This window comes from Biomphalaria glabrata, chromosome 4, assembly GCF_947242115.1.
Source record: "Biomphalaria glabrata chromosome 4, xgBioGlab47.1, whole genome shotgun sequence".
In the NCBI taxonomy this organism is placed as follows: domain Eukaryota; kingdom Metazoa; phylum Mollusca; class Gastropoda; family Planorbidae; genus Biomphalaria; species Biomphalaria glabrata.
Window position 1 is genome coordinate 5,329,594 of NC_074714.1, and position 144,179 is coordinate 5,473,772.

Below are 144,179 nucleotides of genomic sequence, written 5' to 3' on the forward strand. Positions count from 1 at the left end.
AAAATACAAATTATTACCAAGAACAGAAGATTCGAGTGACCTTACAACTATAAAGGATAACAGAACGTCTTGCTGCTCTGGCTTACTCATCAGCTACTCGTATAGTTTTTATGTGTAGGCCTAATTATTACTCTATTGGTAGACTGCGTGATTTTGATTTGAGCCTTAGGTCGGAAAAGCAAATAAAGAACTTATTATGTCCTATTCTACATTATTTTAATGTAGTATAGTAGGCCTATATCAAGAATCTTAAATCTCTAATGTGAAGACGGTCCTACAGAATGCCATATGGTTCCGAAACATGGAGAACAACTGAGGCTATAATAAAAAAAAAGTTCAGCCTTTCATCAACAGATGTCTTAAAAATACTATTGTATGACAAAATAGAAAACACCAAACTAAAGGAGATGGGTGCACAGAGAAATATAGAGGTGAAAATCTAAGAAAGAAAGTGAAGATACCAACAACAGAGCTAGGTACAGTCCTTAGAGTAGAACCCCCTGGGCATTGACCTTGTTATTTAGGTGAAAAAATGTTATTCGGAGTTCTTCTTTTTCTTTTGATAAAACTGTTTTGCTGTTAAAAAACAATTGTTACAAAATAGAAAGAAAAGATCTATTAGATTAGATCTAGACTACAGATTATAATTAAAATGTCAAAATAATGTCGATATGGGGGTATAGTAGCCCTATTTATATTTATAAGTATTTAGATTAGTCAAGGGAGATCAATCTGCTTAATTTGTAACTTTGTCAACAACATCACCATGTCGCCCGGTTCATGTATCTGAACACCCAAAGTAATAAAATAAATAAGTAATATCTACTCTAGTTGATTATCTCTACTCTGCGACTCTAGTAACTAGTCTATAAGTTTATCTTATTCATGGTAAACCAGTAACACAGACTAAAAACGCAAAATACCTAGTCCTAGATAGGTTTTATAATTTAATAATAATAATTAATGAAAAACCAATCCAATCTTAAATCTAAACTAGACTAAACTTTCATGAAATATTACTCAATTTGAATATATAATGTACAATTTTATAGATCTATATATTGGAATCCCCATGCCCACTCACGTAACCATATATGATATTATTTAGATCTAGATCTACATATAATATTATTGATGAGTGAAGAGTCTATCAAAAAATCAAATAAAGCATTAGCCGTTAGCCGCTCGCTAAGGCTAAGGTGATTAGGATTTAATTTATAAAAGAAAATTCTATTTATATAAATCAAATAAGAACAATAACATAAAAACATAAATATAAAACTAAATTGTTATTTAACCTTGGTTAGGCCAATAATATTAATTATAGACTATAGATCTAGATCTAGAATATGCATCCTCTGAGTGAGACCTCTGTTTGGGACCCCTCAACTCAAGAAAACATTTTAAGAAACTGGAACAGACACAAAATAGAGCAGTGAGATTCATAACAAATGAATATTCACATTTGAATTAGAGTAACACCTTTAGTAAAATCACTAAATTTAGAAAGCCTCCAGGACCCAGGATAGAAGACTCAAAAGTAAAGTAGCAATTATACATAAAACACTGAACCATAATCTTCAAATAGAAAAACAAAATTTAATAAAATACTCAGAAAGACACAAAGATAAAGGCACATTCCTCGTTCAATATGCTAGGACAAATTTGTACAAATGCTCCTTCTTCCCCAGTGCTATTCACTGGCGGATCCAGAACTTTGGAGTGGGGGGGGCGATTTTTTTCCAAACCCTAACCCTAACGCCCAGTAAACCCTAACCCTATACATAAACGTGCGTACAGCACATATATATATATATATATAAGAATAAATAAGCAGTATTTCTCAGTATTTTCATGCATTCTTCACTGCAGAAACGCATTCTCCTGACATCTACAGCTCTTTATCCATCAGTGGAGTTCGGGGCGAAGCCCCGACGCCAAAAAGCGTTTTCTTGCATTTTTCACTGCAGAAACGCCTGCTCCTGACAACTACAGCTCACTATTCATCAGTGATTTTCGGGGCTTAGCCCCGACGCATAAAGCGTTTTCATGCATTCTTCACTAAAGAAACGCATTCTCCTGACATTTACAGCTCATTATTAATCAGTGGAGTTTGGGGCGAAGCCTCGACGCCAAAAAGCGTTTTCTTGCATTTTTCACTGCAGAAACACCTGCTCCTGACAACTACAGCTCACTATTCATCAGTGATTTTCGGGGCTTAGCCCCGACGCATAAAGCGTTTTCATGCATTCTTCACTAAAGAAACGCATTCTCCTGACATTTACAGCTCATTATTAATCAGTGGAGTTCGGGGCGAAGCCTCGACGCCAAAAAGCGTTTTCTTGCATTTTTCACTGCAGAAACGCCTGCTCCTGACAACTACAGCTCACTATTCATCAATGATTTTCGGGGCGAAGCCCCGACGCTAAAAGCGTTTTCTTGCATTCTTCGCTGAAGAAACACATTCTCCTTACCTAAAGCTCATTATTCATCCTATTAAAAAAGGACCTTTTGAATAATATTGTACTTGAAAACTATTCTAATTTGAATGTATACGCCCTTAATACATTGCAAATAAAACCGATTTGTTCCTTGAAAGGATCAGATACCCCACATATTTAGATTAAGGCTTTGAGGATCGCCGCCGAAAAAAAATTCGATAAATAATATTCAATAAAATTCAAGCATAAATTGTGAGTTATAGTCCCAAATTTAACTAGAAAAATATTAGATTAAGTAAAGGTTGGAAAAAAGGCTACTCATCTCAATCGTGACTCTTATACTGAAAATTTTGTTTGAATTCTAACTTTTCCAAAGCAAAGTCTTTCTTAAAATAATTATGATAAATTCATGTGAAATTACATAAACTCTGTCTGGAAATGGGAGGGGCGGTAGAATGAAAACGATTTATCCTTAGTATAATTTCTGCTAATGATTGCATTTGGCATTAAAGAATAAGGGTGGGGCCACTCGATACGAGAATTTAATTTATAGCATATATAAATTATATTAGTGGCTGATTTTTTTTTTTTACATTTTGTAATTTCTTAACTATAATACAAAAAGAAAAATTATTGCTTTGTCCGAGGAGGGAAAGGAGATGGCATGTATCGCCCCTCCCACCTTTTTCCTTTTATATTTACTAATCATAAAATTTGAGATTAGAGTGTGGTGCGACATAATATACAAATGGTTTCACATATCAATTATATAGAAATTCAACTATTTTTGTTCACAAACTATGATTCCTCCATAAAAATATGACCGCCCCCCCCCCCCCCAACTCAGAGGGCTAGAGCGGGGAGGGCAGTACATGCAATCGCCTCCCCCCCTTACCCCACCGAATCGGTCAAGATACCTGAAGGAGAGCGACATAATATCAAATTTATATATCAATGCAACTAATCTTGCTCACAAACTATGATTTCTCCATAAAAGTAGGGCCGCCCCCCCCCCCCCCCCCCCCCCCCCCACTCAAAGGGTTTAGGTGGGAAGGGCAGTAGAGGTTTCGCCCCCCCCCCACACACACACCAATCGGACAACAGGGGAACGACATAATATAAAGATCGGTTAAAATATCAATAACAAGTTTTAATCATATAGATATTTAATTGATTCTTTTGGCAAGCTGTGATTTCTACATATAAATTGGACCGCCCCCCCCCACTCAAAAGTTTATGGTTGGGGGGGGGGGCAGATTGATGCTATCGCCCCCTCCCGACCCCACCTAATCGACCAACATACTAGAGGGGGGGGCGAAATAATCTAAAAATAGTTTGAAATATAAATAATTAGTATATATTATTAACATAAGTAATAAATTCGTATACAAATTGTGTGACTTCTATACTAAAATTCGTCCGCCCGGGGGGGGGGGGGGGGTCGCCCCTATCGCCCCCCCCTGGATCCGCCAGTGGTGCTATTAAAGCGTGAAATGGATTGCCTGAGCTAGGCAGGAAAGCCAGCGACTTGGCAGAATTTAAGTCATTGGTTAACATGCATGACTGAATGCTTGACGCGTAGGACGTTATCATCTTCTTTTTTGAAGTAACGTCTGTATTATATAAGATGAGAAATGATACATTTAACAAATGAACATTTTTTACCCTTCCCCTTCTCTCCCTCTTTAAAAATCACTGTGAGGGGAATGTATAAATCTACCTGGATTTTGCTTTCCTCTATTTGGCCTCCATGTTATATCTGTTTTTGGAAAAGGTGTTTCATCAAAGCTATATCATGCAAATCTCATTTGGAATTGGGTCGCTACTTTGTTTAGAAAGTGAATGCCTGTGTGGTAGAAGACAAGATCTTGGTATGCTAGTTTGTGTTTGAATATTTGAGCTTTTATTATTATTTTGTTTTTTTAATCCTTTATAGCTGTATACTATTGAGAAACAAATTCATTAAAACTAGCTGCCTGGTCATGCAGTATGCGCGCTGGACTGTCTTTCTGACTTGTCGATGGTCCTTGGCTCATACCCTGGCCACTGCCATCCCCTTATATCCTGCAGGAGGTTTGGACTAGGAAGTAGATCATCTTCAACTCTGAGGGAACAACTGAAACATCTTACAAACATTTACAAAACAATAGAGGATTTTATTATTTTTTATCATTTTACAGCAAATGTGATAAACAAACTATAAGGTCATTCAAACACCAGCTACAATGAAAGTCAAAGTTAAACTAGATAGAGAAAGTCAGTTAGTAGATCTAGGGGACAGATCTGCAGCTTCAATAACACTTTCAGAATTACAGTCATCTGTTGCGCAATTGTTTCATTTGGAAAATCAGTAAGTAGGTTGGTTTTTATTCATAAAAAGTTGTCTTTTTTAAAATATTTTTGTTAAGTTGTTGTTTTAAATTTAAGGGGGAGGGGGGCCAAGAAGCAAGGGTTTAATTAGAATGAGAATGATTTTTAAATGAGCACACCATATACTTGGCTGCTCCTTCCATGCTCCCAGTCCACTGCGACAACCTCCTAGAGAAGGCCAATGGTGCTGTTTAAATAAACTGACGCTTCTAATGCTCGCAACAGAAGAGCAGCTCACTTGCACTAAGTATGGAAGCTACCTGGCAGAGATTGATGACGAAGAGAAACAAATGATGCCTATTTTCTTTAGATTCTGTGATTTCCTTCTTGTTACTTGGGTGGGGGGCATTCTTTATTTAAACAGCACATTCTTGACTAATGTGAAATTTGGCACAATTCCATTAGGGATAGCAGTGGGCAGGACTAAATTACAACAATTATTAAAATTTACACACACAAAAATAGAAAAACCTTAAATACACACACAAAAATAGACCTGTCACTTAATATTGTCTATGAATTTTTAACATAGTTATTAGTCTAGCTACTAACTGCTAAATACACACTGGAATTTTCATTGTTAGCTTTTTAAAAAATTCCTTTAGCGCTTTTCAGTTATTCCTAGCCAGACTTATTAGTAGTCAGAATTTCCTAGCAATATGTTTAATACAGGATTGTATTATTCTGTTTTTGTTTAATAGACCTTTTCATCTGAGTCTAAATAAAAGTGATGTTCTGGAAGATGAGAATAGAAATTTAAGTGAATTTGGCATCGTTTCGGGTGATTTACTGCACATTATTGGATCAGATTTGCTTCAGGTGAAATTCAAATTAAATGTAAACTACTAGTGGTATACTAATATATTGTAACTGTCAGTATAATAAGTCTGGCCTGTTACACCTCCAAAATTTTAATATGTATCAGTTATTATTTATTATACATTCTTTAACTAAAAGTTGAATGTTATATATATTTCTTTCAATACGGAATGCTAAGACTTTTGTTTTTACTCACAATAACGAAGAAAAGTATTTATTTAATTTACAATCCTATTACAACTCAATTTACTGCATGTGAGATTTATGTTTGCTCTATTATTTCTCTGTTTTTTAGGCCATGACAACTGACCAGGACAGAAGAGCCAGGCCTCAGCCCTTAAGTTCTCTCTCAAGTCAAGTTGACCCTGACCCTCATGTTCCACTTGTGACATCCTCCTCGTCTATTAGTTTGAGTGAACCATCAGTTACAGGGTCAGCAATGGTCATAAGCTCCCCTGAGGATATCGAACTTGAGGTAATGTATCTGGCAGGCTTTACTATTGGTCAATTAATTTAATGTCATTAATGTATGCAGCAAACAGACAAAGAATCAGTGAAGGCTGCAAACCAAATGCAGTAAGTTCCCCTTTCAGATGTAAAGATCATCTGTTTCTTTGGCTCGCTGTTTACATGGGTGTCATGTGGCCAGCACAGCAACCAACCACCTTTACTTTTCCCAAACTAATCTTAGGTACCCATTAGAGCTGGGTGGACTCATAGAGGCGTCCTAAAGATCCCAAAATTAAAAATTCCCAGTCTTCATGTAAAACTCACTTTATTGCACTGTGAAAATGGCTTTGAATATGTTAACCCAAATGTACTTTTTATTCAACAAACAGCTTGAAAATGTCATAGCAATAAACTGAAGGAATCCTTTTGCTTGATATCTACTGTAGCGCAAATGAATAAGCTAAAACACTTTCTTGTAGCTATAAGAGGAGTCTAGAGTACATTTGGCTTTTACTTAAATCCATGTTTCAAGCTACAGTAAAGTAAGAGTTATGCAGACTGATACAGATTCAGGTTCTTTTTTTGTTAGCAGTAACTAGAATTTAGCACTAGAATGAAAAGTTACATTATAAGCAAAGGAAGTCCTTTTATATTTATAATTTTACATTTTACCAACTTTAAGATCAAGCCCCCCCCCCCTTTTCAAAGCTGTGGTCACTTGCTTTTCCCACAGGTTTGTCAGTGGTACAAGTAGAAATTTTACATGCTTTAAATTTGTATATGCCCCCCCCCACACACACCTAACAGTGACCCAATCTACATAGCATTAGGCCATAATTTTAAGAGTCTAATTCACCTTGTATCCCTTCATGAAAAAATGCAATGTAACTCATTGCATGACTGAAACAGCTCTCAATAGCCAGCAAACTCAATGGCTGCAGCATTTATATTTCTTAACAATGAAACCTGCCATTGAAACTGGTATACATTAAATCCCTTGTCTATAGCATCGTTAGACCTGAAGGGCTCTGTATTATTGTATACCACTTACTCTGGAAAAGGGAAGCACGGTGGCTGAGCGGTAAAGTGCTTGACAACTGAACCGGGGGGGTCCAGGGTTCGAATCTTGGTGAAGACTGGGATTTTTATTTCGAGATCTTAGGGTACTTAACATTAGTTGGGAATAAGTAAAGGCGGTTGGTCGTTGTGCTGGCCACATGACACCCTCGTTAACAGTAGGCCACAGAAACAGACGACCTTTACATCATCTGCCCTATAGACCACAAGGTGTGCAAGGGGAACTTTACTACTTCGTTTGATCTGGAAAGCCCTTTAGATCACTGTAACTGTCTAGATACTCCTGAATTAGTCTGCCTCTTGTGTGATGTAAATACCTCTTCTGGTACTATTATAATGTTTTTTTCTTTATTAAATACTTTCACACATGCACTAGATTTGCTGGTGTGTAAGTGTACTAACGTATTGAGCTCTCCGACAGAATCACTAATAGACTCGAAATCAGCAGACATGGTTTTTTATTACATAAAATAATATATATTCTACAATAGATATTGGCAACTTCAGCCATCATAAATTATACATCCTGTTTCATATTAATCTAATGAAATATACACTGCATACACAATCAATACTACTTTTTATAGTTATACACTATTACAGAGGAAAATACATAACGCTCCTCTCTCTACAACTGAGGTGTTCACCCCATGGTCAGTTATCGACCAAAAATTACTTTGTGCAAATGCACGGAGTAGTCAAACGACTATCAACTCACTTTGTGTCACAGTGGTTCTAAAACTAGTATGTGACAATCACAAGATTTGGAAAGCTGTTTAGATGACTAGATTTGGAAGGTTGACTTTCTGTTATGTTGTGTCCCTTTGCTGTGTCCTGTGTAGAGCGTTGACTTTGCCAAAGTGGAGGTAGCAGCTTGAATAAACAAGTACAACACTTGGGAGGACAACAAGAAATGAGTTGATCAAGACTGGATGCTATTCAGAACATTGAGTGCATCAATAAAAGAAGATCCATCCACTCCAATCGCTCTCTACAATGAAAACTCAACTGCCTCCTAAGACACTAGTCTATCAACTAATATTTCCTATCTATCCTTAGTTGTTGTTTTTTTTATAATCATCGTCACTATGACATAAAACATAAACCAAAATAAACTAATCCTAAACTTATGCGCCAATTTTAATTCCAATATTTAACACTTAGCAAATGCAGTTTTGTTAGTGTGATTTTTCTCTAATGAAACAGGATTCCTCAGAGGCAAAAAGATGTAAATTTGAATATAATTCTTCTGAGATCAACAGGTAACTAATTGAATATACTATTAATTCTTTACATTTATTTAGGTTTTTGTCTTAAGTTAATGCTACTATTTATACTAATATTTTTTTTATTTAACATTATTTCTTTGTGAAATATTTCTCATAGATATTTTGAGACAATTTATATGTTTTTCTTTAACTCAAATCTAGGTTTTTACATGAACCATTGGTGATCCAGGAATCTACAGGAACTCAGGTGCCTGTTCTCTTAGAGCAGCTGTACACGACAACCAACTGCTCATGCACCACTGATGCATTATGGGTTGTCCTTCATGCCCTCATGCTAGAGTCTGGCTTCTTACCTGATGAGGTAAACATCTTAAGACTTGCTTATTGCCGATTGTGGGATCTGACTTACGCTTAAAAGATCAATTAGATAATAACGCTAATATAATTGCAGCTGAAATAGACGTTGGTGAAGTTTTAAACTGCCATGTTAACATTCTAAATCTGTTAATATATCCAGCTATTAGAATCAGCCGGTGTTGTCAGATCACAAGAATATCTTTAATGCTAATGGTGTTAACATATTTCAATTTTCAATACTTTGAAGCCTTTTATTTTTTTCTTATAATTTAAAATGACTAAACTTGTTGGTAGTTTATGTTTAATTCTAAATATTAAAATTATGCAAACTTGCACCATAAAGGATTAATTCTTACTTTGGCTTTGGCAAATCTGAGAAGACCTTAAAAAATTAATTTGCCTAGCAAAAGTCAACTATCGATTAGGTTGTCATAATTATTTTTGTGTCTACATTTTTTTTGGGTTGAATCTTTAAAAATAAATTAAATGCCAAATAATTCTCCCCACCCTCATATTTTGTTTCGTTAAAAGTGGTGCAGAATTTTCAAAGTAAAAAAAATTTTTTTTTTTACATTTCAAATAATTAAAGTTAACCCTTGTGATCTGAAGGGCAGATGATGTTAAAGTTATCAGTTTCTTTGGCCAACGGTTATTGAGCAGGGTGTCATGTGACCAGCACAATGAATAACAAACCTTTACATTTTCCAACTAAAGTTAGCTACCCATAAGAGTTGGGTGGACTCAAGGGCACCCTAAAAATTCAAAATCCCAGTCTTCACCGAGATTTGAACCCAGGACTCCAAGCTCGGAAGCCAAGCGCTTAACCACTCTGCCACCTCACCTTGAATTTCAAATTACACTTATGGTTTAATGTTCTGGCAGGATAGATAAAAAACTGAAAATGAAAAAAGATTTGTCAAGGTGCTGTTGTCCTTAATGCCACTGATCAGTTTATGACAGATTTGGATTTTGATCTTCTGTTAAAAAGATTGAATTTTTATTGAAGTGAAAAGGAATTACTAGATATACTTCAGTTTGCCAATATTAAGTCATGGGCTAACAAATCTGTCAGGCTATTGAATCTGTTTTGCTTTATACCATGAATTTGACAGGATATAGAGATGACAACTATGCCAAGCAATTACAAAAAGTCAGGCTACTACATTTCCTCTTACAAGTACTCTGTGTCACAAGATATAGTCAGAGGCTGTGTTATGATTGGGGTCACCATGGCCACATCAATAGTTGTACATGGTAGGTGGATTTACATGGATTCAAGTTAATAGGCCTCTAGGTAACATACTTGATAGGTCTTAAATTTTTATTTTGTATATAATTATTCTAATTTACTTGCAAATTATCTCACTGACATGCTGATAAGGTGTATTTTATCAAAACAAATCATCATAGAAGGCTTTAACACTGGTCTGCAACGTCGCAACCTGTCGGAAGTGTAGACCAATTGCTCGTTGCCACGTCACTGGTCTGTACAACATGGCAATGATCTATTGGTCTCTACTGCTCACAGGTTGCGACATCCAAGGTCAGCATTGAGGCCTTCTATAATGATTGGTCTTGATTTTATTTCTGTTAGCTTATCCAAAGGAAGAGTCAGACTTTAAAACACAGCATCTGCAGCTCAAGACTACCGACTTTATTACGTCATTGTCACAAGGTGGGTGAATGGACATTATATGTGGTATCTGATTTGAGGTCCCGTTTATTATATAAGCTACAAAGCTAAGTGTTCCAACTTTAAAAATAAGTAAACAAAGACATTTTGATTGCATGTTGTACCAATGAAATTATGGGGCCAAAAGACTTTTGAGGCTAGCAGAAAGACCAATCATCTCAATATTCCATCTGAACTATTTCAAACTGGCTTATAGGCTTCAGGTCAGATCTAAAATCCTGAGTAAAAAAAAAAATGTTTTCTTTCCAACAGAACAAAACTCAAGATCTTTGGATCAGCATCACATCATCACTGGCTTTTCCATCTTTTGACTCTAACAACTTTTCATTAACATCTTTAATTGGCATCACAACATTTGGCTGTTACATCCTTTGAACCCAACACCCTTATTGATACTTCAATCTCTGAAAGAAATGTTCTAAGTAAAGAGAAACAAAGGACAACCTTCTAAGTTTTCATGTTCATTCATTTCTCTTGGTTTATTAAGTTCCATATTTATGGTAATGACTTTTTGATACCAAATAAGGCCTTTTCAAATGAGTGCTGCAGGTTATTTCTTTTGAAATTAAAATGAACATTAAGTTTTCCTTTTAGACTTTGTGATCTATAGGGCCGATGATTTAAAGGTAATGTGTTTCTGTGGCTCTTGGTTAACGAGGGTGTCATGTGGCCAGCACACTAACCAATCACCTTTACTTTTCCCCAACTAATGTCAGGTACCCTTTATAGCTGAATGACTCAGAGGCACCTTGAAGATCCCAAAAATAAATAAATGAAAATCCCAATCTACACTGAGATTCAAACCCAGGACCCCTGGTTCTTAAGCCCAAGCACTTTAATCCACTTTATGTAATGATAAATACATCACTTGACATTAAGATGTTTATTTTGTATGAAATTTATGATATTTATAAAAGCTTTCAACAGCTTATAAATAGCATGTTACTTTTCTGTACAGATGCACCAGAAACATACCGAGCTCTGGACAGATTGTCTAGGCTATTTATAGACACTATAAGTCTACCATTGACTAATGAACTGATCACAGGTGAAAATATATGTCTTGTGATATCAAATTATCAGATTACTAAAGCCAACTTTCTGTTTTGAATTCCTCTTAAATTGATTTCAAATTCTATGCCACTGGCAGAATCAAGATTCCTTAAATGTTATCTTTATTAATTGTAGTCTTTCCTTAAGAGCATTCAGTGAGAAATGTTCTGATGATATCGCACTTTGAATGTTTAGGTCATGAAGATGTCTATTATTATTATTGTTGCAATTTTAGGACACCTTTCAAGCTCATGTAGAATAGTTTGAGTGCTTTGGTCTAAGCCCCTATGTGGACATGGGAGTAGAAGTGTGTATCTGGGAGAGGGCTTCTGTGCTTCCTACCGAACTTAATTCAGCTTAAGACAAAATCTTAAAAAAAATAAATTTTTAGTCTAGATTGGAATTTAAACTTGAGGCTGTTCAGTTCAGTAGCCTGGTTTACGTTACTCAACTTTACATCCCAAATGCAAATAATTTGATTATACAGTTAAGCTTGATTACAGTCCCTTGGATTTCACTTGCCACAGCATTTTATGCCAAAGCATGGGAAGTGTGGTCGAGAGGCTAAGTACGCCTGAACTTGGCTACCTATGAAGGGAGCTCGAGGTTCAACACCTGACTCTGCTCGAGTTGTGTTCCATGAGCGCCTAAAAGCAGCACGGAAAACCTTCTCCTAGATACCCCCTCCCCCCAACTGGTCCACAGCTGAGATTGGACCAAAAGTGCTCTGAGCATGCTATAAGCATGAAAGTAGCACTATAAAAAAGCTATAATTATAATTATTATTACTAGTCAATTAAATATTGACTTGTTCAAGGGATTATGTTAATTTTACTTATAAAGATATAATAAGATACAAATTTAAAAAGCCTGTTATTGAAGGATTGTTTATAGAGATTATAATCTTGTTTAAAATAAAATTGTAAAAAGGTAATGACTTGGGTGATGGGAATGAGATTTTATGGAAGTAGCAACCTTAAATCTGCACAAACACAAATTTCTAGTGGATTTCTTTCCTAGCGTCCTTAAATCCATGTTCCAACAGATAAGATAAATAATTGAAATCTGTTTACTTGTTCAAACATTGAACAAGCTCCTCGTTTACGGCTGTTTCAATAAGCTGCTCCCATATTAGAACAGATTGATGTGGGACTGGGATCTGAGTTTATCCATGCCCACGAGTTTAACACCCACTCAGGAATATCCAAGAGAAGAATTTCTTCAAATCTTTGGTTTATGATGTCATAGAATAATACGTAATAGACAAATTAAATTGTAAAGATTGGCGAGCTGATTATTATTCAGATAAATTATTTTTACTTGTATACTGTTTTCATCGTTCTGTGGACCTGCTACTGCTGACTTGGGGACCACAGTTTGAGAACCTTTGCATTATACTACATAAATATTAATAGGCCACATAGTTCTCATTTTGATTTATTGGATGTTTCAGCTTCAGGATTTCCAGAGAGACAGGGATTATTAGCACTACCATACACAGTGAAGGTTAGCAATGCTTTGTTTGATAGGGCAGCTGTTCAAAGTAACTTTTTGGGGGGGAATTTCAAGATGTTACAGAAGCATAAAAAAACAAGTAAAGCCTTTTCAGACTTTGCGATCTATATGATGTAAAGATCATCTGTTTCTATTACATTAATGATTTAAACACAGAATTTCAATATATATATATATTTACATGTTACTGTATATGTTACTACCAGTATATCTACATTCTTTAAGAAGTCAGAATATGTAGAAAAAAATAATATTCTCTTCTTAGCCTAGGAGCTCTATAGCATCACTAGGACTAAAAATATAACAGTTTTTTGTTTTTTTTGTTTTTTAGTTAAAAATTCTCTCCTTTCTTGGGGCCAGAAGCCTGTGTCGTCTAGGACAGACTTGCCAAGAGTTGTCTGGTGTGTATAAAGATAAAAACTTGTGGAGACTTCAGTACATCAGAGATTTTGGAAGTAAGAAATTCTTGTTTGAGAAGTCACACACTTTTTGTGCTGTCTGTCTGTCCATTTGTGATGTTCCAATTTGAAACATAAAGTATCATTCAATGTCACCATTGTCCCTACCCACCTGTATACAGGTGTTGGCTAATTTTGTGTTTTAAACTTTTTTTTTTCAAACAAAGTACGCATGTTGTTTGTTACTCACCACTAAAAGATCTAAAAGCTGTGTTTTTTATTGGATGGATGCAGTTCTCCCATAACACAGTGTGTGTGTGTAATGAAACATTTAAGTAAGACTGACCCACAGAGGCTGCTTACAAGTTTGATTATTACAGAAACTCTTTATGTTATCTCTTTTTAAATCAGTAAAATGAAACACTTCAGCTGTTAAAATATAGACACTGTTATTGTAATTATTTTTTTTTTTTTTTCAGAACCGTCTGACACAAATCTGAACAAAAATTGGTTTGAGGTAATATTTCAGCTTTTAAAAAAATTATATTTCAGTGTTTTAATTAGCATTTAGGCTTTCACATACTAATGATTCATATATCTCATAGCTATACAAGGAGCAACGGATTAGAAGAAACAGCGAGTTGGAAGCAAGAAGGCGAATATTTCACGTTGATGCCACTGATCCACCGTGGGGGTTCCCAGGAGGCACAGGTCCTTTTAGACCTTTTAATCCAGGTCTGCCTTTTCCAAGGATGTTAGGCGGAGACTATGACCTGAATCCTGAATTCACCGCAGGTATTACAGTGTTGTTTAAGATTTATTTATTTCATATCAATGATAAGCCTACCCAGACAGGTACAGAAATATAAAGTTACATGACTGTCTTTTCTGTTTTCCCTACTTGTAACACTGAAGTAATCAACTACCACATGTTTTCAGGACTTCCTGGCCTATTCAACAACACAAGACCTCCATTACAGCTGCACACCATCCCACTACCAAACCGTGGCTTGAACGGCATTGACCCACTTCAAAGAGCTCACAGTAGCAATCTGGCAGGATCACCATTCTCAAATAATTTTCATCTGCCTTTTATGTAAGCTAACCAACGCTCTGATACTGTTGTGAGAGTCCAATTGTACAGCCATTAAAAATAAATTATACAATTTTACACTCTAACAGATTGTTGTTGTTTTTTTCAATAGATTTTTATTAATACAACTTTTCCAATCATTAAACAAATATTCTTATAAAATAAGTACAATGTCACTATCTTAATACCTTTTTACATAATTTTAATAACAATCTTATGAGCTCCTTACAATTTTATCACTGACGAACAGCAATCATGAAGGACAAATGGACTTAAACTGAGGTTAATCTTAAATTAATTCTGAAAGTCAATGCAAAATATTTTTTAAAAAATGACAGACACCTTTACTTATGTTTCAATAAGTTACAAAGAAAAGATAGTATATGCCATATTTTGCTTATCTCAATCCTCATACATATTTAATGTTAATATAGATATCACATAGAAATGAAAAGTAAACTTCAGTTTTAAGTCTCAAGCCCAAATTGGGCAGATACATTATTTTATTCTTAAGAAAGTACCGTTTCTTTTATATGGTATCAAACTAACATGAGCGTGGTATGCACAGAAGGCAATTTATTAAAACTATTTCTGAGTCTCTGGTCTAGATGTTTGGACTGTAAGTCATTTTTGTTAGCGCTATGAGTTTTCCATCTTGGTGCCCAGCTGCAGCTGGAATGTAAGTGTATTTGGAGTGGTCACATCTGCTACATACAACTCTTGTTTATCCATCAAGCCCAACTCTGAAAAGTTTGAGGACAATGTATTACTAAATGCTTTAAATTTAAGATTTTATTTTCTGTATCTTCTAGTTCTAAATAAAAATGTAAAAGAGTGCATTAAAAAAAATGCTAATTATTAATCCTTATTGAATAAATTGAATTGTACCAACACAAAATTTGTACTTCGAAATGAAAACTGAAAGAACTACCAATGTTTATTAAATTTAATGCTAAATAGCTTGAAAGTCAATATGGCTGTGAGGTTAAATGAAAACAATTCAGTAATTTGACTAGGGCTTCAAATATTTCAAACTATTAATCCGACAAGGGGACTTGAGTTTCAAGCAAAATATAATAAAATTTTCATAAATCAATAGCCAAGTCGTCATGAAAATTTACAAACTAAAGCATTCTACATTACTTTACTGTCACATTGTTTTTAGTTAGAAGTATAAAACTGTTAAGTAAGGGTAACCCAAACCTAATTTTAATAACAAAAGTGGTAATATATGAATTGGAAAAATTAAACACTATTTCAAATTGGGACACTTAAGACCTGAAGCAGTCACATCTGCTGGTCTACATGCTTAAGGAATTACAATCTTCAATATCATTTCAACACTTTGGGCTACAGCAATAAATATTGAAACAGAAGCTATCAAGTAGATGCCATACAACACATAGATCCAGTAAGAGCTTTACCTTTCAATGACTTCTTCAAATTTTCCCGAGTCTTCTCCTCTATTGATTTGACAGTCTGCATGTAGAGTGTTTTGTTTTTACCATCCATACTTGTAGTTACTCCTGGAGACTTCATCTGGCTGATAATCATTAGAATAATAAAACAACTGAACAAGAACAACATTCAAAATACTTAAAAAAAAAAATAATAAATTTATACAGCTTATAGGAGGATTGATTTTTTTTTTCTATATATAACTCGTGAATGATTTAATTTTAAAAAACAAATGGAACATTTATAATATTATAATGATAAGTCTTTAAATCTAGACTTAGAAGACAGTGGTCAAAATATTCCTGAATTTATTAAACTCTTTAATGAATAGAGACCACATGTGGAAATAATGAAAATGTGTAGTCTGTTAAAGATAAATATTTTCAAGTTTCCTAATCAAATTTAAATTTGTTAAAATACCGGTACTTTGCAAAATTGTAAAGGTCAAACTAAGAGTTTTCCCAGTGTGGTCAATGAGCTAATAATTCTATTCCCAATGATATACATCAACTGTCTGCCAAGATCAATTTGTGCTACTTCTCAAAGGAGCTGCTTTCAAAGCATACTCCCCACAGCTGTTGTGGTATGGAAAAGGAAAATGAGATGTCTTTCCTTAGATGCTTGGCCTTCAACCTCAACTCTCTTGTCATGGGTTCCTGAGGATTAAAGCCTTCTAAAAAAAAAAATAGAACCACCTCTTACAGAGGGTTTCCACCATGACCTATAAAGAAGAGCCTTATTGTGGGACTTGACCTCAACTCTGACAATCTAATTTATGAGAGAGAATTAAAAAGCCAAAGGTCATAGAAAGAAAGAGTACCCCAGTTTAAACAAATGAATTGAAAGAAAATGTTACAATTAGCAGCATAAAATAAAAATTTCTTGATCTCAAAAATTGTAGAGCGTATACATGTAAATAATTTTAGTCATGGGTAGAACTATTATTTGTTTTAAGACTGCCTGGTCGAGTGATATGTGTTCTGGACTGTTGTCTTCATGGGCTTGGATTAGAACCCTGGCCTGCCATCCCCTGTCGTCTTGCGGGAGGTCTGGGATAGGATGTAATATTTTTCAAATCTGAAAGGGGCACCCAAAACCTGTAAAACAAACAAAACTTCCTAAGATGTTCTGAGTGATTCTAGCAACAGTTCAAATCTTGTACTCACTAAGTAGCATTCTCCTGCAGATGGTTGATAATATCTTGAAGTTTATCTGTCTCAGTGAAGTTCAGTACCTGAGGTCTGTCACTGCAGGCAAGACATCCTTCCTAGAAATAGTTCATTCACAAATACATACATACAGTGTAGCTATCATAAATATAAAATTTGTCAAATGAAAAAATATTATCTCTTTATGTACAATTTTAATCATAGTAGCACTATCAGTGCCGCTTAAATAATTCTTACCATAGACTCAAGTTTGTCAATTATCTTCATTCTTGAAATGCCTAAATTTAGGTCTAAATATGTTAATAGACATTTTTTTTACTAGAGAAAACTTATCATATTTAAATGAAACAAAAATTTGGGCTCTAGATAATAATGACAACTAGGAGAAGTGGTTGTTCCTTGTTCTGGCCCATGACACATTTATTAACTGTGGACCACAGAAATAGATGCCCTACAGGTTGCAAGGCCTGAAAGGGGAACTTTTTACACCTATCTGCATTAGTTTCTTTTTTTTTTGTATTGCTTTAAGTTGAAGAGACTAAAAAAGTTACAAATAAATACCAAAAATGAATTCACTCTTTTTGTTATTCAAACTATGCAAATTTCTAAAATTATTTTCAAAAGAGTTGAAGGAATTGACATAAGTAAATGAAAGATCCCATACATATTAAACTCCTGTGGTACTCTTACAGATAAAGTGCAGAGTGGTATGAATGTCGATGGTGTGACTATGCATTTGAATGGATATGTCAGAGGAGTGTCTGGATAGAAATTTTACTTTGCAATTGACATTGAAATGAAGATATGAAAAGTTCAAGCCAGTAAATGCATTGACTGGATTTTTATAAATAGTACAGAGATAAGAATTTCCATTATTCCTTGCTGCACTCCAACAGGAAAGTACAAAGTCAATAAAATCAAGTGTATTTAACTTTGCACCTCAACAAATGTAAGTCAAACAAATTGAACATTTTCTTTACTTTCATTTTCATTGCACAGCATCAACATTTCAATTTGACATATATTTAACCAAAAAAACAACAACAAGGCGTTAGATCGGAGGCATTCTTAAAAAAAAGTGACAAGTTGACACAGCTACTTACAGATTTCTCGGCCTCAAAAGTATAGGTGTAAACTCCTTTCGTGTCATTGAAGTTCATATAATTATTTAGGGGCAGACAACAGCTGAAACGTATAGCATACAGTTAGCATCTTGTGCCACTCATTACAGTTCTTACTAGATCATAATTATTGGATAGGACAGTGAAGTGTGGTGGTAATGATGGTGGCCTGTCATGGAGTATGCATTCTAGACTGTTGTCACAATGACATCAACCCTATCCACATCTCAAGCCATCTTGTAGGGTGTTTGTGTTAGGAGATAATCTTCATTTCTGAAGAGAAACCTATAAGACAAAAGTCTTCTGAAGATTAAGGGTGAGTGCAGTGTTTCACATGACTACCCAAACCCACAGTGTTTCACGTGACTACGCAAACCCAGTTGCGACCTGCATATTTTTCCACATCTTATGCAGACAAAGCCGTTGTCTTGCAGCGGTCTAATTAAGTTTTCTTTTTGTCTTCTGTGCCTGTCTTCAGAATAAGGGATTTCCTTTGGATCTCAAATATTAGCATGTTGTTACACACATAAGACATAAAGATAATGAGCTTGAACAAGGGTGAAGAATTAGATTTTAGAACATTCCTAAAGCCATATAAATGTCTTGTCATTGAAAGTTAAGTTGGTTGTTCATTTTACTCACAATAATGTGCCTTAGTTATCTATGGCCACAGAAAAACATTTTTAATCCCAATGCTTCAATAAATCTACAGATCTTAAAACAGTTTTCTTCAGCTAATAAAAATGATTATTTGTTTTAAAAAGTTTTAAACATCTAGCAGACCTGCCTACCAAAAAAAGTCCAAATGCGTAACGCTGATGGTCAAAATGCGTATTTTGGCACTAGAATGCGTAACACTTACGCGAACCACTATTTTGTCATATATATATATATATATATAATATTAGATCTAGATGTCATGATTAGATCTACAATCTAAATCAATACGACAATAGAGATGATATCTAGACTAGATTTGGATCTATGTCTATATAATGAATATAATCTACTCTAGATCTGGGCTCAAGAGTATTACCAATGCCGTGGATCCGCTACAAACGTAGGTCTACTCCAAACTTTCGTAAGCCTACCTTCATCCTTGATCTATTCTATACTAAGTCTAAGAATTTAATCTAGTCTAGATCTAGACTAGATGGTAGTAGATGTTATCGATCTAGAATAGATCTAGTCAATCTAAAATCTAAATCATACTGCAACTAAATTGGATCTAGATTGTAGAGTAATGTAGAGACTCATGACATAACATAATCATCAGTGGTAATGTCTAGCTAGATCTATTCCTGTATAACAAGTTATCTAGATTCTAGATCTAGAACCCAGATCTAGATCTAGACTAGATATCTACAATGTCACTCAATGTAATTTGAATCGATAGCACTTTGATATTTTTTTCTATACAAATGAATATGGGAATCAGGGATTCAACATAATTAATTTCTACTAATGAACTTACAAAAAAAAGGAGGGGGGGGGGGGGAAGGATACAAAATGCGTAATGCGACGGGTTAAATGCGTATTTGCGTACTGACGGTCATTTTTGGGAGATTTTGCGTAACGAATACGCATTTTGCTTAACGGTAGGCAGGTCTGATCTAGTAAAAAAAAAAAAAAGAAACATCATGAATGTGAGATGCATGCCAATTAGAATAAAAGCCTTTGGAAAACTTTTTGTTTACCTTGTTGCTAGCTTGAAAACTTCAGTAGCACAAACAGCTAGAATAGAAAAAAAAACAACTGTTTAAATGTATACTGTAACATAAATCTAATATGTGACTACATTAATATACATCTAATGTAATATATGACCAGTATAGTATATGTCTAATATAATATTTGACTAATGTAAAAATATTTCTCAAACTGTTTAGGCCTAATTGTGGACGAAATGCCTAATAAGATGTAAAGCAGGATATAAAAAACAACTGAAGGTTCTTAAGAAAAAGGTTAAAAAAACAAACATTCTGCAAAATGTAGATTTAATAAACATTTTGGTAAATTGGTGGTTTCCTTGGCTATAAAATAACAAATTCAAATTTTAGGTTAGCAAAATCTTTAAACAGGATGTGTTTCTTTAAGTATACAACATTTACTGAGACTAGTTAGTCATTGTGCTGGTCATACACAATGTTGTTTCTTTAATCTAAGTATACAACATCTACTGAGCCTTATAACATTTATTAACTTATTATGCATAAATATTCCCATTTCTAAATTCAAAATTATAATTTCAAAATGTTTTTTTTTTTAATTTTTTAATTCAAATTATGCTTTTTTTTTTTTTTTTTTGTATTTGTAAAACTAAGTATGTTTATTTTTTAAATGTACACTTCCCAAATTGTGACAAAAAAAATTACCAAAACTTTTATTCAACACATTAATTCCACCAAAAGAATTATGTTTCAGGTGATTTTTTTAAAAATATTGTTGCAATTAATATTTTGAAAAAGGTATAAATGAATATTAAATCCAAGACAAAAAGAAACAATACCGGTATCTGTACAATATTGCGATAGTTTCAAAAGTTGTTAAGTATTTTTCATTACCTGAAATGACTGCATTGGTGGATGCTACTGCAGGCATGATACGCTTTACTACACCTGAGGAAAATTGCCAAATTTAAACATGTTAAAGTTTATATTATATATAATTTTTTTTTCAAGTTTTTTTTTTCATAGAAATATTATTTTTTTTAAGTATAAATGAATTTTATAAAAGATAAAGAGAGAAAAACAGATGTAAAGAAAAGTGCTTTGATCCAAAGTTCATGCAGTAATGCTAAATTCAGCCAGTTTTGTGCTATATGACCCCTTGAAGCTTCTGGCACTATGAAGACTCTACCCATATAGACAATGACACTAAAAAAGCTTGGTTTCAACCCATTATTTTTTTCAGTAATTTAAGCCAGCGCATACATGTCCGAGATTTCTTTGGCCCCAAGCTAATAAATTATGGACACCACTGAATGAATGTGTCATTGCCTCCTAAGTCGAGAAGCAATTGGAACATGGGAGAGAACTGAGCTACGGTCGGAGCAATGTCAACTTAAGGAAAGAACAGGCCTGTCATCAAAAGAAATTGTGAGCAATGCTAGAGTTTGACACTTTTGTAAACCTATGAATGTACTTTCCTAAAGTTGCTGAGTGCATATGAATGCTTGCATGATTTTGATGAAAGGAATGGAGGATGACTTCAGTGAGAGTGCATACAGATGAATCGATGCCATACTTCTTTAATTACTATTTATTTATTTTAATTGCATTAGCTGTTTGATTAATTGTGATAAATTTGGACAGTTAGAGTCTAGGTAAAACATGATCCAGGATAAAATACTTTTAATTTATCACAATTAATAATACATTATGTCTGGGACAACATATTGCTGACTAGCAGTACTAAAGCCCTAGTCTACCGGACCTGTGTGTTGAGCACCTTGCTGTACGGAAGTGAAACATGGTCAACCTACTCATGGCAGGAAAAAAAGCTGAATGTCTTCCACCTCCGATGCCTAAGGCGGATCTTTAAAATAAGGTGGCAAGATAAGATAACAAATGAGGAAGTGCTACATAGAGCAGGATGCCAGGACATCCGCTCTGTTATCAGCAGCAGACGCCTTGGCTGGCTTGGCCACGTTCGTAGAATGCCAGTAGGTCGACTTCCACAGGACATCCTGTATGGCGATCTAATTGAAGGCGGGAGAGCCGCTGGTCGCCCACTTTTACGTTATACGGATGTATGCAAACGCGACATGAAGCTCTTCAAAATCGACACTGGCAACTGGGAAGAGGTGGCACTGGACAGATCCACATGGAGAGAGAGCATAAAGGAAGGGTCACAGATTGCAGATGTCATACACAACAGAAGCAGAAAGAAGGGTGAAAATGCAATGGCGCCTGGTGATTTTATATGCCCAACCTGTGATCGCAGCTGTGTATCAAGGATTGGCCTCTTTAGTCACACAAGAAGTTTCAAAGGGAAAAGATCATCTCACGAGACGTAAAATGCCACAGACAGAATACATTATGTAATACTTGCTTTTGGATATATTCAAATAACTAGCTTTTAAAAACTGATTTAGTAGCCATTACAAAACGAAATGCAAACCTTGTGTAAGTCTATAGTTGACTCCTGAAATGTTATACTGACTGGCTCTTTCCTGGGACTTTTCTAGTATCCACTTGATATGGTTGGGGTCATCGCCATCTATTGCTACACCAGCTGTTTCCAAAGACATTAGTCAAGAGTAAGCACTTTTCCTTATGTATTCGTAAGAAATATAATTATTCATTACTAATAGGATTAAATTTAATTACTGATAAGGTATTGTAAACCTTACAAAACTAGATACTATAAAATGTACTATATTTTTTCTTTGTCTCTTAATACTGTGAAAAAGTTTGCTGTTTTTTTTTCCCCAACTGATTTAAAATATAAAATAGTTTAATGTAATGTGCTTTTGGGCCATTTATAAGCTTATAATAAATTATGCAAAACTAATGTCAAGCTAGAATTAAAACAAAAAAGAAATAACATTTCTATGAGATTTTTTTTTAGAACATTTCAAATAAAACAAAAAAAATAACAACAACAGTATATGAATAGTTTGAATAATTTGTGCGTACATTTTTCTTAGAGTATTACAACTTGTTATATTTTATTTAGAATTTTATAAAGAAGAAAGTTACAGATTTATACAAATAGTAGAAAAGTTTGTTCTTAATTATTTGTATTCTAAAATTGTTTTATAGAATTTTTTTTTTTTTACTTTTAACTTTGTCATTGCAATTACTGTAAGAAAATGTTTATATCTTAATATTTCACTTAGCAAACTTTAATCTCTTGCAATGGACCATTATCAAATACTAAAACTTTAGTGAATTATTTGTTACAAATAAATCATATTTGTGTTTCACATGAAAATAATTATATGTTCCAAATATGTATTTGATTACCTAATTTAGATTATTTATTTTTTTATAAAATTTAACCAAAAGCTGCTGGAAACTTAAAAATAGTTCAAGTATATATTTTAAATTCAAGATCTTATTCTAGAGGTTTCTCTTCTGTTAGGTAATACACATGTGCTAAATACTGACACTTGGTCCCCGGTAAAGGCGCAGTATATTATTACTGAATTGAACAAGACATTCTGTCATAATAATTAAGCCTTTTAATTTAATGCAAAGATCAGACAAGAAACTTGCTCACCTCCAAAAGGCTCTTCTTTTGGCCATAAAAGTATCCTGACAAATTCTATGCAGTGTTCTGGCAGTCGCGGGGTGTGAGCTATTGTACACAGTGGGAAGTTCACCTGAGAAATAAGAGTCACATTGTCGACAGAAAGAATAGAAAATTACAATATTACATAACATGCAAGCTAAATAACATTGATTACTGCTATTTGAGATATAGGCTGATAGGACCTTTACAGGGTAAAATAAAACATTTTTTTGTGGACAGCCATACTGCAAATGATTGAAAACAAGAGTTAAAGAAATCAGGCACTAGATGTCACAACATGACAAAAGACTACTTAACAGGTGAAAAAAATATCTACATTTCCATCACTAATTCTCAAATTAAGATTAAAAATTGAAAGTCCAGTCAGAAGTGGTGGCATGTCAAGAAGCCTTGTTTTTATATTCAATTCCTTTCCAATTATTCTTATAATTTTAGTGCATTAAGAAAACTACTTTGCCCTAGCAGTTTAAAAGATGAAGTAGTAGAGCTGTATATAACAGTCTATCTCTGCTAGCAGAGTTTGACGAACAAAATTCTATAAACACCAGTAATCTATTAACCACATGATTAAGTCATCAATGTTTATACTTTAGACCTATTATATGCAAAGTCTTCTTTGGGAAGTCTGGAAGAACAACACATATGGTGTACAAGATAACTGTAAAATATAATCTTATTTGCTTTGGAGATAAACTTACTGTTAAAGCATAGGTCAATTTTATTTTATTTTAAAACAAGTCAAAATAATATTTGTAAAAAAAATGTTTGAACACACACACACTCAGCCTATAATCAAAGGATTCAGTTCCATTTGCATTCCAATAGGTTTCACTTTTATTCACATTGAGACTCTCACTGTAACAAGACAGCTTGATAAAAACAAGCTTAAAAGCGTTACCTGTGGTGGGTAAAGTCCAAGTGTACACTCCACACAGGCAGTAATTCCAGGCAAAATAACTCGGGCATTCCCTTTGAAACCTTCTGTTCCACCATCTACCATCGGAATAACACTGGATTGATCCAACGCACCATTTTCATACTTAAGCATGCTTATCTGGAGAAAAGGTTCAAAAGAAATATTTTTTTTTAACTACATATTTTTAACTATATTAAGCTAAACTTAAATAACCCTAATTATATTTTTAACCTAAATGTTTCTAGAAAATAAATCTAACTACATTTGTAATCTAAATGCTTCTAGAGTGTTTACTGGTTCTTAGCCATTTAAGAGTTAAATATATACCAACCAACATTCCGTTAATCCATCGTCTAGCTATGATAGAATCTAAACCACACACAACAATGTGAAAATCTGAAAAAGTAAAAACATTTTCAATTCACATTAGTAAAGTTTAGGGTGCCTTGGTCAAGCTAGTTTGAAGAGATAATGAATGGACATTAGGGTGCCTTGGTCAAGCTAGTTTTGAAGAGGTAATGAATGGACATTAGGGTGCCTTGGTCAAGATAGTTTAGAAGAGGTAATGAATGGACATTAGGGTGACTTGGTCAAGTTAGTTTTGAAGAGGTAATGAATGGACATTAGGGTGCCTTGGTCAAGCTAGTTTTGAAGAGGTAATGAATGGACATTAGGGTGCCTTGGTCAAGCTAGTTTTGAAGAGGTAATGAATGGACATTAGTGTGCCTTGGTCAAGCTAGTTTTGAAGAGGTAATGAATGGAAAATACATTGAAGGGAAGAGTAATTGTTCTTTTACAAAGGAAAATTAATCAATTAATCAATCAAACATCAATTTAGAGACTAATATTCACCATAGTTTGCAGCATCATGGGCAATCATTACATTTAGTAATAACTACATCTAATAAATGTTATCTTCATCTCAATATACTTAGGCAGCATTACATGTCTATACAAACAAGAAGTATTAGTATTTTAAAAAATTAAAAAAAAAATTTACCTCTATAAAAATCTTCATCAAAATCTTGAATTTTAGCAAAATGTCTGTTGTATAATTTAAGGAATATAACAATAATATTGTGCGCCATTTTTTCACTGTTAACATTTATTTAAGTAGGTTTATTTAACAATTATTTAACTAAGTTTTGATTCAAGGATACGGAGTTACTTTAGCACCTGGGATCCGAGTGTTGATAAACGCTGCAGCAACGTCAGCCTTAGCTTTGCCAACATCTTTTGCCCTGAAGTTTAAAAATACAATATACAGTTGTTTTTTAAAAATGCCACAATATAATTTTAATATTATCAAGAAAAACATATCTTAGGAATTAGTTTCAAAATGCATGCAGTGCCATCAAAAAAATAATTGACATAAAAATAGAAACTATGTTAAAGATAAAGGAAATAAGATTATTTAAAAGAAATTCTAAGCTTTAGCAGGCCTTGGCTTTAATAAACTATTTATTTTAGGGTTAAGTAGATTTTCTTAAAAATACCTTAAATTTCATCATTAAAAATTGACCTTCATATTATAAAGCTAACATACATGAACATGTGTTTTTGTTGGTGACTATTGTCTCCTGTTTCAATGGGACAAGGAAACACTGAACTTCAGGCAATAAAATTACAATCTGAACTTACCATGAGAAAATTATAAACTTAAAGCAATAATAGAAGTTGATGTTCAATTCAAATTAATATTACAGTATAGAACTCCATTTTTCATTTAAATTCACATTAATTGACTGTCATTCATCTTGCCATAATTAAATTGTTGTTTATAGATATCTAGACTCATTCAGCTGCTTAAAAGATATCTAGACTTATTCAGCTGCTTTAAAGATATCTAGACTCATTCAGCTGCTTTAAAGATATCTAAACTCATTCAGCTGCTTAAAAGATATCTAGACTAATTCAGCTGCTTAAAAGATATCTAGACTAATTCAGCAGCTTAAAAGATATCTAGACTCATTCAGCAGCTTAAAAGATATCTAGACTCATTCAGCTACTTGAAAGATATCTAGACTAATTCAGCTGCTTAAAAGATATCTAGACTCATTCAGCTGCTTATATGGAAAGGGCTATTGTTCTTCAATAGATTTCTGTACAAGTTTCTTTACAAGCCTATATGAACTTGCAGTTACAGTTACTCTTGATTCTCTGGATATTTGTTTTGAGATTTGATTTTGTCTGAGGGGTGTGGTGGCTGAGTGGTAAAGCACTTGGCTTCTGAACCGAGAGGTCCTAGGTTCAAATCTCAGTCAAGACTGGGATTTTTAAGGACACCTCTGAGTTCACTCAACTCTAATAGGTAGCTGACACTAGAAGGGGAAGTAAAGGCAGTTGGTCTCTGTGCTCGTCACATAATACCCTGATCGTTAACTGTTGGCCATAGAAACAGATGACCTCAGCATCATTTACCTCATAGATCGCAAGGTCTGAAAGGGGGAACTTTGCTTTATTTACTTTGAGGATTTGTCTTACTCTTTGTGCTTGCAGCGCTATTGAATTACGAAGAAGAACAACTGAACGCATAATGTATAATATAAAAACAAATCACCTAAAGAGAAACTGTCTATTTAAATTAGAGACATCTATAGTGTCCATGTCAATTACATGAATATCTCTGAAACCCATCAAGGCCTGAAACAGACAAGAAAGAAGCAATGTTACGTTAAATATCCAATGTAAAAAAAAAATAACAACAATTTAGATGAAAAGTTTAAAATCAGTTTAACACAACTCTAGAAAAGAAAAAACATTTAATGCAGCAGATTTAAGTTTTTCAAATATTTATAAAAGATGTTCTTAAGTTGGATTAAAACTCATTCTTTAAAAGATTATATTTCTAAATTAAAATTTACCAGATCTTTAAGTAATTCACAGCCTAAGCCTCCAGCTCCAATAACTAATATTTTACATGTTTCTTTTAAAAATGACAGGACCTGCACAAGAAATAATATCAAATATCAATATATATATATAAGTATACATTAGTTCTACCAACTATAGGTATATGAGTAGCATTCGTTGATTAAATATATACATGATACAAAAAAAGGGATTTTGCCTCATCCTCTCATATCATGAACCCTGATTACAAGCTCTCCACATAACATTATATATTCTACATCTCATTGTGACACTGTGGTGGAAAGAAAGCTTAAAAAGAATACATCTATTTTTTTATATTGTCAAATAGCTGAGGTACCCTTTAAGAACCTGCCATCTATAGGACAGATATGATGTACATGGCATTTGTTTCTGTAGTCTATGGTTAACAACCTGGGTGTATTGTGGCCACCACAACAACAAACACTAAATTGCCTTACTTTTCCCCAACTAATGTCAAGTATTTTTAACACATATATATATATATATATATATATATAATATATATATATATATATATATAAGTTACATTGATGAATAACACACTCATAAATGTTACACCAGGCACTTGAGTTGGAGTTGGGTGGACTCAGGGGTGCCCTGTAAATACTGAAATTTAATATTAGCCGAGGAGTTATAAATCAGAGATATTTTAGAATATTAATACCCATATCTAGAAATTAATTTAAATGGTAAAATGCCTCTAAATGGTGTGCAGAACTGTGCTCTAAACTGGGAAACACTCTTAGAATATAGATAGATCTCGATTTTAGAGATCCTAGATCTAGTCTACTATATAATCTAGAGTCTAGTGAAAGGTTAGTGACAGTCTATAAATCTTTAATTAGTTTAAAATAAATTTCAGCTCACCTCTGGAGAAGGCTCAAAACTGGGATGTGCAAAAGGACCTGTCCGTAACAAAATTTTTTGTATATGATCCCATCGTCCTGGCCACTCTGTTTCCATTTAGAGAATCTATACTATAATATAATATAATATATAAAGTATTCAATAAGTACAGAGTCTAGACGACTAGAGACTATGATTTTTTTTTGTTGACTTTTTTATGTACAGACTCACTCAGTCACATACATACACTTGTGCCAAAGTTTTAGACTTTACACTTAAAAAGTTATAAAATACTAATGCTGCAGCACACAGTCACAGATTGTGACAGATGAGTTAACAAGATCACATTCACAAGATGTAGACTCTATTATAATACTCAAATTATAGCAACTATACTAGACTACGACTCTATCAGACTAATCAGAGTCTATCGTCTCCCCATCACTGACAAAAGAGTAACTCTAGCTTTTCTAGATTGACACACTGTGACACTGTTACTCAGTTACTGAGTACTGACTGTACTCTACTTTTAACACTACTTTTAAACTTTAACTACTAACTACTAGAGCTAGACTAATACACTACCCTACTCCCTAGCCCTAGCCTACAGTTTTTTTTCCTACACAGTTATGAGTTAGCAGTTACTACTTACATACAGCCTAGTGACTAATGTCACTAATGAGTAAGTCTAAGTCACTAGTCTGACTAGTGTAAGTCTAAGTGTAAGTCTAAGTCTAAGTAATAAGTTACGCCGTACGGTGACTAAGTCAGTAAGTCACTAAGTGGTGCCCTCCTAATCCTAAGGCAGGCTAATGCCACTGCTCTGAGTAATTACCCTAGAATCTAGATTATATAATTTCAATAAAAGCTAACAAAAACTAGACTCTAGAACTAAAAAAATTACGAAAAAGTATCGTAATATTAATCAATGTTGTCCGAAAGGTGACTCAAGATCCAATCTCTAGAATTTGCTCCTACAGATCTACACTGTAACTGTAGGATTAAAAAAAAAACGTACATTTTATTTAGAGTAACATCCCTTGGTAATAACCTATGTAGAAACAAAAGTGAAAACATTTATTTTATTTTTTTCTTTTACAATGAATAAGTCTAGCTTGTCTTTGAGTCGAAGCGGCGCCACGGTCACGGAGGTCACGGAGGTCACGGTCGAAGACAAGTGAGAAGGAGGACAGTAGTTCATGAGGATACTCAACCCCAGCTGCGACCTAAATATTTAGACACAATCAGCGTAGACATAACCATTGTCCGCTGCTGGTCTATTTAGATTTTGGATTCTTTTTTCACAGTCTACGTCTGTGCTCGGCAGTAGATTTTGTTTTGGTTTCAAATGTGTATCCCGTTGTTACTAAGGTTCCTTGTAGATATCAGTCTTAAGAACTTAATTCAAAGGCAGGATGTGCTAATATGTTATATTACGTCATTGTTTATTGTGAATGTTTTGTGAGAAAGTAGGATGTGACGCAAATAAAAAAAGATAGTTTTCTATGTCTTCTTGTATAATCACAAATTTAGTAGGCCTATTTAATACAGACGTTAGGCTACTTCAAAAAAGAAGATGATTACGCGTCATGCATTCAGACATGTATATTAATCAATGACTTAAATTCTGCCAAGTCACTGGTTTTCCTGGCTAGCTCAGGCAACCCATTCCATGCTCTAATAATATAGCACTAGGGAAGAAGGAGTATTATTTGTACAAATTTGTCCTAGCATATGGGACGAGGAATGTGCCTTTATCTTTGTGTCTTTCTGAGTTTTTATTAAATTTTGTTTTTGTATTTGAAGATTATTGTTCAGTGTTTTATGTATAATTTCTACTTTACTTTTGAGTCTTCTGCCCTGAAGGCATTTTAAATTTAGTGATTTTACTAAAGGTGTTACTCTAGTCAAATGTCTCTGTTATTATTATTGTTATTATTAATTAATAATAATAATAAGTTTATTTATAAAGCGCTGTTAACAAACAAAATGTAGGCTGAAGGCGCTGTAATAACATTACAAACACAAACACGACAAAATGACAGTTAATCTAAAAAAGGTTTAAACAGATAGGTCTTAATGTTCTTCTTGAAAGTGGTGTAGCATGTTGTCTGTCTGAGATCAATGGGGATTGAGCTCCAAACCTTTGGTCCGGAACTCACTCCCCATTAATTACTGTCTGCAGTATGTTATTTAATTATCTGTGACAACAGAACACGGTGTCAGATTTGGTGTCAGATTGGTTTAAAGCGCTGGTAACAGCTAGTGGTTTCTAAATTGCTAAAAGTAGGCCTACATTTTATTTGTATTAAGTGGTGTCGTTAGTTTATTTTGTTTTAGATCTAGACATAGAATCTATTGGAATATTGGAATTATTCGATCCTCCTAAACCGTTGCCACTAGACGGTAATCTATCTGAAAGATGGAAAAAAATGGAGACAAATTTTTGAACTGTTTATGGTCGCCACTGAAAAGAATACGAAGCCCGATCCAGTGAAGAAAGCTTTATATTGTTACACCTTTACATCATCTTCCTTCTATACGGTTCAGAAACTTGGGGAGTCGCTGATACAAATATGGAAAAGCTCCAGACTTTTGTTAACAGATGCCTACGCCGGCTATTAGGAATTAAGTGGCCAGAAAAGATAACTACTATCGATTTGTGGGAGAGAACTAGACAAAAGCCCATAGCCCAAGACATCACAAAACGAAAATGGAGCTGGATAGGACACACCCTGCGAAAACCAGCTACCAATGTTGCAAGGCAGGCACTTGACTGGAATCCAAGAGGAAAGTGGGCAGACCCAAGCAAACCTGGAAGAGGTCAGTCATCAGTGAAGCTGAGGGTACTGGAATGACATGGGAGCAGATGAAGAAAGCTGCTCAGAACCGAGTTCGGTGGAGAGGTGTGGTTGCGGCCCTATGCTCCCCTGGGAGTGCACAGGATTAAGTCAAGTCAAGTTTACATCATCTTCTCTGGGGAACTTAAATATACTTTTACTTTAGAGGTAGATACCATCGCACCACAGCTGATCAAAGCCTATAATTCTAAAGGAAATAATTGATACAATCATATTATTACTGGCAGCCTCAGCGAGTGTCATATGCCTGCACGGGAGCCTTTAAGTGCAGACAAAATTCCTATATACCGTACCACATTAAGCTAATGCTACATTCTTCCGGCCTTAAAATTGTTATGTTACAAAATATTTAGGCCCCTAGTGCTTCACGTAGGCAGGGGTAATACGGAAATGGAAATGTTTATAATTCGCTTCACCTGTTTTTTAATCTTTTATTGCGGGGAAACCTACCCCAACGTATCTATGGCAAATGCCGGGAAAGGTTTCCAAAATGTTGAGTAACAAGTCCTAGTTTATGAGAACCTATATTAAGAGCAAAATAATGCAAGCACGTGATCAGTTCATCTTGGCTAGCAAGTGTTGATTTAGGCATGCGCATAGACTACTTCCTCAGCATATGGTATGCAAATAAATGCAAAATAATAAAAAAAAAAAATAGCACATTATGACCAAAAGATAAAAAAGTTTTTAAATTGGATAACGTTTTTGAAGGCGAAAAACTGGCAGAAGTTTGAAATATTTCAGAGCCATCGTCTCAGAAGGAGCTAAAGATAAACTACTGGCCAGAATTGTCCACACGCAATAACTTGCCAAGTTAATCTGGAAAGACAAAGGCCTAGCCCTCGGCCACATTTTTATATGCTTGCAAATCTTGGACGCTATACTGCAGAATTAGAGAGAAGAATCCTTACGGTAGTCATGGAATTGAGATGCTATTATTAAACATTATATAAGAGGATCCTGGGTATCACCTACTGACACCTACATAGACCACACTACAAAAAAACGCAAACAAAAACTGATGATCGCTGCCGTTCCCGTCTTCCTGCGGGAGGTTTGGGCTAGGCTATAATTATCTTCCAATCTGAAAGAGCATCCAAAACATGTTAAACAAAATTAAAAAATATCACGAAATCCTCGGGGCTTGCTAAGACTTTAATGTAGGGAAAGCATAGGTACCAGGAAAAAAAGAAGAGGCAGACAGAGGAACCGATTGTAAGAAGACGCGCCTGTCATTAAAAGAGATGCCAAGACATGAAAAAGGGCAATAAATGCTACTTAATGAGAGATGTGGATATATATATGGATTAAGTCCCCTTATTACGTTTTGACACGTTTTTTTTCTCCCACTTTCCATTTTCGGATCAAAAGTTTAAATTTTACAGAATTATTCATAGTCAATAACAATACTAGTTACTTTTGTTATAGATAACGGAAAGGGAGATAAACCCCGTAATTTTCAGATAAATGGCGTTACTTAGCGGTTCCTTCCCTCAAATAAGCTTTGTTTTTCAAAATTATTCTTTTTCTCTATTGTTTGTTTGTGATCTATTTAGTAAGCTTTACACACAAAAAAAAAAAGAAAATTACAAAGAGCTTTTTTGTTTCATTGTTTTTATTAGTTAATGTTTTAAACATACATAATCTTTCTTTTTTTTGTTAAGGATACCAGATTTTACAATAAACAAACATTGAATATAAATATACACAGGATGCATTAGTTGTTCCGTTATGATTTTAAAAAATATACATTTATAATATATAATTGGAAATTGCAGCTTAGATTCAATAACAGTGACTTGTATGTAAAAATATAAAAGAATGCTGACTTCTGTAACACACAAATTACAGATATTTTTATAACATAGATGTTTGTAATCTTTCAGTCAACAATGTTTAAAATATGTCATGTTATTAAATAAAAAAAATATTATTTCAATAAAACAAAAGATTGACAATGCAATCACTCAAATTGTTCGTTAGTGAGATATTCAAATTTGCTAATAGGAAAGGCTAACTGATATCCTATGAATAATTTTTTCCTCTACATTATGTTGTAATTCTATTTTATAAAAACAGTCTAACAATTAATGTTTGTATTTAAATAAAAAAAAAACAGCCCTTGTCTATCTTTTTGTAAATTTCAAGTAGATAAATAATGTCAAGAACAAGAGACTAGCAAAATGTTATGACTTCTTTAATGTTTAGGAGGCATTGTTTGATTTCACATATCGATAGTTTTCATAACTGTCAGCACATAGAAGAGATAAATGGTTTGTATTCAAAGATAAATGTTCCTGTATCTTGTGCATTGTTACCATAGAAAAACTGTATAAAACACTAGTGTCTCCATGTACGAACTAGATGGAAGCTTGCTAGTATGTTAGCCTATTCCTCTATATTAACTTGTCATAACATAGACTGCACTGAGAATGGAGAGTCAAGAATTCAATATACATTGTCTAAAAAAAAAAAATGATTGCTAAACTTAATAATGACTGATAAATGAAGTCAATTGCATTGACTTAGACTGCTATAGGGACATAACAAAGAAGAAAAAAGACTCTAGACACATCATTGGAATTACTGAGAAGCTAAATGGTAAATAGAGAAAAAGTTAAAGAAGGTAGGCTTACTGTTCCAGACAGGTAGAGGCTATAATGCAGGATGAAATGGTGCTCCATAGCTGATGGAAAGAGATTTGGTGATAGCATAGTTTGCATATGAACATTGTTAGTAGATAATCATGCTTTTGAGTGCAATATAAACAAAGCTTTGTTTTTTAAATGTTAGACATGTATTGCATGGATATATTTTGAATATAAAATGAGTGAAATACTAGAAGTAAATGTCTCAACCAGGGAGACAACCAAATAAAAAAAAAGAATGTTATTGAAACTGAACTAACTGATGTCAACTGAGAAAAATGTTATAAGAGTCAATGTTAATGTTGAATGTTGTACTCATGAAGATAAAACAAAAGGAATTATTCTTGTCATAAATAATTATAGCTTTTATAAAGCGCTACTTTCATGCTTATGCTCAGAGAGCTATGGTCAAATCTCATTTGTGGACCAGTGGTGGGAGGGGGTATTTGGGAGAAGGTTTTCCGTGCTGCCTTTTGACACTCAGTAAACACAACTCTGCTCGAGTCGGGTGTGGAACCTCGAGCCTCCTTCATAGGTAGCCGAGCCAAGTTCAAGCATACTTAGACTCTCGACCATGCATTCTGCAAAGGTTATGCAAAGTTTTTGTTTCCTAGGGTTATGAAGAAATAGAGCATTAATTGTTAGTCTTGTTGAATAATACAAGTGGCTCTGTCATAATCAATGTTAAGAACTTGAGTGACTCCAGGATGCCAGAGTTATTTAGATTTGTTTAAATATCCGTTTATATCATTTCATCTCAAGTTGAATTAGTCTATATTGTAATAGTTTTGTTCACGAAAGAAGTTTATTGAAGCTATTTCGAGTTTTACATTGATATATATAGTTGTCTATTAGCAATCTGGTGCTACAAGTCAACAACTGACCACAACAATAAATAAAGCAAAAACATTTTTTTTTTTTCAAATAAAACTATATCTTCAATCTCAAGCTTAATCTGAATCAGAGGATGAATCTGAAGCTAAATTGAAAAGAATTGTATGCAATGGCTACTCTGCAAGTTTATGCCAAACAGCTTCTTTGTTATAAAACTAAGAAATACTTTGATAATTAACATATTTTCCTTATTACACAAAAATAATAAAAGAAAGTTTGATTGAGATTGATTGAATTCATAATAATCAATTACTCAATGTTTCAGATTGTGGTTCATAACAGTCATGAAATTTAATCAGAATTTCAGGTGAACATTTTTAGTACATAAAAATAAGCCATACTTATAAAAGAATCTGAATAATGTCAAAACCATGACATAGACATAAATTCATGTAAATTACATTCAAATCAATACCAGTTGTAAAATATTAATGGCAGGGTGTGTACAATTTTTAAGGGTGTCACAAGCACAGAACAAATTTGTAAATTTCCCCACAAAAAATGATTTTTAAAACCCATTTTAAAAAAATACGGACTATCTAAGCATATCTGACATGGATCAAAACTATTGTATATTTTGGAATAGTAAAGCAACTACTGAATTAACTCTTCGTAATATTGCAACAACATTTTCCCAATCTGATTTGAAGTTGGGCGTTTTCGAGGGTCCTGATCCCAGGCTTGCTGTATTAAATCTTTCCAGAACTGTGTTGGGGCATATACCATTGTTAGACTAGGACGCCAGAGAGATTCAATAGCAACCTAAAAAAAAAAGTAAAATAGCAGGACGTAATCATCTTCTTTTTTGAAATAACGTCTGTATTATATAAGATAAATAGCACACATTGCCTTACAAATGATCGCATTGTAACATTAATCAATTATATTAAATTAATAAATTAATTTGTACTTAATATTACTAAAGCAGTAACTTTTGTTTTTTCATTCTATTCTATAAAACCTTTAGAAAGTACAATAAAAAAAATTAAGCCTTATTTTATTTATATCACAATTAGTAATTTTCATATATGATAGATAACTATAAACAAGTAAGTTATTGATGTCTCCTGTGTACAGAAAATAAGAAATAATCTATGTATTTTAAAAGGTATACAATAATTTTGTTCACTTTTTAAGCCTGAAAAATCAATTTTTAACAATCTTGTACCACAAAGTAATGTTTTATTATTTACTTGGCTACCGGTACTTTATCTTTGAATATAGCATCCTTGACATTGTTTAGTTCTGCTATTTATTTCAAAATCTCTCGAGCCAATGTTTTCCTACATTTTTCTTTAACCCTTAAAACGCATGTGGTAGTTTAGCCTGTAAACATCAGAATTGTAATTCCATTTTGTATGTACTCATTGTAAAACAGCTCAGCACTTTAAGGGTTAATCTACCTTCTATCACCCCTCACTTTCCTTAATATATTCTTTTTCATCTTTTTGTGTTTAATTACTTAAAAATAATGTAACCCTGATTTAACATTAAAAATTAAACAAAGAGGAGATTACCCAATATATATTTTAATAAAACTTATAAGTGTCGTAATGCATATGAAAATTTTAAAACATGTCATAGCCAATGTAAAGATCAAAAATGTATTTCTTTTTTTAATTCTTTTTTTATTTAAGGCATAATTACCTTCAGGCCACCTTGCATTTCTGTAGATGCATACTTTGCTAGATCTTTCCCATACCACAGCTCCCACATAATCATGGCCAGGCTGTAACAAGAAATATTAACTACTGATTATATATTATAGTCATTATTAGATTTAGTTAGTAAGTAAAATAATGTGGCTGAGTGATAAAGTGCTTTGTTTCTGTACCAACAAAGTGAAGTCGAGTTCCCCCCCTTTTCAAACCATGCAGTCTATAGGGCTGATGATGTTAAGGTCATCTGTTTTTTTTTAACAACGGTTAACAAGCAGGGTTTCATGTGGCCAGCACAAGGAACAACCACCTTTACTTTTCCCAACTTAAAGTCATAGGTAACCATTAGGGTTTGGTGGACTCAAGGGGGGCCCTAAAAATCCCAACATTCACAATCCCAGTATTCACCTAGATTTGAACCCAGGACCCCAGGTGGTTTGGAAACCACTGCCCCTAAATAGACTGGGCTTCATGAACTTTCTAGCATCCCTTAGTCCTCCAAACTCTAGTAATGGGTACCTAACATATGTCGTGAAAGTAAAGGTGGTTGGTTTTGTGTTTTTATTCAAGTTAGTAAATGTATTACTTTTGGACATTATGATCTAAGGAATTGATGATACAAGATTCATCTGTTTCTATGGGTGACAGCTGGGACTCAAACTCAAAATCCCTCAGTTCAGAATCAGGTGATTAAGCATTCGGCCACCATGTCCGTTTAGTTAGCAAGACATAAAATCCTGGCTATAATTTTTAACAGTAAAATAATGACTAACAAAAACTACAGTAAAAGTTTTTTTTCACCTGTAAATGTCAGCCTTGGTGTCATACTTGTCTGTAAGTAGTAAGATTTCAGGTCCCATGTAGACTGGTGTACCAATACACACTGTGAGAATGTCCTTGACTTTTTTGGCCAAACCAAAGTCTGCTATTTTCACAATGCCCTCAGCAGTAAGCTATAGCCACAAAAGATTTTAAAATGTTTGAGTGTGATTCATACAGTATGTCAATGTTTCTGTATATCAGTATAGCAATTAATGCTTTGTTTATATATGACATTGGTCATTGCATTGTCATTAAAACTACAGAGTCTGGAAATGGGATAGGATAGAAATACAAAAGAGAAGGGAAAGAAAATATTTTTCTTTTACTAGATCCAAACCAAATATTTTGTTTCACATGCTCCTTCAGAATTGAAGATCATTATATTCATGCCCAAATCTCCTGCAAGATGGTGGTGGTGTGGTAATGGATATGGTTTGAACTCAAGACCATCAGATGAAAGTCCAGGGTGCATACAATATGACCAGGCAGTCATTCATATTTTTAGGTTATAAAATAATAATAATGAATAAATAAATGATTTTTTTTCCTCTTTAACAAAACTCGACCCTGGCAGAGAATGAATACTCTTTCATTTCTAACATAATAATAATAATAATAGTAGTTTATTGTTGATCTCAGAATAACATACTTTAAATGATATAGGTGCATCAATATTGGTAATTTCTCTAAAAAAATCTTAAACACAATATTAAAAAGCGATGTCATAAAGTTTGCAATCTATTTCTGCTCTTCTTTTTATTTACAGGCTTGCACAGAGCTGTATACCTGGACCTAATATAATGTAAATATAAAACTGCCATCTCAATATAAGCAGATGATGGCACATTTCTTTTTCCATATGTGAAATTTGTTTAAGTGGTCTATTTTCCTAGTGCCATCAAAGCGTGGAACTGGTTGCCAGAATCAGCCAGGAAAACTAATGCCTTTGTAGAGTTTAAGTCTCTAATTAATATGCATAAATAGATTAAACAATGGATACACTTAGGTTCCAAGAATCACCTTCTTAGTAGGTACTTCTGTAACTTAACATTTAGAATTATAGTGTTTTCTACTAGCCGTCAATCATCCTGTACACTAAGCACTATTACACTATTAATGCCTTCTATTCTAAAACTTGCTTGGCAGATTAATGCCATCAATTACAAATGCCATGTCTTACCAGTATGTTCTCTGGCTTCAAATCTCTGTGGACTATTGACTTATGGTGTAGGTAGGCCAGCCCATTGCAAGTTTGTAGCAGAAAGTTGGTCATAACGCTGATGGAGTCCTTCTGTCTTGACAAATTATTGCCCAGTGCACTTGGAGAATTGTCATTGTCTATACATTTGGCCTAGACAAGGTATACATGATAATATTTAACAAATATTATGTTTACTTAAATTTGGTATTAATAAAAAATAACAAATTTTATGTTATGTTGAAAGAATAGTTGCTTTTAGATAGATAAGCCTTGGCCTAGTTTGTGGCCATATTCTGTGCCAGTTTGTTATGTTATTTTTTAATTATATTTATTTTATTTTTGGTCCAACAAGGTAACCAGTATCAGCAAACTATGGAGAAAGGAAATCCAATTCATGTGCTTCAAATTTAAACAACAAAAAGATAATTAAGGAATCATTAAGTGAAGAATGTGTTAATAACTGAATCATTACCTTTAAAGTAAAGGGGCAATACTCCATGATAAATAAAAGTCTCATGTCTGCTTCTGGGCCTTTGCGACACACACCATAGTATTTCACAATATTTTCATGTTCAACTTCCCTAAAAAGTTGAGATGCATCAGTGAGTATACAATAAATGGAGTATAAAATAATAATTGTATGATTAAAAGTAAAAGTTTCCCTTTCAGACCTTGCAATTTATAGGGCAGACGATGTTATGGTCATCTGTTTCTTTAGCCAACAGTTAAAGAGCAGGATGTCATGTAGCCAGCACCACAACCGCCGATTTACTTTTCCAACAAAAGTCAGGTACCCATTAGAGTTGGGTGGACTTAGGGGCACCTTCAAAATCCCAAAATTCAAAATCCCAGTCTTATAACAAGATTTGAACCCAGAACCACAGGTTTGGAAGCCAAATGCTGAACGACTCAGTTACAGCGCCTCCGTATGATTAAAAAGGTTTCATTAAACATCATGACTATTGTTGATAAATGTGTAATAAAATTACTTACAATCTTGTTCGTGTTTGTCTAACTAACAAGGTAAGGTGTAAAGATATTGTTCAAACTGATTTAGCTTAAATTAAGGACGAGCACAGTATTTTGCATGGTTATGCATCTAAAAATTATAATACACTTTTAGCAAAGGTCAATCAAATTAATTTTTATTTCCAGATAAGAAAAGTTGTTTTCATTACACACAAAATTATGATGCTCCATATTTCCAGCACTACACTTATCATACAATGCTTCCTATCTTATCCCAAAATTCAAAATCCCAGTCTTATAACAAGATTTGAACCCAGAACCACAGGTTTGGAAGCCAAATGCTGAACGACTCAGTTACAGCGCCTCCGTATGATTAAAAAGGTTTCATTAAACATCATGACTATTGTTGATAAATGTGTAATAAAATTACTTACAATCTTGTTCGTGTTTGTCTAACTAACAAGGTAAGGTGTAAAGATATTGTTCAAACTGATTTAGCTTAAATTAAGGACGAGCACAGTATTTTGCATGGTTATGCATCTAAAAATTATAATACACTTTTAGCAAAGGTCAATCTAATTAATTTTTATTTCCAGATAAGAAAAGTTGTTTTCATTACACACAAAATTATGATGCTCCATATTTCCAGCACTACACTTATCATACAATGCTTCATATCTTATCTTATAAGTTACAGCCTCCAATGACATGTGTCTCATATGACAACCTGTCCAACTCCTATCTTTCACGTGATATTTGGTCATGCTGAACTGTTATCACTTACAGTATAAGGCAAACAACTGGTTCCTAAACCAGTATACTTTGGGCACGAGGGGCATCTCTGGCCACCCAACTACTGAAAGGAAAACTCTGAACTCAAACCTCTACTGCCTTGCAGCTATATCCCTACAGAAAAAGACTTCAAGAGTCAGCCTTGAAGAAAAATCAGGAGCGGGTGATCCTTAGACAATTTACAATACACAGTGCTTTACCCTGGCAGAACCTGTAATGCTAATGATCCCAAATTGTATCAGCACTTGCCTTTTCTTTGGATACAACTGCTGAGTGGAGAGAGAGGAGCAGCAAAGTGGGTGACATCTAGAGCTAATGCCTTACTTTCATCTCATTATTTCTATGACATGATCATCAATCTATTCTATGGACTGGAGACCATAGAATAATTTCGTTCAGTGATGTATATAGAATACATTTACATACACATATATTAAAACTGCTTAAAGAATAATAGTTCGTGGATACATAAAATTTATTAATGTTTATTTTGTTTATGCTTTTGTTGTTCTAAAGCTAAAAAAAAAAAAAAAAATTTCTCAGCATTAGAAGCTGATGCTTTGTTTGCCAACTCTAAGGTAATGACATGGTTTTGATATGGATAACCTCTTTGTGAAAAACTAATTAATTTACCGAAGCATGGCATCTTCTAAGAGCGTGTCTGTAACATCTTCAATCTTAAGTCTGTCTAATGGTTCCTTCACTGCAACTAATTGATCTCCTTCAGGGCATTTCAGAGTGGCTTTGAAAACTGTTGCAAAACTTCCATGGCCCAACCTTTCCGCTGGCCTGTAACAGCAAAATACTATAAGAAGTTTGTTGTCTAAAAAAGAAGATGTATTATCTCCCTTAGATGAAATTAACAGTGGGTGTTAGGTGTAAATGATTAACTTACGATAATTTATCATATGTGTAGTCTGTCACCATTAGCCTCTGAACAAAGAACAAATCCAGACGACCTTGAATGTCCCTACATTTCCTAGAGAAAGTAGGGAAGGCTTCAAGTTTGATTCTGCTATTTTCCAGTTCTTTGTTTAATGTATTCAGCAGCTCCTGGTCAGCTTTCATTAGTTGTGGTACAAAGCTAGCCACTCTGTCAATACCTTTGATAAATCTGTCAAAGTAATCAAAAGTAACTAAACTTTACAATGATATGCAATATGATTGATAAAATTCATAAAGTTTTAAATCCTTGTCAAAAGAGCTACTTATCTAATAGGTCATCACTTTTTTTTAAAATAGATATAAAATATAGTAATGTATATTAAAATGCAGTTTCAGAAAAAAACAAAACTACATGATATTAATTTTGAATTTTTAGTGCACACCTGAATTCACCAAACTCTAATGGGTATCTGACATTAGTTGGGGGAAAAAGAGGGCAGTTGGTCATTGTGCTGGCCACATGAAACTTTGGTTAACTTTGGGCCACAGAAACAGATATCTTTACATCATCTGTCCTATAGATTGCTAAGCCTGAAAGGGGAACTTTACTTTAATACAGAAAACAGATACTTCACAATAGACAACCAGTGACTTGGCAGAATTTAAGTCATTGGTTAATATGCATGACTAAATGCATGACGCGTAGGACATAATCATCTTCTTTTTTGAAGTAACGTCTGTATTATATAAGATAAGATAAGATAAGAAAGATAAGACAAACACTCCTAAAAATGTTTAGATATCAATATACAATGTATCTTGATTCCTGCAAGCACTTAAGAGGATCAGAAGCATCTAAATAGCTCCAATACTCTCCCATCCCCAATGTCACATCAGAGCAATGTTATCAAACCACCAATGCATGCACTCATAAGTGATGATTTGGCCTCACAAAATAGACCTCATTCAAAAATCGTAAACAAACAACATATAGCCACGTGATAATATTGATAAAACAATGAAAAAATGTATCATGTGACAGCCACGTGATAATATTGATAAAACAATGAAAAAATGTATCATGTGACAGCCTTCATGGATTGCGTAATTTGTATAGAAGAGATAGAGAATCACTTGGCTAAATGTTGTTTGTTTACAATTGGTAAATGAGGTCCATTGACATACTTAAAGCTCTATTATCAAACATTAACTTGGTTTAATGCAAAATGGTCTCGAAATGATCAAACATAGGGCAGAATTAAAAATTATTTAGGAGGCACTGTGGCTGAGCAGTAAAGAGCTTGGCTTCTGAACCGGGGGGTCCCGGGTTCATATCATGGTGAAGACAGGGATTTTAAAATTTGGGATCTTTTAGTCCCTCTGAGTCCACCCAGCTCTAATGGGTGCTTGACATTAGACGGGGAAAAGTAAAGGCGGTTGGTCGTTGTGCTGGCCTCATTAGCTGTGGGCCACAGAACCAGATGACCTTTACATCATCTACCCCATAATTACTCATTTATTTATATATTTGTGAAATAAAACCTACCGCTCAAAGAATTTACTCATAGCAGAAGCTATTGCCATGTCTGTCATCATTCCAAGGTACATTTCTGTTGCCTCTTCCATCACTTTACTTGGATTTTTGTCATAGTTCTCTTTAAACAACTTCTTTATAGAGGAATCTTTGGGGTCTAGTGAAAATGAAGCCGTCAGTGCTGCCCCAATGCTACATTCACATATGACAAACAAAGAGAAACATAGAAATTGCAGAAATATTTGGGTTCTATTTTACTTCTTAGTAATCATACTATATAAGTTAGGTCCCTCAGTATTTAACCCTAACCTACCAAGTAAATGTAATCAGAACTACGTCAGGTCATCGCGGTGTGAATCAAGACAAGAACAGAGGGATACAAGAACTTGTTCAGACCTTAATCGGTCACATTAAATCAACGCCACTTGTTGATCAGGAAACATGAAAAGGACTAGGATGCCTGTGTGTAGTCGCTGAATGAACTCTTTTATGTTGTGTCTGTTCTATTTATGTGTATGTTTCTGTTGTGTTGTCTTTATATGAGAAACGAGTCCTTGTAATCACAACAAATTTCCATAAGGATCAATAAAGCAGTCTTAGTCTTAAATGTTAACCAAGAAGGCCTTGTATTAAGCAGCCGAGTTGTAAAGCTATAAACAACGCTGGTGATGCGCATTGACAAGACTTGCGCAGCATATGGCATGCAAATAAATGCCGAAAAAACTCAAATTATGACCAATAGCCATCAGGGCTTTAAAAGAGGCATCAGTATTGGAGGTGAAAAGCTAACTAGTGTTAACAGCTTCAAATACCTCGGAGCTATTGTCTCAGATCAGAGAACAAAACCTGAATTATTGGCCTGAATAGCACAGTCCACAGCAGCCCTTTCAAAACTTAAAATAATATCGAAAGATAAGGTCTTAGCCCTCGGCACCAAAATCAGACTGATGCGCTCTCTGGTCATGGCCACATTTTTATATGCTTGCGAGTCGTGGACGTTGAATGCAGAGCTTGAGAGGAGGATCCTAGCAATGGAATTGAGATGCTACAGAAGGATCCTAGGCATCACATTCAAAGACTGCATCACAAACCAAGAAATCAGAGACAGGGTTACTGTAGCGATCGGAGCCCATGACGACCTGCTAACTATTGTGAAAAGACGAAAGCTTAAAACCTTTGGTCACATTACAAGATCTACGGGGCTCGCAAAGACCTTCCTTCAGGGAACAGTGCCAGGGAAAAGAAGAAGAGGCAGACAGAAAAAGCGATGGGAGGACAACATTAAAGAATGGACGGGCCTGCCATTGAGAGAGGTTCTAAATAAGGCAAAAAAAAGGGAGGAATGGAGAAAGACGGTTGACAAATCTTGCCTGGTGCCCCAACAGTCCAACAGACAAAGGGAAAGGTAAAGGTAAACAACACTGTGCATTTGTTTCTGCTCATACTAGGATCATTAAGAGTTTAATTTAAGAAGATTCGCAAGCGATGACAAAATGAAAATTGATTTTTGACTACAAAAGGATACATTGAAATGTCTAGCGATGTTAGCTATGACTTTATTTATTTATTTTTTATTTCTTTACCTGTCATAGGCATCCCCTTTGTCTTTTGAATTTAAAGCAGTGTTTTGAATTTTAATTTGTTTTTTGGCTCCTAAATCTCTACGGGCATCAGAAACGAAATTCCGAAGCTCATCTCCACTTAGCAAAACACCTGTGAAGGACAACCCAAGAAATTCATGCTCATAATAGCAAAAAAAGAAAATACATAAATATAAAATATTAAACAAATTCTTAAAAGTACATGGCAATGAATTATACAGTTTGATCACGAGTTTGTGTGGTATGCACCAAGGACTGTTTGAACCCTACATTCCTCCAACCCCTGCCATACTGAAGGAGATTTGGATATAATAATTTTCATTTCTTTAGGAACCTTATAAATTTATGAAACAAACATCTTCAAAGTATTTTTGTTCTGTAGCATTTTACGTCTCAGGAGATAATCTTTTCCCTTTGCAACTTCTTGTGTGACTAAAGAGGCCAATCCTTGATACACAGCTGCGGTTGTAGGTTGGGCATATGTAATCACCAGGCGCCGTTACATTTTCACCCTTCTTTCTGCTTCTATTGTGTATGGCATCTCCATCCGAGACCCTTTCTTTATGCTCTCTCTCTCCATGTGGATCTATCCAGTGCTACTTTTTCCCAACTGCTAGTGTCAATTTTATAGCAAAGTGCTCAACACACAGGTCTGGTAGACTAAGGCTTTAGTATTGTTAGTCAGCAATATGTTGTCCCACACTCTTTTCTGCAACCGTGACATGGTGCTCATTGCTTTGGCTATCCTGTTGTTAATGTCTTTATCCAGTAGAGTATTATTGGATATGATGGAACCAAGGTAACAAAAGTGATCAACAATTTCTAATGGTTGGCCATTAATGTTTACTTGAGGTGCAGTATTTGTGTTCTGAACTAGTATCTTAGTCTTGCTTTGACTAATATTTAAGCCGAACTTCTGGCAAGCAGCAGATAGTTAGTCAACCAGGGACTGAAGCTGAATATCAGAATCAATCACAATAGCTGCATCATCAGCATACAGAAGTTCCCTAGCTTGGTTTTTGCCCGCAGCCTTGATACATTATATAGTTTTCCAGAGGATCTTATATGGAGAAACACACCTTTGTTAATGTTGTACACATAATGCAGTAGACAGGAGAAGAATATGCCAAACAGAGTGGGTGCAAGCACACTTCCCTGCTTGACACAAAACTATTTATATAAATGTTAAAGCCTGACATACAGCACTAATATAATACAGAGATTAATTAAATAGAGTCTTGTTTATCTGTGAATATCATTTGTGCCTATATCATTAAAGAGTTAGTTAATTAAAAAAAAAAAGGAACCTTGAATTTCACTGAGTTGGTCATCAAACAACTCAAATTGTTGTTGAAACTTGGCCAGGATTTCATCCAGAATTCCTTTGACAATTTGATTTTCCTTCTCCCACTGATTAATTTCATTGGCCACTCTTTCAGCAATAGCAAAACTTGCTGACTTGGCAATATTCTGCCACTTTTCTTTCCTGGACAAACTAATATCACTCCATTTTTTTAACTTCACCCTGTAGTTTTCATTTAAAAAAAAACAATAATTGCATTATAAAACAGGCCTTTTTGTATTTTCATCTTTTTCTGAAAGACATTTCTTAATAGAATATACTATCCATTTTGTAAGGGAGCAAAGTGGCTGAGTGGTTTCACTCTTGGCTTCTAAGCCTATGGTCCTGGGTTCAAAACTGTGAAGAGTGGGATTTGGAATTTTGGGATTTTTAGGGAGCCCTTGAGTTCACCCAACTCTAAAGGGTACCTGAAGTAGGGGACATTAAAGGTGGTTGATCCATCTGCTGGCCACATGATACCCTGCTCATTAACCATTGGCCAAAGAAACAGATGACAGATCATCACTTACCCTACATATCCCAAGGTTTTAAAGGGGAACTTTACATTTTTAAAATCCATTTTGTAAAGTAGTTTTAGTAAAAAGGGAGTGTTCATTAAAAAAAAAAAGAATAGACAAACAGCTAATGATATAAAATAAATATTGCCCACAAATATATTAAAAATTTTAATTAATATTTAGTCAAATGAGTTTTGCATACAACAAACTGAGACACTAACCGTATAAACAATTTAATCTGTTCTAAACACTTGTTTGCGTAATCTAGAATACAACATTAATTATAAAATGTTGGGATTCTTGCTTAATGTCTATGAGATATATGGTTTAGCTAGTCGCCAAGGCAAAGTGCCTTGTTCTTATGATTTGTGGATGTTCCTAGGTTTAGCCAGTTAAATAACTATCTGGAGATAATGCCATTGGTTATGGTGGCCAAAGGATAATTTGTAAACCCATGTTAAAGAATGAGGTGTAGTATGCCCATAGTAAAGTAAAAAGTCAAGTCTATTTAAGACTTTGCAATTTCATGAATGGTATAATGCTCATCTGCTTCTATCATCAGTTAACCCATATATATGGTCATGACAACTACCAACTGTCTTTATTTTCCACAAACTGTCTGGTATCCATAAGTCTTTATTTTTCTCAACTGCCTGGTCATGCAGTAGACTCGTTGGACTGTCATTTGGTTGTCTAGATAGTCTAAGGTTTATACCCTGCCCACTGCCATCCCCCATCATCCTGCAGGAGGTTGGACTAGGAAGTAAATTATCTTCAACTTTGAAGGAACATCCATGTAAAACATTTTACCAGCAAACCCATTGTTGGACTGAGGGCCTCAAATCAGAAGCTAAAAATCCCTGTCTTCACCCAAATTCAAAATTTTTGATTCCTTAGTTTGGAAACTTTATCACTTAGCTATAATGCCTATAGCCTGTTATAACTAAAAATATAGGCTGAATACTTTACAAAATATTGAAACTTTTGTGTTAAACAGTACCACACCTCTTATGCATGCTGTCCAGGTAAGCTATAACCTTCATGCTGGCTTCAATGCTTGATCTTTTGACATCCTGGCGCATTTTGTCTAAATTTTCTTTAGCGTTCCTTTGTAATCTATTGAAGCGGTTCTCCACACCCATATAATTTTCTCTTATTTTCTCAATCCTCTCTTTGTGTTGATTATAACTTATTCTAAGTGAATGCAGGGATCTCTTCAATACTGAAGACAAGTATCTGAAATTAGAAAGGACACATTGTAAATGTAAATATCTCCCTTTATGATTTTAGTTTAAAGATAGTCATTGTTTTATAGTACTAGAATAAGACTAAGACTAAGACTGCTTTATTGATCCTTACGGAAATTTGTTGTGAATGTTATTCAATTCTACACAATTAATTTTTCCCCCCTTTTAAGCAGGCTAAAAAATGTTGGAAAATCATTTATTGATTGACATTTTAAACCATAACAAAAAAAAACATACATAGATAAGTGCTATCAGAAAATGGAAGGAATTGAGAAACTCAAATTTGAGTTTGCAGCACACAAAAAAAAGACCTGTAGATCTATATATATTCATACACGTGTTCCTTCTTCCCAAGTGCCACTAGAGAATGGAATGGATAGCCTGAATCAGTCAGGAAAACTGATTAGCATGCATAACTAGATTGTTTTTATCATCTAATAGTAAAGATGTTTCAATAAAATGAGTTACCTATAGTAGATCCTTAGCTTTCCTTTCATTGTCTGAGGTAAAAATCTCCTTATGCCTTTAATGAGCATGTGATGTTCTGCCCTAACTTGTCCATATTCAACATCTAATATGGACTGTAATTAGACATGGTATTATTGAAACATTGTCAAACCATAAATGTTCTTTATAAACCTGGAAATGCTTTTGTGATATAAACATACATAATAATATTTATAAGGCTTATATTAAATAAATCTAGTAGTTAGGCCTATAATATGCAAACAGTCAAGAAAGATGTAAAGACTATTGGTTATTAATTAATAATAATGGCAATATCTTTGATCTTAAAGAATGAGTAAAGTATTTTATTTGGCCTTGCAAACTCAGTTGTGAGCTGCAGATTTTCTGGTTACTGAATAGAAAGCTGTCAGGCACATGCGGCCTCGCCGCATGTAGCTTTGATGCTGAATTAACGGCGATTACGAATACCCTAAACCACGTGCTCCAAAAACTGCGCGAAAAGATAACCATTGCGACAACCGTTGTAATGGTTACCAATTCCCAGTCCTGCCTCCAAGCCATGGCTGGCTTCGGGGGAAAGTCCAAATTGGTGGAAGAGGCATTAGGCGCCGCAAATAACATCCGCCTGCTTATTGGAGCTGTCATCGTTATGCAGTGGGTGCCCTCGCACTGCGGCGTGAGGGGCAATGCCGTGGCTGATGCTCTAGCACGAGAAGGAGCACTGGCAGTGCCCGCTTTCGAATCGCCAAGTACGTTCCAACAGGCTACGACAGTAATACGAGAGTGGGTACATGAAAAGTGGTTGAAATCCTGGGATGACTCCAACACTGCCAGGGGAGTCTGGCAGCACATGCGCCGCCCAAATCGAGAGGACCCGTGGTGGAGGCTAAAAAGGTCGGAACAAACAATAATAGCACAGTGGCGTACGGGACACTGCCCCATAGGTGCGTACTTCGCCCGGTTCCGGCCAAATTTTGATGCCCGTTGCCGACACTGTGGGGAATCAGAAGAGACGGTGGCGCAAGCTGCGGGAGGACGTATCTAGTGGTTTACTAAATTTGTATGGAAGCTACGAGGCACTACGCCAAACAGCAGAGTTCCTTACCATGGCACTACGGAGACCTAGGTCTCCCTGCCTTGTCACCAATTGGAGTTCATTTCAGGTTACTGAATAGAAAACAAAATGAGACAATCCTGAGACTTAACAAATTTAAAATACAGTTTTCAGAAGAAACTAAGAAACTAATAGTGAATAAAATAAATGATAAATGGGCAAGCTCTATCCGAATCACAAGAAAGATGACCCCTATTATAAGCTATCCAGACAAGATCAACGTCTAATCACTCAACTCAGGACTGGACACAACAGAATGAGACAACATATGTTCCGGAAGCTCAAAATTCGAACCAGAGAAATCTGCCCAAGTGGAGTTTACAGAGAATGCTGATGATGTTTTTCAAAACTGGATACTTTACCAAGAGGCCCGAACAAGACACTGGCCCCAAAACACCCTAATAGAACGAAAACTATATGGAGAGCTCCCTGATTTGGAAACCACTGCGCAATTCATCTCATATATTGGTCTAGTCATGTGAACGCTCCAACAGTTCATCTCATATATTGGTCTAGTCATCTGAACACTCCAACATAAAAAAGAGAAGGAGAAAGAAGAAACAAATGTGGTTGTATCATGAATAGTACTTTAGATCTAGTAGTGGTGCCTATTCTTTAGGGCCTGTGGGACATTACATTTCAAACAAGTGCCACAAGCTGCACTAATGAAAAAATTGTCAAGTTCAGTGAAACAAATCCTCCTGGAGATTTATTATTTACTATGGGTAGAACTTTTGAGAGGCCTGATAATATCGAAAAGGACTGAGGACCATAGTATGAGCTAGGGCTAGGTCATACATTTTTCAGGACATTATTTCTAAACCTTAAAATGATTCACCAAATCTTTACCAGTTTCACAGATATTGGGTAGAGCTGAGCTTTTGTGACTCCTGGCAGAATGATACTCAGTCTGTCTGCCAGCGAATCTTTCACCCTGTCGTAGTCCTCAGGGGCGATTTGGTCCCATCTGTTACAGATAAACAGGGCTGTGTTGTGATCAAAGCCATCATTGATCTCAACAGCTTTCAATAGCAGCTGACCCAACTGGAATGATACAAAGTGACCAATTAATATTAATATATAGCCCTTCTAATAAAAGATTCTATATCAAACAAGTGTAACAATTAAAACTTTACATTTATTTAATTACATCGACCTGCTAGTCCTGTGTTATTAACCTTTCTGTATCTAGCCCTAACACACTTCTAAATCAATTTAGGCCATGTCATGCCTTGTTTCAATATTTGAAGAGTATGATATGTTTGCGTGGGTAATGTGTTTGGAACATGAAAACAATTTGACATTTATCTAAAGTAGTATTACACGAGGCACTACTCAAGACAGCTATTATGAATGCAATATGAATTATTATGTGACTAAAGAGAAGTATAGCAACAATATGAAATAGGGCAAGTTGGGCAAAAGACTTTAGAAGACTGAGGACTTTTAGATGTAAGTGTTATTGAATATAACTTTTGTTCAATTATACAACGGACAACTCTGTCAGTCAATAGCATTTGAGTTTTACTTTATATTGGTCTGTAATTTATAATCAGCTTGCAGTTTTCATTACAACTATGTTTATTATAATGTGAATGTTGAAGAAAAACAAACCGTAATTTAATTTCCTGCATTGCCAATAAAATAATTGTAGCTTTTATTAAGTTCTCACCCTTTGTTTCTGTATTGCAGTGGTACTGTCTAAGACATACAGAAATCCGAAAGCTTTTTCCATGTAATTGGCTAACATCAATGGGAGTCCCCTTGAGTCACCAACACCAGGACTGTCCACAATCACAACACCACCCTAAATGTCGAGGTAGACATAAAAACTGATACACACATGCAAACACTTTAAAACGAAATGCAAATAAGTTTTGCTCAAATTCAGCATAGATAAAATACATAAATAGGCTCTTGTAGAATTTTTAGTACAGATATTTATTTTTAGTATAGATATTAAAGTTATTCATTCATATGGGTTACATTTGTGATTATATTTTTATTACAATTTGCATATTTCATTAAATCATTTTTATGGTTTTAAAAATGGTTTCCCTCAACAGTAGGATAGGGAAATGGTGCTATATGTTTTGGCGCATGACATAAAGAGAAATATTAATTTCTCCTACAAATCATGTCAAATGTAAATTTATTAATTACGAGATGGAATACATATTAATTAAAACAAATTTTTCAACTTCCATTTAGCAAATGTTAATACATCAAATAAATTTCTTAAGCCTACTAGTTATTGCAAAGGTACAATAAAATGTTTGTAAAAAAAATGTTTGTAAAATGTTTTACATGTTTCGGATGTTCCTTCAGAGTTGAAGATAATTACTTCATAGTCCAAACCTCCTGCAGGACGAAGGGGGATGGGAGTGGGCAGGGTTTGAACCCTGGACCATTGATAAATGTATATAACAGTTCAGCGAGCAAACCGCACAACCAGGCAGCAATCCTAATAGATGGTTTCAATTAAGGAAAGATAATCTCTAGGCCAGGAACTTCAACTTATAATATTACAGAGACAGAAACTGAGAACCCAAATTAAAAAAGTGAAAGTATATGAACAAAGTGAGCTCAGATTTTGAACTGCTGAAACTGCACATTAGCACTACATCGTTACATTATACAAAGGACCTGATAAGGAAATTTTGAATTGTTAATGAAATATATATACAGTTATGGGAGTGCATTTGCTGTGGTTATTTTTTAGATCTTTAAACTTATAAATCACACCTACTTTCAACATTTCAATTGGATAAGACAAAACAATTTTTTCATAGGGACTTTCATCCGTCTCATCGTCTCTTTGAGTGACGTAGTGTTCCAGGTCACGTAAAAACTTTTCAGCCTTTTCAGCAGACTCAGCACTTAACTGTAAGAAAAAGCAAGATGAAAGTTTTGTAACATTATGAAACAACTAAAACAAAAGGAAAAAATAATAGAAAAAAAATATTATTGTGGAATATAGAAATCTGTGATAGACATTGTCAGTTACTTCATTGTAATTGTAAAGTAAAGTTTCACTTTCAGACCTTGTGGTCTATTGGGCAGATGATATAAAGATCATCTGTTTCTGTGGCCTACGGTTAACGAGGATGTCATGTGGCCAGCACAATGACCAACCGCCTTTACTTTTCCTATTAGAGCTGGGTGGACTCAGAGGCACCCAAAGATCCCAAAATAAAAAATCCCAGTCTTCACCAGGATTTGAACCTGGAACCCTCAGTTAAGAAGCCAAGCGCTTTACCACTCAGCCACTGCGCCTCTCAATTGTAATTGTGCTAATGTGTTTCCAAAAGGCAAGAGCATAGTGTTTTGTTATTTTAAGAGTTTCCAGCATTCATTCACATTCACAAAAGATGTTTCAGCCCAAACACAGCAAGGGATAATGGCAGGCTGGGTTTGAACTCAGGACAGTGAAGACAGCTGCTGCAATTACCATCATCCTGATTTAGATTTTGGCTTTCTGTATACAAATCTTCATTTCTCAAGAAATGTCAGAATGTATATAGCAAAAACCCAAAAACAAATGTTGGCAAGAACTTTATTTTGTCAATGGGCCAGGTGGCTGAGTGGTTAAGTGTTTGGCTTCCGAACCTGGGGTCCTGGTTTTAATTCTCAGTGAAGACTTGAATTTTGAATTTAGGAATTATTTTTAGGGCACTTCTGAGTCCACCCAATTCTAATGGGTACATGACTTTAGTTGGAGAAGGTAAAGGCAGATGGTCATTGTGCTGGCCACATGTCACCCTGCTCATTAAGCTTGGGCCAAAGAAACAGATGACTTTAACATCATCTGCCCTATAGATTGCATGGTCTGAAAAGGAAACTTTCTTTTCTTTTTATTTTTTTTCATGGGAAAAAAAAATCATTTTTTCCTATAGTACATAAGTAAGATTCTCTTCTAGTTTACATAGTCTTTAAATGAGGCTGAATTTATTTACTCAATAAGGGCATAATAAAAAAGTTCTTGCTTAAATAAACATCCAAATTTATTTCAAAAATATTAATTTTATAGAAGGTACTATAAAACTAAAAATCTACCAGTCTTGAATGGATCATTTAATAACCAGAAGCAATTTTAAAAAAATGTTAATTACAAAAAACATTTAAAAAACAAGCACTTTTACCAGACAAATACAGTTGTTATAAGCTTTGTAATAACAACGCCTTCTAAATATCAGATGATATTTCAATAATTTTGCCAGTGACTTGGCAGAATTTAAGTCATTGGCTAATATACATGATTGAATGCATGACGCCTAGGACGTACTCATCTTCTTTTTTGAAGTAACGTCTGTATTAGGCTGTATAAGATAAGATAAGATAAGATAGGCTTACAACTATGGGATTTTTAGATCTTCCAGAGCTATCGTCTCGAGGATGGACTATGGCTTGTGGAGACGGTCCATACTGGATTTCTACAATGGCAGCAGTGCACCGGAGTTCACTTGTAGGCAAAATGTGCTTCCCAAGTAGCAAGTTGACAAGACTGGATTTGCCAGAACCAACTTCACCTGTACAGTTTTTACAAACTCACATATTAATATTGTAACAAATATATACTGAAGGCTATTTAATTTCACTACAACGAAGCAACATCTATTATCATTCTTAAAACGTAACCTTGGTTAGGCCAATAATAGAATATGCATCCTCCGTTTGGGACCCCTCAACTCAAGAAAACATTAAGAAACTAGAACAGACACAAAATAGAGCAGTGAGATTCATAACAAACGAATATTCACACTTGACTAGAGTAATACCTCTAGTAAAATCACTAAATTTAGAAAGCCTTCAGGATAGAAGACTCAAAAGTAAAGTAGAAATTATATATAAAACACTGAACCATAATCTTCAAATACAAAAACAAAATTTAATAAAATACTCAGAAAGACACAAAGATAAAGGCACATTCCTCATCCCATATGCTAGGACAAATTAGTACAAATACTCCTTCTTCCCTAGTGCTATTAGAGCATGGAATGGGTTGCCTGAGCTATCCAGGAAAACCAGTGACTTAGAAGAATTTAAGTCATTGGTTAATATGCATGACTAAATGCATGACGCGTAGGACGTAATCATCTACTTTTGTGAAGTAATGTCTGTATTATATAAGATAAGAAGATAAGATAAGATAAGATAATTAAAAATGTAATTAAATTCATTCAAATATCTGGGAGCAAAACTGTTTTTCTAAAAATTAATTTTAAGGTTCCTTTTAGTCCCTAAGATTCATGTGGTCTGGACAACAATGAAGTCTTTTTATTAAAAAAAAAAAGTAATATTCATAAACAGGAACATTCAGAAATACTAGTAAAAAATTTTAGTGCTCAAAAGGATTTCAGCTCTACACTCATGGTTCTAGCATACTGCCAATATGCACAATAATTTATTAGTCTTTATCTAACATCTTTATACCAACTAGTAGTTTTAGAATATTTATGTCGATTTTTTTTTCTAAATATCAATTCAAACTTTACAATGTTTATGAAAAGTATTTGTTTCTCAATTAGGTTCAACACCTAATAAAATTGATGATGATTTAATTGGACTTAAATTGACCCCCAGTAAATAACTTCATTGGCTTTATTTGTGGTCAAATATGTTGATCATAGAAAAAAAAAAAACTGTTTATAATATTCCCTCAGACAACTCTAAATCAATGCCATATTAAACATTACATTTCCAAACTATTGAGGAGCTACTGTAAATAGTAATTTGGTTTAGACTATGGGTGGGCAACCTTTTTCAATTTTGGGCCATATTAAAACAATTTTTTGAAATGGGGTGCCACATATATATATATATAATGTACTTACAACTTAGAAAAATATGATAGCTAACTATGTATATTGTCTTTACATTCACTAAATGCACTAAATGTATCAAAAATTGGTTCCAAGTTCTTGATGTCTTAATCTTTGCTTTCTAATTCTACAATCAAGGAATCCAAATAAGTCTTGCACTTTTCAACCAGTTGACTATTCAATGCAACTTTGCACAATTTTTCCCATGTAGAGTTTATGGTTAGGATATTGTTCTTTCATTTTATTAACATACCAATATTTTTCTCAGTCAAAGCACAGACCCCATGGTTGTTACATTTTTGTTCTATGCCAACCCAACTCTTTCAACACAGTTCTTGTTAGCATTGGATAAATCCTGGCCTGAGGTTGTGTCTTTGACTGAATTTTTGAATTTCTTGCCAATTAGATTTATCTTTGTTTCCTTTAAACTTTTTAGAACGACAAGTAGAGACTAGAGACACATTTTCTTTATGAATGATGATTAGTAGAGATATTCAAAATGATCTATTTTTAATATATATACATTTTTTTAATATACAATCTGGTCGCATGTGGCCCGTGACTGTAATTTGCCCACCCCTAGTTTAGACTATCACAGCACTGTGCAAAAACAAACTCTGTACCTGCTACAAGGAGAACACAGTGGCTGGTTTTCAAGTCCTCAACGTTTTGCCTGATGTGTCTGTCGTAACTATTGAACACTTGTTCCAGAACATCCTGGAAACAAATGAGTGAAAATTCATGTTCAGATGATTATTTAACAGAAATAAAATTATGCATACAATTTATTAATTGATTTGATCAAAATCAATGCCTTATTAAACATAGATAAGACAATTTAAATCTTGCCTTGTTCTGCCTTGAGAGAAAAGAATAAAAAGATAACAATAAAATGAGATAACTTTATTGTTCTAGTTGTCCATTTTCAATATAGAATTAATTTGGCTTACAAAAGTCCAGTTCAAAACACTGCTTGCTGTTATATCTCCTGGAGTCCTGCAGGAGAATTGGGTTAGGACATATTCTTCATTTTTTAAGGAATGTCCACAATATACAAGTGGAATCAAGTTGGTGAGTTGATCATTTTAATTCTGACACTACTTTTTAGTGGGCTAAATTACCATTTCACAAGTCAGAAAAACTGAAACTAAACAGCAACAAAACACTATCTATTACCTGAAAAGGTTTGGGTAGTTTACTGAAGTATTCCTCTGCGGCCATGTACAGATCTCGCAAATGCTTTCTGGTGCTAGCGTCTTCCTTTATAGCTGATGACACTGTGTCAATATTAGGCTGCTAGAGGACAACAAGAAAACAATGTAGTAATTATACATTTTATAGATGGAAATCTGGTGATTTATTTTGGTGGTAAACTTGATAAATACATGATACTTGTGGGACTTATTTCATGCAAATGTTTTGAAGGAGAAATGACAACAGAGAGAGAAAAAGAGCAGAAAAAGATGATTGAAAAAGAGAGAAGACAAAGGGCAAGTAGAGAGAAGAGAGAGGGAAAGATAAGCAAGATAGAGTGAGAAATGAAAGAAAAAGAGGAGAAATATTGAGAGAAGAGAGTGAGAGAAAGAGAGTGGAAAATAGAGGTATGTAAAGGAAGAAAAACAATACAATAGAATATCTTAGCTTATTCCTTTCAAATATAGATACAAAAACCTGGCAATAGGCCAAGTGATCTACACAAATTTTCAACCCAGCAAGGACATACTGTTATAGATTATTTCTTCCATAAACTTTTTTTGATATTATTAAAATATATAAGAAGATTGCAAGATCATTTGTATGTATTTGGTGATCCCAGTTGCATATGCTTAAATACTATATTTATACTTTGCATTCAAGAGCATCATAGTCTTTAGGACAATTCTTCACTATATAGTTTCAGAAATTTAGAGACCCTTCAGGATAGAAGACTTAAAAGTAAAGTAGCAACTATACATAAAACACTGAACAATAATCTTCAAATACAAAAACAAAACCATATAAATTTACTCAGAAAGACACAAAGATAAGGGCACATTCCTCGTCCCATATGCTAGGACAAATTTGTACTAATGCTCCTTCTTCCCTAGTGCTATTAGAACATGGAATGGGTTGCCTGAGCTAGCCAGGAAAACCAGTGACTTGGCAGAGTTTAAGTCATGACTGCATTGACCTAAGGACATAATCATCTTCTTCTTTGAAGTAGCATCAGTGTATTATAAGATCAGAAAGGTCTGCACCAGGGATGCTCAAACTATGGCCCATGCATCATGTCCGGCCTATAATGTGATGGTATTCAGCCCCTAAAATCTTTAACCTGAGTTAATTATTTGCATACGCTTTACTACTATCCATAACAATACAAGCATTAAATAACAACATAGACGTTAGAACCATTGTCCACTATACAGTTTTAGAATAGTCTATATCACTGATGAACAACCTAAATGGGCCTGCAGGCCAATTTATTTTCCAACACTCTTGTCGCAGGCCACATTGCCGAAAAGGCACAAAAAACAAAATGAAATTGACCTGAAACAATTAATGAGACTTTTAAGTTTATCTTTTAACGCGTTTGAAAATGGCTTTATTTCTCTACTTAAAATATGAACAACTTTGTAGCTAGCTTTACAGAGGAATCATTGGGCATAACTGGTCTATATAAAAAAAATCCCAAACTAGAGACTCTGGGTTATATTTAGTTCATGATGTAATGGTATCTGGCCCCTCGAAATTTTAGTCCACAGTGTAGGCTATAACATATAAATAACATATAACATATCCACAGTAGGATTATAATGAACTAGAAGTGGTTAATGAAGCCACAGTGGATAATGTAGCCACAGAGCCTTAGTTCCATTGGAATCAATAATTTTTTGTAGTGATCTTATCTTCTTCTTATCTTTTATAATACAGACATTACTTCAAAAAAGAAGATGATTATGTCCTACGCGTCATGCATTTAGTCATGCATATTAACCAATGGCTCATGACATGTTTATCAGGGTGGCAGAGTGGTAAAATGCTTGGCTACTGAACTGAGTGGTCCTGGGATTGAATCTTAGTGAAGACTAGCCATATGGCACCTTCGTTAACTGATGACTATCGAAACAGTTGATCTTTGCATCGTCTGCGCTATAGAACTCAAGGTCTTAAAGGGGGTCACTTTATTTACATGTTAAAAAGGTTAAACAGCATAGGTTTACAAAAGTCCTGATACATTTTTTTTAAGCCACTAAGGGAGCTTACCCCAGGTATATTTGAAGGTCTGTTGGAGATGAAAGATTTGATTATTAATTTGGCTCTCTCAAGACTGAAGTTTCTGTCAGTGGGCAGAGGTATTGAAAAGTCTCGCATGATCTGCAGAGCCTGTATAAAAAAAAAAGATATACATCCACATTTTGTAAATACCATACCAATAACTAAATATGTATAATAGTGTTTTCAAAGTAGTAGTTTCCATTTAAAAAGAAATATCTATGATATACACACATTCTAACCAAAAAATAATAATTCTGGACAAATGTAGATTAAAGGATTTATTAAAATGATGCCACATTGTAATACTTTTGATTTAGTTTTGAATTTATAGAAGTAGTAAGCAGACTATTATTTATTTCATATAAGTCTACGGATACAACTTCATTTGATATATTTTCAATACTGGTACTTAAAAGATACGGTAGTGAAACATGGTCAACTTATTCATGGCAGGAAAAAAAAATCGGAATGTCTTCCAGCTCCGACGCCTAAGGCGGATCTTTAAAATAAGGTGGCAAGGTAGGATAACCAATGAGGAAGTGCTACGAAGAGAAGGATGCCGGGACATCCGCTCTGTTATCAGCAGCAGACGCCTTGGCTGGCTTGGCCACGTTCGTAGAATGCCAGTAGGTCGACTTCCACAAGATATTATGTATGGCGATCTAACAGAAGGCAGGAGAGCCGTTGATCGCCCACATTTACGTTATAAGGATGTATGCAAACGTGACATGAAGCTCTTCAAAATCGACACTAGCAGCTGAGAAAAAGTGGCACTGGATTGATCCACATGGGGAGAGAGAATAAAGGAAGGGTCTTGGATTGCAGATGCCATACACAACAGAAGCATAAAGAAGGGTGAAAATGCAACGGCGCCTGGTGATCACATATGCCCAGCCTGCGATCGCAGCTGTCTATCAAGGATAGGCCTTTTTAGTCACATAAGAAGTTGCAAAGGGAAAAGATCGTTTCTCGCACGTAAAATGCCACAGATACTAAAAAGAGACTGTATCAGATAATTTAGTTTTACAACTTGTTAATCAGTTTACTTTCGCCGAGCAATTACACCTCATTACACCTAACAACATCTAATTACACCTAATGACATCTAATTACACCTAATGACACATAATTACAAACATCAGTTTTTAATAACTGAAGGCTTATCAATTAAGAAATGACAAAATGGCTTACCTCACCAACTGCTGTAATTCTGTCCACTTCTGCTGGTGTAGGCAATCTCCTGAGCGAAGAGGCCATCATTGTGATTGGTTGGACTGCAAAAAGGTTATAAGATAAATTACAATTAAATCTGGCACCAACATTCCAATAGAGGCAGAAGGATTTAAGTCAGAAAGTATATATTTTTAAAAAATTAATTTTGTAAAATTAATTTAATAAAACAAAACAAGAAAAACACACAAATAATTATATTAAAAAAAAACTTATTTGAAGTGTAATAGTATCAATTAGTTTGGATCAGTCTTGTCATTAAATTTGTAATACATCTACACCAACAAGAATTAATGTGTGCGATTTAAAATAATACTTTTACCAATTGTTTTGTTTACCTTTATTTCATGCTTTTAGCTTTCTCAATACGCTATGATCCCATCCCTTGTCTCAATACGCTATGATCCCATCCCTTGTCTCAATACGCTATGATCCCATCCCTTGTCTCAATACGCTATGATCCCATCCCTTGTCTCAATACGCTATGATCCCATCCCTTGTCTCAATACGCTATGATCTCATCCCTTGTCTCAATACGCTATGATCCCATCCCTTGTCTCAATACGCTATGATCCCATCCCTTGTCAGCACCAGTTGAAAACATTTTTATGGGGAGAGGGGGGAAGAAAACAAATGGATATCTGGGTGGATTTGACCGCATTTGGTTTTTAAAAACATTTTAAAAATGAAATGGGGAACGACCTCAATTCAAGCCTCCTTGGGTAGATGTGCTAACTACTTCGCTAATGAGGTGCTTACGACTAGAGAACATTGTATAGATAATATAGGCGTTTGAATGTAGTGAGAACTTATAAAGGGGACTAATTCAGCTTACACCCCCACTTCAGTCAAACACATTTTCTTTCCTGGTTCGAGGTTATGTTTCAAATTGATTCTTGTGTTGTCAGGTAAAAAGAAATGGTTGTGCAAATCTTGATCCGAGATTAGGTGTGGGAGAGAGATAATGTGTACAAACTATTTACCAGACAGAGTGAATTGATATCAGCTTTGTATTTAGGAAATCAGCAATAGTATATACCCTAGTTTCTGTCGAGTGTTGAGTCCATCGAAGAGTGTTTAGTCATTAAGACTAGCCTGAAACAAAAAGACCTGACCCAAAGACATTTCTTACTTTCCCAACACAAGTATAGACAACTATTAGAGTTCTGTAGATTCAAGAGTCGGGCGGGGGGAGGGGGGAGGAACGTCCTCAAAATCCCAAAGTTTAAAATCTTAAGTTTCCAAATGGAAACTTGGTTCCGAAGCCAAGCACCCTACCACTCTGTCCCCACACCAAGACAAGTGAATCGTAGGCATATATAGAAAAGAGTTTTGAAGTCTTAGAGAAGTGAATTGAAGTCATGTCTTATAAAAGAGAATTAAAGGCATGTCTTAGAAAAGAGAATTAAAGGCATGTCTTAGAAAAGAGAATTAAAGGCATGTCTTAGAAAAGAAAATTAAAGGCATTTCTTAGAAAAGAGAATTAAAGGCATGTCTTAGAAAAGAGAATTGAAGTCATGTCTTAGAAAAGAGAATTGAAGTCATGTCTTAGAAAAGAGAATTGAAGTCATGTCTTAGAAAAGAGAATTGAAGTCATGTCTTAGAAGAGAGAATTGAACTCATGTCTTAGAGAAGTGAATTGAAAAACCCATCGCTGCAGCGGGACTGTTGGGCAGTCAATCGTTCTGTAAGGTAGACAAAACAGAATGAGATTCAAGAGAAGCAGTTGCAGAGATCTATAAACTACTGCAACAATAAGAAGAAAAGTATGAAAGCCCCTTGGTCTAATAGTTATGCATGTGATCTAAGTAAATGAAAAAACTATTATAGGGCCTATATGCAGACATAAAGAAAAGCCCTTTGTTGAAGCTTCTACAGCACAATTCAACAAAGCAAATACATTTTTTACCTAACTGGATATAGAACAAGTGGAAAAAGTGGAGCGATTTGGTTACGTGAAGTGTCATAGCGACCCTACTACAAAAGTCAAGGGAGAGAAGATGATGATTGACAAAGAAATTGTATATAGGCCCACCAGGGTTTCGAATTGATGTATATTTATTGTATTTTGGGATATAGGCAACATGCTGCATATTTTTTTTTCTCTGTAGGCCTACATGGTACTAACTAACGACTTCGAAGCTACATAAGTTAGTAAACTGAATCAAGAATCTGAAATTCATTACTCTAAAAAAAAAAATGGTTGCGAAAAATAGAACCTGAAATCGTATCATATGTAAGCCTACAGAAAACATTCAACTATCACTAGGCTACTACTACAAAATAATCTTCTGCTGATTTTTTAAAAATAGTCTCACCTAGATTAAGTTAAACAATAATACCTAGATAGAGAAGTGTCAGTCTATTCAAAGACTAAAATTTTGGAACATTGGGAACTTTCGAGACAAGATTCCCCAAGTTCTGTTGTCACAGATAAATAAATAGCATACTGTAGACAATAGTAGACATTGATAAATAATAACAATCTTCAAATACAAAAACAAAATTTAATAAAATACTCAGAAAGACACAAAGATAAAGGCACATTTCTCGTTCCATATGCTAGGACAAATTTGTACAAGTGCTCCTTCTTCCCTAGCGCTATTAGAGCATGGAATGGGTTGCCTGAGCTAGCCAGGAAAACCAGTGACTTGGCAGAATTTAAGTCATTGGTTAATATGCATGACTAAATGCATGACGCGTAGGACGTAATCATCTTTTTTGAAGTAACGTCTGTATTATATAAGATAAGATAAGAGACTTTGTGTGTTTATACAAATAGACATAGAAGACTATCATTTTTGTTCGACACATCCTTTCAAGTACTTTCTCACAAAAACATTCACAACAATGACGCAATATAAACATATCATCACACCCTGTACAATTTTCCCCAACATGAATCCTTATTCAAATTATAGGAATCGATTCCCTGTTCAAATTACAGACAATACAATCCGATGTTGGAATTACATAATCATTAATACCTGTCCCTATTGGACAAGACGAGTCCCTGTTCACATTTCACAAATGTAGCTAAACTATTCCCTCTTCAAAACTCATAAAACTACTCCCTGTTCAAATTTCATACAGCAATTCTCGGTTCAAATTTCATACAGCAATTCTCGGTTCAAATTTCATACAGCAATTCCCTCTTCAAATTTCATACAACTATTACTTCTTCAAATTTCACAAAGTGACTCCTTGTTCAAATTTCCCAAAATGACTCCTTGTTCAAATTTCACAAAATGACTCCTTATTAAATTTCCCAAAATGACTCCTTGTTCAAATTTCACAAAATGACTCCTTGTTCAAATTTCACAAAGTGACTCCTTGTTCAAATTTCACAAAATGACTCCTGGTTCAAATTTCACAAAATGACTCCTTGTTCAAATTTCACAAAATGACTCCTTGTTCAAATTTCACAAAGTGACTCCTTGTTCAAATTTCACAAAATGACTCCTGGTTCAAATTTCCCAAAATGACTCCTGGTTCAAATTTTACAAAATGACTCCTGGTTCAAATTTCCCAAAATGACAGCTTTTTCAAGTTTCACTAAACACTCCCCTGTTCTAAATTGCTGATGCAAACTTCAACTTGAGAAAACAGGAGTGGATCGTTTTCGAATGAAATGTTTAGAGCTGGCATCCATGAACGGTTTTACGAGATATCCTATTAATATGCCGATAAACTTATGTCAAGTTTTCAAAGATAGCCGTGTCAAGCAGAAAATATCTTTCGACGAATTAGAAACTTTATTATCAACAAGAGTTGGGTGTAATGTTTACAAACATCTTATCTTATCTTATATATTACAGACGTTACTTCAAAAAAGAAGATAAATACGTCCTACACATTTCATGTGTCAATCTAGTCATGCATACAAAAACACACTGTGTGATTTTCTTACCAGTAAAAACTACTAATGTGTAAGATACATGCAGGGCCGGCCCTAACAATTGCGGGGCCCTATGCGAAACGGATTGCGCGGGGCCCAGTCTCGGTAGGGATAAGAATACTTAGTAAAAATTAGTATTTTGTTTTAGAAAATAAATTCGTCTTTGCATTTTAAGTACAAAATCACGATCAAAATAACTTTACTTTACGAGCCTGGCGTGTAGCGAAGTCATACAGTATATCATCAAAATTATGTTTCCTACATAGATCAAGCAAGAACTGTCAAATTGTTCAATCTATCTTCATGAAATGTTGACCTCAAGTAATTCTTGATTATATCTTATAGATCTAGCATTTTCATTCTATTTCTAGATTTAGATCTCTAGACAGGGCCGGAGAAGGGGGCCTACACAAAAGAGATAAAAATATCTCCGAATTTCGACGGCCAGAAACATTGTTTTCTTTATTTTCGCATTTTTAACGGCTGGCAAAAATGTTGTGATTAAGAAATGTACGCCTGTAGCATGCTCGGAATAAATAAATACAGATACGAATTTACCAAGCACCTTACCCTCCACAAACTCAAAAATATAGTTTTTGAATTAATTAAATATTTGTTAAAAGGAAATTGAGATTAAATGTACAAGAATTCTATTTCTTTTTTGCTTTTAGTTATAAGTATTTTCATCCATTTATTTGTGATCTGAATACGGAAAGCAGAGTAGGAAAGGGCACAAGGGCACGCCTATTTAATTAGATCAACTAATTATACAGGAAATAAGCAAATAAAAAAAATCCTCAAAACAAACAAAAAAACAAGCTTATCTAAGAGAGATAACTCCAAATGTTCAAATATATCTCTCAATAATATAGAAGATATTTTCCTTATTCGATATTAAACAAATAATTAATTACCAATAATGATTAATTGATTTTTTTATTGATTCCTGTCTTGACTATAATGAGTATTTCTGCAAAGTCTCAAGTTGATCCGAGAATGGGTGTGAGAGAAATAACGTGTGCTGACTGTTTACCAGACAGACAGACAGACAGAGTGACATATATGCTTCGTAATGAAATAAGGTAGAAAGATTTCCTTGCACGATAATTTACCTATTCAATGTATATTTTGAAAGTAATAAAAAATGTCTTTAACACCAAAGTATATACACCTACATAGACACGAGCTTGTGCTGCTCGTGAGCGGTCTAAGACATCCTGATGTTACCCAGGGCACGCAAACCACCAGTCCTAGTGTGTGGGTCTAAAGACACTTTTACGAGCTCCAATCAGGGGGGGAAAAAAGATAGAAGCCTTTCATTAAGAAAGCGTTTCACACACAAAACACACACACACACAAACACACTAACTCGCTGTCTGTCTGTCTGTCTCTCTCTCTCTCATACACAATTGCATTACCTGGCATCTTTAAGTGAGCACCATTGAGAGTCTCGTTTTTCAGAAAAGTATCCGCAATCTGAACGAGTTCATCACAAGATTTGAACGCGTACCTCTTCAGGCAGTCTTTGACGTGAGTCGGGCTACTGGCGTGCAGCTGCTCCCGCATGACCAGGTCGTGCAGCCGTTCAAAGTCGCCCAGGACGCCCTCGGCGTCGTACCACCGCCGGCAGTACATGTCCACTCTTTCGCGGAACTGAGAGAACGTCTCCTCTCTCTTTTTGGTGCTGTTCCGGAACAGGCCGCGATAGTAAATGGTCATTCGATGCTCTTGACCGTGAACAGTATGAGCCACAACCATGTTACTTGTTTCAGCAGTGGTGAACACAACAGACGCCTTGTTCTCTTGGCCCTACGTCCTGAGCCATGTTACTTCAGTAAAAAGTTGTGATCACAAGAACATAGTTAAGAAAATTGTAGTTGGTTTGTAGTCGGGGGGCCAAAACGTATTAAAAACATGCTAGCGCAATACATTAAGCAATTTAAGTTCTCAAATGATTGATTGTAAAATATTTTAGTCCGAACAGGTCGCTAATATTTTATCGAAAATGACTTTTTAAAAATATTTTTTCTTTAATATTTAGCGCACAGAAATTTATTTAACTCATCAAGTTTTTAAAAAAATATTTTTTTTAGAAGGTCTGTTTCCATGGAAGAGGAAACAGGCCGCTATGACATAGAGTAACCTACACAGAAATGACTTCAGAAATTAAAGTGTAAACTGCGATTTTTTAAATATTTTTTTTTTATCTGGCGTCCTTGACATTCGTTAGTTGTCTGTTTTTTTTTTCAAAATGTTTCTGAGTTTTTTTTAAATATGTTTCTTACATTTGACTTAAAGTTTCCTTACATCTCCTCCATATTTCTTCATAGCGATTTTTCTTTCTTTCTATTTTACTGTATCTTATTGCTTAAGCTGATCGATGTCAAAGACAGAACTGAACTGTTGCCAACTTAAGGAATGAAGTGAGTTCTATAGTCTGAGCACTATTTCAATGCGCTGCGGTTCTTCTTCGTATCAAATCTTCTTTATTACCGTAAGTTAGTTGCCTATTTGTTTTTAATTAAGTTGTAAGTCAGACTGATAGCCAAACGCTTCCTTATTTTCTGAAATTATATTTGCACTACAAACAGAAGTGCATAAGAAAATTCTGATTCTACAGTGTTATAATGTCCAGACATATTTTCATATACCGTTCAACTCTTTCTCTCCTAACTGACGATACCAGCGTTGATTCCAGCAGAATGTGGTAAATAATTACGGAGAGAAAGAGTTAAACACCAGAACGTATCAACACTACCTTGATTTTGTACACAGGATACGCCAAAAAGCGAACTATATATATATATATATGTTTAACATTGTTGTTCCATCATGTATGAAAACATACCATAACACATTCTGTTCAGCTAAAAAATATTAGTTGTCAGTTAGGCCTAGTCATTACAAAAAAGACGCGTATTCGTTCTTAAATATAAGCGAACCTAGGAAAAAAATAATACCTAATGCATCTATATGTTTAACATTGTTGTTCCATCATGTATGAAAACATACCATAACACATTCTGTTCAGCTAAAAAATATTAAGTTTTCAGTTAGGCCTAGTCATTACAAAAAAGACGCGTATTCGTTCTTAAATATAAGCGAACCTACGAAAGAAATAATACCTAATACATCTTCACTAGCACTAAATCTAGGCACAGGGCTGCGAAGTAAACCTAATCACACCTTTTTGAAGCACTAGTATGTAATTTACATACTATTCACTGCAAAGAGCGCGCAATTTACATATTTCTAAATCTGAAGGACCGAATTTTAACAAAAAATAAGACTTTAAAATTTAACCACCAATTGATATGCTAACTACTAAGATTCGAAAGCACTCTACGAATGTCTGTGACAAGAGCGAATGCCTGAGCCCCCGCAAGCGAGATTCCACTATCAGTTGTTTGTTTTCTATAGACGGGGGGCGGGTTTTAAGTTGATCTTAATAGGAGCAAATCTCTTCCCTAAGTGATATGCTTTATGGATAGATTTATTTATTTAACAGTACTGTGTCCTGCTCAGCGTGGGGCTTCGCATAACGATGAAAGTAATTTTGATCTAGTTAATGCACAGTAAGTCAGTAAGATTTTATTACATTTTTATTACAGTTAAGGAATGGCTACTCCTTAGTCTATGACATTATGCATATTTGTAAACTTATTCTTATCTTAACTTATATAATACAGAGGTTACTTCAAAAAAGATGTAAAATTATACTCAACTACCCAGACATTTATATGTATAGAAAAAAAGTAAAGTTTCCCCTTTCAGACCTTGTGGTCTATAGGGCAGATGATGTAAAGGTCATCTGATTCTGTGGCCTACGGTTAACGTGGGTGTCATGTGGCCAGCACAACGACCAACCGCCTTTACTTTTCCCCAACTAACTCCAGGCTGGGTGGACTCAGAGGCGCCCGAAGATCCTGAAGTTAAAAATCCCAGTCTTCACCAGGATTCGAAAAAATTCGAACCCCGGACCCCGGTTCGGTAGTCAAGCGCTTTACCGCTCAGCCACCGCGCCTCAATATATTTATATATATATATAGGCCTTATAATATATATATATATATATATTACATATAATACATGAATAAAGTCATGGCAGACACCAAGGCGCTTTTCAAAGGGCGAGTACACAAAAATCTTAACCAACTAAAGTCTCTGGTCCCTAATTGATGTTTAACTTGGAGCGGATCGTAAGCCGACTTTCTCCACGGACTCACCTGGATGCTATCTGATCTCATCTGTTCCTTGACTTCTGTCCTAGAGGTGCTGTAACAGTTCACTTACCCAATCCCTCCACTTTCCCAGTTCAGCAGTGGCCTCTAACAGGATATCAAGAGAGAGGCCGGTCCATTCTTTTGCGCTGTCCAGCCAGCTTTCATTCTGTGGCCTACGGTTAACGAGGGTGCCATGTGGCCAGCACAAAGACCAACCGCTTTTACTTTTCCCCAACTAATGTCAGGCACCCAATAGAGCTGGCTGGACTAAGAGGCGCCCAATAGAGCTGGCTGGACTCAGAGGCACCCAATAGAGCTGGCTGGACTCAGAGGCGCCCAATAGAGCTGGCTGGACTCAGAGGCGCCCAATAGAGCTGGCTGGACTCAGAGGCACCCAATAGAGCTGGCTGGACTCAGAGGCACCCAATAGAGCTGGCTGGACTCAGAGGCGCCCAATAGAGCTGGCTGGACTCAGAGGCGCCCAATAGAGCTGGCTGGACTCAGTGGCGCCCAATAGAGCTGGCTGGACTCAGTGGCACCCAATAGAGCTGGCTGGACTCAGAGGCACCCAATAGAGCTGGCTGGACTCAGAGGCACCCAATAGAGCTGGCTGGACTCAGAGGCACCCAATAGAGCTGGCTGGACTCAGAGGCACCCAATAGAGCTGGCTGGACTCAGAGGCACCCAATAGAGCTGGCTGGACTCAGAGGCACCCAATAGAGCTGGCTGGACTCAGAGGCGCCCAATAGAGCTGGGTGGACTCAGAGGGACCCAATAGAACTGGGTGGACTCAGAGGCGCCCAATAGAGCTGGCTGGACTCAGAGGCACCCAATAGAGCTGGCTGGACTAAGAGGCGCTCAGAGATCCAGAAATTAAAAATCACAATCTTCACCGGGATCTCGGTTAAGAAGGCAAGCGGCGCTTTTAGAAAACTATGAAAAAGTACAGTTACTAACGCTTCTTTTTTTAACAGTTGGGGGTCGCCGCATAGTGGAGAATCGTAAAAGAGGGTCGCCGACCTAAAATGGTTGAGAACCGCTATTATAAAGAAATAACTACCATAAACAAGAGTATCATCTCATAGGTAAGGCCTATCTCACACATGTATTGCCACTGTCACGGGGTCACAGATCTGTTTCCATACCAACCCCCCTCCCCCCCCCCCCCCAAAAAAAAATTCTTTCACTACTCAACCCTTCCACTACCTCATGCACTGCAAAGTACAGGTACTTAGTATTTTCACTGGCTACTGTCACTTCTTTTTCCTCTGCTTGGCGAAGCGGAATAAACGCTTCCACTTCTGTTTGGTCTGGTCTATACTATTGGTTGGATTATGTTACTCTTATTTTTACTAGGGCAGAAGCTGCTATAACCTATAATCAAAAACATGTCTGTTCTTGTCCCGTCTAGGTCAACATTATGTGCACCTACCGCACTGTCAGGGTGACGGTTTGAGGATGAACAGAGCAATAACGTAGATAGGGGGCGATTGTTACGCAGTGTATGTTAAGCTCCCCTTTCAGACCTTGTGGTCTATAGGGCAGATGATGTAAAGGCCATCTGTTTCCGTGGACTACGGTTAACGAGATTGTCATGTGGCCAGGACAACGACCAACCGCCTTTACTTTTCCCCAACTAATGTCAGGTACCCGTTAGAGCTGGGTGGACACACCCGAAGATCACGAAATTAAAAATCCCAATCTTCACCAGGATTCGAACCCCGGACCCCGGTACGGAAGCCAAACGCTTTACCGCCCAGTCACCGCAGTTGTATGTGCGTATTTCTTGTGTAACTATGAGGAAAGTTGAGCGGATGTTTTTGGTTGTGTAGGCTGAAGAGAATCTGATGCAACTACGAGTGGGTGTGTCGAATTTTAAGGGAATTAATAGAAAGGTAAACGTTCAAGAAAGGGGGGGGGGTAGACAAGCGAGAGACGTGTGCACAGCTAGGCGTCTATATTTAGTGAGCTATTATTAGCAGGTTACATTATCATTTCACTAAAGTCTCTATATACAATCTACTTTTATGTTGAATTTGTAGATGTATTTATAAATACGAGTTGAGTTCAGTTTTATTTTAAGAAATTGGCTCATATTTATTTCAAGGTCTACATTTACAATGTCATCCCTCTACATCAGTTTAGTTGTAGAAGCTGCTTCAAGCTACAATCTGTCACAAATGGCTGTGAGCCCACAACCGTTTGTGTGTGTGTAGCAGAACAACCGTAACCCACTACGGGCCTAGCTAAGGAATGTTAACCTAGCTGACCCTTAGTTAATGTGTAAAGTTTTAAGTTGATTTCTGTTATTTGTATTTTAGATCTATTGTCATTATTTATGTTTTAATATATTTTAATTAGATTTGTTTATTATTGGAAGGGGGAAATAAGTAGTTTTTTTGTGCTTTAATGTTTATTTTGTTGTCACGGGACCAGAGTACCTAGGCTACCACGAGGGCGGAGTGATCTGGGAAATCTGGGGAAAGGGGCAGTGGTCATCACTGGTCAGATACTGATGATGCATGTAGACGTAACCACTGAGGATGCGTCACTGATGATGCAAGGGGACGTAACCACTGTGCTGCGGTGTAGTCCACGTGGGAGGGTTCTTTTTGCTCTGAAAAGGAGAGAGTTAGTTGGCGTGGGTCTTGTAGAGCGGACGGTTGTATTTCCCGCTCCTGCTAGTTTCCTAATCTGGTACGAGAAAACTATAGCAGAAGGACTTCATGATTAGAGACATAGTCATTAGAGATCTGAGTTTAGTTTTAGTAGTTGATGTACCTGTATATAACGTTTCATTTGGAAGTTTATTTGTAGTGTGTAAAATAAAGTTACAGGTTAAAGTTATAGACTCTAACTACATTCCGTGTTGAGTTGCATATCTCAGTTATATATATGTTAGTTATAACACCAAAAATCGCGACAAGGCTAAAGCTACCAAAGTTCCAGCGTCAACAGTCGGGCCTCCTGAATCACCCTAGACAACGACCAGTTGCAGGAGGCGCCAGCACACTGCTAGCGTCTTGTGACACAATCTAACGACCAATTATCCACAATGAGGAATACATGTAATGTCTCTTACAATATTATTATATGGAATCTTTTATTATGACTTGCGTATGGCTAGTATAGTCAGTGATCTAGTGTTTTAGAAACACTTCAACAAAATAGTACTGCGAATTCGTGAACGTAAAAATATTACATATGAATCTATAAATATATATATATTATCTAAAGATATTCTATAGAGCGCTTCTAAACAAACGAAATGGAGGCTCAAGGCGCTGTGATAACATTACAAACATAATTACGAGAGCTAATATGACAAACTAATCTAAAAAAACGTTTTAAACAGACAGGTCTTAGTGTTCTTCTTGACTTTAGTGAAGCATATTGTCTGTCTGAGATCAATCGGGAGTGAGTTTTCAAACCTTTGGTCAGCGCACAGAAAAAGCCCGCAGACCGTAGCTTTTGAGGGAGAAAAGTGGCACCATTAGAAGCGTAGCATATACTTATTTAGATCTTCTGACAGATATTATAGATGTGACTTATTATGAACTAAGGTCGTTACTCTCATCGATGAATAAGAGCTTACAGTCTACCGGTAGTGCATGATAAATCTACTACGCTTCACGCTTGACATTCATTCTAATTCTGTTTTCATTTTTGGACAACTCACAGTTTTAAAAAAAAAATATGTAAAAAAAAAAACAACTATGTACCATAACAGAAAAAAAATGTTCCCTTTGATAGACGCTAATGTTATATGCAAAAAAAAAATTGGGAATGGATGAAAGGTTTTATAAGTTGAAATGTAAGGTTAAATGTCACTAGGTAATACTAACTATGCGTGTATTTTTTTTAATCTTTACCAGCGTTTCTCAAACAGTGTAGCACGCTAACACACCCCTGGATGGGCGCAAAGTGGTGACAAGAGAGAATGACTTAGGACAGAGAGTCAAGTCCTACAATATGTCCAGCTCAGCTTTCGTCTCTTCACAGTTTTGAAGAGTTTCTCCTCAAACTGATCTGTCTTCTTTTCTTGGCATCTGATACCCAGCATTTCTCTGTAGCATTTACTCTCAAAAGCTTGGATTCTTCTTTCAGCATCAACATTCAGGTGGGTGGCGGTTAAGCCGTTCAATTTATTCGCAGTGGAAAAAGTGTTGCATTTTCATTTCCAAGTTTGCATAATAATGATAAAAATAATACTAATACTAATGGCGATGTCTTCTATTCTAAAGATTAAAAGGAAAAGTGCCGTGTTTGACATCACTATGCAACCCCAGTCGCGACCTGCATATTTTCCCACATCCGATGAAGACAAAGCCGTTGCTCGCTAGGGGTCTATAGTGCTTCTATAGTGTCCACACCAGCAGAAGATGGTTATTTCTTTCACTTTATTGCCCTGCATGTTTGACTATAGACCAAGTAAAGGTGACATTTTTAACAAGTAAAGGTGACATTTTTACTAAGTAAAGAATACATCTTTAACCATGTAAAGATGACATTTTTAACCATGTAAAGATGACATTTTTAAAAAACTAAGTAAAGATGACATTTTTACCAATTAAAGGTGACATTTTTACCCAGTAATGATGACATCTTTACCGAGTAAAGATGCCATTGTTTCACAGGTAAAGATGCCATTTTTATCAAGTAAAGATGATATTGTTACCAAGTAAAGGTGACATTGTTGCCATGTAAAGGTGACATTGTTGCCATGTAAAGATGACATTGTTGCCATGTAAAGATGACATTGTTACCAAGGTCTTGTATGAGAAAATGAGTGTTGTAGACGCCAGGGCTTGAATTTCCGAAGGTCAATATGCACGAAATGCCTGGCGTCGATGCTCCGCCACGAAGCAGCTGTTATATTAGTGTTATGGTGTGTGTGTATGTATGTGTTTCTATGGTGACGATGGAAAATGGTTAGCAAATTGGTTAAGTGGCTATGTAGTGTGAATGATGCAAGATAAGCGGCATTGTCGTCTGCTGTCTTGGGCAACAGACGACTCCAGGTTTCCAGAGTTAAAAGAAGTGTTTTTGTAGTGCGTTGGATTTTATTTAAAATACCATTTTATAGTATTACTAAAGTCTATCACATTTTTCATTTCATCGCCAGTTGATTTTGCCGGTATTGTAAAAATAAAAGTTACATATAACATTGTTCCCAAAGAACGTATTCCTGTTATTTGAAGTTTTATAAGTTAACATGTAATACGCCTACAGCGGTCAAGTTGTGTAACAGAAGTTTGGTGCTACAAGCCGACCACCGTGAACAACAATAAGTAACGGCGTGAATGGTACTGTCACTAGAAGCAGATTTACGAAAGTCACAGGCATGCCAATCAAATGCATCTTTAATATCACACAGGTGATAAAATGGTCCTGTGGTTGTATGGTTTGCACTTCGCACTGTCAACACGAGGGTCTTGGGTTCGAACCTTGCTAAAAGTCATCCCCTTTTTTCCCTTACCGGAGGATCGCTCTAGCCCCCTAGCGCGTTGTGAAGCTGTAGCAGTCTACCTCACAGGTTCGCAATAATATGTCTTTGATTGAAGAGTACAATATATAAAAAAAAAAGTTTTCTGCCAGGGGCTGGGGTCTATTTCAGTTCTCTCTTTGTTTTCACATAGTTTTATTTCACATTTTGATTCTGCGTACATATGTTAATATCTATAAAAAAAAAATATATGTTTTATTATTAATAAAAGAGTACAGTTGGCAGCAGTGTGTAAATAAAAACTTAAAAGTTTGATGCTATACAGGTTTACGCTACAACACACGAGTTAGGTTACAGATGAGAGAATGCTTAGAATAGCGTGATTCTCTTTTCTTATTCAGATGTAAGGAGCTCTTGTCACGTAAAAGACCCAACGCTGAATTCGTAAAATTGTGTACGTAGTAGTTTTAAGATACGTGGGTTTCTTCCCTTCCATTTTAACTTTGTGACCCCTACCCACCCCCCCCCCCCCCAAAAAAAAATAATTTAAATTCGAGATTATGCTTCATTAAAAAAAATGTATCTGAAAATCAAAAGTTCGGAAACAATATACTTTAACGAATTTACTTCATTAGAAAGGAGAAACCAAAATTTTGGATTTTCACGACAATCTTCAAACTTTTATCTGGATTTCGATTATAACGATCCGTTTACATTCTTTACGAAATGTAAAGAAGAAAAAAAAGACGAAAAAGCGATATAAAGAAATGTTGAGGCGTTTATAAGGCAACGTTTAAAAAAAATGAAAAAAAATAAGATTGTGAAAAAAATTTGGAAATAGATAGACTAAACAACGTCATATTATTATCCACCAATAATGTACAAGGTATTTCCCTTATTCGATATAAAAAAATAATAGTCAATAATTAAAATTGACTAATTGAGTATTATTGTTTATTGATTCACGTATCAACTTGATCGGAGAATGCGTGAGGGATAAATTGCGTTAACAATCATTTAAAGGGACTAAACTCAAAAAATTTAGCCATATCTGTGGATACCGAGCCATACGTTTCCGTTGGTATCTAAGAAAATAATGAATTACCAGTAATAAATTGTCTTATTGGTTATTATTTGTAATTGATTCATGTCTTGTCTATGCCAATGAATAATAATTGTGTGAAGTTTCAATGTGATCCGAGAATGGGTGTGGGAGAAACAACGTGTGCACACTTTTCACCAGACAGACAGAAAGACAGAGTGAATTGATATAAGCTTTGTAATAAGAAAAGAAAACAAGGAAGATTGGTAAAGGTTTTGAAAATATATAACCTAAACAAAGTCGGGGACGCCATATTAAAAAATCACTGTTAGCAACTAAATGATGATAATAATAGCGAAGGAACATTTGACTTTGCTAAAAAGTGCAGAGAAATTTTTGTAAACCGTTAAAATTGCATAGAGTATCAGCACTTTATTTATTCTGTAACATGGTACTCCCGATAAAAACAACATTGACATAGACAAGACATAAATCAATAATAAAAAAAAATAATTAAACAATTAGACAATAAATTACTGGTAATTCTTTTTTTTTAATAGCAAGAAGGGAAACTAATACTTTAGTATTCAAAGATATGGCTAAATTTGTTGTGTTGTGTTTCTAACGCTATTTACCCTCACGCATTCTCCAATCAAGGTGATACTTTAAACAATTAATGCATTTATTGTGCCTAACAAAACATTCATCAATGTCTGCCCTATTTGGAATATCCCAACAAATCATTAAAACTAACGCTAATCATAAACTAAACTTCCCGAATATTTTTTTCCTCGTGGCACTTAATTATTAATTTTAAGTAAGTTATTCATACCTTAAATAGTTCAAATTAAAAAAAAAAATAGATCGACTAACATTGTTCTCTAATTTAACGGACGCTAGAACCAACAATACGATAAGCATATGCATACGAATGGTAATAGTTTAGACGTGACACAATATTTTATGTCTAAAAAAAAAAACATGATATTAAAAAAAAAAAACTGTTAAGCTCCTAGTCATTCTCTGCGGAGATTATAGAGCTTAGTTTCGCTTGATTTCATTGAAAATCAACGTCGTACACAGACATTTGGTCAGCCGTAACGAAAAGATCTTACATAGATTTCTGTAAGCTTTCATGGAATCATTGCAAGCCTTACCATTGTTTGCGGCCCACTCAACCATAAATGTGAAATAAGATTTAAAAAAAATGAAGTCTGAGTTTCAATGTTTTGTATAATCCAAAGAAATGTGTTGATTTTTTTTTATTTCCTCAGGAATTTTTTTTTTTTTTTGGGGGGTGGGGGATTGTTCAAAGACACCTAAATGCAAATATTAAAACAGAATTTTTATTTAATGTCAAAATTTTGCTTTGATTGCTGTCATAAATGTGTACTTAAACAACTTGCTATCTTATCGTACAGACACGCCCAACATTATGAACGCTGCTTAATAGAGATACCGTAAAGGTCACAGCAGTCTTGCAATCACCATTCAAGATAACTGATGCCCAACCTATGGCCCGCTGGCTCCGATGGCCCCCGAGACGCAGTATTTTTGGGCCATCATAACTACAGGCCACAGCGCATAATAATAATCGGCTTTTATAGTGATGTTTTCGCGGAATTTTCTGTCTTACATCCAAAGGTGTCACTAGGGTCGTTGTCACCCGGTGCGGACCGCACCCCAACGCACCTACCAAGTGGCGCCACTGCTTATATCCTCCCACTCTTAAACTAAGTTCATCTTTGAGCAACAAGCAGCAACTAATTTTTAAAATAAACTACAAGCATTTATATAGATCCTAGCAGGGCCGGCCTTAAACATAGAAAAACTAGACAGCCGCCTAAATTTTAGAAAAACAAAATAATTGCGAGATTTGGCTCTCCAACATAGCAGAGCTAAACGTCTCTTCTACTGCCCTATTACTACTTGCTTAGCTCTAGAATCCCTACTTTTGTTCTGGGTTTTTTCACAAATGTTTAGATCTACTTGTTAGACTACCTGCGTTACCCTTTATGTTGCCTCCTTTTTGGTGAAAATGTCGAATCGTTAATCTGAGGCTATTGTGTCTAAACGCAAATGAAAAGCGTAGTTGTTGTTGTTGTTTTTTTTCGCTTTTAGCGGCCCACGAAAGGGGAAAAGACGCTATTAGTTTTGTGTGGAATGTCTGTCTGTCCGTCCCGTTTAGATTTCGTAAACTAGAAAAGAGTGAAAATTCGACGTCATAATATTTTTGACCATTCAAGGTTCTGATGCAACTTTTTTCTTTTCTGAAAGCGATAAATATATTTTTTTAAATCAATTATGCAAGCAGTTTTTTTTTCATAAAAATACACCATTTTTACAACTATTCACTATTAATAGTAACAAACAAGGGAGGCTTTTTAGTATGGGAGAGGATACCATTTTTGCAAACGGTTATATATTTTTAGTCTAATAAAAATTAAACTGTATTGCTAAGTTAGGTACTGTCATACTAACTACTATATTTACAATAAAATGTTTACTTAAAAAAAATCTATTTAATCTGCATAAAAGTGTAGCATAATTTAAAACAACTATTAATAAGTAGTTTTTCATATTATCGCGTGAACAGCAGGGCTACCCGGTGGTCATGGAACACTCAATTAGCACTTAGGTCCTCCAGCGCCGTTCGGTGCATTGGGCGGCAAGCTGTCTCCATAAAGTTCTGTCATTGGCAATGTCAGAAGCCTCCTCCCACCTGGTGTCCACTGTTCTGAGGTCCTCCATGAAGGTGTGCCGCCAAGTATTACGAGGACGTCCCTGTTTGCGCTTTCCTCGTATTGGCCTCCATGTCATCGCAACTCTTGGTATGCGTAGTTCATTCTGTCCCGCAAACCTCATGCGACGCTCTGTCACAACCTCACTAAGTGTTCGACTCCCAGTTCGGCATAGGATTTCCTTGTTTGAGACCCGATCTGTGTAACTGAATCCCAAAATCCATCTCAGCCATTTTTGTCGAGACACATTTAGCCTTTTCTCAATTTCGACAGATGACTTCCATGTCTCACATGCATATGTTGCAGTTGGAATGACGATTGTGTTGAGAAGGTGTATTTTTGTCTCGAGTCCAATGGCTTGGCTTGTCTAAATAGGCTGCAGACTTTGGAAAAAGCTCCCTACCTTTCCTATTCGGCACGCTACATCATGGTAAGCATCTCCATCATTTGTTATGATGCTGCCAAGGTACGTGAACTTGTCCAACTCTTCAAGCTTTGATTCGCCAAGTCTGACTGGGGACACCCTTTGCCTTGTATCCCATTCGTAAAAATTTTAGTCTTATCCAAGTTTATGCGGAGGCCAATTTTGGGTGCCTCTCTGTCTAGGCTCTCCGTTATTTCTTGAATACATTTATTTGTAACCCCGAGTAGTGCAAGTCCGTCATTCGGTTTTGTTCACGCCATGGAATACCAAAGGCAGTCTGGGTTCATTTCTCTCCTCATTATGTAGTCGATGGCTAGGAGGAAAAGGAAGGGAGATAAGATGCACCCCTGTCTCACACCTGTCTCGATGCTAAAAATCTCGGTTGTTCCTTCTTCTGTTTTAATGCAGCAACTAGATTGTATCGGTGTCAAGATTGACCCTTTACAAAACAATTAGAACAATTAGATACTCATTATAAGACATCAGTTAGGCCAGGTTCACATTGAGCTTCACATTCACCTTTCCCAATGGTCTGATGGACCGTTGGGGCACCACACAAGATCTGTCATCTTCTTTCTCCATTCTTCTCGGTATCATTAGCATTTGATAGAATTTCATTCTGATATTCTTTCTGAAAATACTGAAATCGGCATTTTTACCTGCCTGGGTGCACCACATCTGTTAGAATGTCATTCTGATCATACATTCTGAAAATATTGAAACCTGCCTTTTTACCTGCCTGGGTGGACCACTTCGGGGACCGATTTTGAGTTAGCGTTTGTGTTTTTACACAAACTGTCTCTGTAACCTTGTTTTGATTTCATTTGGGGCCACCCCATTTACTTCGCCTAGAACTTCTAATTACTTAAGGCCGGTCTATTAGGTGAGCATATTCCTTGCCCCTAACAAATTACTCATTCAAATATAAATAACCATGGGCTCTACGAGAAAACTAGGCCATCAACAATTAATCTGTATGACCACACAGTCTATCATGGGTCAGTAAGGCCAGTAGAAACTAACGTGTGTATCTGTAATACATGCTCAAACAAGGAACTCCGTGATTTTATTGCGGTCATATGATCTCTTGACACGTAGGACAGATATTTATAAGGCTCCCATGCCAGACAAAAAGTTGGAACACTAATGAACTAGTCATGTGATTAACAAACAGTAGTTAGTCGATGACTACTTCCACTTTTGACTGCCAAGTATTGTGACCGAGTGTACTAACAAAACTAAGTGATTTTTTGAGGCCCCCCGAAATGGGAAAAGCATCTATTAATTGTGTGTGGTCTGTCTGTTCGTCTATGCGTCGCACTCAGTGCTCAAAAACGATAACAAAAAAAAAAAAAAAAGTCAAATCCGATCTTACAATATTTTGAAGCTTGCAAAGTTCTGAAGCAGCTCCTTTTCGTTCTCTGAAAGCGAACCGTTTTGTTTTAAAAATGGATTATTAAAGCTACTATTTTCATAAAAAATAGTTTGTTTGTTTGTTTTATTTAAAAACCTTCAAGGCTTGTAGTCTTGTTCATCGAGCGTGTGTATGCAAGTAACTGGTGAAAACGTTTGTAGACACTATAGCCGACAGTTTGGTCACACAAGATCGCTAATAGTACGACTGACATTGACCGAGAAATAAAAAAGTTTGTTGTAAAACAAATATTGAATGCCGTTCTTCGTTTCGAGTATTAATAGCCTTCTACTACATTAATCCTACATTGAAAAAAGATTGAGGATCGTCGGTCCAGAGACTAGTGCCTAGACTAGCTTATAAGATTAAACAACAATGGTTAACACACAAACACATATGCATGGTTACACATGAAGACTCAAAAGGTTTTAAATCCCGAAGCGCGTACTGTATTGAAACTAGTAGAAATGATAAGAGCACTTTGGTTTCATCTCAAGTCGTCCACACAAGATGAAACCATTAAAACTTAAGCAAGGTTTCCAAAATGTGTTTTTTTTTTTTTTTTAAACTTTAGCGGAACGCTGGGCTTAATTTTTTAGGCTGAATAATTTCATACTTGTAAATTAAAATAAAAATTTTTAAAAAGTATTTAGTATTATCAGTGTTTGTAAAAATTTCACATGCGGCGCCCCCCCCCCTTTTTCCCCCCCCCCCCCAAAAAACGACAAAAAACAAAAATTTTCGCACCCTTCTTATCTAGAAATGTGTCTGGAAAGCGCTGAAAAAACCTGGGCGAGGACACAACGCGAAAAATGTTCCTGCTTTCTGAATTTAGAAATGACTTCCACAGCGTCCTAATCCTCTAAGTGAAACAACAAATAACGCAGATGAAATGCTTCTTGTACTTTAAGAAAGATGGTAGGACGGGACAAGACAAAACTAATGTCACGAATTCGAAGGACGTTAAGCGCATGGACGTTTGAAAGAGCCTTCATTGTAATATCATGTGACCAGCAAGACGCCAATAGAACGAGGGAACAGCTTGAGAAGTTTGGACCGTTCTGGTGTGTGGCGAGTTCAATGCCTTGAACACCAAAAGAAACTGGGACACAACGTCATGGACACAATTTTGACCGGGTTTGGCATGGTGAGACAGTGGTGACACAGTGGTGAGACAGTGGTGAGACAGTAATGAGACAGTGATGAGACAGTGATGAGACAGTGATGACACAGTGGTGAGACAGTGGTGAGACAGTAATGAGACAGTGATGAGACAGTGATGAGACAGTGATGAGACAGTGGTGACACAGTGGTGAGACAGTGATGAGACAGTGGTGAGACAGTGGTGAGACAGTGATGAGACAGTAATGAGACAGTGGTGAGACAGTGATGAGACAGTGATGAGACAGTGATGAGACAGTGGTGAGACAGTGGTGAGACAGTAATGAGACAGTGGTGAGACAGTGGTGAGACAGTGGTGAGACAATGGTGAGACAGTGGTGAGACACTGGTCCACTAATTAGATTGGACCATAGCGCTCTGAGCATGCTATAAGCATGAAATATGCACTATATAAAAGCTATTTAAAAAAAAAGATTCCTTCTCTCTCAAGCTTGATTTAGTATATTTGTGGAGCATATGTATAGGCACTTAAGAGTAGCGACGAACATTGGTTGACGGACTTTGAACGCGACATTTAGTGACGTCAGGGATAGTGTTTTTTTTTTGTTTTTTTTTTGTTATACGCAGTTGGTATTAGGACTTCAAAGTGATAACATCAATGATTGACAGAAACAGTTGGTATTAGGACTTCAAAGTGATAACATCAATGATTGACAGAGACGGTATTAGGACTTCAAAGTGATAACATCGATGATTGACAGAGACAGTTGGTATTAGGACTTCAAAGTGATAACATCGATGATTGACAGAGACAGTTGGTATTAGGACTTCAAAGTGATAACATCAATGATTGACAGAGACAGTTGGTATTAGGACTTCAAAGTGATAACATCAATGATTGACAGAAACAGTTGGTATTAGGACTTCAAAGTGATAACATCAATGATTGACAGAGACGGTATTAGGACTTCAAAGTGATAACATCGATGATTGACAGAGACAGTTGGTATTAGGACTTCAAAGTGATAACATCGATGATTGACAGAGACAGTTGGTATTAGGACTTCAAAGTGATAACATCAATGATTGACAGAGACAGTTGGTATTAGGACTTCAAAGTGATAACATCAATGATTGACAGAGACGGTATTAGGACTTCAAAGTGATAACATCGATGATTGACAGAGACTTGACAGTGGCCTTTCACGGATTAAATATTGCTCAAGTTACTTAACAGTCTGGGCTTACTTCTTCACTTGTTCTTGTCAGAGTTTGTCTTTGCTACGAACTCATGTAATACGCCCGTACAAGACACTCAAACATCTCCTGAGTAATCTGTCCAAGTCAGGCATACATTTACAACAGCGAGGCAAACCTAGTTCAATACTATGATGGAAACAATACAAGATTCACTCCTAGCTTGATAAAAAAAAAAAAAAACGGGCGGCCTAGTTCCACTCAGTTTTGCAGACGATATAGCCCTCATTGGAGAAAATGCAGACCAGGTACAAGATTTTACTTCAAAACTGGATGCTGCAGTGGCGCTCAAACTAACACAATTTTGTTCGCGTTACCTTTAGTTAATTGGGGGTTGGAAGGGGGGAGAGTGCTGTAAGCTCCAATATTGGAGCCCTTGAGGGTTTTAATAAATAGAATGAAAAATAAGAGAATTATCAGTATAAGACATCCGCTATTTCTTGGGAAATACATTTACAACATATTTGGACACTTGACGTAATGTCAGTTCAAGCAAATCAGTTGAAATAGTTTTTCATATATAATTTTTATAGCTTTTGAAAACTAAAAAAAAAAAAAATCATTCAGTCGATAAAGGCAACAGGTTAGCCCTTTCAGTCAGCAAGAGGGTTTGTAAGAGTGATGTAAGTTCCCCAAACAAGCCACGGGGCTTACTTGGTTGATATGCGCCACACCCCCTTCTCAAAATGTCGCACCCATCCTTTACATGACTTAGAACTCCTCTAGGCACTGCGACCTACGGAGTGAGAATCGCTGGTTTAGCTCCTTAGAAATCAATGGTTTAAATAGGAGAAAACAAATAACCAAAGAGTTTAACAATTTGGATACCGAGTGTCTTCAAACAATCGTTTCTTAAACAAACAAAAGTGAAAATTCGAGGAAATTCTAAAATTATAACATATGATAAGATAAAATACACTCTTAACTTGTAGTAACCGGAAAGAAAACAACAAGGGAGAGAACACTCAAAGAAACCATATTATTGAGTTTTCTCCCTTGGATCATTTTTTTTTTTTAATAGTTATGTAATCTATACTTTAAAGTAGAATGTAAGGCGTATGGATGTATGTATGTATGTGCCGAATAGAGATCAAAACCGTTTGACCAATCTTGATAAAACTTGGCAGGAATGTTCCTTGGGTACTAAGACAGTAGTGTATGTATTGTAGCCCAATAACAAACTTAAGACCCTCAAAAAAAAAAGTTCACGAACTCTATGAAAGCATTTATAACTTCATTGATCTAGGCCATGTTTACCATGTTTAAATGAGAAAAGATCGAAAGGATCTAGATCTATTTTTAAGAACTACACTTTGCGCAGATAGTTGTTTAATATTACACCAGCATATAGGCTTTGTTTTCAACGGGTATCACGGCCAGGGGGTGTTCATTATCTATAAAAATACTCCTAAACGGCATGCGTCTCTGAAAACGAAGTCCAGCACCTTCGTGAAGCTTAGTAACTAGTACTAAGGCTTGTCTTCCAGTCCGAAGATTAGTGAGGAATGCAGTATTTCCCGTGGCTGCGCAGCCCCAGCTGTGACCTACATATATTGCCACACCCAGGACAAGCATAACTATTGTCCGCAGGTGGCCGATTTAGATTGTCTTTTCGCCGTCTGCGTCTGCCCTCGGCAGCGGATTTTATTTTGGTCTCAAATGTGTACCCAGCGGCCTTTGTGAGTGACCTCCAGCTGTCTCGTTCGGAGGCCGCATGCAACCAGGTCATCTATGTCAGCCAAGGCAAGTTGGCGCCTAAGCCAGGCAAAAATGCTTCTAAAGATGGTAAAGGACATATTACGACTTGAAACCGGGAGCTTCCGGCAGATGAAGCTCGTCAGCTAACTATAACTATTTAGAGAATATAGGCTCATCTAAAAAAACAAAAAACGTGTACTAGTAATGACCCCCACCCATTTTTAACTATTGAATTAAATCCGTTCTCCCTCTCTACTGCTTCGTTTCGTTTCCGTTTCGTATTTTCATTTTAATGTTAGTTAACAACAATAAAATTATCTATTGATAGTTTTTATTTTTTTATTTTTGATTTTGTAAATGGTCAAAGCCAAGAAATCGGCCCCCTGTGTAAATACTAACTTAGTCTACACTAAGAAATCGGCCCTCTGTGTAAATACTAACTTAGTCTACACTAAGAAATCGGCCCTCTGTGTAAATAGTAACTTGGTCTACATTAAGAAATCGGCCCTCTGTGTAAATAGTAACTTGGTCTACACTAAGAAATCGGCCCTCTGTGTAAATAGTAACGTGGTCTATACTAAGAAATCGGCCCTCTGTGTAAATACCAACTTAGTCTACACTAAAAAAAATCGGCCCTCTGTGTAAATACTAACTTGGTCTACACTAAGAAATCGGCCCTCTGTGTAAATACTAACTTAATCTACACTAAGAAATCGGCCCTCTGTGTAAATACTAACTTGGTCTACACTAAGAAATCGGCCCTCTGTGTAAACGGTAACTACGCCTACACTAAGATATGTAAATGTAAAATGTTTTAAATTGCTAAATAGCGCCTAGGATAAGAATGAGTATGGTCTTAAAATAATGGGTGATTGAAGTGTGGGCGCTATCAGAAGTGAAGTCCATTACAAATATTACATGCACAAATGTCAATATCGAAAAGAGAATGATGTTTATAGTCCTAGAACAGGGGTTCTCAACCTGTGGGTCGCGACCCCCTTGGGTGTCGATTGACGATTTGCCAGGGGTCGCCTAAGACCATCAAAAATAAGGATTGCTATTGTCTATTCTTCTATTGCTGTGTGTGTCTTTTGGGAGGGGGTCGCGGCAGTGTGGTATATTGTAAAAAGGGGTCGCCGAGCTTATAAGGTTGAGAACCGCTGTCCTAGAATATATCAATTAGATTTAGAGTAACCTAGATAGTTAATCGTAGTTCAGCTTGGTAAAGACGTTTCTTGTGATCGTACTTTGATGCGAGTCTGTGACTGTGAGACGCGAACGATGGTTAATTTCTGTGTGGTCAAGGATTGGTGTTTCCCGTAGCTGTCCCTTTTGTTAACTGGACAGGTGCATGTGAAAATGTACCGGTGAACCGAAAATGTATTTGAAAGGCTTCATTTTGTTCGTGTGAGTTACGGCTTGTGGAGCAAGACGAGTTGGATTTTGTAGAGAGGGGTTAGTTCGAATCTTGAGAGAGCTGGAGACTTAAAGAACTGTGTTGTAGAAATGTATTTGTATGAATAAACATTGAAACTGCTACAGAATTACACTTGTCTTTGCTTCTACTCAAGAGAGAAACTAAAACAGTCAATCATCAACAATGAAACAACTCGCAGCGTCAAAAAAAAAAAAAGCAAGACTTTAAGGTTCTTTAAGGTGAAGGTTGTGACCGGATCTTTCCACATCGAGGCTAGCATGCGCCTGTTACTTCAGTGTGTGAAGGTGACAATGGAATATCAGTTTCAGAGATACAGGATCTTGAGAAGAATATGCGCGTGTGTCTGTGTGTGTGTGTGTGTTGTGGGAAATCAAACGTAGAATTCCATTCTAGAGTGAAGTCAAATAATTTCAAGACAAAAAGTAAAAAAAGTAAAGTATCCCACTCAGGATTGCGATCTATGGGTAAGATGATGTCCTCTGTTTCTGTGGCCCAGGGTTAACGAGGATGGCATGTGGCCAGCACAACGACCAACCGGCTTTACTTTACACCAACTAATGCTAGGTTTAGAGCTGGGTGGACTCTGAGGCGCCCTAAAATCGCGAAATTCAAAATTCAAGTCTTCACCAGGATTCGAACCCGGAACCCTATGATAGGAATCCAAGCTTTTTACCACTCAGCCACTGCGACACCTCTGGTTTAAAGAAAAGAAACTGTTGAACTGATTCACAGGCAGAAACAAGCACAAAACAATACTTTTTTAAAAAAAACTTATCCAAGGGAAAGAACTCCACATTTACAAGAATTTCTCTCAATAATGTAAAATTTCTTTCCCTTTACGGTAATTTATTACCTATAATTAATTGACTAATTGTTTAATTTTTTAACTGATTCATATTTTAGTACGTATAATTAATAATTGTGTAAAGTATCAACTTGATCCAAGCATGAATGCGGAAAACATATAAGTGTAAAATTATCTAAATGGACAAATCCTCCCTTTTTTAGATACATTTCTTAATTCTCACTAAAGGATCAAAAAACATTCCCCAATAATTAATTAATTGACTAGTATGTTAATACTTTTTTTATTGATTCCTGTTTTGTATAAACTTTCAGCTTGACCCGAGATAGGGTGAATGAGAAATAACGTGTTCAAAATGTGTACTAAACAGACAGACAGACAGCGTGAGTTGATATAAGCTTTTTTACAAAATAAAGAGGTTCTTAATTATTCTACCGCCTGTGTCGGTGTGCCAGGAATCTGATGACATTTAGTTCGACTCCTGGTGGGAGGATAAGAATTTTTTTAATTTTAAGTACATCGAACCAGGCTGAGTTTCTCAGGCCATTAAAGGCGGCAGGGCAAACTACACCTGACCAGAAATTTGAAATGGCCCTCAGTTCGAAAAGGGTTAGACACCACAACTAAATCTAATTTCTAAAATATAAATCAGAAGAAATCACTTATCTATGTTATTGTGAGCGTATGTAATATGTTAATAAACAAGACCATACAACAGTTTAGTTTAAAACAATACCATATAACACAGGGGTTCGATTGACGATTTGTCAGGAGTCGCCTAAGACCATCAAAAAAAATGGATTGTTATTGTCTATTCTTCTGTTGCTGTATGTATGTGCGGGGGGGGGGGGTGTCGCGGCAGAGTGGGGGATTGTAAAAAGGGGTCGCCGAGCCTAAAAGGTTGAGAACCGCTGATATTATAACATGTGGCGAATACAAAATTTCCATTTGTTATCTATGTTATTAGAGTTATATGTTATATGGCAATAAACATGACCATACAACAGTTTAAACCAATACTATATATACATTCTATATATAAGCTATATCCACTAAAAGACAATGGAATATCAAACTCTGCATTACTCTTGGTAGTGAAATAATTGGCATCATGTGGCGAATACAAAATTTCTCTAACCTCCAAGGTGAAATACCTCTGTAATGCTATACGACAGAGAGCTTGTGTGGATCTCGTGTTACCACGTTGAAACGTGACTTCAACAAAGTGTTAATGCATTTTCTAGGGTCTGAGGGTTCCACTATATATCAAAAAAGGAGCGCTCAGTATCTATGTATCCTAGCCTACATGCCCCAATTAGCAGACACTTCCTGGACACTAGAAGCTGATATCTCTTCCGATACGTCTATTTATAGATTTAGATTCCACTTCCTCCTTGGGCTACACAACTGGGCAACATCAAGGGACAAAGTTAGTTCATTTTTACGATGCCTCTCTATTCAAGTCACTCCTTCATGTAGGAACCTGGGTGGACGCTGATCTCGAATACTGCTCTAAATTTTTTCTATAAATTGAACAGTTGATGTATAATGCCCATACTTGATAAGATTTTTTTTCTATTTTTTTTTAAATGCCAAAATAGAAGATAAAAAGGTTTAGTTTGCTAGATTATTTGAACATAAAGTATAGGAATTGTGCTTTTAAAAAATATATATATATATTAGTGCCTACTTGTTATGTAAATAGTGCTTAAAGAGAGCGGGTGGGGGGGGGGATTCTATTTTGGGTGAAACGGAGATAGGTGGGTGTATCAATTTATTCTTAGGACAAAAACAAAACAAAACACAAAACTGAATGATAAATATAAACAATAACAATTAAACTCATTTGGGGAATAAATTGACGATAATATGCAGGATACACTTTGACATATTCTCCTCTGAACTTGTGGATTAGAGATTGACGTGCCTGGTAGCGAAACAATAAAAAGCATGTGATGTATCAACCATTTTTTTTTTCACACTTTGAATCCAATTTTAATTAACGGGGCCACAATCTAATGACCAACCTAGCATCCTTTTTTTTTGGCACTTGAATGAGTATATCTGTGATAATGAAATTTCACGTTCCGCTCTCTCTTTCCTTCTCTCTCTCTCTCTCTCTCTTTCTTTCGATCTCAGGACCCCCCCCCCTTTTTTTTTTTTTACCTGCCCATCGTAATTTCTCCCACACAGACTTTTGACTTGATTTTGATAGACCCGTTTCATTATGCGCCTCCGACACATAAGAGCTCTTATGTTTTGGACCCGTTAATTTTAGTAGCACTTATACTTATCCGCTACTCCACCCCCCTCCCCGCCGCCAACAACAAAAAGTTGGTCCTTCGTACACATTCCCGTTCCCCTTTCTAGATTTATCTGGGTATTTTTTGTTCTCTCTACATAAAAATAAACATAATTTCGGTTTTATTAATTGTAATCGTTTTTTGACCCCTTTTGAATGTAGCGAAATGACAATAGTTCTAGATTTATCTTTTCAATGCTATTAGGATTTTTTTTCCCCCAGTGTTACAAAGTAACATATTCCTTACTCTCTCTTGTTATTGTTTAGCACAGGGCAGCCTTCAACTGACAAGCTTGAAATACATATCTCCTGCGATTCAGCAGCGATTACTTTAAAACCATGACCAATCATGATATGGCATTAGTGTACAGACGTGACCAGAACTAATTCATAAAAATAACGGTAAATTGGCTCGGAACTGGTCTACATCCAAGATGGTCCGTAAAAACAAAAAAGTTATGTAAATACGTAAAAGGAAACTGAAAATAAAGGATCTTTACATGTCATTTTAATTAAAATTCTCATCAGTGTGTACTCAACTGTTTCTCCCTAGAAAGACTTTAGCAGACAGTCCATTTCAGCACCACCTCCTTGATCTGAAAAACTCGAAACACAACTGGGGCACACATGTGTTTGTACTCTTTTAAACTCTTTCCACCATTGCTTTGTGATCCTTAGTCCTTATTATGAGGGGTGCCCATAGCACAGGCTGAGAACCATTTTGTAGAGAGGGTGTACTTTCAAAGGTGAATCTTCCCCCCGTCTTATCCATGTCCTGTTTCAGGCAGGATTCTTTCCCTTTAAAATCAATTTTTCGATTCGGTTGTAGGGTGTCGTAATTTTTAAAGGTCATAAATAGAGGCACGTTTTGAAGTGCTGGCTGCAGTTTAGGACAGTGGTTTGGTGGTGGTGATGGTGGTGGTTTGGTGGTGGTGATGGTGGTGGGGGGTTACAAAACATTAGGGCGCCAATAAAAAGCAGGAAAATGAAACAGGAAAAAAAAAGGAGGGAAATCGAAAACTCTTTCCTTCAAAACGTAGAAGAACATTTCCTGTTCCAAACAGATTTGTCTAAATAGTTTTGTATGTCTAGGTTTGAAATAAAAAAAAAAAAGAAATGTCAAAAAGTCTAACTGAATCAATAACTTCTTTACAACGCTGTCAGAGAAAGGTCAAAGTCATTTGTACGTATCCACATTAGGGGAAGTGAACAAACAAGGAGGGACTCCAGCCATCGTGAAACTAAAACAAGATCTCCATGAGCTTTAAATTATGCGGTAATCCAAAACCAAATGTAGCCATTTTTAACAAAATGATCAAGCCGATTGCCTTCTATAAAACATTAACCACTTCTGCCACAGATACATGACATAATGTAGACCTTCTTAAGATGCAGATTATCCTGAACACAAGTTTCTGATAAGAAGATTATCCTGGATACAAGTTTCATATAATAAGGTTATCCTGGACACAAGTTACTGATAAGATTATCCTGGACACAAGTTACTGATAAGATTATCCTGGACACAAGTTATTGATAATAAGATTATCCTGTACACACTTTTCTGATAATAAGATTATATTGGTCAAAAGTTTCTGATAAGATTATCCTGGACACAAGTTACTGATAAGATTATCCTGAACACAAGTTACTGATAAGATTATCCTGGACACAAGTTACTGATAATAAGATTATCCTGTACATATGTTGCTGATAATAAGATTATATTGGTCAAAACTTCTGATAAGATTATCCTGGACACAAGTTACTGATAAGATTATCCTGGACACAAGTTACTGATAAGATTATCCTGGACACAAGTTACTGATAATAAGATTATCCTGTACACACGTTACTGATAATAAGATTATATTGGTCAAAAGTTTCTGATAAGATTATCCTGGACACAAGTTACTGATAAGATTATCCTGGACACAAGTTACTGATAAGATTATCCTGGACACAAGTTACTGATAAGATTATCCTGAACACAAGTTACTGATAATAAGATTATCCTGTACACACGTTACTGATAATAAGATTATATTGGTCAAAAGTTTCTGATAAGGTTCTTCTGGACACAAGTTACTGATAAGATTATCCTGGACACAAGTTACTGATAATATTATCCTGGACACAAGTTAATGATAAGATTATCCTGGTAAAAAGTTACTGATAAGATTATCCTGGTTACTGATACGAATATCCTGGTAAAAGGTTTCTGATAAGATTACCCTGAACACAAGTTACTGATAAGATTATCCTGGTAAAAAGTTTCTGATAAGATTATCCTGGACACAAAGATCCAGATAATATGACTAAATAGAGAAAAAAAAGAACATTTTTCAAAGTGATACAAAATATCTTACTTAAATGGAGTCTTAGTTTAGAACATCTTTTCTGGATGTTTCTTCTTTTTTTAATTTTTCTGTTCACCCAAACTATTTCACACTAGTAATACATTATAATGACAAGAGCTTTGTAGCCTATCATGGACTTTCATTGTATGCTGGTGTTTACTTTATCAAAAATGTCATCAATCAAGATAGTAAACTATTTATTGTGTACACCGGTAACTAATCCAATTCGTCACATGTTTTTAGGTTCTACTAAAAGCCATACTATTGTGAGGTTTTTTTTTTCAATGCATGGCTTGTCTGTTTCGGTTCATTGTCAGCAGTGGTGTCATGTCCAAAAAGAGAGAGAGAGAGGACTATTCAAGTTTAACTGGACCCATGTTTATGTCATTACCCAATGTCAAAAGTTGTCATAACAATTACGAAAATAGAAAATACAAATAATAAAAGGACAGCGTTATTAGAGGGTAATGAGAGGGTGATGAGAGAGTAATGAGAGGGTGATGAGAGAGTAATGAGAGAGTGATGATAGGGTGATGAGAGGGTAATGAGAGAGTAATGAGAGGGTGATGAGAGAGTAATGAGAGAGTGATGAGAGGGTGATGATAGGGTGATGAGAGAGTAATGATAGGGTGATGAGAGAGTAATGAGAGGGTGATGAGAGAGTAATGAGAGAGTGATGAGAGGGTGATGATAGGGTGATGAGAGAGTAATGAGAGGGTGATGAGAGAGTAATGAGAGGGTGATGAGAGAGTAATGAGAGGGTGATGAGAGAGTAATGAGAGGGTGATGAGAGAGTAATGAGAGGGTGATGAGAGGGTAATGAGAGAGTAATGAGAGAGTGATGATAGGGTGATGAGAGGGTGAAGAGAGAGTAATGAGAGGCTGATAAGAGAGTAATGAGAGGGTGATGAGATGGTGATGAGAGAGTAATGAGAGAGTGATGAGAGGGTGATGAGATGGTGATGAGAGTAATGAGAGGGTGATGAGAGAGTACTAAAAGGGAAAGAAAGAACGAGGTAACGGATATGTATTGAACATAGTTATGAACTCAGAGCGCTATGGTCGAATCTCTTCTGTTGATCAGAATATTGAGGGGGTATCAGGAAGAAGAATACCATGCTGCCTTTCGGCGCTCATGGAACCAAGCTTTGTTGTTATTGTTTTTGGTCAATCAGCCACACCTCGTGCAATAAATGAACGTTTAAGGTAATAATAATAAGATAAAACATAAAAACAGGTAACAATAATCTCAGTAATGAAAGAGAGACCTAACGCTTTAAATGTTTACTTGATACGTTTCCGACATTCATTCCGGAATGGCGCAAACAGCCAGGACGGGAGGGAATAGGAGCGGGCGGGGCTCGAACCCTGGACAATCGTTCCGACCATCCAAAGCGCATAACACACAGGCAAGTCTTTAATGTACAAGTTGTGTCTTTTACATGTAATTGAACAGAGACTCTCCAAATTTTTTTTTTCAGTTCAGGAACCCCTTTACAAGACATACGATGTTAGTGGAACCACGGCAACCTGACTATCTGCCTAATAGTATTATTTCTAAAGCTTCTGGAATATCATCGTTCGATAACGCATTGAGACATAGGACACGTTGTGGCTGTTGCCTTTGTACGGTAGAAATCCGCATTGTAAATATTCAGGCGCATATTTACGTAACTTTTCCTTACATGGCGCGGGCTCTCCAACAGCATCGTGTCCATAGACATATATATATAGACTGGACGATAAAGAACAAATTATTATCGGAAATATTTGGGAAAAGATAAGTTTGTAGATCCAAATCACAAACCTATATATATTTGCCTATGTCTATGATTATGAAACAAAGACAAAATATTGGGAATATGGCAGTTTTGTACTTTTCAAAACTAAAGATCAAAGGTATATATTGGCTGAAATGTTAGTCCTAGAATTTATAGCTCAATCGCCGCCATTTTTTTTTCACATAGATATAGTATATAAAACATATTTGACTTCCCCCAAATAAAAATAACTTCCTACTTCCAGTCTATATTTATTTATGTCTATGATCGTGTCTCAGTTCATTGCCACCTTTTCCATTACACTCTTGCTCTTCTTCATACGTCTGCTAACTCTTCAAATATTTATCCATAATCTAACAGTTAGACGGGCGTGAGAACAAAAAAAAAACACTTTAACAAACACGAATCACCTCTGTATAGCGTTATAATTAATCATAAAATGAGTACGATTAATACCCAGACTGATGTCGGTGTGTCGTGGAGTCTCATGGTCGTCTGCTGGAAGCTTTAAAACGGAAGTTTGGTCTATTTCTTTGACTGGCGATATACGGTAGAGAAATCGGTTATAACGATCGATTAGTTTGCAAAATAATAATTTACTGTTCATGCATAAAATATAATTCTAGCACAGGACTGTTATTAATCATTGTTGTTTTGCTAAGTTGCGTCAACAATGGTCTTAAAATAGTTCGTAACCGACATGTGAAACACTAGTTAGGGGCCTGTTCATTATTATTCCACTTATCCGATCGGATTAAACTGGATTTTAGCGAAGTTATTATAACCGTAGACACTTTTCATATTTCTGTCGACCCACTTACGTGTTTTTCGCGAACCCCTTGGAATCCGCGTACCACAATTTGAGAACCACTGCAATGGAAAGTTTCAGATTTTTAAAGAATATGCCAACATGTTCTTTTATTGTCCATGATCGTCTGCCGAATATAGCTACCTAAGCGTTCTACAGTGTGCCTAATATAGTTACCTAAGCGTTTTACTGTGTGGTTAAATATAGTAACATGGATTAGGTGGCATTATACATTAAGTACACTAAGAACATTGCAATTTTGCAGACGACAAGAGGAGTCCTAATCCTACCATCACTGCAAGAGATTGTAAACAACTTAATCCCTAGATGCAAGTCTGTGTCTGACTGGACGGTTTACGAATCGGCAAGTCCTTTGTACACCCTTCGCTTTGCGCTTTAATGTGTGTGGAACATTATTAACGAAACAGCCCAAGTGTGACATTTCTTTCTATTGAACTGTAACTACTTTTAAATTTAAAAAAAAAAAAAATCGCTCAAAAAATATAAAATCCTAATGTGTGAATATAAATAAATAAAAAATAAATACAATAACACACAAAAGCATGATCAAACTAAGGCATTTTAGAAGTATCTTTAAAACATGAGGTTGATAATACGTTAAAACGTATTTAAATGTAAAACATAGGAGGTCATGATATAGAAGGCCTAAGTAAATTAACGTGAATGGCCACGTTCTTAATGTTGTTGACCATTTCAAGTACCGGACAGCACAATATTCAACAATGCGTCGCTGCCTGGGGAAATGGGCAAAGGCCAGCAGCGCTTTTGATCGGCTCCAAGCCTACCAAAAAAGCGGTTCTCATCACACCTTTCTATGGCTCCGAGACATGCATGCTCTATCAAAGGCATCTAAGGCTCATCAAACGCTTCCATCAAAGGTGCTTAACGTGAATGGCCACTTTCTTATTGTTGTTGACCATTTCAAGTACCGGACAGCACAATATTCAACAATGCGTCGCTGCCTAGGGAAATGGGCAAAGGCCAGCAGCGCTTTTGATCGGCTCCAAGTGAATGTATGGCCTACAAAAAAAAGAAAAAAAATCAGGGGTTCTCATCACACCTTTGTATGGCTCCGAGACATGCATGCTCTATCAAAGGCATCTAAGGCTCATCGAACGCTTCCACCAAAGGTGCCTTCTCTCTAGACCGGGCATAAGCTGGCAAGAATTTTTGAACAAAAAAAAATTCTGCTGGAGGCCGGTGTGGACAGTCCAGAAGCGATTCTTTCTATTAGAAATGCTGCGCTGGGTCGGACACTTATTTCGCCAAAGGTGATCATTTTTTTTGGTGAACTTAAAAGCTTAACAGGAATGCCACCAGTAGGTCTGAAAAGATTAACTCAGGCGCCATTTTGCCCTCACTGGCAACAGATGGCTCTAAAAGAAACAGCTGGAGAGCTGAGGTGGCGTAAGGTTTATTTAAGGCCCAAGAGAAAAGCCCTCGCCGGAGGTTGGCGCAGAAGACGATAAGACAGCACTTAAAAAGACTAAGGTGCACAATAGATTTGTCTGCATAAGATGCGGCAAAATATGTAGGTCGCAAAACGATTGGAGTGTGTTATATACCAGTTTTAGAACCCTTGCAACATTTGGTGACTAGTAGTCACTTAACTATTCCGTGTGGTCAGCACGAGATTTTTCCTGGTCGAGGAATGACCACGAGGGGAACACCTCAGTTGAGGTTGGACTCTGAGAGAGAGAGGAGCGTTATTATCTCCTCGGGTATAATATATGATCATAGAATTATTTCTTTTGGATATCTTTAATGTGTGAGGGTTGAAGTCGCCAATATCTTTTGTGATTTATTTTATATGTAATAAAGTCCATGTCTGCTACCAGCGTGTTTATTAATAATTCTAAATGTTGTGGTTGGAGAGTTTAGTATATTAGTGTTCTTTCGCACTAGCAAATCTAGTGCGTGTAAGAAAGTATTTAGTTAAGAAGAACATTATAGTAGTACCAGAAGAGGTATCTTCAACACACAGAGACATTCGCGTCATCACGCCTATAATAAGAACCAGGCCGTGACAGAGTGGTCATATGAAATACTGCGCTCATTCTTAATCTTCGGAATTTAAGATATTGTCATTATACTATCTAGATGCACATGCCTACATCTATAGTATTAGCGTAAAAGCTCCAACACATTCACCGGCAGAAGACGAAAAAAAATGCTAACATTCAGCATGTTATTACTTGCCTTAGGTCCAGGACAACTAAGATATTATTTTTCACGATTAAAACCACGGCGGTTAAATTTACCAAAAAACGATGTTTATGTGCAATTTTGACACAATATTTTTTTTTTAATTCGACATATCGAAAAGTAAAAAAATAATCTTTCTTCCTAATTAAAGCGCAATTTAAAATTTTCTGTAAATTTCTCATTGTCTTGAAACTTGCGTTTGTAGAAATTTTATAAAACAATCTTTTTTTTTTTTTATATGAAACAAAAATTGATTTAAAATGTGTTTTTATGTGTAAAAATTTATAAAAACCAAATGAAATGTAAGTATAACTAAATGAAATGTAAGTATAACTAAATGAAATGTAAGTATAACTAAATGACATGTAAGTATAACTAAATGAAATGTAAGTATAACTAAATGAAATGTAAGTATAACTAAATGAAATGTAAGTATAACTAAAATGAAATGTAAGTATAACTAAAATGAAATGTAAGTATAACTAAAATGAAATGTAAGTATAACTAAAATGAAATGTAAGTATAACCAAATGAAATGTAAGTATAACCAAATGAAATGTAAGTATAACTAAATGAAATGTAAGCATAACTAAATGAAAATGTAAGTATAACTAAATGAAATGTAAGTATAACTAAATGAAAATGTAAGTATAACTGAATGAAAATGTAAGTATAACTGAATGAAATGTAAGTATAACTGAATGAAATGTAAGTATAACTGAATGAAATGTAAGTATAACTGAATGAAATGTAAGTATAACTGAATGAAATGTAAGTATAACTGAATGAAATGTAAGTATAACTAAATGAAATGTAAACATAACTAAATGAAATGTAAGCATAACTAAATGAAATGTAAGCATAACTAAATGAAATGTAAGCATAACTAAATGAAATGTAAGCAAAACTAAATGAAATGTAAGTATAACTAAATGAAATGTAAGTATAACTAAATGAAATGTAAGTATAACTAAAATGAAATGTAAGTATAACTAAAATGAAATGTAAGTATAACTAAAATGAAATGTAAGTATAACTAAAATGAAATGTAAGTATAACCAAATGAAATGTAAGTATAACCAAATGAAATGTAAGTATAACTAAATGGAATGTAAGCATAACTAAATGAAAATGTAAGTATAACTAAATGAAATGTAAGTATAACTAAATGAAATGTAAGTATAACTAAATGAAAATGTAAGTATAACTAAATGAAATGTAAGTATAACTGAATGAAATGTAAGTATAACTGAATGAAATGTAAGTATAACTAATGAAATGTAAGTATAACTAAATGAAATTTAAGTATAACTAAATGATTTCGTATGTGGAGAGTGGAGTTTAAAAAAAAAAAAAAAAAATTTTTTTAGGTGAGAGCGTTAACACACCAGAGTGATAACTAAAAGGGGGTCCGACCAAAAGACTTTGTAACATTCTTTAATATTCAACGAAAAAGCCGAAGAAAAAGTCAGTGATTATGTAAAATTATTTTGAGGGGTAGTGACGGGGTAAGTTAGAAAAGTGACACTAGAAGTCTCAGGCCAGAAGTATGTGTGTGTCTGTGTGCAGGAGGTCGATATAAGCGGGCCGCCCCGATACAACGTAACATACTATAAATCAGGGGTCGAAAATATGTTAAATAAAGAGGGGTGGGAGTGTCGGCCAAAATATTGTACATGGCGGAGAGTTGTGGGGGCGGGGGGAGAGAATTGATACTCCAATTCAGGGGCCGGTCTGATTCAAAGTAATTAATACTAGAATTCGCTGGAGAAGCTCTTATGTGTGTGCCTTATGATAAGTAAGCCTCTTTTAAAAAAGTGAGGTCTTCATGGCGAAATAAACAATATATAGCTCGGAGCAAAGCAACCAGCCTAGCCGGTGGGTAATGCTAATATGATATTTAATATTATTTTAAGGGCTATTAGATTGAAGAGAAAAAAAAACACTAAAAGATAATTGAAATTTCATTAAAATATTTTATTCTCAACAATGTGCCCAGTAGCACAAGTCAAACTCAAAATCGGCCCCCGAAGTGGTCCGCTCAGGCAGATAAAAAGGCAGGGTTTAATATTTTCAGAAAGAATATCAGAGACTATGAACTACAAACTATCGACAACTACAATCTCCCGTCGATACAAAAAGAAGAGACGTGCTGTTGTATTGTTAGACTAACCAACGACTTGATACCACAGGATACGAATATTTATTAATGTTATTATTATTACTGATCCCAAACTGTATCGGATATTCCGTTCCTTTGGTCTCATCAGCTGCGCGGAGAGGAGGAACTGCTGTGTCGGCGACCTCGTTCCGACCATAGACAATGCCCAGGTTTTCATCTCGCTTACTCACACAAAGCTATGGATGGCTGCGTGGTCGTGCGGTTTGCGCGCTGGATTGTCGTTCGGATTTATCGACGTTCGAGGGTTCAAACCCTGCCCGCTCCCATAATAATCATTATAAGCACACAACAAACCATTTTGTCTCCTTCGACAATGTCAAGTATGTTTAATTTTTTTAATTTTCTATTATCATTGTTAGTTGGCACATCGGCACATTACAACCACCATACCATTGTCCTATGTGACTTACTGTCTTGTTGTATGAAGTTAAAATGAAATGGTGTTTATGTAATAGAACAGAGCGTTCCGAGAAACAAGATTATAAGTCAAAATAATAAAATGTATCAGTGCCATCTAGATCGTCTGACAGGTCCTAACAGGTACCTGCATCCTGCTTTGGTCTCCTTCCTGGTTCCTAGTGATCAGCAGACCGTGAAAAAGTAGTTCACTTGTTGGCCAACCATTTGACTTTCTTCCGAGTGTCCCAATTGCACGAGACCAGATTTAACTTCAACTTTATCATATATATATATGTAGAGAGAGAGAGATAGAGAGAGAAAGAGGTGGGTAGGTACTCAGGGAGGGAGGTAATAAAATAAATAAATAATAAGCTAATAAATTACTAAGAAAGACACAAAGATAAAGGTGAATTCCTCGTTCTATATGCTAGGACAAATTTGTACAAATGCTCCTGTTTCCCTAGCGCTATTAGAGCATGGAATGGGTTGCCAGCCAGGAAAACCAGTGACTTGGCAGAATTTAAGTAACTGGTTAACATGCATGACTAGATACATGACGCGTATGACGTATTCATCTTTTTTGAAGTAACGTCTCTATTTTATAAGATAAAATATGATAAGTAGGTAGGTAGATAGACAGACAGACAGACAGATAGATAGATAGATAGATAGATAGATAGATAGATAGATAGATAGATAGATAGATAGATAGATAGATAGATAGATAGATAGATAGATAGATAGATAGATAGATAGATAGATAGATAGATATAACATTAGATTAAAGTAAAACGTTTTTGAATTTATTAAAAGCGCTGGTATGAAAAATATCGAAACGCCACCAACCGGCCGAGAGTACTCATAGCAGGGCAGCCATTTTATCAGCTAACTGTATCCCCTTGTCTTACTTGATGGATCACTTGGCAACAGAAACAGGTGAATGGTACCTGGTCCATTTCCCTTCTTTAGTACTGTTGTCAGCTTTGTATAGTTCCATGCACCAAGTTCAATACCAAGTATTTCAAAAGGAATGACAAGAGCCCGTGGTTTTAGAAACACTACCTCACACTTACAAATAACCGAGCATTTCAACGTCTAATGAGCTATGCATATAACATATATCTTATAATATATCTTTTTTTGTAAACGGAACAGGACTTGGCCGAGCAATCTTTTCCTATGAAATGGTCACGTGAACCGAACCGAGCTGCTATTATTCTGATGGCTTGTGTCTAAAACAAAAGCGTTGTCATGGAGACAAACAAAATGAAAGTACATAAACAAAAAAAGAACATTTTACCACAGGATGCGAATATTTATTAATGTTATTATTATTACTGATCCCAAACTGTATCGGATATTCCGTTCCTTTGGTCTCATCAGCTGCGCGGAGAGGGGGGAACTGCTGTGTCGGCGACCTCGTTCCGACCCAGGTTTTCATCTCGCTTACTCACACAAAGCAAGAAGAAAGCTGAACTCACTCCACTCGCGCTGCTTCCCAAGGATCTTAAAAATAACATGGAAAGAAAGAGTGTGTAACACCGAGATCCTCGCGAGAACGGGCCTTCCCAGCATCTTTACAGTCCTCAGGCAAAGCCGCCTGCGCTGGCTCGGACATGTTCGCCGGATGGAGAACAATCATATCCCCAAAGTCATTTTGTACGGGCAACTTGCGTCTGGCTCCGTTACGTTGATGTGATAGAAAGGTATCTAAAATCAGTGAACATTGATGCTGACCATTGGGAAGTCATTGCCTTAGACCTCACTAGTTGGAGAGAGACGGTGACCACGAAAGCTATGGACGGCGAGAAAACATGAGCCTCGGCTCTTGATGAAAAGTGTGCCACACGGAAAATAGCCGGCTCCTCTACCACCAAAGCGAAAGCCACCTTGACATGCAATATATGTGGGCCATAGTCGTTCTACGACTGAAAGAGGCCATTATAGAATATATATTACATTGTTAATATTCATATGTATTCGATGAGCTGATAGTTATAAAGATATAGTTTCTACCTAGACTTCAATAGTCTTTAGTAGATGTTGCGAAAAGAAAGTCAACAATATAGCACTTCAGATAATCGAATATAGATCTAGTGTCTACACGAGGGGACAACTCTTGAAAGAAATGAATCACAACATTGAGATTACTACAAATCACACAATGCCTTCAGTGTTGTTGATAGCAAACTTCAAGGGTTGAGATTTTGTTTCACCTGTTTTAAACATAGTACTTCTTCCGCAATGAAATTCCGTAATTGATATTACATTCTCAGAAATAGAAATTCTGTTGTTTAGGCCTGGCTCAACTGTGTATATATTTATATCTTAACACCACAGATTTAGTTTGAATGTATGCAAAATGTTTCCTGAGAATTTCGCTTTTAGAATAAAATTTTGTTTTTTGAAGACATCAAACTTTTTTTTTAAATGTGTTGATGAGGTCAGTGGCGTAACTAGGAGTGGGTCCAAATTCGAAAATCCCCCGGGCCGAATTGAGGGGGGCCCCAAAGAGTGTCCGAAATTTGTTTTTTATTTAAATATTGAGCCATTATCTTGTGTCTTGATGTCGAATATCAAAATTCAGGGGCCCCTAAATAGGTCAAGCCCCCTAGTGCCCCCAAATCACTAGCTACGCCACTGGATAGGGTGACTTTGTTGGGCTGTAGCACTAGACAGCTACTTCAACTAACCCTTTTAGTCGTATTGGTGAACTTATTATAGAAACGTGAGTTTTTTCAGATCTGAATAAAACCCAGAATAACTTCTTTTTCTAAACAAAATAAACTTAACTAAATTTTATTGACATCTTTCTTTTTCAACGTACAAATGTATGAAAGAACAAATGGAATAATAAGATGTAGAATATATAAATATACTATAAATATAAAATTATTTTTCATTTTTTCAAAAACTACCTTTTATACAATATATACACGTTGCCATTTTCCGTCTCTAGATACAACTAAAGAAAAAATAAAAAATCAGTTATTATTTCATCATTCGTTCACCCCTTTTAATCCCTTCATTTGCTATAGTATTACTCCAAGTTACATCAAAATCCATTCTACCCAAAAACACACACACACACAAACAGTAAGAACAAGGCAAGTAGCTAATGAATGAGGAAGCAGAGTGCCAAATACCCAGATTTCTCCAAAATAATATTTTTAAAAGAACTTTTCTATACGTATTATTGTACGGTCTGTGTTCGAGCCTCGACTATTGCAGAGGACTGAAGTCATTCACGCTGCCTGGAAGTCCTAGATGGTCAAGGAGGAGTGCAGTGATTCACGTGACTAGGTAGGCCTACTGTTTGTTGTGATGTGTATGTTTCGCCGAATCAAACGAAAAACAAAACTGGACTCAATAGGCATAGTCTTGGTCAGCAGCCGCGGAGAGGGGGGGGGGAATGCTGTCTGGGCGACATCGTTCCAACCATAAACAATGCCCAGGCCTTCATCTCACTTGATCGAGATGAACCACAGTCGCTCTACGGCTGAAGGAGGCCAACAGGCCAGCAGCCAATCTTGCTGACGTCAACACCGATATAAAACCTACGGCTATCTGTTGTTCACAGCCGTCTCGGACTTCTGTGCCACAGCGGACGACGGTGTGAGGAATGGTATTGGTCAATCATCACTATGTTATAAATCTTACATTTAATTAGGCTTGTCGCATCTACAGAACATAGGATTTCAATTAAAATGTGTTCTGGCGTTGCAGTTGGGAGCGGGGGGGGGGAGAGGCTTATCTTAAACTGATCCAAAAAAAAGTCTTAGTTTGACATAAAGTTGTATCAAGTTCATCGACGTTATAGAATGCACACGTTTAACATGAAGGGTTTCATTAGTTATTCTGTAGAATACAAGATTACTGCATGGCTTAAAAACGAACTCCTTGATTGATACTGTAGACAAGGCCTATAGACCAAATAACAAAAGGCGGAGGGGGGCACCATTATAGTTATTTTGAATGAATGTGTTCTTCGTGTCTTTTCGACACTACCCACTACAAGAAAGACAAGAGTCAAATAAATATTTAGCATGTGATATGCTACATGTTGATTACCAGATAGGCGACAATCTTGCGTGTGTATAGTTACTTGTCCATATCAGGACCTTACATAATGAAATGTTACCGTATTCGTTAGGCGGTTTCTAAAAAAAAAAGGGGCAAACATTTTACACTATAGAAAAGACATTCATAGTTATCTCTCCTTTGATTAAATTTTGGTTTTTAAAGATCATATTATGAGAGGGGCGCGGTGGCTGAGTGGTTAAGCACTTGCGGTCCTGGGTTCCAATCTCGGTGTAGACTGGGACTTTTAGGGCGCCCCTGAGTCCACCAAACTCTAATTGGTACCTGAATTTAGTTAGGGAGGGAGTAAAGGCGGTTGGTCGTTGACACCCACCTCGTTAACCGCTGGCCAAAGAAACAGATAACCTTAACATCTTCTGCCCTATAGACCGCATGGTTTGATTAGGGAGCTTTGCTTTTTACAAGTGGTACTATAAAGATATATTTTGCATGCGGTAAAATAAAGAGAGAGAGTAAATATCAATAAACTAAATAAAACCACAGGAAGAAATCTCGGTACCATGTAAAAAGAGCTTAAAGGAAAGTGTAAAAACATGAAATAATAAAGATTGAGAACTATTTTCCAAATAAACAAAAATCAAATAGTGTCAAGGGAAAATTTAAAAAACTCACTGCAGTCACCCATTGAAAAAAACAAGCTATAACATAAATTCATAAAAAAGATTTTTTTTAAATAATACAATTCCTCCTTAACGAAGCTGGTGATTTTTTGTTATTGAGAGCGATAGCTTGCTCTTAAATATTAATGAATGATAGATTTTAGAAAGGAACATTTTTTTATCCCGCCCCAATCCCCGCCGCCCCATCATGTTTACACCCTTGTATAAATCTACTGAGAGTATAGAAAATTCTAGCTTGACTAGGTACAGACTTGGAAACATAAAATGCTAGAGTCTAGACTAGAATACGATATCTAGTTTGAGATATGGTATAGAAGATTCTAGTTTGGTCCAGCTAGTGATACCCTTTGATTTATGAAGGGGTCTGCTGCGTTAAAGGGGTGTCTACTCACGGTGATCTTTGGGGCTGAGTACATTTTATTGGGTGACTTCAGGGACACGACTTTCGCTTTTCCGAAGTTTATAGTTGAACCAAAAGAGGCGGCAGCGTACGCAAAGTCGTTGATCAGGAGATGGAGCTCATGTTCAGTGTGAGCAAGTAAGGAGTGGAGAGGCTGTGCTATAACCATTTCCTTTGTTTCGGCATGGGACAGTAGACAGCGCAATAATTTACAAGAAAAATAAAACACTACCCTGTAGAATAGACAAAAAACAAAAAACACTAGCCTAGTTCTAGGACACATCTCTTATACCTGGCTTATATAAGTTAGTAATAATGACCTATTATCAGGAGCTCTAAACATGAACACTGTAGTTTGTATTCGTGTCGTGATCAAAATATTCATCCCTGCGGGGTTCCAAGCTTCTCTTGAGATTAAAACTTTCTCCCTGAGATGAATAGGCTTTTCACTGCTTCCTGGAAGGTGGTATGAACAAAACGTGTAAAACTCTGCTGGGTCCCACATTTCAGACTCAGATTGAACTTTACTTTAAAAAAAAACAAACGTATTTGTCTTACATATTCCCATTGCGATTATCTGTTTCTAAAACACTGCGGGAATGATACAGGCCCGGGTGAGGAAATAAAATGTAGATCGTTCGAGATTTTTAGCAGAAACATAAAACATCTTATTTTTTGTTGTTGTACGGAACTATAATAGAATCTTATTCAGATTATTATTATTTGATACATGTTTGTATTTTTTTTGGCGTATTCTTCTTCTCCCCTTCAGGTATTCCTCAATGTATTCTGGACTCATCTATTTCTAGCAACTCCAAATGTTTGCTTATCAACTGTTTGACACTTTTCAACGTGGATTGCTTTCTGCTTTTTGCATGCGTTCTTTCGGGAATAAAATCTCATAGGTCCTAATCCGAATCTATTTCTAGTAGCTCCAAATGGTTTTTTTTCTAATTATTTTTTTTATTTAAAGTTCGATTACCTTTAGCTTTTTAAGGTCTTATATAATACAGACTTAACATCAAAAAAAAAAAAGATGATTACGTCCTACGCCTATTCCTAGGTCTTTCTAGTCATGGATGTTAACCAATGACTTAAATTCTGCCAAGTCAATGGTTTTCTTGGCTGGCTCAGGCAAACCATTTCATGCTCTAATTAGAATGTCAGTAGTCTAGTCTGGTATTAGAGTCTAATAGCACTAGGAAAGAAGGGTAATATTTTTTTTCTTAAGATAAGATAAGATAATTTTTATTGGTCCAATCAAATGAAAATTCAAAGTTCGACTACAATTGACCCCCTCAAGCGTAACTACTGTAACAATAACAATGTAGATGCGAATACGAACAACATTCACACACGAAACACATACACACCCACAACCAGCGCTTTATGACTTTGACTTTTTCTGTGTACTTCTCGATGACGACAGATGATCTTGTAACAATGACTGCAAGTGGGATAAAGGAGCAGAGCTATTAAGTCATATGTCCTAATCCGAATCTCCTACACGATCAAAGGCGAGCAGGGTCGGAAATCAGGCATATCGTGACGGCAGGCCGCATGGCATATTAACCTGCCAGGCCTTGTCCATTTCAAATTGGCAATAAGATCCAACTAAATGCCATGTATACACACAGCTCGTTCCTTATCATCAAAGCAGAATGTCAAGACCAACTCATTTCTTGGAGTTTCTTATATAACATAGCAAAGCCAAACAAACAAACAAAATTTGAAATGATAAACCAAGAATAAACCAAGCTGGTTAGTCGACAAAACAATCTTCTAAGCGTCCTGGTCACAACTACAACTCTAATTTTGGACGTAATTATGGCCATAGATACGAAAATATCGAGCTACAAATCCCTGCCGTCCTACAGGAGGTCTAGACTGGGACGTGATCATGTTCACTTCAAGAACGTCTGAGACTTGGAAAACAATTAACTTTCAATCAACATCATCAAAAAAATCTGGGATTATCAGACTTCTGGAAAGACGCCTGACTTGAAGCCCCCGTACCTGAACACCATGGCGTCTCGATATAAGACAGACCTACCGCTTGAGAGAGGGGATACTGAGATTTATCACTCTGATTTATCACTTCTGATTCGATGCGACAATAATAAATAACAAAACTCCATGAAGTGACGACACCTAGGCAATAGCAAGTCATGTGTTAAACAAACAGTTATTGCAGGCATCTGTATTCATACATCAAGGAGCCGACCACCGGGTCTCAATGAATAGCTAAATATCATTACAGATAACACGGCCAGTGTGACATTCGCTGTTATCGCGGGTACTTCCTCTTCGTTATCAGCGAGCAGACGATCATGAAGAGCCAATGGTATCTCCGTTTGCTGTTTAGGGACGGCACATAAAAAAGGAATATGGTTTGAACATTTTATCCAGGGTAATCTTGGCTGGTCACATGACAGGGATTTCTAGTCGCAGTTTAACAATCTTTTATTCGCGGTCCAAACCAAGAATGCCGTCATATTTGCCATTTATATATTGTTTGTTTTTAAAACAGCCACAGCCATGGCTTTACTACCTTGCGTCTTTGTCCCCCTGGGGAACATGGCCTTACTACCTTGAGTCTTTGTCCCCCAGGGGAACATGGCCTTATTACCTTTTGTCCCCCTGGGAAACATGGCCTTACTACCTTGGATCTTTGTCCCCTGGGGAACATGGCCTTACTACCTTGCGTCTTTGTCCCCCCTGGGGAACATGGCCTTACTACCTTGCGCACCAGCGCACATTTCTGTTCATTTTCTGTGACTGAGTTTAAAGGCATCAAACTTTAATCAACTTAATTATTATTAAAAGAACCAGCAAATGAGTGCGTTATGATGAGAGATAATGGGAAACTCATTGTAGAAATATTTCTGGACTCAAAACAAAACGCCACACTGACTCATATTCAGGACTAGAGCATAGGACCGAAGTAAAGAAATTCAATAACCCTAACTTATGATGTGCATTAAATATAAATCTTATTAAATTGCAAGTGGAAAAGCGGCCTAACCACGAAGTCATAACAGTTAAAATTTTGTTTAGAAATGAAAAGCAAGAAACAGAAAAGGAAGAGGCAATAAAACATGCACTATTGGGAGTGAATGTAAACAAAGAGACGGACCTAAGTGTAAAAACAAGTCGATATTATTGCACAGACAGTAATAACGATATTCAATATTTTTGCACGTAAAAAAACAACGTGAAGCCAAAGAAATATTGAATCCACATTCACTAGACATAATGACTTCAAAGAGGGAAAGAGCTTGGCACAGACTATATATCTCGATAGTGTAGAAGTGGTTTCCCTTATTCGATATCTAACAAAATAATCAATCATTATTTGACTTATAGTTAATTTTTTTTTTATTGATTCATGTTTTGTTAAGAATAATAAATAATTGAATACTGTTTCAAATCGATCCGAAAATGGGTGAGAGAGAAAAAGCGTGGTCGATTATTTGAGGAGACGAAACCCTACATATTTAGCTGTGAATGCTGAAAGATTTATTTCCCTTGCTGGTATCAAACACATTTATTATTTGACAGTAATTAATATTGATTAATTGTTGTTTTTTTCATGTCATGTCTATGCCAACGAATAATGGTGCAAAGTTTCAACTTGGTCTGAGAATGAGTTTGAGAGAAATAACGTGTACAAACTTTTTATCTGACATACTGAAAGACTGAGTGAATTGATAAAAGCTTAGAAAAAAAAACCTAGCAGAGTATCTTATTTGATTCCTAAAAGTGACACTAGCGATAATACCAGAGAAACAAAAGGCCTTACTGATGTCAGAGCGATAGCGTTAAGAGGAAGACTCTGACATATACCTGGTATTAACAAGCTTTGATGACATATACCTGGTATTAACAAGCTTTGATGACATATACCTGGTATTAACAAGCTTTGATGACATATACCTGGTATTAACAATCTTTGATGACATATACCTGGTATTAACAAGCTTTGATCACTCCATGGGTACCTCCAAAAAAGGACTGCGTTCCATGGACTTATCTTTTCTAAATCTAATAGGGGCGTGATTTTTCTTCAAAGCCCACATCCGGTGGGCATTTTGTACGCGAACTAAAGTTTTTTGGACTTTGCCTTCCATTGAGCCCAAACAGACATCATGCTTTCCTTAAAGTCTGTAGTAGAGCAGAGCTAGTTAATGCTTCTTATTAAATACAAACAAACACTCGAGTCGACTGCGGGAATTCCCGATGAAACCGTGTGACGTAATGCGTCAATTTTTTTTCCCCTTCGGAACAATTACGCTGATAAAAATACGTAACATAAATTCAATCTTAAGGTAATTAAATAATTTCAAACAGTTATAAAGGTCTAGCCAGACTTTTCACAATGTGGCCCGTTAGCTATTGATTTTTTTCCTCAAGATAATGCATAAACTGTCACATTATTAGAAAATCATTACAGCCGACCTCGCCCTTTTCCAAGCCTTCCCTTCCACCCATAAAGTGCAAGCTTAGAGCAGGAAATGAAAAAAAAAATAAAAATGTCAGGTCTATAATGCCTCGACAAAACTAACTTTATATATCTACTTGACAATTATGATGGTATTGTTTTTTTGTTTTTTTTTTTGTTGTTGGCTGGCGAAGTCCTAGAGGCCGAAATGTCTAGTCCTGAAGTGTTTCCTCAAGGCTTATTTGTGTTCACTAGATTGGAAAGTGCTTTGCAAACTTCCTAGTACGATTCATTATATCAGGTGGTCGAGTATGCTTCACATCAGGAGTACCGAGCGAGTCATGAATACACTGGTCTCGTGACTCCGACCCCCAGATCAAAAAGACTTTAAATTTTTATGACTCTGGGACAAAATGAATTGTGAAAGTGTACGTGTGTTTATATCTGACAGTGTGAGAGTGTGAATGAGCATGTGTGTGTGTGCTTGTGGGTTAGAACTAGTTTGGTGTTGACTTCCTAGATACCATATCAATGCCTTGCCTGATTGACAAGCCGAATAATCAGTGCTTTTGACTGCCATATTATAAATAGCGCACGATACAAATAAACTGTGTATTATATTCCGCTAAAGGACCAGTCAATTTACGTTTCGGTTTTAATTGCGGATCAATGACTGTTACGAAAAAATCATAATAATAGCACTGAATTATAAGTGAGATTTGGTACCAGAGTATAATATTTCTTAAATGTAAAGATATTGCTCTCTGGCGAAAATTCTGTTTAATATTTGATTGTAATATTTAAAGTTTAGCAGAACTGATTGTTTACATCTTCAGTAGCACAATTATATAAAAAATAATGTAACTTTTCAATCGTATGATTAAAAATGTTAACTCTGTGGAGACAGCTGGAAGCCAAATGCACCGAACGGGGCGTAGGAGGATCTAAGTTTAAGTAAGTCTACTCTTGTTCAACACCTATACTGTGCTATACTGTTGTTCTTGGCCACAGAAACAAAGGATCTTTACATCATCTGCCCTCTGCCCCCAAACAGATCGCAAGATCTGAGAGTGGGCAACATACTACTCTAATTCAACATACATACGTTATTTTATGAACGTAGTGCATACACACATTACACTTATCTGTCTGTCGTTCCGTCTGTCCAGTTTAACACTTGACTTTTTAAAAAAATATATTACTCTAGAATTGAAGATGAATACATCCTAGCCCAAATCTCCCGCAGGACGGCGGGGGGATGACGGGAGATAGGGTTCGGGCCCAAGACCCTCGATATCACAGTCCAGAGTACAGACAACACTCCCAGGACACATTTGATCAATAATTAAATTTTAAAAACAAAAAACAAATTATACTTAATCAAATTTTTGTTTTCATAGTTCGTTAAGAGTTAATAGCCAGCCACATGAGGAGGCTTAAAACCCCCAGTGCAAAACCCTCAGCCCCCCTGGATGACAATGTGGTCCATCATCGAGAGGTAAAGCGCTTGGCTTCCGAACCGGAGGTGCTGGGTTCGAATCCTGGTGAAGACTGCAATTTTTAATTTACGGATCTTTGGGTCCACCCAGCTCTAATGGGTACCTGACATTAGTTGGGGAAAAGTAAAGGCGGTTGGTCGTTGTGCTGGCCACATGACACCCTCGTTAACCCGTAGGCCACAGAAACAGATGACCTTTACATCATCTGCCACATTGATCGCAAGGTCTGAAGGGAGAACTTTACTTACTTTTGGTCTACTAATGCAGAGAACACTGTTACCACGAATAAATGCATCAACCATAATTGTTTTTAAGCTGACCATTGACATACTCCTCAGTTTTTTCTAGTGCAACATTCATGTAGTCGACAAGACAACACACATCTAAAGTCCACTCCTCAAAATTCAGATTCATCACAACAGGCCGCCCTCTGATATGATTTAGAAACTCACTTGGTGATTGGCGTCGACTCATTGTTAATATTAGTTCCTATTAGACCTAATGCAGAATCTAGATTAAGTAATAATGTCTTTTTTTTTTAGCTCAGAATTTGCGCTATTTAATTGTAGCTTTATGGCCATAGGAATCCTTGGGCCTAAAGTGATAATGTTTTTTTATGTGCTATTTTTTTTTAAATGATTATTTACTGCATTCAGGAACAATAAAAAAATGTTTAATAATTTTTATGTGTTATTATTTTGAATTTAATAGTAATCAATTTGATATTACTAAGACAAATTTTCGTGATTGATTAAGAAGAATAAAATATTTACGTTTCTTGACAGGTTGTAAAGCTTTGTTTTTGTTTTCTCTTTTATATACTGTTATTTTAAGTTTATTAATAAATTTTTTTTTTAAAAAGCAAGCATAAAAAATCTACGCCTGTTACTATTAAATACTTTTTCCTGTTTCTTAAAAGCATAAAAATAAGAAGGCCCTGTCTTTTTAAATTACTTAATCTTTTTTTTTTATGTTTCCATAACTTTTAAACATATCACAGACATAAACTTTATTCATTCTTTGCAGGCGGATAGTGTACGATTATGAAAAAGATTTACAAGTCCACAATTATACAAAAAAGACTACAAGTATTTAAAACGGTCCAAATAACGTGCGTTTATACACGAAAATATCAACATATTACCCAACTTATAGCTATAGGAGAAAACACCAAACTGTGGGAGATGAGTGGACAGAAAAACATAGAAGTGCAGATCTTAGAGAGGAAGTGGAGATGGATTGGTCACACCCTTAGAAAAGATACCAGCAACAGAGCTAGGCGGGCCTTAGAGTGGAACCCCCAGGGAACAAGACGCAGAAAAAGACCAAAAAGAACATGGCGACGCAGTGTACTTGAAGAAGCAGAGAAGACCGGGAAGAGCTGGGACACCATCAAAAAGCTAGCGAGAGACCGTGGAGAGTGGTGTGTTTTTGTCGAGGCCCTATGTTCCAATAGAAACTCAAAGGAGTGATGATGATAGCTATAGGATATATTAAAAATTATGTTACGTTGGTAACGATTGGTAAACAATATTATTTATTCGAACTCAAGACGACACCCAAAGCACTCTGCTAGTGAGGCGCTTATGAAAATAGTAGAGTATATAGTTATCTATCGTTTGTATAAAGTTACTTTGAATTTTTTCAGTCTAGAGCTATAAAGGGGACTAATTCAACTTTAAAAACCACCTATGTGAAGTACAATTTCTTTCCCTTGTTTGAGATAGAAAACAAAATAATTAATTACCATCAGGTAATTAACCAATTGATTTAATTTTTTTCAAATTGATTCTTGTGTTGTCAAATAAAAGAAATAAGTGTGACAAATGTCATCCGAGATTGTGTGTGTGTGTGTGGGGGGGGGAATTAACGTGTCCAAACTTTTGACCAGACAGCAGACAGATTGACTTGATCTAAACTTTGTAAAAAGGGTGAAATACAATGATACTAATTGCTTCTAGAGAGGTCATATGTTTCTAATCTCAAATCTTGCGATCTATGGGGCAGATGATGTAAAGGTCAGCTGCTTCTGTGTCCCAGGGTTAACGAGGGTTGCCATGTTGTCAGCAACAACTGCCAACCAATTTACTTTTTTTATGACTAGAGCTGGGTGGACCCAGAGTCGCTCTAAAAATTCCGAAATTCAAAACCAAAAGCTTCACCACATTTTCAACTCGGGACCCTCCGATTCGGAAGCAAGCGCTTTATCACTCGGCCAACGCGCCTCTTAGAGATCACATACTTTATTAGTTACTGTCAAAAGTATTCTAAATTTAGATATCCAATTGATCAACAACTTTATTTATTTATTTATTAGTTTACAGAATTTAAAAAATTCTAAAGTAAAATATTTTAAAACTAATTTTGTTTACATTGTATTTTTGTTACTTTTTGAAATAAAATAAGGCATTTAAAGCTTTATATTTTTAGAACTGTACCTCAACGAGAGAGAATTTTCTTTAAAAAAAAACACCTAAAAAAACTTGACATATTAATCTTTGCATCTGAATTATACAACATTAAAAAAAAAATCTTGGCTGTCTCCGCACTAACTACTTCCAATGGAACTTGCTGACACACAAAAAATGCTGCGCCACAGCCCCAGGCTACGAGATGTGAATGTCTTTTTTTATCAGTGGCGCACCTTTTGATGTTAATCAAACGCACGCGTTTGGGATCTCGACCTCAGTACCGTCCGTGCACATATCCGCCATAGACCCGTACCTGGAGAGTGAACTCCTTTTAATGGTGTTTCTATGAATTGGTCGGGGTGCATGGTTTACTATTCTTTTTTTTTTATCTCTGAGTCACTGAAGCTAGTGAACTGTCTGCAAGAGATACAACATGGCATGATTTCTGTTCCTTTATTGCCTGATATTTCGCCTTACATTAATAGTCACTCAAACAGAATAATCTTGTATATAAATAACTTGACAACACACTGAAGAAACATGTGTGTTCTTTTCTAACTTATTTATGAAACTTCTTCAAACTATATATGGAAGTAGACTTTCAATTCAATACCGACTTGACTTTAATATCTGAACTAGATTAAACTTTTTAGTGATACAACTTCAACTGGTATAACTTATCAACTAAACAGCTTAACGATACCACTTTAACTAGTGGACCTGCAGCTCAATACAACGCCAAGACAGTTACTATGCAAGGACTCGTTACTATGCAAGACCCCGACTAACTAGATTTCCCCTAATTTTTACATTTCTAAACCGTACTTTCCAGAATCATAAAAATGTCTATCCTAAATATTTTATTAACTTCGACCTTCTAGAAACTGACGTATACGATTTTTCCCATGACCTATTTCTCTGATTGGATGATTATAATTAACGTGTGTTTGTCTTCCATGAACTGACCCCGGCTTCTAGAAACAGGTCGAATAAGGCCACAGTATCGACTTGTGACACACCAAACGTTGGCCCCTAAATGTTTCTTTTATACATTTTGAATCTGTCAACTGAATTGATTTCCTATAAAAGAAGTTTTACTAGTTGACTATTCTCTATTCTCAACATGGTCTCAATTATCATTCGTAATTTAGAAACTCCTTCAATGGCACTGCCAGGGTGAATTACTATTATTATGACGATTACTATTACTATTATGTTAGAAATGAACGAGTAGTCATTCTCTGGCGCTGCCAGGGTCGCGTTTCGCTAAAGAGAAACAAAATTCATCGTAGTCCCTTTAACAGTTTCCACTGAGGAATTTTCTGGTGATGTGGCAGGTCTGCAGCAGTACCGCCCTCTGACAGGCAACGAGGATGTTCCTATTACTATTATTATTATTATTTATAGTCCTTATATTGCATAGTATAATCGTCATCTCAACAGAAACGTATGTATGCGAGACAAGGAAGTCGTCTGCCAAAACTGAGAAAAGACTCAATGTGGCTCAACAAAAAATGGCTACGGCGGATTTAGGAGTCAGTTACAAAGGTCGGGTCTCAAACAAAGAAAACTTTATGCCGAGCTGGGAGTCGACCACTTAATGAGGCTATGACCGAACGTGGCATGAGGTTTGCGGGGCATGTCCTCCGACAGAGTGAACCACGCCCACCAAGGGTTGCGATGACGTAAGGGCCAATACAAACTCTTTTATGCTTGATACATAACACACAGAGTGGTAGCTGACTGAGATAACACAATAAACAAAGGGATTAGAATGTTTATGCAGACGTCTGAAAAGCTCTTTAGAGTTAATAATGGAAACGTTTTTAAAAAATAGGCAGATAAAAAAAAATAATATAGCAATTCACCCACAGCGTCGAAGCATAGATCCAACAAATATGTTCTGACAACGGAAGAACAGAATTAATCCACCAGAAAAGGAACAAACAAAGTAATAAAAAATCTTTCTGTTAAAAAGAATGCTTATCTAAGGGAAAGAACTCAAAACTAAATTTCTTAATATGTAGAAGCCATTTCCCTTTTGGATACCAGACAAATTAATTAATTACCAATAATTGATTCATAAATTAGATACTTTTTAAATTGATTCCAGTTTTTATAGGTAATAATTGTTTCAAGTGTAAACTTGATTTCGAGCATGCGTGTGGTACAAATAACGTGTTCAATTATCTTAGGGGACAAAATCCCTACACATTTAGCCATTTATGTGACTACTGAAGGAATAAGTCCCCTTGGTCGTATCAAACAAAATGATCCATTACCAGAAATGAACTGACTAATTGGTTAATTTGTAAACTATTGGTAATTGATTATTTTGTTTTATATCGAATAATGGAAATAACTTCTACATATCTGAGAGATATGGCTGTAAGCGCGGAGTTCTTCACCTTAGATAAGCTCTGCTCTTTTATAAAAGATTTTTTTAAAAATATTTTGCTTGTTTTTTTCGTTCGTAAACTATTTAGATATTTTAAAAATATAGCGTAAACGTTTTGAAAAGATTTTTTTTAAAAAAGAGAAAAAGAGATGGGTCGAGACTTTAAAATGATACTCTACAAATCAGACACAGAAATTTCAAAGATTTCACAAACACACTGACATGTTAGGAGACACACTTTCACCCAAGGATTAAAAGTAACAAAAGCTTGGGAGGGATCACAACAGCACAACAGACATGCTCAAAGCACAAACACAACAAAGAACGGAACAATAGAAACCTGTGCAGTTCATACAAAAGATGGAACATTGTTTCAAACACAACAAATCTGAACAACTTTAAGTTTATGTAAAAAAAAGAACAACAAACAACTAGATGTTAAAATAAAAAAAAAAAAGAATTATAAGTGAAGTATAAGCTGGCTTTAGGGTGGAAAGTTCAGACAATAACTAAACAACTTTTTATTGAATTCAACTTAAGGGGGAATAGTCACAGTCAGATGAATGGAAATCCTCCATCTGTATCAATTACACCACGAAGAAGCGTTTAAAGCTTCGACCATCAATCATTATGGAGGATTTTTTTTTTTGGGGGGGGGGGGTCGCTCTTGAAACGTCATCAATACAGAACAAGACATAATACTATGTCCCCCCTCCCCGTTCCTCGAGTAAAACAGTTTTGGTTCCAAAATGCAGTTCGACTATTGTACACTTTAGTGATGCAGCTAACTAGAAATATGTTAAAGCTTAGCGAAAAAAAGAGAAACAAGAAGGCAAACAGGGCTTGGTGACATTCTGTGTTTACAATGATTAAGAAATGATGACTGAATCATAGATCCATATATCCCATAACAAGCAATAGAAAAAAAAAGAATACTTTTTCAAAAACAAAGCTTATCTAAGGGAAAGAACTGATAATTACTGCCATTTATCTGAAAATGGCAAGATTTAGCTTCCTTTCTGCTATATAAAACATACATAATTAATTAGGACTAAATGATTAACTAATTGGTTGATTTTTTTTTATTAACTCGCGTATTGATATCGACAATGAATAATTATGCAGAAAATCAACTTGATCCGAGAATGGGAAGCGGGAGATAAAAACGTGTCAAAACGTAACATGGGGATTAAATCCATATATACTTTCACATCTATCATTTACTCTCCTTATTTAAATATCAAACAAAATAATAGTCACCGATAATTAGTTGACTAATTGGTTAATTGTTTCGATTGTTTCATGTCTTGAAATGGGAGAGATAATAAAACAATGTGTTCAAACTTTTTACAGACAGAACAGACAGACAGATTGAGTTGATATAAGCTTTGTAAAAATTAAAAAAAAACTTCCAATCCGATGGACTGGAAATGTTGAACTAGGAAAGACTTAAGTGAAAAAAAAGCATGAACTTGGCAAAGTCAGCTAAAGATGGCAAAGACGCTATTGTTGCTTCTTTATCTTATTATTATTTTTTTTTATTATTATAGCTTTTATATAGCGCTACTTTCATGCTTATAGCATGCTCAGAGCGCTTTTGGTCCAATCTGTGGATTTTGTGGACCAGTGGAAGAGAGGGTATCTAGGAGTTGGTTTTCCGTGCTGCCTTTAGGCGCTCGAACCTCGAACCCCCTTCTAGGTAGCCAAGCCAAGCCAAGTTCAAGCGCACTTGGCCTCTCGACCACGCTTCCCACAGGAATTTCGTTCTCGTAAAAGCAAACAAAAGCAAACGAATATGCTTCCAGACTGATGCAAGCAGTACCCAGCTAATAAGATTCCAGACTGATGCAAGCAGTACCCAGCTAATAAGCTTCCAGACTGATGCAAGCAGTACCCAGCTAATAAGCTTCCAGACTGATGCAAGCAGTACCCAGCTAATAAGCTTCCAGACTGATGCAAGCAGTACCCAGCTAATAAGCTTCCAGACTGATGCAAGCAGTACCCAGCTAATAAGCTTCCAGACTGATGCAAGCAGTACCCAGCTAATAAGCTTCCAGACTGATGCAAGCAGTACCCAGCTAATAAGCTTAAATGAACGGGCTGTCATCACATTTTAAAAAAAAATCAACTTATACATCGAGTTCCGATAACTTCAACAAAAAAAAAGTTATCTTTACACCAGGCCATCTATGCCACATTACTTTTTATATAGCTGTCACGTGTAAGATAATTAGGCCTATGTAATATATACACTCTAGGTCAAGGTAATCATGTAAGTAAATGTATATGCTAAACACCAGGTCATTTAGATACGCTGTTGAAGTGAGCGTCACAGGTTCCTGTCATACATCAAGAACTAATTTGCATAATCTATTTGTCTTGCATGTTGAAATGCATTTAGATACAAGCTACATGCCGGCACTTGTATGAATCGCTTTGCTAATTTAGATAGAATATCATAGGCTCTTTTACACAGTGCATTTTTTTTCCCAAGTAGCTTAGAACAGTCACACAATTTATAAAAAACTTATATTTTGGTATGGATACTAAAAGTAAAGTTCCCCTTTCAGACCTTGCGATCTATGTGGCAGATGATGTAAAGGTCATCTGTTTCTGAAGGCTCACAGTTAAAGAGGGTGTCATGTGGCCAACACAACGACCAACCATCTTTACTTTTTTCTCCAACTAATGTCAGGTACCCATTACAGCTGGGTGGACTCAGAGGCGCCTTAAAAATCCCAAAATTAAAAATCCCAGTCTTCCCCAAGATTCGAACCCGGATTCGTCAGCCAAGCGCTTTACCATTCAGCCACCGCGCATCAATATTGGGTTCTTAAGTAGGTAAATAAACTAGTAACTAATTTTTATTGAAGTTTATTCTTCTCCAAATTTCTATTAAAATATACAATCTTTGTCATATAGCTCCTGGACTCTCGCACTCTAACTTAATTCAATCCCAATGCAGCCTGGAACCAAGATGATGTCGCCTTTTGTATTCTTCCCTTCCCATTTCCCAAATGGTTTATTACATTTATTACATCTAGGTTAATCACACACATAATTACATGACTGATCCAAACTAATTGATACAAATACACTTAATATAAATTTTGTTGTTTTTGTTTTATTTTTGTTTTATTTTGCTAGTTATCTTTTTAATCAAACGTATTGCATTGTGAAGGTAAAATATTAAAAGAAGAGGTAGAGGTGTGCTCTCGTTTCAAATCATATCATTATAGGTTAAAAAAACAACAACAGTGGTGCATAATGTTGGTTACTTAAGGTTGTTATCGTCAGAAGAGGTAATGGGTATAAGCACTTTACTACCTAAACAAAATACCTCCAATTGCATGTGGAACAAATAGAATATGATAACCAGTCCAACTCATGGCTCAGATATTGGATCCGGTGCAGGAGAAGGGGGTAAAGGCCAAGCAGCCAGTAAGCTTCGGGCAGGAAATGCTCGTTTCCCTTGGCTGGCTATCCATCTAGAGTCTAGAGGGAAAACTCTGAATCTAGACGTCTGCTGACTTACGTCTATACCCAAACATGGGAAGGCTTCGGCAGTAAACCCGGAGGAAAACTTCAGGAGCCGGTGACCCTTAGGCATACACCCTTGCAGAACATGTTTGATCTGTCGTTAAGAGATGAGCCAAGGCTGATGAAACTTCAGGCCAGTAAGTGCTGCCTCTTACCAGCCTGACTGAGCAAGACGTTCTGTGACCCCGCTGGTAACAAACTATATCGGAGTAACTGTCATTTTCTTTGGACACATCAGATGCACGGAGGCCGCTGTGTGGGGGACATTGTTCCAACTACTGCTAATGCTCAGGCTTTCGTCTCATTTCTATGAGACGAACCATAGTCTCTCTGGGACATGAGGACCGTTGCCAATTTCCAGACACATTTGTGGTGGGGAGAGACAGTAAGTCATGGTTAATAGTCTTCTTCACCAAATAGGCGGAGTCCTGCTAAAAGCTAATTAGGGTTCAAAGCAATTAGATCTGGGCGCTAGAAGGCGAGCATCTAGTAAAAAGACAAGTTTTGAGAATGTACACAACAACATGATAGACATTTAAAACTTAAAAAAAAGAAAAGTTAGAAGAATTGTCTGGCTGAGTCATGTCTAAAAAGACGTACATCAATATCATACAAGAAGTTTGTGTTATCTAGGATGTAGACTCAATATGAATCTATGAAGCTATTCGAGTCATCTAGTGGGTCTATAATTATTATGATTAAAACTCATTAAACTGTACTACACTCAAAACTCTTAATAATATTAATAAAAATAAAAATAATATTTTTTATCCGTGAGAAGATTTGTTTTACAATTGTGCATTAAAAATAAAAAAAAAACAGTACAATATTAGAGCAAACAGTTTGTATGATAGCACACAAGATCTAGAGTCTATGTTCATACCTCGGTTTCTCTTCAACTTTACATGTGAAATTAGCAACAGTAGGTTACAATTTGTTCAACGATATAACTGCATAAGGAACAAAAGAGTTCTTAAGTGTATACATTATTTTGTGATCGGTGTCTTCAATCTTATTCTTTGAGATTTTATGCATATAAAGTAGATCTAGATCTAGAATATAGATCTAGATCTAGATCTTGTGTATTTTAATTTGTCTGGTGTGTGTGTGTGTGATATTTTTCCCTCAGCTTTTTGGTGCAATAAAACGCGTTCATCATGAAGTCAATTTGTGTAATATGAGTCATCAAAAAGGACAGGCCGGTTTACCGAATGACATGCAAAAGGTCTTGCCTAAAAGATAGTATCTACATCTAGAGAGGCTAGGGACAACGACGACAACGTTACATACATCTAAGTCTTCTAAATTTTAACAGTGTAGCCGACTTACCTGTGACCGTGTCACTCCTGTCCAAAACGTCTAGAACACGATGTGAACACACCTAAACAAGTTGTTTATCTTTCGTAACAGAATGAAAATGGTCTTTTTAAGAACACACAGCACACGTATGTACGTGTTTATAATGACACAGATGTGTGTACCTAATTCGTGTCACTTGTGTCCAAAACTTTATCAAAGAAATAAATGAAGCGGGGGTGATGTCCCCTGATCACTGGCAACAATGCCTCACTTTAGCCTTGATGTGTTGTAATCTCTAAACCAACTTGTTATCTGCTGTTCTTCTAATCAGACGATTTGACTGTTACACATGTAGGCCAGGGCCTGTCAGACATTATTGCCTATTTATTCAAATCCTACCGAAATCTTGCATGTGGTTAAACTGTTATTCGGCATTAGCCCGTGTAGCGCAAGACAATAATGGCCTAAATTAAAAATAGTTTTGGGGGAAATGCTAGACCGGATATAAATAGTTTTGCCATCTTGGCCTAGCTTATGTATGGTGAGATAAAAGCATTGGGGGGGGGGGGGAGTTTACGCGACCTACATAATTTCTCATGCAGGATAAAACAGTGTGTTTGTGCATTCGAGACGTTGGTGCCGTCTCACCTTACGTGATCGCTGACATTTAGACAAGGAAGCGATGCCGGGATACCCCTTGCACTACCCCCCCCCCACACACACACACACCCTTGCTGTATTTAGATCTTAACCATACAAACTTCGATTTGCTCCGGAACCGCCATTCCTCGGACCAAAAAATGTAGTGTCACGTTTTGTAGGAAGAGAGTGTTGAATTGCTCAAAGTAAAAGCAATGAGAATCAGGTCCGGATTCACGAATCACGGGGCCCATTTTAATGGACGCATTCGAGGCCACTGATCTTGATCTCAATTTTGTTTACAGTAACAACTAGTTACTGGTGGCTGCCTGGTCGTGCGGTTTTGTGCGCTGCACTGTAGTTCGGATTTATCGATGGTCTCGGGTTCAAACCCTGCCCGCTCCCATCCCCCGTCGTCCTGCGGGATGTTTGGACTAGGAAGTAAACTATCTTCAAGTCTGAAGGCACATCCGAAACATGTAAAACAAACAAACATTTTTTACTTATATGCACTGAGTGTGGCAAAATAAGTAGGTCACACCTGGAACTGTGCAGCCACGCGGAATACTGCACTCATTAATCACTGGACTCAAAGACAAACCATATCATTATAAATGATAGATTTTTTTTTATTCATTATTTACTGATGAAGCTTTTAATACAAGAGCTGAATTAGTCAAAGAGGCTGATTTTATACACTTTTATATTGACAATTTTTGACATATATCTTAACAATGATCTTTTTTAATGATGTTCCTTTGTTCACTTTCAACTTTTTTTTCAGAATTCCCGTGAAACAACCTGCAGCTTTAATCACAGTATTAACATTAAAAGAAAATCTATTTTACTAAGATAATGGCTGCCTGGTCGTGAGGTTTGGGCGCAGGAGTGTCGTTCGGATTTATCGATGGTCGAGGGTTCAAATCCTGCCCGCTCCCATCCCCCGTCGCCGGGAGGTTTGAACTAGGAAGTAAAGTATTTTCAACTCTGAAGGAACATCCGAAACATGTAAAACATTTTACAAACATTTTACAAACATTTTACAATGATAACATAGATCTAGTCCAGATATACTCCAAAATTACGCAGTGTAATATTTCATTTTATAACAAAATTATTACACTATAAATTCTTAACTTTAAAATAATTTTTTTCCATTTATATTTAGATTTTAATTCTCCGAATTTAATGTCTGTAAATGGAATTGATTAAACTATTCTTTAGAACACTAAAGCAATGATTTCCAAGTCGATCAGGGACAAGTGTAACCTTTTTCTTTAAATCCACGCTTTACTCTGTAACCTAGAGATTAAGCATCATTTAATATTCAATGAAGCTAATAAGGTTTGTAAAAAGCCACATTGAATACAGCCGAAATATCTCACATTTATGATCCTAGATTTCATCTTTAACTGCTATATTAAATGGCAGAAACGTAGCCATTTAGACTTTCTTCCATGCCAATAATGGGCCAATTGTTTTTACCCAAAGGCTGCAATGGAAAGCGACTTCACGTAACCAACTTTTTTTTTTCTAGACTGTAGGGGCACTTTAAAATATTGTCGATTTAAATTACCTTGTACAATGACGTTCAGAACTATCTGAATATATAAGCCATTTTTCGGATTGGAAGTGGTGTCTCCATCAACTAGTTTAGTCAGTACAAAAATGTTTCCAAAATGAGGTCGGGTGTAGTCTATATTGTTGTAACTCTAAGGCAGGCACTCAACGAAAGGCAGGTCGCCAACAGTAAACGATGTATTTATTTAGTATAAGCATCAACAAATAGTAGTAGTTACTAGTTCGACTTGAACTTCTGCTATAAAGTCACAGGGAGAAATATGTCTTAAGTTCTTAGAGTCCTACTTCATACCAGAACACAGAACAGACCACCGACACATTTCCCAGTGTCGTTCCAGGTCTCCCACACAGTTTCCTAGTATCACACAGGACAGCACTCAGCACCAGACTGTTCAGACTCCCATGACCTAAGCCGGATTCACAACAGTCCTTCTTCCTGTCAACATGTCTTATACTACTTGTGTTTAGTAGTGATCAGATGCGCAACATCAGTGAGGCGCGGGACCAGAGTTACAACAATATTTACTTTCCTTCAAAAAATCATTCAACCGAGCAAGACTCGGTCACCAGCTATTAACGATTAATGAACAATATTTGTATTCATGTGTTGTCATCGGCATCGAATAATTGTGTAAATTTTATCTTGATCCTGGAAGTGGGATACATAACTCGTATAAGATTCCACCCGGACAGAGTTGACAAACGTTTTGTAATTCAAGTCCCAGCGGTTAATGATGTGTTCACATGTCCACGTTGGGACAATCTCTTTCATGAAAGTTTAACAAAACATGAGCATCTTAACTTGTTTCATAAAACATTTATTACTGTAAGTCATCCGGCTATGACGTAAAACAATCAGACAGATGACTTTATACATGATGTAATGGAAACAAGAGAAGGCTGTGAAAAATTCAGGATCTAATTGCATTCTAAGAAACAAACCTAACTTGGAAGAAAAATTAAAAAACAGGAAAAACATTTTAAAAAATACTTTTTAAAAAAAACTTATACGAAGTGTAATTGTATTAATTAGTTTGTATCAATAATGTCATTACATTTGTAATAAATCTTTGCCAGCAACAATAAATCTGTGCGATTAGAAATATTTTTACCAATTGTTTTTGTTTAGCACTATCTCATGCTTTTAGCTTTCTCAATTCGCAATGATCCTATCACTTGTCTGGACCAGTCGGGAAAAAAAGGGGGGGAGGGGTAGAAATAAATCTGTGCGATTAGAAATATTTTTACCAATTGTTTTTGTTTAGCACTATCTCATGCTTTTAGCTTTCTCAATTCGCAATGATCCTATCACTTGTCTGGACCAGTCGGGAAAAAAAGGGGGGGAGGGGTAGAAATATATCTGGGTGGATTTTTAACCGAATTGGTTTTTAAAAGCATTTACAAAAAAAAAAAATTAAAAAAATTAAAAATATATAAATATACTTAACTTTGATGAAAAATTTTAAGATTTAAAAAAAAAATGAAAACATTAAATATGATAGGAAAAAAGGATTGAGGACGACTATTGAACATTCCATTTAAATAACACACTAGTAGATTACAGTACAACGAAACGGTAAAAGCTTTATAGGTACTTGTAACGTAAAATAATACCAGTCTCTTGACCGCACAGATTTACTATAAATAAATGATGGCTGTATATACCACACTTTATTACGTAGATTGACTAGTCACTAGTGAAACCGTGTCAACTAAAAACTAGAATCTACTTCTATGTTACTTTTCTTCTTATATTCCGTAAACCCCTGGTTTGTTGTTGGGGGTGCAAGCACTGATTCTTTCACAACTTCACGTCATTAGCCGCGGTCTTCTGTTGTTTTTAAAGAGTGTGCCTTATGATTTATTGTAAGGACAAAGAGGATGGGGATAAGAAGGAAAAGTTCCGTGGAATGTAACAGTATCGATGACAGATGTACTTGTGTGTGTATACACAGCATGCAGTTAAAGGAAAAGTTCTGTGGAATGTAACAGTATCGATGACAGATGTACTTGTGTGTGTATACACAGCATGCAGTTAAAGGAAAAGTTCTGTGGAATGTAACAGTATCGATGACAGATGTACTTGTGTGTGTATACACAGCATGCAGTTAAAGGAAAAGTTCTGTGGAATGTAACAGTATCGATGACAGACGTACTTGTGTGTGTGTGTATACACAGCATGCAGTTAAAGGAAAAGTTCTGTGGAATGTAACAGTATCGATGACAGACCTACGTGTGTGTATATACACTGCATGCAGCTAAAGGAAAAGTTCTGTGGAATGTAACAGTATCGATGACAGACGTACTTGTGTGTGTGTGTATACACAGCATGCAGTTAAAGGAAAAGTTCCGTGGAATGTAACAGTATCGATGGCCAGAATCGTCAAAGATTGTCTAATTTGTGATACATCCTGACAAAGAGTTTTGATCTTACAGGTCTATGATGTATATAAAGGATTGTATTTTTTTTTTAAGTGGCTGTAATTTGCATTACATTAACAATTTTATATTCCAGATCAAGTTTGTATGCGACAAGCAGGAAAACGAACAACAACAACATTACTATCATAGCGAAGAGATAATATTGATAACGAATTGGAGTTCTCCCCCCTATTGCTTTTAAGGAAAAGAAACAGGGGTGGGGTAGCCTAGAAGGGGGTATATCAATTTCAACTCCCCCCCCCCCAAGAAGTCCATGTTAGCATGCAATGATACCCGGCTGCTCCGTTTCGATCCAGCGAGCACATTGACTTATCTGACATTGATAACCTGCAGACATTAATAGTAACTTGTCGAGGTCATCATGACATTACTTTACATTTTATAAGTACACATATATTTATATATGCTCGCCGATCTAAAACTGAGATCATTGAATCTTAGTATAGGTGCCAATAACAAACAAACAAACAAAAACAAAAGAAAACAACGACATATGTCAAGCCCTATTCAAGGATTTGATTTGTGAAAAAACTTTTTTGTTCTTTTTTTTTTTTTTAAGGTCTTAGCTTGGAGTACAAAAAAACGACCAATTACTTAGTTACTAGCCGTATATGACCCGCGACCTGCATGCCTTAGTTTGTGTATTAATGATCTAGTCAGACATGTTAGTTCCCTTTACTTTTTTTTTTTTTGCCACGAAAATAAAAGTAGAGTGTGAAAATGGGTTTACCCGTTCAGCCGGCACATTCATATCAAATGTAAAATACTGGGAAAACGGGTTTACCCGATTTGTTAAAAGTTTCTTTCTTTAATTGAGATAAATTTAGGATTTTGTTTTTTTTTTTAATGTTTTGGGCAATGTGTTGTGGGAGGGACATTAAACATACACTTACGGTCTCTGCCATATTCTAAGGAACATTTATGCCAAGTGTTATCAAGATTGGTCAAACGGTTTTAATTTAGAGGCGGGACATACATACATACATAAATACATACATACATAAATACATACATACAGGGCCGCCGCTACCTATTGTGCAATATGTACATTGCACGCAGGCGGTCGAATGTAGGGGGCGGCCAAATCATTATTCCAAGGTTACCTTTATTTTTAAATTTTTAGTTTCATAAAAAACTACTGAAATATTTTAATATTTAATACAAATTCTAACTATTCCATTATACTTTGAAAACTATTAAAAAAACAAAACATAATCGTTCATAAGAAGATATTTTTAAAAATTTAAATAAGAAAAATATGGAGCGGTGCGCGAGGGATTCCCAAGGGTTTTTCCATAGGCGCCTACATATTTCTGACCTTGAATATTTGCGGGTGTGAGTAATATTTATAGAATGACGCCTACAGAAGCAGATCAGTCAAAACATCTTTTTTCTTCCAAGTATCTGCTTCCTACATATAAATATTGTTGTTTAGTCAATACCGCGCCCTGCATATCTAGTAATTAAAAACTTAATGGTAAAAGCGTTTTCACGTTTATGTTAAATGGCTGTTTATTTAAGCGTACAATATTCTTGGTTCATCATGGATGTATATCTACATTAAGTTGTAGGCTACTAGCTGTTTGGAGCAACAAGCCAACGACCGACCTACAACAAGGGGAGGGGGGAGGGTTTTGCGAAGGAAATGTTTTACGTTTATTGTAGTTATTATTATGAATAATACCAATGTTTACATTGTTTACTAATTAAAATATCTGAAGTAAGAGACGTCGTTTAATCTTTTAAATATTTCAAATCGTCTCCGCTACCACGATTTTTTCTGGATTTTCTTCTAATCTTATACAATACAGACGTTACTTCAAAAAAGAAGATGATTAAGTCCTTACGTCCGAGTTAGGTCGAATTTCTTCCGACTATTGCACTTTACTGTAGTGACGATTTTTGAGTGAAACAAGGTCCGCGATAGTGACGTCTTATTTAGCACGAAGATGATCTTAAAATAGATCACGCCTATAACAGACGTCCGTGCACTATATATACCTAGAATGTCACTCGAATAAAGGTACTGATCAGGGCTGCCTCTTTATAAGTAGATCTTTTTCCTAGGATGAATGGTGCGTTCTAAAGAAAACTCATTATATTGTCCTTTTTGATATTATTTCTTCTTATTACGAGAAGAAGTTAAAAATGACAGGAGAAAGAATTTCTGAAGCTGAAAACGCCAGAATACGCTCAGCGCCGGGCGACATGAGTGGACATGAGTGGAAACCCGCCGAATGTTCAATTCTATCTCCAGAAAAAAACTTTATACAACGCTTAAAAATTTTGTAGGCAGCACTATTTTCAAAATAAATTTTAAAAAATCAACGGACGCGGTCCTCTAGGTCCCCAGGTTCTAAGTGGGGCTCGAACTAAAATTTTGTCATGTAGGATTTGTCACCCGTAAATGTTTGAGAAACACTGGCTTAATGTGTTTTATTTCATGTCATTGTATACGTGACTTGTACTTAGGATTAATTATTTTAAATCTATTCTAGGAAAATATTCAGCGTTGAGTTGCTTCATTTCGTCCTAGAAGTGTGCTAGATAACTTTGTAGGCACCTCCAAATCCGCGTATGTCAGATGATTGTGGCGACAATGTACATCTCTCCAAAATACAATCGTGATAATCAGTATCAAAGTTTACTGAACGTCAAAAAAAGTTAACCGTCAGTGGCTTTTGTGTTTCAAGTCACTTTATTCTCCATTGAATGGCTTTTGTGTTTCGAGTCACTTTATTCTCCATTGAGTGGCTTTTGTGTTTCGAGTCACTTTATTCTCCATCGAGTGGCTTTTGTGTTTCGAGTCACTTTATTCTCCATTGAGTGGCTTTTGTGTTTCGAGTCACTTTATTCTCCATCGAGTGGCTTTTGTGTTTCGAGTCACTTTATTCTCCATTTAGTGGCTTTTGTGTTTCGAGTCACTTTATTCTCCATTTAGTGGCTTTTGTGTTTCGAGTCACTTTATTCTCCATTTAGTGGCTTTTGTGTTTCGAGTCACTTTATTCTCCATTTAGTGGCTTTTGTGTTTCGAGTCACTTTATTCTCCATTTAGTGGCTTTTGTGTTTCGAGTCACTTTATTCTCCATTTAGTGGCTTTTGTGTTTCGAGTCACTTTATTCTCCATTTAGTGGCTTTTGTGTTTCGAGTCACTTTATTCTCCATTTAGTGGCTTTTGTGTTTCGAGTCACTTTATTCTCCATTTAGTGGCTTTTGTGTTTCGAGTCACTTTATTCTCCATTTAGTGGCTTTTGTGTTTCGAGTCACTTTATTCTCCATTTAGTGGCTTTTGTGTTTCGAGTCACTTTATTCTCCATTTAGTGGCTTTTGTGTTTCGAGTCACTTTATTCTCCATTTAGTGGCTTTTGTCGGTTATTTTCGGAATAAATCAATAATGACATTATGTAAAATAAAGGAGTAAATGATTAAGGTCATATTAATTCTGAAAAGACACCAATATTATGCAGAAAGATTTTTTTAAGAAATGCTCTTCAAAAGAAAACAACAATAGATGCAAAGCATTAAAGAATGCACGATTTTGAAAATCTGCCTTAGCAATCCTTTATCGGCAATGTCTTGTACAAATAGTATATTTGACACACACACAAAAGGGTATTTGCAGTGCTGTTTCGAAAACAAAAAAGGTGCCGGTACTAAGTGATGGATTGCCTAACATTTAACTGAGGGACACGACAACGGTGTGAATATGAAAAGGAAAAAAAAAGGATTTAAATTAACTGGCGCTTTTGGTACAGTGTCCAGCTCAGTCGTAATACATTTCTTTTTGTAGAAAAAAAAACGGGGGGTCGGCATTTTTTAATTTCCCACGCAATATATATATATTGTTACGACTTTGGAGTAGACTAAAGAAAGTTAACTCACCGATTGTCAGGTCGCCGATATCCTTCTGGTTGCAGAAGCACAATCCACTACGAACAGTCAATAATCCAAGTAACAGAAATAATTTCACAGTTCTCCTAATCAAATGTGTATACAACTATTCACAAAAACCGATTCAAGAAAAACAATCCTCCGTTGAAAAATCCGCGATCATAACTCCCAGTTACTTTACACATCAACACACTTGCTCAGGTCAGTTTCGCCTCCAAACATAAACAAAATTCAAAAAGTTCTCACGTGGGAAAAAATGGTCAGTCGGGGGGGGGGGGGAAACAAGTTTACAACAATATATATACATAGTATACAAACATACATACATACACTAATACATACATATGTCTTACATTCAATTATATATATATATTAGAAGTTAAGAGAACGATTTTTATTTATCCGATATTTGCTTAGTATCCAAGAGGAATTCTATTTTGTCATGGCATGATCAGCATTAAAAGTGATGTTTTGCTGGTTTTGTGAGTGAAATTTTAGCGAAAAAGGAATTTAAGTCCAAAGTTTAGGGATAGGTGTAGAATTTCGACTACTCAGAGCCTGAGACAGCTGCCACATAGGATGCAGATTAAGCCGTAGTTCCCAGGGGTCGAGTTCAATTCTCTCTGCGCCTGTCGTTGGAAAAGGGGGCTTCTCTTTCGGTTTCAAACGTGTGTTCCGCGACCTTTGTGAGAGTTCTCCCTGGACCCGCTCTTTTTTTCCGAACCCCTTTGGTGCTAGTTGTTAGCTTCTATGCAACTGGGGACAATCTGACATGATACTGGCAACAAATTAAAAAAAAAACGGTGAAATTTGATATTTTGAGTGTGATTGATCATTTTACCTCCCCCCCCCCTTTTTTTCCGTCAGGATCTGAATAACCTTAACTGCTATTGAAACCATATTTTAAATCATATTTTGGTAAGTGGTGTGACTAAGTTCTGCAATGCCTTGAATCTCAAGTACATAGGATATTAACATGAATTCTATATTAAGAAAAGTTGTTAGGTTCCTTAGAATAAAAACCTTAAGGCTTATTTCTCAATGTACACTGATTCTATTTGAAAGAAGGTGTTTATAGAAAGTAGTAAAATGACAATGGGATACTTCAAACCTCACCCACGTGACTTTTATTCACATCAGAAAATTGTCAGCCAAAAACAACCAACATCTGTTGCTGAGCGGTAAAGCGCTAGGCTTCTGAACCCGAGGTCTCGAATCCTGGTGAAGACTTCGATTTTTAATTTCGGGATCTTTTGAAGCCTCTGAGCCCACCCAGCTCTAATGGGTGCCTGACATTAGTAGTGAAAAAGTAAAGGCAGCTGGTCGTTTGTGCTGGCCACATGACACCCTTGTTAACCGTAGGCCGCAGAAAACAAATTTCTTGATAATTCAGGTACGTTGCTATATTGCGATAATGCTGCGACGCAGACGTAACCAGAAACAGTTTTGGGAATCGTTCTACTATATCCTAATACAAATAAAAATACTGATAATTATGTAGCTGCAAAACAATGGCATCTGGTCCATATAGCCTTGTAACAAAAGGGGTGTTAATCGAACTTCAGTGCCCACACTATATAAAAAAGAAGGAGCGTTCTATGGTGTTATGATGTATTCACATGTATTGCATTACGTCCTGTTTTCTACGCCTCGAGAGTTTCCCCTGATCATCAGTTACGCCTCACTAGGAACCAGGAAGGGTTCTTTTCAAGCAGTTTGTCAAAGAGGCTTATCTTTGTTTATGAATACTCTTGGGCTGGAGTCTTTTATTTGTGTGTGCAGTCAGGAATTAAGAAGTTTGTTCCATTGATCTGCCCTTGCACTTTAGTTTCACATCAGCTTATTCATCAATTAATTCAAAGCTTCCCAGTTTGTCTTTTCTTTGAAGAAAATAAAAAGTTTCCAATGACGATATAGTTGAATTGAAAGTTTAAATGAAACAAACAAAAAATTTTTCCTAAATGTTTTGGTAAAAAAAAAAAACGCGTTATCTTGAACTAGCCGGATATGACTTGCGGCCTGCGGGCCGTAGTTTGGTCTAGTGGATTGTATTTAGATCTATGTCAAACTTGGAAAGTGTTCCCTTCACATTTTTGTTAAAATTTTGCCACGAAACTAAAATACCCGTTCAGACGACATAGTCATATTAAATATAAAAAACTATGAAAACGGGTTGCAAAGTTGTTTCTCTGTGGACCCTCTCCTGTGCTACTCTACTCTTCTATTTAGACTTTTTACAAAGCTTATATCAACTCATTCCGTCTGTCTGTCTGGTAAAAAGTTTGTACACGTTATTTCTCCCACGCCACATCTGTCAAGTACAATTTCTTTCCCTTGTTCGATACCAAACAAAATAATTAGTTACCAATAGTTAATTAAATGATTCGCAAATTTTTAAAAAATTGATTGTTGTGTTGTCATGTAAAAGAAATAATTGTGCAAAATTTCAGCTTGATCCGAAATTGGATGTGGGAGAAAAAACGAGTACTAGCTCTTTACCAGACAGACAGACAGACAGACAGAGTGAGTTGATATAAGCTTTGTAAAAATATTTCTAAACTCACAAATTTTTCATTGTTATTCTAGATCTAATGCAAATTTAATTACATGACTGATCCAAATAATTGAATTACATACTTTACAGAATTACATACTTAATAAAAAGCTTTTTTAAAAAGTATTTAAATAGTTTTCTTGTTTGTTTTGTTTCGTTTGTTTGTTTGTTTTACACTTTACGTTCAACGATACTTTCTTTTTCCAGAGTAAGTCGGCCAGAAATTAAATGAAAAAAAAACATGAGTCTCCATTTTATGGCCTAGGCCGTTACTGCAAACCTGAAGTATTATTTCCCTTTTCTTTGACGATATTTAAAAAAAAAATAATCCTATAGTAAAACCACTTAGAAAATAACTATTTTTCAGGCTTAGTATGAATAATTAATATTATGATATAATTTATAGTCAAAACATAAAAATCTTGCCCCGACAGCTTTATGACATAAATATACATAATATGTCTTTCTTACTGTGACTGAAAAAAAAATCAACATCAAAATTTGGCTTGAATTTATTTTTCAAAAATAAATAAATACGATTTTTTATCGATTTTTTTCATATAGAGTAACTTAAAACGATTCATGTAGAATGGGGCTGGGGGTTTCATTGGTGACTCTTTTACAACATTTCGATACCATAGTGGTTTAAAAACCTGCGAAAGATAAACCACTTTTTGATGTCACCCATCGATCTTTTATTTACTCTCATTTTCTTGGCTGTGATTGTCCCCTGTAGGATTTGTTTCAGAGACGTTATAAATAATGTTACTAAATAATGCTATAAATACTTTCGCTTCTTGCATAACTTGTACAACAATAACCTGGGTAAATCGAGTCAAATGTCTAGTGCAGTGTTTCTCAAACTTTTAACCTATGTGTACACCTTTTATAATTTTTGTAATGCCCCTCGACCCCCCCCCCCAACAACACTTATTTATTAAAAAATAGGTATTTAAAAGAATCATCATAGTTAATTTGTTGCAACGCGTCTCCCCCCTCCATAGTCTTCCCGTACCCCTGGGGGTAAGCATACCCCAGTTTGGGAAACACTGGTCTAGTGTTAAAGAACACACTGGCGTCAGCGGTGTATACCGTTTATGATTTTTGCTCGCTCTAAACACAATGCAGACATCAGTATTACGGTTATCACAATACCATGGACAATAAACAGGTTGCAACGGGCTTATGCTGCCACCTATGTAAGTTGGCTGTGATTGGGGGTTAAATAGCTGGACCCACTTCTCCAGCGTTGAATTCAATATAACCTTTATCTGCACTAATACACCATAATAAGAAGGCTCGATAAGATGAGAAAAGAATGATCTATTCTAAGGCTTTATAAAATGGATCATAATTTTTTATAATGTTGGAGTTGAGAGTCTTTAAACGTAATCCGAATTGCTGTAATAATATATGGTTCCAGAACGATGGTTGTACCCAGAGGTCACCATGTCCCGTGATTGACAAAAGTGCTATCATCACTAAGCCGAGTCATGTGATACTTCCTCATCTATAGAGGCAGCCAATGGGATCGTATACAGCACAGAAAGTGTTTTTTTTTTTTTCAATACTGTTTGATATTTGTGTTGTAAAACACGTCATGATTTTAAAAAAATATATATTAAGATGTCTGAGTCATGGATACTAAGATAAGGCCCAAGTAATAGAGTTGGTTCTTGTCTTTGTTGAGGTCAGTTACACGTAACATTCGATATTTATTCAATAAACCTCGTTTTCACCGTTTTGTTAACCAATGGACTTTCTTGTAAGAATGGTTCAAACCTTCAAACAAGTGTGGATTGAAAGGAACCAAAGATTGTATTATTTCACTCAAAAGAATGGACCGGCCTCTCTTGATATTTGGCTAAGAACAGCTGCTGACCGTAAAAAATGGAGGGATGGGGTTATACGAATCATCACAGCACCCTTAAGACGAACTGTCACAGCACCCCTACGGTGATCTGTCACAGCGCCCCCTATGATGAGCTGTCACAGCACTCTTAAGACAAACTGTCACATCACTCCTACGGTGATCTGTCACAGCGCCCCATATGATGAGCTGTCACAGCACCCCTACCATAAACTGTCACAGCACCCCTACGACAAACTGTCACAGCACCCCCTACGGTGATGTCACAGCGCCACCTACGATGAGCTGTCACAGCACCCCTACGATAAACTGTCACAGCACCCCTACGATAAACTGTCACAGCGCTCCTACGATAAACTGTCACAGCGCCCCTACGATAAATTGTCACAGAACCCCTACGATAAACTATCACAGCACCCCTACGACAAACTGTCACAGCACCCCTACGACAAACTGTCACAGCACCCCTACGATAAACTGTCACAGAACCCCTACGACGAAAGTCAGGCGACAGACGATATGAGAAAAGAATAGAGTTTAACACTTGACGACAAACATTTCACGTGGATCAAAAGGGAAGCATGCACAGTCATGGGCTTGTGTCAGTCAACCAGTACTGATGACTTGAGACGTTCACCACATTTTCAAAGACGGACCTGGGCTGATGAAAGGAATTTGTTTCCCCCGTAAAAAATCTTAAGAATTTCAAGGAGTATTAAACGAGAAATGTAAAATTATATGGCCGACGCTTGTCAAGCGTATCGTGTGTCAATGCAGTGACCATCCCCAACCAATGTCATGATGCCATTAGAGCTGGGGCCTTCTAGAAATTATGTAGTGTCATTGTGTATTGTTCCAATAAAATTGTTTGCTTGTCATAGGCAATAACTTTCAGTTACATATATGGATATGGTGAAAGTGAATGTATTATTCCTTTATTTTCATTGGGGTATGAAGGAGTTACTTTCCTTTGTTTATTGGTATGTGTATGAACATTATATTGGCAATGCGGACTAAACGATTTCAGTTCGTTGTATAACAAAGGTAGATTTGTGAGTAGTTTTGAGTTAGCTGCTTTCTTTGATTTAAAGAGGACAAGCTTTTTTTTTTGCTGAAACAGTGTGTTGTTTTTTTATTTTTTTTTTTATTTATACATTTTATTAAACTTGTTCTTTCTGGGCATCTAGGAGTGTACGGATTCCTTTAGTAGTATATTTTTTTATCAGAGCCGGCCTTAGATAATTGGAGGCCCTAGGCAAAGTAAATAGGTAGACCCCAAAAAAAAATGGAAAACAAAAAGACCAAATAATCTGCAATGCATTGAAAACCTTGAAGTATCTATATCTCAATCAACAAATAAGTTAAATTTATATAAAACTGCTAGCACGAAAGTGCTTCGTGGACGATTCATGATTCAAGAAACAATGGTCGGTCTTCAAACAGATATAGTCTAACAAGTAGATCATTTGTGAATAAACCTTGAATTGAAGAGAAATAACATGTACAAACCTTTTACCAGACAGAGTGAGATGTTATAAGCTTTGTATTAAGCGTTAGCAACAATTCTTCTTTTGTTGTCAAGAACAATCTGGTAATGTTTCACCTGAAGACTTCGTTTTAAGACTTCTGTGTCACAGTTGAAACAGTTAAAAAAACAACATAAATAATTTTTTTTTCCGATAATTGCAAGTGCTTGTGGGTTCAGGATGTCTCCGGCTTTCATAAATGATTACGTAACCTTGTGACAAAAAAAAAGGGGGTTTGAAAAGTTAATTGTAGGTCTTTTGCACTGATGGTAGAGACAAATTTAGAGAATGTACGTGTACTAGGAAGCTAGTGCTAAAGGGGCCATATATCACCAGGCTATTCTCTTCGTATTCCATCTTCAACTCTAATGTTGATAGAACTGTGAATGACATAGCGTCACGATTGTGATGGTAACGAAATGTTTGAAGTTAACTTTTTTGTAGAGTAGAGCCTGGGCCCTGAGTTGGTCTCTCCAGAGAGCTAGCACAACTAAAGCGTTGTAAACAAATTTAATTTTTAGTTAAATAAACTTTAAAGAAAAACTTCCTTGTAAACAAAAAACATAACTTGTATTTATAAATATACTCTGTTTGTCATAGGAACGATTGGCACTCACTGCAGGCTCACATTGTATCTTCCTCCCAAAACACACTGATTTCTGCTATCTCCTTCGCTATAAAACTCCTTAATGGTGTCAACCTTGTAGACTTTTACAGCAGGACGAAAAGGAGTCTCCTTTCATATCCCTGCTTTTTGACGCAACCCCCACTATACCACTTTCTGACTCGGTTCCTCTAGTCAAATGTGAATATTCGTTTTTTATGAATCGCACTGCTCTATTTTGTGTCTGTTCCAGTTTCTGAATGTTTTCTTGAGTTGAGGGGCCCCAAACGGAGGATGCATATTCTATTATTGGCCTAACCAAGGTTAAATAACATTTTAATTTTATGTTCTTATTTGATTTATAGAAATTTCTTTTAATAAACCCTAATGCTTTGTTTGATTTTTTTTATAGTTTCATCAATACAGTAACACACACATACACAATGGTTTTATAAAAAAAAAGTCTGTCCGTCTGTCACGTTTAGGTCTCAAAAATGAAATCGGCTAATATTAAAACCATATTCGTACGATATGTTATAATACCAAGTTTCCTTTTGGTCTTCTGAAAGACCAGAAGAATGAAAGGACTATGTTTGAGAAGATGCAGCAAAACAAGACCTTCTGAGAATTTGACGGTGCCAAAGGCGTCAGAAAACTGAAAAAAAAAATGCGTAAAAAATAAGACTATGACAGTAAGAAGCAGTGGTTATACATGTTCAACGTATTCATTTAAATATTTGAAGGTTACGAAAGTCGTCTGCTACTATAGCTTAAGCATGCAAAAGTAAAGTTTCCCCTTTCAGACCTTGCGATCTATAGGGCAAAAAAATGTAAAAGTGATCTGTTTCTGTGGCCCATGGTTAACGAGTGTGTCATGTGGCCATCACAACGTCCAAACGCCTTTACTTTCCCCAACTAATGTCAGGCACCCATTAGAGCTGGGAGGACTCAAAGGCGCCCAAAAATCCCCAAATTAGAAATCCCAGTCTTCACCAGGATTCGAACCCGGGACCCCGGTTTGAAAGCCTTGCGCTTTACCGCTCAGCCACCACACCCCCACTTTCACATGTATGACGTCATTAAATTTACTTCAGCACTGAACCTCATAAATGTCATTCATGTTTTCAGTTCAGACTGCCACCCTGCCCACTAGCCACTTGCCCACTAGCCACTTGCCCACTAGCCACTTGCCCACTAACCACTTGCCCACTAGCCACTTACCCACTAGCCACTTGCCCACTAACCACTTGCCCACTAGCCACTTGCCCACTAACCACTTGCCCACTAGCCACTTGCCCACTAGCCACTTGCCCACGTAGGATGAAGTACGTATTGGCTGTTTTTGTTTGGTCTGTACGTTGTCTTGTCATTGTTTTAGCACTAAGCATCACGAGTGTGTTCATTTACAATTTTGTGTGTCTCTTATCTTATCTTATATAATACAGACGTTACTTCAAAAAAGAAGATGATTACGTCCTACGCGTAATGCATTTAGTCATGCATATTAACCAATGACCTAAATTCTGCAAATTCACTGGCTTTCCTGGCTAGCTCAGGCAACCCATTCCATGCTCTAATAGCTCTAGGGAAGAAGGAGTATTTGTACAAATTTGTCCTAACATATGGAACGAGGCATGTGCCATTATCTTTGAGTCTTTCTGGGTATTTTATTAGATTTTGTTTTTGTATTTGAAGATTATGGTTCAGAGTTTTATGTATAATTGCTACTTTACATACTAGTCGAATATGACCGAATATGCGGGTATCACTGGACTGGATCACTGGATCTACTTAATTGAATTCAGTGTTAGAGCGCCTAGATGCTGGGATTTCTTCTTCTTCTTCTTCAACCGTCAGGTAGAGTTGAGCCTTCGGCTCTTGGAACTCTAGGCCAGCAAACGTGAACAAGACCTCCCTCTCAAAGGCCTGAATGAGACTTCAAATACTGGTGAAATATGTAAAATATACTTAAGACCACGTATCCTATATACATTTCATATTGAGTGTAAAAAAAACAACAACCAATACATATTAAGTATATAGTTGATACTATTGCTGTTTAGAATATGTAAGGCAATAAATGTCGATATCCCGGATCAGTGTATCTTACTTTGCTTCGAATACTTAAGCATTAAGCAAGTCACACAACACTTATCAGGTCGTGAAAATACAGACATGTTGTAAATGTCACAGCAGACGACTTTCAGACAGAATTATATGCTGTTTGGGATCTTGACCTCTTGTGAACCTTTATTTTTTTTTCTCTCCCCTTCTTTACACCGAATGCCAAACATTAAACAAAAAAAGTGTATATGAGAATTGTTACATGTGAAGAATTGGTCTGTTTGAAACTGTTATTAAGAAAACTAGACTGAGCTCTTCTTAACTCTTTCTCTACTAACTGACGATACCAGCGTTGATTCCACCAGAATGTGGTAAATAATTACGTAGAGAAAGAGTTAAGTCAATAACAAGATTAATAAATGCTGACTATAATAATAGAGATTTTCACATATTGTGGGTAAATCCATAAATAGTAGGCTTTTCGCAGTATCCAGTGTAAAGAATGAAATCAATTCTGCGAGGAGACGAAAGCTGATCTGGATCGATCATGTTGTAAAACATAACTTGCAGAAGTCATCGTTCAAGGTACAGTGGTGGACGCGCGAAAAATGAGTCGTCCATAGGAAAGATGTCTGGACAACATTGCAACGACCTCCTTCTTGGTATTCTGTTAAGAACAGCTGCTGACCGGAAAGAGTGAAGTGATTTGGTAACGCGAACTGTTGCAGCACCCTCTGAGATGCTGGTCAAGGGGCAGGTGATGGTGATATGATGCTTTACTGGACATGGAGGTGTTGATAAGATGATGTACTGGACATGGAGGTGTTGATAAGATGATGTACTGGACATGGAGGTGTTGATAAGAGGATGTACTGGACATGGAGGTGTTGATAAGAGGATGTACTAGACATGGAGGTGTTGATAAGATGATGTACTGGAAATGGAGGTGTTGATAAGATGATGTACTGGACATGGAGGTGTTGATAAGATGATGTACTGGACATGGAGGTGTTGATAAGATGATGTACTGGACATGGAGGTGTTGATAAGATGATGTACTGGACATGGAGGTGTTGATAAGAGGATGTACTGGACATGGAGGTGTTGATAAGAGGATGTACTAGACATGGAGGTGTTGATAAGATGATGTACTGGAAATGGAGGTGTTGATAAGATGATGTACTGGGCATGGATGTGTTGATAAGATGATGTACTGGACATGGAGGTGTTGATAAGAGGATGTACTGGACATGGAGGTGTTGATAAGAGGATGTACTGGACATGGAGGTGTTGATAAGAGGATGTACTGGACATGGAGGTGTTGATAAGAGGATGTACTGGACATGGAGGTGTTGATAAGAGGATGTACTGGACATGGAGGTGTTGATAAGAGGATGTACTGGACATGGAGGTGTTGATAAGATGATGTACTGGACATGGAGGTGTTGATAAGATGATGTACTGGAAATGGAGGTGTTGATAAAAGGATGTACTGGACATGGAGGTGTTGATAAGAGGATGTACTGGAAATGGAGGTGTTGATAAGATGATGTACTGGGCATGGATGTATTGATAAGATGATGTACTGGACATGGAGGTGTTGATAAGAGGATGTACTAGACATGGAGGTGTTGATAAGAGGATGTACTGGACATGGAATTGTTGATAAGATGATGTACTGGACATGGAGGTGTTGATAAGATGCTGTACTGGACATGGAGGTGTTGATAAGATGATGTACTGGACATGGAGGTGTTGATAAGAGGATGTACTGGACATGGAGGTGTTGATAAGTGGATGTACTGGACATGGAGGTGTTGATAAGATGCTGTACTGGACATGGAGGTGTTGATAAGATGCTGTACTGGACATGGAGGTGTTGATAAGATGCTGTACTGGACATGGAGGTGTTGATAAGATGCTGTACTGGACATGGAGGTGTTGATAAGAGGATGTAATGGACATGGAGGTGTTGATAAGTGGATGTACTGGACATGGAGGTGTTGATAAGATGCTGTACTGGACATGGAGGTGTTGATAAGATGCTGTACTGGACATGGAGGTGTTGATAAGATGCTGTACTGGACATGGAGGTGTTGATAAGATGCTGTACTGGACATGGAGGTGTTGATAAGAGGATGTACTGGACATGGAGGTGTTGATAAGAGGATGTACTGGACATGGAGGTGTTGATAAGTGGATGTACTGGACATGGAGGTGTTGATAAGATGATGTACTGGACATGGAGGTGTTGATAAGTGGATGTACTGGAGATGGAGGTGTTGATAAGATGATGTACTGGACATGGACGTGTTGATAAGATGCTGTACTGGACATGGAGGTGTTGATAAGATGCTGTACTGGACATGGAGGTGTTGATAAGATGCTGTACTGGACATGGAGGTGTTGATAAGTGGATGTACTGGACATGGAGGTGTTGATAAGAGGATGTACTGGACATGGATGTGTTGATAAGATGCTGTACTGGACATGGAGGTGTTGATAAGATGCTGTACTGGACATGGAGGTGTTGATAAGATGCTGTACTGGACATGGAGGTGTTGATAAGATGCTGTACTGGACATGGAGGTGTTGATAAGATGCTGTACTGGACATGGAGGTGTTGATAAGTGGATGTACTGGACATGGAGGTGTTGATAAGAGGATGTACTGGACATGGATGTGTTGATAAGATGATGTACTGGACATGGATGTGTTGATAAGAGGATGTACTGGACATGGAGGTGTTGATAAGATGATGTACTGGACATGGAGGTGTTGATTAGCGAAACGTTTTAATGAATCATAAAATACCTTTCGTTCTCGTTCCATCGCTTGTACTACAAAAGTCATTTGGATTGTTTAGTTAAGGCGCGGTGGCTGAGTGGTAAAGCGCTTGGTTCCTAACCTGGGGTCCTGTGTTCAAATCTCGGAAAAGACTTGGATTTTAAATTTCGTGATCCTTAAGCCGCCTCAGGGGTCCAACAGTGACCTCGTGGCCCCATATCGAGGGAGGGTGCCGGTCCACCCAGCTATAAGGGGTAACTGACATTAGTTGAGTAAAGGTAAAGGAAGTGTTGGCAACCTTTGGCCAAGGAAACATCATCTGCCTTTTTAATTATCCAATATAGTTACATTTGGGTATATGTTTATGTGAGTTTATACATCAACTCTTTTTTTTTTAACTTATAGTTGCAAACAATGATCATTCAATGTGGTTTCCTTGGCTATGTTTATTTTGTCTTTTTTCACCCTTTCTTTTCATTATTTTTTTTTTCGTTTTTCTTTAGGTTCCTCTATATTTTCACCACATTTATTCATCTCGCTTTATCTTCTTTTTTTTTTCTTGCCGTAATTTAATGCTTCAAGAACGTAAAAACATCTTTGTAAGTTATGATTGCAGTGTGTTTACTGAAAGTTGTGATTGCAGTGTGTTTACTAAAAGGTATGACTACAGTGTGTTTACTAAAAGTTATGATTGCAGTGTGTTTACTGAAAGTTATGTTTGCAGTGTGTTTACTGAAAGTTATGATTGCAGTATGTTTACTAAACGTTATGCTTACAGTGTTTTTACTAAAACGTTATGTAAATATTATTCTGTACTCTTACAGGGCCATACATGTTTGAGTGGAAAGCCATGGCATTCAACTACCTCTAAAGTCAAGCTATAAAAGCTACAACAATGTCATACTTGATACTTTTTTTTTCTTTGTTCTTAGCGATTGTTATTGTGTGTGTATGAGAAAGAGTTGGGAAAAGAAGGGGGAGGGGAGAGATAGAGAAATAAAAAGAGAGAGAAAAAAATAATCGATATTCATTTCAGATATTTCCTTTTTTTTTTTTTTTTTGGTTATCCTGTTTCTTAACGGATCTTAAAATGGCTCAACAAAAATATGAAATATTTTCTTAGAAATGTAAATACATATGTAGATCTATTACCGGAAATAGCCAGCTCAGATCTAAGTCAAATTAGTCAAGAGCATGATACCATTCACTCTTTTATATATAAGTACTTTTTTTTTTACTTAACTGGCTGTCTAGCTTTATAAATAGGTTTCTCTTAGTGACGGCGTATGTTCACATTTGGCGGCAAGGAATCTACGAGTCGGTCTTAAGTAGTCTTGACGGGATATCAGCCGAATCTCAGCCCAAGAATACAACTTTATAGCCGTAGCATTAGGAAGGCTGTGGTTAGGGTTATGAGCGAGAGAGTAACTTGAGCTGTGGAGGGCCGTCTAAGAGAGCAGATACATTAGACGTGAACAAAATAACAGACAAATGTTTTATAACTTCCTGATGCCAGAGTTGTCTCTTTATAGGATCTCTATGACGTAGTCACGTGACCTGCACATTTTTTTTTTTCGACGTAGGGTAATATATGCAAGATGGAGGCACGGAATATACTTAAAACGATATTCATGTCACAAGATGGTGGAAGTGGGCGGACGCCTGTACTAATTGGTCGTGATCTAGGTTAGGGCATGTTGACGTTGTTGCTGTGACTCTTCAACACTGTCGCGATTTGAAGAGACTTACTTCTTTAAAGTTGCTGTGTACGTGTGTATGCACATTGCACACATAAGTCCCATGTCAACTTTTCCAAATTTTACTTATAAGGCCTGTCTAGGAGTCCGAAGATTAATGATGAGTGCAGTATTTCGCGTGGCTACGCAGACCCAGCTGCGACCTACATATTCTGCCACATCCAGCGCAGACATAACCATTGTCCGCCGATGGACGATTTAGATTATCCTTTTGACGTCTGCGTCTATCCCCGGCAGTGGATATTACAATGATTGAGCCATCCAGAATAGAAACAATCTAAGTTGAAGGAGAATATTGATAACTATAATGCATAACAAGAATGTAGAGTCGTGTACAGAAATGAACTAAAAATTTGTAAAATGATTTCTTGAAATATAACACCTGCAAGACAGCAAGAAAGCCATTAAAAAAATGCTTTAAAAAACAACAAGATAATACCTTCTTCATACAGCTCATAGAGGGAGTATTTTGTTTTCAATAGCTAATAAAAGCTAGATTTAAAAAAAAAAAAAAATTAACCCCGACCCATTCCAATCCCCCCCCCCCCCGACCGCCTCCGTGAAAAAAAAAAAATCCGTGGTAAGCGAATGTAGGCCTATAAATCTACTTTAACGGTCCAACTTGAATTTTTCCTGTGTGTCCAACGAGTTAGTAATATTCTTTTCCCAGCGATAGACATTCACCCTTTGTCCAGTAGGTTCCACGATGGTGCGAGTTAAATAGAGGAATGGCAAAATTAAAAACTACCAAAAATACGAGAAATCATAAGAGGGGAAGACAACACTGTCGGGGAAACACTGCCTCTTCATCACCATGACCCTGGACAACCTAACCTTTTCAAGACAAGGTCACCAGTCATGTGACAAAAAAAAAAAAAGAGAATAAAATATAGGTAGTGGTATGTGGAAGAAGAGATTTCTAAGTATTGTATTAGATTTGTTTTTGTATTTGAATATTATGGTTTAGTGTTTTATGCATAATGGCTAATTTACTTTTAAGTCTTCTAATAGACTTCTATCCTGAAGTTGTTTTTTTAATTTAATGATTTTACTAAAGGTGCTACTTTAATCAAATGTGAATATTGATTTGTTATCAAACTCTGTTTTTGTGTCTGTTCCAGTTTTTTAAAATGTTTTCTTGAGTTTAAGGGTTCCAAACAGATTATATTACAGACAAATGTAATAATAATCCAAACATCGTATAACACTAAGACCAAAATGGCGATGGACGGGTCAATTAAGACTTTCCTTTATTTAAACCAGAGACGAAGCACAGGGCTTGCTCTGACACCACATACACACACAGACGCGTGTATGCACACAGCTGGTTGAGACAATTTACATGCTACTAACTTGTTTTAATTTATAGCGAATTTTTATCATGGCCGATTTGAATTGAAACTTGCTAGATCTAGAAACCATTGTAGTAATAACATGGGCGTAGCCAGGATTTTTTTTCGGGGAGGGTTTTGAGGGGGGGGGGAGGAATTCCCCCCCGACACCCCCCCCCGCGGAAATTTTTTTATTTATATATATATATATATATATATATATATATATATATATATTTATATATATATATATATATATATATATATTTATATATATATATATATATATATATGTGATTGTGTGTGTGTACATAATTAAACTTTATTACATCTGACCCTTTCGGAAGACGTTTATTGTTCATTGTAGACTCCCCGCCCTTGCTAGCAAGAGGGTCTGGGGGAGTTCGCAGCGCTCCCCCAGCGCGGGGCGAAGCCCCGCCGCCGGGCACTATTTCTGGTATGAAAGCCAACAAAATGCATATTCTGAGGTATCTACAGTGCATTATCTTGCAATTAAAAAGTTTTATTTTAAAAACCTAATGTGCTATTCTTACTGACTTAGACCCTCACGCGCCGTTCGGCGCATTTTCCGGCAAGCTGTTTCCGCAACTCTTATTTTGCGTAATTCATTTTGTGTGAGAACATGTCCCGCAAAACCTCATACGAAGCTCTGTCACAACCTTAGTAAGGATTCGACTCCCAGTTAGGCATATGATTTCTTTGATTTAGACCCGATCTCTATGACTGACTCCTAAAATCTGTCTTGTCCATCTTTGTTGAGATACATTTAATGATTTTCAATTTCGGCAGAAGACTATTCACACTTTATTAATGGAGCCCAAGCCACTGGTAGAAATTTGTAACCTTTCTTGACTACGCTCTTGGAATTACATGCCTGTATTTCGCTTTAGATTTTATATCGAAAAGGAAAGTTTTTTCGTCAAATCATCTGTTGAGGGGTTTTAAACTAAAAAATCTCTGGGTTTTTTGTTTTTGTTTCGTTTTTAATTCAAAACCCCATTTAGCTACGATCATAGAATTTGGTGACTGTAGTTTGCTTTAAAATAATATTGAAGAGAGAGGTTTTCAACTCTAAACGCTCTGTAGGGGAATTTTAAACTCAAAACCATCTGGAGGGATTTTAAACTTTAAAGAAAAAGCCATCTGGAGGAGGGGGATTTACACTCAAAACCCCTTTGGCTACGCTCATAGATTTTATAGTGTGTAATTTGCTTTTTTTTTATATTGAAGAGGTACTTTTTAGCTTCAAACCCCAACTGGAGGGGGGGGGGGTTGAAACTCAAAACCCCTTTGGCTACGCTCATAGAATTTTGAGTGTGTAATTTGCTTTTTTTATTTTGAAGATGGGGTTTATCGTAAATTTTGTCGGGGGTTTTAAAATCAAAATCTTCCTCAACTGTGCTATTGGAATTTGGGGATTGTTGTTTCCTTTTTTTTTGTTTTGTTTTATAGAAGAGGGGGATTTAACTGCAAAAACCTCTGGTAGGGGGTTTAAAATTCAAAACCCCCTTGTAGGGGGGTTTAAACTCAAAGCCCTCCTGGTAGAGGGATTTGTATCTCAAAACCCCCTGATAGGGGTTTTTTAAATCTCAAAACTCTGGTAGGGGGATTTAAACTCAAAACCCCCTGGTAGAGGGTTTTTAACTCAAAACTGCTTCGGCTGTGCTGTGGTAAGTGATGATTTAATATTAAAATCTCACCTAAAATAAACAAAATGAAAGCAAAAGTCAGTCACTTAATTCCGTACGCCCCCTACTGGGGGGGGGGGATTTCATTTCGGGGGGGGTTTGAACCCCAAGAACCCCCCCCTGGCTACGCCCATGAGTAATAATAATAATAATAGTAATAATAATAATCTTTAATGGCCGTTAAAAAAAATTGTCATACAATTAGTGCATTAAACCAAACAAAACATTGTAATTATTAAAAAAAACGAAAAAGTAGATTCACACCAGACTCACTCATAATTTACATGTGACAAAGTTTATACCAGATTGTTCCTATTTAATGATTTGATTGCCAGGGGAACAAAAGAGTTTTTGTCTGTTTGTCTTTGCTATCGGTGTCTTGTATCTCTTTTGTGATGGCGAAGTCACAAAATCCTGACCCAAAGGGTGATTTTTTAATTCTAGAATCTTTTTAGCTTTTTTATGGATATTTGTCTCAAACAGCTGTTCAAATGGGGTTTGTTCTTTGCCAATGACTTTACCAGCAGCATTTTGGATTCTATGAAGTTTATTTTTATTGTTAATGTTCAGATTGCCATACCAGACAGTGATATAATTATCATTTTTTTTTACAGTTTGGTGCAAAGTATATTCTAAAACATAGGCCCCATTTTGATTCTCATATAGAAACATTATATCAATGTATTTACTTCAAGACCATTATCAGATTCATAATTCCTATAATTCTTAAATTAAAAAAACAACAACACTGAAAACTAAATAGAAACTAAATAGAACTGAATATAATAGCAATGTTCAGCCCTCAGTGTAACCTCTCAGTATAGAAGTAAACGGATATATTATTATTATATCAATTCTGATAGACATACTTGACCTTAGCTCATGACGTAAGCGATAGTAATATAAGATACCATTAATATATATTTATATATAAAGGATACTAATAATGTAGTTTATGGATTGCTTATATAGTAATGAATTATCAAATCAAAAGTAAAACTAAAAAAAGAAATATTTTTTCAACAAAAAATCATAATAGAATTTCTCTAGTCTATCAGTAGTGATTGTAGGATGTATCTTTGCTTCTCATTGGCTCTCGTCTATCCAATACAAAACCATGCTTCAGTGTAACTTGATATACCCACCACATTTGTTTTTAAAAGCCTTTAACTGTTTCTTAAAGCTTTAAACTACAAGAGCTTTTGAATGTTATCTAACAGCCATCTCAGTTCTGCCTATTTTCACGCCTCATAAGAAGCGCGGGATTTATGACAACAACCAACATTAAACCCGAAGTCGCGCGCCTACCTAGTCCCAGCGTCGAAATGAGGGTCCTGTCAAGATATGGTTACGGAGCAGACGGCACTGATGATTGATATGTAAATCTGTCAATGTAAAGTACACGAGTAATGAAGTCAAAAAGACGACAGACAAATTGTAAATAGGATGACTAGAGAAAGTCTAGTTTTCCCCCACAACAAAAATACATTTTCCTTGAAATTTCTATTTCAATTCTTTTTATATACTTCTATTGATACAATATAAGAACTTTTTCATGAAAATAATATAAGAAGAAAATACGTATAAAAAAAAAGGAAGACATAACATAGATTACGTAATGTTAAAAAAAAGTTGTGTTCTGGAAATTCAAGCGTCCCAAAGAACTTTTTAGTAATTAAATGTAAAAAAAAAAAAAATTACAATTCCCTACGGTAGGCAACTCGACGACGAGGACAGGCCTTTATTCACAGGACAAATACACAATATTCACTAATACATAATAACAAGGTCTGTCTTGATCACAGCTTCACCTCAAGGTACTAGACTTTGTCGAGATTTCGTTGTATCTCTACAATGACAACATCCTTGTCTTACAACTGTTCATGCCTTGTCTGTAACAGCTCGCTGATATGCGCCCTATGCGTCGGCGTAAGAACAGAGTTATACATGATAAAATATAACTTTTAAAAAAAATACAAAGCCTCCGTTGTACTACTTACCAGGTGGTTATGTTTCTTTTAATAATTAATGAACAATAGATTTTTCAAAGATTGAGAATTTTTTTCTACCCCGCCGAATACCCCCATCCCAGAGACAAAAAATCCTGGTTAAAGCGAATGTATAAA

At 36.1% G+C, this 144,179-nt stretch overlaps 3 protein-coding genes across 11 annotated transcripts; 1 reads left to right on the forward strand and 2 right to left on the reverse strand.

Moving 5' to 3' along the window:
• The first annotated feature begins 709 nt into the window (after positions 1-709).
• On the forward strand, positions 710-14,581 carry LOC106080120 (F-box only protein 7-like). Of its 3 annotated transcripts, none has more exons than XM_056027069.1 (14): positions 710-799; positions 4,378-4,791; positions 5,513-5,630; positions 5,926-6,105; positions 8,364-8,419; positions 8,588-8,747; positions 9,856-9,997; positions 10,338-10,418; positions 11,395-11,484; positions 12,943-12,995; positions 13,336-13,459; positions 13,882-13,919; positions 14,008-14,197; positions 14,342-14,581. In XM_056027069.1, exons 2-14 carry the CDS (start codon positions 4,667-4,669, stop codon positions 14,500-14,502), a joined length of 1,518 nt encoding a protein of 505 aa, XP_055883044.1. In that variant the 5' UTR covers positions 710-799; positions 4,378-4,666; the 3' UTR covers positions 14,503-14,581. The 3 variants fall into 3 exon arrangements, with proteins under 3 accessions (XP_055883044.1, XP_055883045.1, XP_013096889.2); XM_056027070.1 differs by having other exon boundaries at positions 741-799; positions 4,622-4,791; XM_013241435.2 differs by lacking the exon at positions 710-799 and having other exon boundaries at positions 4,667-4,795.
• Positions 14,582-14,603: 22 nt separating this feature from the next.
• LOC106080113 (NEDD8-activating enzyme E1 catalytic subunit-like) lies at positions 14,604-29,214 on the reverse strand. Of its 5 annotated transcripts, none has more exons than XM_056027076.1 (16): positions 29,178-29,214; positions 28,181-28,285; positions 27,283-27,363; positions 26,979-27,061; positions 25,579-25,659; positions 25,419-25,462; positions 24,750-24,814; positions 24,401-24,556; positions 23,470-23,572; positions 22,366-22,479; positions 20,808-20,861; positions 19,941-19,977; positions 18,226-18,307; positions 17,120-17,220; positions 15,920-16,038; positions 14,604-15,238 (listed from the first exon to the last, which is right to left on the reverse strand). In XM_056027076.1, exons 2-16 carry the CDS (start codon positions 28,274-28,276, stop codon positions 15,135-15,137), a joined length of 1,320 nt encoding a protein of 439 aa, XP_055883051.1. In that variant the 5' UTR covers positions 28,277-28,285; positions 29,178-29,214; the 3' UTR covers positions 14,604-15,134. The 5 variants fall into 5 exon arrangements, with proteins under 5 accessions (XP_055883051.1, XP_055883047.1, XP_055883046.1 ...); XM_056027072.1 differs by lacking the exon at positions 29,178-29,214 and adding an exon at positions 29,064-29,166; XM_056027071.1 differs by lacking the exon at positions 29,178-29,214 and adding an exon at positions 28,995-29,155.
• A 3,736-nt stretch (positions 29,215-32,950) lies between these two features.
• On the reverse strand, positions 32,951-117,769 carry LOC106080114 (uncharacterized). 3 transcript variants are annotated; one of them, XM_056025706.1, is made up of 21 exons: positions 117,329-117,769; positions 58,985-59,067; positions 57,782-57,901; positions 55,712-55,831; positions 55,159-55,252; positions 53,067-53,242; positions 51,463-51,597; positions 50,386-50,520; positions 49,563-49,757; positions 47,600-47,712; positions 46,890-47,120; positions 45,332-45,549; positions 44,007-44,136; positions 42,436-42,615; positions 40,900-41,118; positions 40,638-40,793; positions 38,716-38,824; positions 38,223-38,393; positions 37,022-37,173; positions 36,210-36,291; positions 32,951-35,324 (listed from the first exon to the last, which is right to left on the reverse strand). In XM_056025706.1, the coding sequence occupies exons 2-21, from the start codon at positions 59,051-59,053 to the stop codon at positions 35,157-35,159; spliced, it is 2,973 nt and encodes a 990-aa protein (XP_055881681.1). In that variant the 5' UTR covers positions 59,054-59,067; positions 117,329-117,769; the 3' UTR covers positions 32,951-35,156. The 3 variants fall into 3 exon arrangements, with proteins under 3 accessions (XP_055881681.1, XP_055881680.1, XP_055881679.1); XM_056025705.1 differs by lacking the exon at positions 117,329-117,769 and adding an exon at positions 64,340-64,817 and having other exon boundaries at positions 55,712-55,828; XM_056025704.1 differs by lacking the exon at positions 117,329-117,769 and adding an exon at positions 64,340-64,817.
• Between the last annotated feature and the right edge of the window lie 26,410 nt (positions 117,770-144,179).

Excerpts from the sequence above, each read along its gene's own strand:
- LOC106080120 (XM_056027069.1), top strand. The coding sequence starts at position 4,667 with ATGAAAGTCAAAGTTAAACTAGATAGAGAAAGTCAGTTAGTAGATCTA. Across the intron at positions 5,631-5,925 it reads TTGGATCAGATTTGCTTCAG|GCCATGACAACTGACCAGGA; the intron begins GTGAAATTCAAA and ends TCTGTTTTTTAG. Across the intron at positions 8,748-9,855 it reads CTGGCTTCTTACCTGATGAG|GATATAGAGATGACAACTAT; the intron begins GTAAACATCTTA and ends TGAATTTGACAG.
- LOC106080113 (XM_056027076.1), bottom strand. The coding sequence starts at position 28,276 with ATGGAAACAGAGTGGCCAGGACGATGGGATCATATACAAAAAATTTTG. Across the intron at positions 27,062-27,282 it reads GTGAATTACTTAAAGATCTG|GCCTTGATGGGTTTCAGAGA; the intron begins GTAAATTTTAAT and ends TGTCTGTTTCAG. Across the intron at positions 20,862-22,365 it reads CAACTATAGACTTACACAAG|GTGTAGTAAAGCGTATCATG; the intron begins GTTTGCATTTCG and ends AATTTTCCTCAG.
- LOC106080114 (XM_056025704.1), bottom strand. The coding sequence starts at position 64,679 with ATGGTTGTGGCTCATACTGTTCACGGTCAAGAGCATCGAATGACCATT. Across the intron at positions 59,068-64,339 it reads TGCTCACTTAAAGATGCCAG|TCCAACCAATCACAATGATG; the intron begins GTAATGCAATTG and ends ACCTTTTTGCAG. Across the intron at positions 53,243-55,158 it reads CTGTGTTCTCCTTGTAGCAG|GTGAAGTTGGTTCTGGCAAA; the intron begins GTACAGAGTTTG and ends AAAACTGTACAG.